At 37.9% G+C, this 144,179-nt stretch overlaps 2 protein-coding genes and 1 long non-coding RNA gene across 11 annotated transcripts; all 3 read left to right on the top strand.

Annotated features, from left to right (window-relative positions):
- Positions 1–10,375: 10,375 nt before the first annotated feature.
- LOC129765700 (uncharacterized) lies at positions 10,376–12,905 on the top strand. Its single transcript, XM_055766117.1, has 2 exons — positions 10,376–10,846; positions 11,006–12,905. The coding sequence occupies exon 2, from the start codon at positions 11,067–11,069 to the stop codon at positions 12,903–12,905; it is 1,839 nt and encodes a 612-aa protein (XP_055622092.1). The 5' UTR covers positions 10,376–10,846; positions 11,006–11,066.
- A 43,913-nt stretch (positions 12,906–56,818) lies between these two features.
- Positions 56,819–134,642, top strand: LOC129764776 (long-chain-fatty-acid--CoA ligase 6). Of its 9 annotated transcripts, none has more exons than XM_055764248.1 (9): positions 56,819–56,958; positions 71,833–72,303; positions 94,154–94,308; positions 124,017–124,190; positions 124,257–124,543; positions 124,604–125,500; positions 132,353–132,581; positions 132,649–132,822; positions 132,892–134,642. In XM_055764248.1, exons 2-9 carry the CDS (start codon positions 72,228–72,230, stop codon positions 133,027–133,029), a joined length of 2,130 nt encoding a protein of 709 aa, XP_055620223.1. In that variant the 5' UTR covers positions 56,819–56,958; positions 71,833–72,227; the 3' UTR covers positions 133,030–134,642. The 9 variants fall into 9 exon arrangements, with proteins under 9 accessions (XP_055620223.1, XP_055620227.1, XP_055620226.1 ...); XM_055764252.1 differs by having other exon boundaries at positions 56,909–56,927; XM_055764251.1 differs by having other exon boundaries at positions 56,925–56,944.
- A 4,857-nt stretch (positions 134,643–139,499) lies between these two features.
- Positions 139,500–140,429, top strand: LOC129771346 (uncharacterized). The gene is made up of 3 exons (XR_008742348.1): positions 139,500–139,789; positions 139,853–139,965; positions 140,033–140,429. It is a non-coding gene; the product is annotated as an uncharacterized LOC129771346 (long non-coding RNA).
- The last annotated feature ends 3,750 nt before the right edge of the window (positions 140,430–144,179 follow it).

Below are 144,179 nucleotides of genomic sequence, written 5' to 3'. Positions count from 1 at the left end.
TTTTATTCTCTGACCAACTTTTTGAAGATCACATTAGTTTGTAAATTAAAATTTTTCGAAAAAACTCAAAATTTAAAAAAAAAACCTAAAAAAATATATCAGACCTAGAAAATTTTAGTCGTATTATTTTGGTTTTGATTAAAAAAATGGGTGGGTTATATCTATAATATAACCGCAAGGTTGACGTGGGACTACCTAAGCCTAGCAATCATTTTAGTGAGCAGAGGATATGAAGGCATATCCTCCAATGCAATCTTGAATAACCGAGCCAAAGTGTTATGTTCGTACCCGTTCTTGTAATCCGTGTTAGGAAAACACTTTTCGGAGTGCAAAAAAAAAAACATGCGGGTGCAGAAGTACCTCCGGCTTGCATGAATCAACAACTTCTACTTTTTATACTATAGAGGATTTAAACCTGAAAGTTCATTCGCCTCTAGTGTCTGTACGTTTTTCCCAGGTCCATAAGTTCAGGAGACCGTGTTAAGGAAACATATTCTAGTTTGCACAAAGGCAAGCGAGTACAAAAGTACTCGCAGTTTGCAATTATTTGCAAAGCCGATTTCCCCAGACATCTTGGTTTTGAAGTCTGTGTTAGGCAAACACATTTTAGTCGGAACGAAAATGTCCCCGACTTGTATGAATTTGCAATGTCAATTTCCTCAGATACCTTGGTTCTGATGTCTGTGTTGTGGAAACACATTTCAGTCGAAACAAATACACCCCCGACCTGCATGAATTTGCAATGCCAATTTCCCTACGCTCCATGAATTAGAAGTCTGTGTTAGGGAAACACATATCAGACGGAACAAAAATACCCCCGACTCTCATGTATTTGCAATGCCGATTTCTCCAAGGCTGCTTGGTTTTGATGGCTGTGTTAAGGAAACCGTAAATCGGGCGAATCAAAACGAGGCAGTTAGGGCGTTTAGATAACGCTTAACATTTAACAGTTTTTCAATTGTTTATCTAATAAAAAATAACATTTTATTAATTGCGATAGAAGCGTAGAAATATTTCCTATCAATTGATGCAAACATATTTCCGATCCAGTAAGAAATGTTCGAGTTATAAGCATTCGGAATCTTTCATTTTTTCCTGCATGTTCTGTGTTTAGGTTTTCATTTTACCCCCCATATACTCCGGTTAGACGTAGTCCCACGTCAATATCAAAGAATTTCTTGGAAAAAAATTTAATTGAAAAAAAAATATTTTGAAAATTAAAATTCATTTTTCTCGAAAACATATGTTTCTAAAATTCTAAAAAAATAGATATAAATAGTCCTTAAAATTTCCAACAAGTTTTCCATACATCGGACGATGGGCACATTTACATGGAAAAAGTTTCTCGAACAAGAACTTTTCCATATTTTTGTTTGAAAAAATGCTATTAATGTTCAATTCGTTACATTTTTATGTTTAAATTAGCGCATTTCTAATGCTCTGCTAACTTTTCTCTATTTAGAAACATGTCTAGAACATGTCAAACGTGAGAATTTACACACAAAAATATTACGAGCAAAACGTTATTTTTTCAGGAATCTTCATACAAAAATGACTTATGTTCCAAAAACTATAACAGATAGAAAACTGACGTCTTCGACAAAAGTTCATATTTTAATAAGATCGAAAAATTTGTCGAATGCACCAATACACTTGACTTTACAAAATTAGGATTAATGTATTTTGAAAATATATTCCAAAAACTATAAAAGATAGAAAGTTGATGTCTTCGACAAAAGTTTATATTTCAACAAGATTTAAAACATTGTCGAATACACTATATCGCTATCTTGACTTTAAACAAAATTAGGATTAGTTGTATTTTTTTCAAAGAAAACATGAAAAAGTTGTTGTTCAATAAACTTTTTCCCTGTAAAAGTGCCCATCTTCCAATTATGGACGATTTGATGAAAATTTTAAGGGCTATTCATATATATATTTTTGGGAATTAAAAAAAAGGATTTTGAGAAAAATGAATTTTAATTTTTAATTTTTAAGTTTTTTGTCCGTGACATATTTTTCCAAAAAAATTTTTTCATTTCATCCTTTGGCAAGAATTTTGTAAGTATTATAGTATTTAAGTTATAAATTTTTGTAAAAAATTTAGAAAATAAATTTGACTTTTTCCAAAAAGTAGTCTGATTCTTTTTCGAATATTTCAAGTATACAAAGTTGCTTAATGACCCATATCTTTACACCCACAACGTTTCACTACTATCAACTCTACTGCTACTGCTGCCAACTCCTAAGACGAGAAGGCATAAAATTCGTCAAACGTAAAATTCGTAAAACACATGACACACGCACTAATCGTTAGAAGTTAGCTTTAAACAGGTATTGTTCTTTACTACCCCGCAAAATTATCACTTGTAAGGTTCGATTCACATTCTTCTTCAAGTGTTGTTCAATGAACCATGAATGTATGGACAGAGGCGACGCGTGACCAACAAAGCTACCTGTTCAATTTCATTTGCAAAATTAAAATAACAACAACAACAACAAAAACAACAGTTACGATGACAGATTTTAATATCTTTATTTCTCAACATTTATCTATACAGTAAAGGTTTTGTGCGATTTTTTTTGTGCGGTATTTGGAAAAAATGAAGTCAACGGTAAATTTCTTTCTATCTTTGATATGTATTCTATCGCTTTACATAGGGACTGTGTCAGCTAATTCCCATTCTCATGTTTGGTTTTGTTTGTTTTAAAGTGTCAGTAGGAGCTTATTGAAAGGAGTAAAAAGTTGATTTTATGATCTGCGCAAGTGAGTAGGCCGCTTATGAAAGTGAAAAAAGGAAATCGAATGTTGATCACGAATGGAATCATTAGGATTTGGGTTATTTTCTTGAGGGATTTTTTTATGCGGTCCCTATCCACCACATAACAAAAAGTTTTTCTTTTCAAATTGTTTAGCGAACACGATTTTTTTGTGCGGTCCCTATCACCCGCACAAAAACAGATGCCTGTATAACATTGATAGGTGCATAATTTAAATCAACTATTTTTACAAACATTTGGTATTTTGGTCTCCATAAATTGCTTCAATCCCCTTTATTCTGCGCGGCGAGTGACGTGAGATTGCAAAGTTTACTACTTTATTCTGGAAGCCACTTCACTTTTTAGCTCCTATTTCACGCTCGAGCCGATAACAAATGAGGACACGACTTCAAATCTCACCTAGTGACAAACTATAGTCACGCCATTCGCCTACGGGAATGCAGTCACTTGAGCCATCTCACGTCATTAACCGCGTAGAATAAGGGGGAATTTTTTGCTGCGTTTCGACGACTGCCAGATGCCACAAGAGCGAGATATCAACTCGAGAGTGAAGCAAAACCAAGTTCAATACGTGTGCGCGACAGTGAATATATCCAGTGAATAACCGTTGTTTCACTAATGTTTGCACATTAGATTTATCTCCGGACACTATAGCAGCGCCATCATAGCTCTGGGCCACAATTTTGTCAGCATTAAGACCAAAGTACGCAGCTATTTCATCCACATGTCCGGCCAATGCAGCGAAGGTTTAGAAACGTAAGCAGACAAACTTGTACTATATGTACCGGGTTCAAGTTGTCAAATGAACGCTCGAATAGAAACCACATATCAACGAAAGAATACCACCACATCCACAGAAATCATGAATGAATTTGTTCGTTTATTTATTTACATCACGCTCGCTCGGGGTTTTTGGTGCTGTGTACTCTCGCGGTCTCGTGCCCTCTCTCAAATTTTAATGACGTCGGGAATAGAAAAAGAAACAGAAAGGGAAACGATGACAACTACGAACAAACACTGAAGAATGGTGGTGTGTATTTTCCATCGTTTGCATCGGTTATGTTCAGCAGAAATATTGAACCGAAAACGTCTTTTTTACGCAAGGCGGCGCGTTAGTAGTAGTGATCATTTCATACGTAGTTGACTGTGTTTGCCCTGTGTTTGGATGACGGCGAGTTCAGATGAATGGATTGAACCCGGTAGCCATTACTGCGTATTTCGTAGCGTTGAGACTGTGTTGCGTGCAGATTGGGGGTGTAATCAAGTGTAACTATCATATTATATTCTTCACGGTGGGTTTGAGTTCCACCAAAATAGAAAATGAAATAAGGACATTCGGGATATTATGGAAATCACAAAAAAATTACCTTCGATAATTCCACATCCATGTTTCAAATGTTCCGAATTAGATTGATATACAAAATATGGTGTCGTCATTACTTGCGTTCAACATGATCTTCATACGGAAGAAACAAAACAATGTTGGAAATACTCACGTTTTGATGATATTATGACCCAAATTGCTCATAAAATCTTACAACTGTTTGTTTCGAATGGATGACAATTCAATATTTCCATCATTCAACACGTTGTGTCCCGTGTCGGTCCCTAGGTAGCGTTGAGTTAATCACTGAATGTGAAAGTCGCCTTTTGCTCGCTACTTTGCCCAGCTAGCTCACCTGTTCTTTTCTCAGGGTCGACTTCCGATCTCGGGAGGATTAAACACCACCCCAGTAGAAAGGACTGATGAGATGAATAATAAATGGAATTTAATGAAGATATATTTTTTTATTAATTTATCTGGTTAGTAAGCCCAATGTGCTCCTTCGTCGTCGGTCGTTGGGAGGGGGAGGAAGGAGTGGCGTACCTTTTAACGTTCTCGTTGGTGGCAGGCGAAATGTTGGTCTCGATTCGTCCAGTACCTGTCCAGGCCGTTCTTCTCTAGGTCCAGGTATCTCGTGTTGGAAAATTCCGTGATTCAGCCAAACTCCACAATGGCGGTATTTGGGTCGGATATCCTGACGATGTGGTTTCCACACTTTCTAGGCCATTAGCAGTAGATCCAGAACAAGTGTGGCCAGAGATTGAATTCCGGGGTCACACCTGAGAGCAGCGGAGTGTGTACCGGAACGTTCCTAGAGTACAAGGCTATCAGGGGGTGTCTTCCTGTTGTACTCCTTTTTTACCACACCACTATTCACTTGCTTCTAATTTTTCTCAAACTTTTCCGTCTATTTCGCTCTCTATCTCTGGTATTAATGGTCGAGCCCATCCTTTTTGCTCTCCTTCAAACCTCCTTTCTCTCCCCTTCCCGTTTTCTCCCTCCCCCCTTTCTATTCCTTTCTTCCTTCCTGTTCCGGTCACTGTCACTAGTGACAGTGACAGCTTGGCGGGAATTATAATCCAGGCGTTACGCCGTCCTTGTGACACAGTGGGCTTACCATAGTGGGGTTAGTAATACAATTTCAATTTCAATTTAATTCTAACTACAACAATATTAAACACCAATCCAAAAACAGATTTTATACAAAGAAAAACAAAATCCACCACGGTGACGCCTAATTGTTCCGTATTTCAACGGTAACAAATGGAAAGCGCAGCAACAACAATACGGGAATCATTCTATGGCTACCAGTCTTCCATGTTTCACAAAAAACACTGCGTCCGGAATAAACATGTCCACGCTGCTGTTCACAGTTTTGTGTTTGAGTACAAACATGATTTTTTCGTACCTATGTTAGAAAATGTGACATGTTTGTATTCGTGGTATGTTTGGACATACGATGTTTAATCCCAATGTTTCACATGATATTCGAACATGGTGTACAGTTTCTCTTGCATTTTCACCCCAAGCACCGGCAGTGCGTAGAGTAGAAGAAGCGAATCGGACACCACACCACCACCACTCAACGCGTGGTGTGTTGGTATGTTGACATGGAAAAAATGCTTTCCTTTCATGACAATGGGTGCTTCATCAAAAATATTGGGCAAATAAAATAAACCTCTTTTTCTGTTCTGAACAAAATAAACATCGATTGATATGAGAGTTTTTCTCATTTGATATCATTATTTAGTGCACGCATCAATTTATATATTGAATTCATGTAACATTAGCTATTATTAGCTATTTGAACAAGTACTAAAATTGAATTATTCAGCAGTGACATGTTAGGCGTGACGCTAACCACTCGACCACGGGAACAACAATTTTGGCTGGATCTTTGAATACAAATGGCCAATACTGCTTGTTCGCGACGATCGCGACCCGAGCTATAAAACGAGCGGAGAAGAGGAGAAGAAAGGATGATGCAATCGCATGCACACATAGCATATGTAGTGCAGTGTAAGTGTAGCTTTTAGTTTTTTCCTTCATTCAGTTTGTGATAACATCGAGAAATTAATGGTGTGTTTTAGCCGCTGAAATTTCTCTGCTGGTTCTGCTGTGTGCCGCTGAAGGTTGCATCTAAAACTAATTTTTGGGTATTTATTTTTTTGGTCAGCATTTCCCGGATCCCGGACCGAACTTCTCGGATCACGTCTAAACTGCTTAACTACGCGCTTGTGATCTTTTTCACTGACGGAGCATCCATTTTTGCCGTTCTTCACCTTCCGGTCGATGGTTAGGTTCTCGAAGTATCGTTTTAGTACTCTGCTGACCGTGGATTGGACGATTCCCAGCATCTTACCAATGTCCCGATGTGACAACTCCGGATTCTCGAAATGAGTGCACAGGATTAATTCACGACGCTCTTTTTCGTTCGACGACATTTTTCAAAATTTACGAAAAATTGACAGTGAAGCATGGCCAACGTGATCTATACACTCTTATCTGATTATAAGCGAAAGCTGAAGATATAATTCCTAAAAATTAAATTTCTACAGCGTTTTTTCCGTGATGCAATTTGATGTGACACACCCTTTATTCTTTGTTTCATTCTTTTGGAACTCGAAAAAACGTCAGAAACTCGTGCCTCTACACTAGAATATAATTGATAAATATGCATCAACAACCGAATTACATACCTTTTTAAATTTTTATATGTCCTGGCGCATAAACACAGTGAAGTTCCACTGAACAAGTTTATTTCAAATAGTATATGAAAACATCCTCATACATTTCTCTATTGCATCATGATGTTGATGTCCAACACATGACCGCATTAATAATGTAGGACTAGGAACTTATTGCATTCAAATGACCTGTTTATCACTTTCGATATTAAGCGTTTGAGCTCCTGTTATATGCCAAAACTGCGGGGAGCATAGGATTTCGTCTCTCGGGAACATATTGGGGATACAAATTGAAAAAAATTAGGACCTATCGCTTACTGCTCATCCATTTTTTTTTTTGACGTAGAACTACGTCTTTCAGGAAGGGTGCCAAATTAGAAAACTGGCCACGTTTTTACGAAATAAAGTTAACGTTAATAACTATTTTCACTGTGAACGAATCCTCATGATTTGCATACCAATCGAATCGGAAATTCTCTAAGATTTGTTTGATATGCTATACATTACAATTCGCTAATCTCTAACTGGTTTAAATTCATGAAAACTGGAAGAACTTCCTTTTTTCCATACATTTGTTCTGCGAATTCGTGTGATAACTCTGCCCGTATTTCGAATGCTTATAACTCGAACATTCCTTAATAGATCGGGAAGATGTTTGCATCAATTGACAGGAAAAATTTCTCCGCGTCTATCACAATTAATAAAATGTTATTTTTCATGAGATAAACAATTGAATAACTGTACAATGTTAAGCGTTATGTAAACGCCCTAACTGCCAAATTTTGATTGGCCCGATTTACGGTTTCCCCAACACAGACTTCAAAATCGATGTACCTGGGGGAATCCGCTTTCCAAATATACATGTAAGTAGGGGATATTTTTGTTCCCATCGAGCTGTGTTTCCCTAACACGGACTTCAAAATCAATGTGCCTGAGGGAATCCGCTTTGTCAAAACATGCAAGTCGGGGTATTTTTTTCCCACTAAGCTGTGTTTCCCTAACACGTACTTCAAAATTATTGTGCCTGGAGGAATCCGATTTGCGAATACATGGAAGTCGGGGGTATTTTTGGTTTTGCTTATTTTTGTACTCGCTTGTCGTTGTGCAGACCGGAATGTTTCCTTAAAACGTACATTTAAACTGAGAAGCCTGGGAAAATCATCATTTTAGATACTAGAGGTGAATGAACTATCGCGGTTCGAGAACTACGTAAACATGAGATGTGCAATAATTTCGGAGGGAAATGTAAAATACAATGATCGTTTGACAATTCTTCCGTTAACATATTTTGGTAGTCCTAGGTATCATATCAAACGTAAAAGGACGTTCATCAAATTTATTTGTAACGAAGAACATAATATATTCCAAAAATTTACATACAAATGAAACTCAAATTTCTGCATTACACGAAAATTAATCAAGCAAATGAAACCGAATTAGGCACATTGAGATTTTAGGGTGCAATAAATGTTACTTTGATGGTTAGACTCTCCACCCCCCTCTCTAAAGAGGGGGGCCGCCATACAAATAGAACGCAAATTTCTGCATAACTCGAGAATTAATCAAGCAAATGAAACCAAATTTGGCATGTGAATGTTTTAGGGCACAATAAATGTTTCTATGGTGGTTAGATACTCCACCCCCTCTCTAAGGGGGTGCTGCCATACAAATTAAACACAAATTTCTACATTACTCGGCGATTAATGAAGCAAATGAAACGAAATTTGGCACATGGAGGTTCTGGGGTGCAATAAATTTTTCTATGGTGGTTAGACTCTCCACCCTCCTCTTCAAGGGGGGGCTGCCATACAAATGAAACTCAAATTTCTGCATTACTCGAGAATTATTCAAGCAAATGGAACCAATTTGCAAGTGGAGGTTTTAAGGTGCAATAAATGATTCTATGGTGGTTAGATACTCCTCCCCCCTCTCTAAGGGGGAGCTGCTATACAAATGAAACACAAACTACAGGGGGCACACAAACACAAACTTCTGCATAACTCGAGAACTAATCAAGCGAATGGAGCCAAATTTGGGATGGAATGGAATGGAGAGGTGGTTCCAAATACAAAATACACATATTTCAACCAAAAATATTCCAATCAAACATGACAATTGAAAATTTTCAGAAAACTCTGAAGGAAAAAGGGAAAATTCGGAAAATTAAATTCTCATATGTTCTACAATTACATAGTGACAAGTGCTGTTGGTCCATTTGATGTTTGCGCTAGTGAAATTGATCTTTGTTAACTGGAAATGGATTTTAATGTGATGAAACGCACTCCTATATCTTCTTCTATCTATACCAATAAAAATGTATCGCCGAATGTGTTGATAAGAGCAGAACTCGAGGAAGGAATTGTTCGATTTAGGGCTGTGTTTTTTGCAAGTGGTTGAAAAGTCTTGAACGAGAATTGTGTCTGAAAATAATCTGATATTATGATATTATGATGAGTTTTGGTAGAAATACTAGGAATTTTATAGTAAAAGGTAAATTCAACGGGGTCGATTAGAGGATCAATCAATGAACAGTTCTGCGATTGGACTCATGAACATACGCTTAGTAAGAAAACGTGAATGTTTGAAGGTATTGATAAAAAAAAATTGTTTTGTAATAACTTGTCTTCCATAACAGATTTTCTTATTCCTGTTCGCTGTCTAGAGTGACATTGAAAGGAGATATCGCGGGTCACGTCATTTTATGTTATACCTTTATCGCTACATTTTCATCAAGTGCCATTTAAGAAAAAGAAGGATTTTCATTAAGATAATGCTCGCCATTTTCCAGTTGTTCAATTGGTCGCCCCAAAGAGTGTATAATTTTCTGAATTGTAAAAAATGCTTAGAAATATTTCCTATCAATCGATGTAAATATTTCTGTGATCTATCGAGAAATGTCGGAGCTTAAATCGCAATATTTCCTCCCACCTCCCTCATCTCTCGAACGCTGCATTTGATTCGCAGTTGTATATAAGTTTTCCTACCGATGCATGAGTAGAATGTTATTAACAGAATGAGCAAATAAGCAAAACAACTGGATGAGAAAATGGAAGTTCTTTCAATTTTCGTTAATTTAAACCGTTTCGAAATCATAATATATAGCAAATCACACAAATCATAGAGAATTCGAGATTCGATTCGGTTGGTATGCAAATCATCAAAATTCTTTCTTAAAGAAAATAGTTATTAACGTTAACATTATTTCGTCAAATCGGATTTTCTAATTCTGCACCCTTGCAGAAAGACGTCACGTCAGAAAATGGAATCGTTGTAGAAAACGTGCTCAAAAATATTTTATTTTTTCAAATGGCCACAATTTTTTCTAAAAAAATGTTTGGCTTGTCCGATGATACTGCTATCCAGTATCTCTACTATTTCTGAATCTATTGTATTTTTATTGTTTAGCATAGGCTGAAAGGCAAGGGCTGAAATCCTGTACGCAAGAGACCTTTTTTTTTGAGGCAAAATATTTCAACGATTTTTCTTAAACCCAATCATAGCAGTCAGACGATCTTCTTAATCGAGAGTGTAACGCGTGGAATGTGCAAAGGAACTTCATTCACCACGTATGTTGCACAAATTTCCACAACAGAGGCACCGTTCGGCTCTCCAGCAACACAAATTCCCAGTTTATACTTGCTGGAGGCTATTGCCCCCACTGCACTTGGGGCTGGCGTAAATCTCGACCCTCAGCTGCGTATATCCTGCGTAGACGAGACAGCGTGGCCTGGCGAGAGCGAGAGTGAAACTCACTTTTCGGTATTCAACCAGTGAAAACTCCAATCAGGGGGAAGCCAGTTCCACTGAGGTATGCGCTGGTCGGAAGGGAGAGAGCGAGAGAAACTTGCTGCAAAGTGAAAAGTGTGGAAAACTTCTGCCGGCATGTTTTCCCCAGATCGAAGTCGTTATTCTGCCGCAATCAGTTGACGATAACGGCAAAGTTGCCCCGTAGGCGAGAAGCAATAATCCGACAGCGGCGAAACGTGCCAATTTTCAATCATCATCGCTAGTGGCCACAGGCCGGAAGCAAACGGATGGCACAGAACGGAAATCGGTAACCGCAATATGGATTAATAGTGAAAAGTTTATAGTAGTATATTTCTTCTTTGGGTAGACATTGTTGTTGGAACAAAATAATTCAGCCAGCATGAACTTTTTTACTTCAATATTAGCTGGTGATTATCATGGAATTTTGTGAATCATTTAATTGCAGGATATCGTCGCGAACGGACATTGCGTTTTAGATGTTGTGTACGTGAGAAAACCGCAAAAATATGTCGACTGGAAAGACTGTTGGAAGTTGTGACTACGACCCGGAGGATAGACAATCTCTACCAGTCAATGAATGGTTGATAAGAATTGAAACATTTGCTCAATCAAGTGGACTCAGTGAAGACCAAAAGTATTGTTTCGCTCGTGGGAAACTTAAAGGAATTGCAAAAGCTTGGATTAACGGGGAGTCAAAAGTTACTTGTTGGAGTGATTTTAAGCGTGAGATCCAGAAAAGATTTCCACAAAGTTTTACTGAGATTCGTTTTGCAAGAGTTGTGCCAAAGAGAAAAATTCAAAAAGGTGAAAGTGTTGAGAAGGTATTAACGGATATCGTGCTCCAAGCAAGGAAACATCAAATAAGTGAAAAGACTTTGGTGGAACATATCATATCAACAATTGATGGTTCGTTATCCACTGAAACAAGACAACAACCTATACAAGATTTAGAACAACTTATGACATTGTTTGAGATGAAAAAATTCATCCATTCTCAGAATGAACTGGACAACATAGCTGATGAAATGGAGATATCTGTAGTTGATGATGTGATCTCAACGACATCAATTCCCAAGAAGCTGATTCGTATAATGATTAAAAATTCGGACGCTATTCTACAAAGACTGTACAAAATATTCAACCGATTCCGTTCATCAGTTTCAGTTAGCAGCTATGATATTGGAACATCAAAGACGCACGAGCTCGTGATCAATGTAGATTCACCAGAAGCAAATGAATTTCACAAAAACGAGAACCCAGTGGATCATTCGTGTCTTCAGAATCTCCTTAAAAAGGGGATCATCCGCAGATCACATTCCACTTTCTATAACAAGTACCTGCATAATAAACATCTATTGCTGGATCTTCGCATTCTTAACTCGAAAGCTGAGCAGGAACCAGTAGATCTTATTTCGGTGGAAACCCTGTTGGACGCATTGCCGTATTTTCGTTTCTTCACCACCCTCACCTTCAATGGAGGTCATTTGCAGATCCCCATTCAGGAAGCATCTAGGAAATATTTTGCGTTTTCCACCAGCTGTGGTCACTACGAGTACTGCAAAGCTCCGAAGGAATTCATCAACACAGGAAGCGTATTCAACAAAATTCTCATTGAGGTCGCCAAGAAACTTGATCCCGGTGAAGCGGTAGTGCTTTTCGATGAGCTGATTATCCCTAGTGCAAGCATTGAAGAGGGATATCACAAGCTTGAAAAAGTGATGGCCACGTTGGGCGCTTTTGGCTTGACCATCGATCTCAACGAAAGCATATTTTTCGCTGAAGAGCTCATATTATTCAACTGGAGATTATTTAAGGGTCGACAGATCTACGTGGGATTTCAGGCAGAGATTGGTTCGAAGAACGACCGATTGCTAGAACATCTTTCGATGCCAGATAACCAAGTTTTAAATCGAGATTGCGATCTACAAATACAAACATGGAAGCGTTCATCTAAAATTGACCTAAGATATGAGTTCGAAATTAAAATGGTTCATTCGCAATGTCAAATATTGTGCATTTTGATGCAAAGGAGAAATAAGAACGAAACGAATCTACTGGGAATTTATAATAGATACCTCTCATCAGAAGAACAAAGTTTCAAAGCTGCGAAAATTGGCATTTTAGCTGTAGTTGAATCAGCATTACATTTCAAACAGTTTCTTCGCTTCAAACCTTTTAAGATAGTAACATCAAATCGGAAATTTTATTCAACGATGAAAAAGTGCAATCTGACAAACGATTACCTAAGACATTTATTGACGATTCAAAACATGAGAATCACAGTTGTTCTGGAACCAGTTACAGGGAAATCAGTCAACACCTATTCGCTCTTCGAGACGAAATAATCATAAATTCTAGTGCTTTTCTTTAATCTTTTTCGAATTCAAATATACCAAATTAATAGAATCGAAGAAAATACTCCACAGTTACAGCCATGAGAGGATGATGAAATCATATACGATAAAAAATATAACAGATCAAAGTAGATTACATTTGTTTTATTCCAAAACCATCACATCATATGTTCACTCTAATGTTCACTTGTTCCGATGGTTCCAGTTTTCCACATATGTCTTCTCCGGCGTTGTTTTTGATGAATTGCGTAAAAAAACCTCGTAGAAAAACACGCAAAAAAACGTGGGTGTACTTCGATAATATCCACTACACCACATCTTATCGTGTTCTACACTATCAAATCCATAGTCGATGGCACCCATCGGTATCGAATTATCATCGATACCTCGGATTTCGCTAAATACTCCGTTAGGTCCGAATGCAGAGGAGAAATGGAATTCAAAAACGACAAACGGGAGAAAGAGATATTGGAGGTTGAAAAGGGATTGGCAGAAAACATCTGCATTTTAATGTCGAATAATGTGATTATCATACCACTTTGTTTTGCCAGAAACAGATTATTAATGCTCAAAAGAGGAATCGGGTCCTCCGAGGAAATACCCAACGGAAATTAGAATCAACTATCGATTGCGGCATTCGTACACAAATAATTTTATAATGCAGCTTTCATCAAAGTGATTTCTTCGATATGGTGAAATATTCACTATCATATATTAGGCTGTCAAAAAAGTCCTGCGGTATTTCCGCGAGGTGTCGTTGTAAGCGCGTAGTTCTAGTTGTATTCATTGTATCGAGTCATACTATAGCTTGTTGGAAAGGTATTTTTGCGCGCTATAATATAGTCCTTGACAGTGTTTTGTTTGGTTAAGTCGTTCGTGAGTTATAGTGTCGCAAATATGGAGCAAAATAAAGAGAAAATCCGACATATTTTACAGTACTACTATGACAAAGGCAAAAATGCATCTCAAGCTGCCAATAAAATTTGTGCAGTTTATGGACCCGATACAGTTTCCATTTCCACCGCACAACGATGGTTTCAACGTTTTCGTTCTGGTGTAGAGGTCGTCGAAGGTGCGCCACGCTCCGGAAGGCCTGTCGTCGGAAATTGCGACAAAATCGCTGAATTAGCCGAGAAAGACCGGCATATTAGCAGCCGTAGCATCGGCCAAGAGCTAGGGATAAGTCATCAAACCGTTATTAACCATTTGAAGAAGCTTGGATTCACAAAGAAGCTCGATGTATGGGTGCCACACACGTTGACGCAAAAAACATCTTTGACCGTATCGACGCATGTGAATCGCATCAAAATCGACCCGTTTCTGAAGCGGATGGTAACTGGCGATGAAAAGTGGGTCACTTACGACAACGTGAAGCGCAAACGCTCGTGGTCGAAGCCCGCTGAAGCGGCTCAGACGGTGGCCAAAGCCTCATTAACGCCCAGGAAGGTTCTGCTGTGTGTTTGGTGGGATTGTCAAGGAATAATCTATTATGAGCTGCTTCCCTATGGCCAAACGCTCAATTCGGACCTGTACTGCCAACAACTGGACCGCTTGAAGGTAGCACTCATGAATAAGAGGCCATCTTTGATAAACAGAGGCCGCATTGTCTTCCATCAGGACAACGCCAGGCCACACACTTCTTTGGTGACGCGCCAGAAGCTCCGGGAGCTCGGATGGGAGGTTCTTTTGCATCCGCCGTATAATCCGGACCTTGCACCAAGTGACTACCACCTGTTTTTGTCCATGGCGAACGAGCTAGGTAGTCAGAAGTTAACCACAAAAGAGGCCTGTGAAAATTGGCTTTCCGAGTTTGTTGCCAATAAGGAAGCGAGCTTCTATAACAGGGGTATTATGAAGTTGGCATCTCGTTGGGAACAAGTCATCGAACAAAACGGCGCATATTTGACTTAAAACAGATGATCGTAACTCATTTTATGAACAAATGAAAATTCAAAAAAAATACCGCTGGACTTTATTGACAGCCTAATATTTCGTATTCGTCATCATCAAATCCATAGTCAATGGCACCCATCGGTATCGAATTATCATCGACACCACCATTTTCGCTAAATGCTTCTTTCAATTCGGCCTGCAAAAACTTTTCTGAACTCTAATCCATAAATTTGGTGTCCCTGAAAAGGATCGCGGATTATATGCTAAAGTACAAAGATAATAATGACGAAAGCGGAAGTGCAGTTGTTTAAGCACGTTCTCCTCGGATACAATGGGCCAGCTGGATGTCCTTGGGAATGATGTGACGCGCTTTGCGTGGATAGCACACAAATTGGTATCTTCGAATAGGCCTCCTGCAGTGCCATAACCGCGGAACTTTGGAAGTGCAAGTCGGTTTTGAAGTCCTGGACAATTCCACGAACCAAACGCTGCAAAAAGGTAGCTTGCGGATCAGCAATTAGGTCGACTTCTGATAGCGACGAATTTCACGCAAAGCGACGGTTCCCGGTCGGTAGCGATGTGGCTTTTTCACACTTCCTGGGGCTGATGTGCTTTTCCGAACAGCTTTCGTGGTGCCTTACCACCTATAGATTTACGAGCTGTCTGTTTGGTCCCAATCAAACGAGTTCTCACGGTGTGAGAGTAGAGATAGAAATTATCGAAAGCAAAGGAAGCGTCGTGTTTTATAGCCATCCGTTCGGTTCAACTGCAGTAAAGAAATGAAGTTGGAAAAGAAAACCATAATGCATAGTCTTCTGAGTGCGACCGTCCTCGTCTCACATCGCTGCATCAACTGAAGGGATTTCCAGAGCGTATGGGAGTTAATATACGGTGTAAATAACCTGTTTTCTAAGCAATTTTAAAGCTATTAAAACAAGTTTTCGGGTGAATAATTAACAATCATATAACTCGTGGACATTTTGTCTTCCGAATGAAATGATTATCATGCCACTCCGTTCAGTCGGAAAAGAGGTATTAACGTTCAAAACCTTGCAGTCCAGCGTCACTCTTTCGTTTTCGAAACTTTGAACTTACACCCCGGTACAGAAATGAAAGACGTAGTTCTACGTCAAAAAAATTATAGGAGGTTGTGTTCAAGACACGACCGCATTGTTGACGTAGAACTACGCTGTGGTTTAATTCAAGTCTCTTGTTTATAACTGCGGATATTATTTTATAATGCAACGAAAATTTTTAAATAACCATTCTACCAGTTTGGTCGCTCTGAAATGTTTTTTTTATTGTAGAATCATTTGATGATAATTGTTTGATGATTCGTTCTTGTGCTCGCAAAACAATACTTTGCTTGAGATAAGCGCAGCTGTCATCCTTAGTGGAGAAAGTTTTGCTACTGGCAAGCGTAACCAAATCACATACAAAATTCCAGAACGACATTTACTTTTTTGGTGCCTAAATAAACGAAATAAACTCTATCTGTTAATTCCAACAACCTTGAAAAGAGTAGCACTGCTTCATTATGATCAAGATTAGCGCAAATGCAATCCTAGTTGAAAGCAGTTTTGCGACTGTCACGCGAGCCCAAATAAATTAATAACTAAATATAAATTATTGAATAACTTAATAACTGGTATTCCCCAAATAATTTTTTAGTGTACACCCTTAACACCTGCTTCACCATAGCGTCAGTTCAATGCATTGATGACAGAAAACAAACAATGTTAACTGCTTGGAAAAAGGCAGAATATTTTCCTCAGCAGAGATTCATTACTAATACCCTGACGTAATTATGTCCCTCTAGCTATCTTCCCTCCTTGTTTATATTTATGATTACGACTGCATAATTTGCAACACCAAACAATCGTCAACCATAGCATAAAAAATAGGCGATTGTTGCATCGTTACAGGACCAATGCACACGAGAACAGATACAAATGGGGTTTCAGCGTAGCGAAGATGCTCTATTTTTATGTACGGGTTATGAACCACGCACGTACGCACACAAATATCCATATATCGATGGGTTGAAGCAACTGAATATACACACACTTATCTCCGTTTTGCGCTCAGAAGTCGTTTCTGTTAATATTGCCTGTCTATATTAGCATAGCTGTCATCCTTTGTGGAGAGAGTTTCTCTACCGTCATGCGAAAACAACTCAAAAAATTCCAAAACATTTATTTTCTTGGTGAGCTGACAATAGCGCTAGCACAATTGAGTAGCTAAGAACCTTAATGCAATGGCGTCAGTTTGATGCAATGATTGCAATGCCAGAGACATCAATTCGGTTGCGTCCACAGCTCAATCCGAAACGAAGACATGTGATGACGCAAAACAAGGATGAACAAGCGATATTCATTGCTTTGAATACAGAACGATACTGAATGTTTGTCTTCCTTCCCTGCTTGACACTTTCAACTTCTTCAGTTCATTCGCCTCTGACCTTCAGGCCCTTGGAAAACTTTACTTCATCCATAATATTACTCCTCCACCCCATTGCCTTGAGAAAGACATTCGATCCCTCGCCGCTCAGCTCGCTCAGCAACGTTGTTGTTATGTCGATTTCCTCCCGAAGAATGAAAGTTTGCCTCAGCGAGATCCACTGTTTATACTCTAGGCAAATATTCCCCTTCGTTCTTCTTCTTTTCCTTTGTTCACGGAGACTTTACATCTAACCATTTCCGCTTCGTTGCTCGTCGATAAGTTGCTCGTTGTTGACAGCTCTGTTCGGGAAAGCACACAAATGGACAGAACAAATGTATGAGGAAATGGGAATGCTTCCATATCAAACAAATCTTAGGGAATTTCCGATTCGTTTGGTATGTAAATCGCCAAAATCCGTTCGCGACAAAAATAATTATTAACGTTAACTTTATTTCATAAAAACGTGACCTGTTTTCTGATTTGGCACCCTTAATGAAAGACGTAGTTCTACGTCAAAAGTCGCATGGGACTAGATCTGGCGAGTACGGGGCATGTTCGCGCACTGGAATGTCCACATCGGCTAAAAATTGCTTCACCGACAGCGCGTTATGGGCAGGTGCGTTGTTGTTCGTGTTTTTCGTCACACATGATTTCCGACGCGCACTACAAACCACGTTCCATCCAAACCACTGCTGCTCGCAATCTACTATAGCAGGGGTTTTCAAATGGTGCTCCGCGGGAAATTTGTGCTCCACGAAGTTATAGCAAATGCTCCCACTTGAAAACCCACCTTGAAAAAAAAATCTTCAATTCAATTTCTCTGAGAACATAGTGATCTATTTTGTTTTCTCTGGGTTAGATATCGTGTAACGGATACGCGTAACCAAAATAGAGTTGTTCTCAGTTGCGTAATGTTAATACAGATAGATTTTTTTTATTGATGCAAAAATGCCGGTACTCCGTCATATATTTTTGCTAAAAAAGTGCTCTGACATAAACAAATTCTGAAAACCCCTGTACTATAGTGACAAAAACATGTTTCCGTACGTTTATAGCAAACACTTCAAACTACTGAACGCACTATTCGTTTTTCCGCCCACCCATCTAGGGCGCCCACCAGGCACGCAGTTTCGTTATTTAATAGCCATACCTCGTAAACGAAACCTTTTCAGTGATAAAATCGAGAGTGATATAAACGAGACGTGATAAAAACGCCCAGTGATATAATCGAGACGTCACTGTAATAAATTTTACTGGTGAATGCCGGTAATATTTGTACTGCTTTTGCTCGCAATGGGTTAATAGGCTATCATTACTGGTTTTCAACAATTATTTTCTCCGTTATTTCTCATCTTTAAAAACTTTAATAAGTTCAAGAGCTTCGTTCCACTGGAATGGTGTATAGAGTAAAAGAAGTTACTAAGAAATTTAAAAAAAAAAAAAAAGAAGTTAGGAATTGATTATAGGTTCTCCCACATTCTTAGTGTTTTGTTTATCGGGTAAGTTTGGGCCTGCTTTCGCAAGATTTTATTCAATCATACAAAAATAATAAAAGCTATGACGAAATTAGTCGTGTTCAAAAAACGTAGGGAGGAGTTACAACAAATAAAAACCCGGACGACATACACAATTGAATCGATATAAACTTAAGCATACCATCCCAAAACTGATACTGATAGTTTTTTATCTTCATATGAAATTTGCTACGACAAAAAAGGGTTCATCAAGTAACAATTTGTGGTGACTGTTAGGAGTCTCTATTAATATGCAAATATCGAATCTTGCGGGAACAGGATGTGATTTTTAGAGTCGCTCACGGTTGCAGTTCCGTTTCCTTTTGCATTGCTGTGCGCCACAGAGCTGAGGCAAAAAAGTGCTTCCATCGAATGGATTGCCCCTCGCTTTTAGCATAAATGGATCCGGGAAGCGAAATTTGCATGTTGCGCTCAACCTTCCCTCTTCCGGTGGTACATTCCACCGAGGTTGATGCAGTGGATGTTGGAGATTTATTCTCCCCAGACGGTTGCTTACAAAAGTAGGGAAAACTCAATCAATCGTCGATTGTTGTTCGATTGTAATGGACATTTTTTTGCAATTTTTCACTGAATTGATTTTGGTACAAGAGGTGATCATACAAAGTGCTGTAATTGAATACGTTTTGCGCTTATTGCATTTCGAGTCCACAGACATGGGTTTCATCACACGATGCTCTTCAAAATTTGGCTGATCACTTCCTCATCAGAGCTGATAATCGGGGAAAGTGAGTTAAAGATGGAATATATACTACACCTGTTCAATTGAAGAGCGAAAACCTGGAAATGCCTATAACAATTTGTTTCATTTATTTTCTTCATGTCAACAGTGTAACGGTTCGTACGCTGCATCGACAGTATCCTCAGAACTGAACGGAATAATTGAATAAATTACTCCCCATTTGCATAATTTGAAAATCTGATTACACATTTTAACGTTGAAGTAACCTTTTTGCACCTAGGCAAATATGGACGATGCAGTGTAGCACAAAAGCCTGATTCGTGCCACAGTTCGTGTCATTCCACCGGGGATCAAACATATTCGAGATTGATTGGAGCCATCTCGTGCCTAGAAACTAAACACTCATCAAACCCATGGGTGAGCCAAATGGCACCGCAAATGCATTCTGCTGCACTCTCGGGCTTTTCGTTTGATGATGCGTGCACTAGATAAACATCGGAAATGGCCAACCTTCTGACTAACAATCGGGTTTGCCCATCAAATGTTGACACTAGAAGGTCAATAGACGCGCTTAGATATTGTCAACAGCTGTAATGCACATGCACATCCGAACTCATCGGGATACGAACCGTAAACACTCCTTTGGAATGTTTGGTTGATGTTAGAAATGGAACGGGAAAAACTATAAAATCTTGATGGAAGACTACTCGGCAAAAGCATTCATACATCCCAATGAAAGTATCGGATGTGTGTTATCCAGAAACATAAACTGGACAGAATAATTTACACAGATTCAAATCAATCAAGATGTTTCGGCGGTTCATAATAATTAAATTAGAAAACAACGTCTAACCTTTATATTTGCACAAAGGTTTCATTGCTTCCCTACATTCCGAAAAGTTACAACCACATTACATGAATCTGAGTTCAGGAGCGGGAATAGCTGCTTTTGACAGCTTATGCTGAATGGAACAACCGCATATTGGGTGCGCTATGACAAGGATCCTACAGTCAAAGTTTGCACTTCGAATTAGCGTGCTGATGAGAAGGGTTAATTGTGAAACATTTGCTCGTAAAATTATAAATATTCATATTTGTGGTTGTTAGGTTTGTTAGTTAATTCTCGCGATGTTTCATTTTTATCGCTGCAACTGTGTGCATCTGTTAGACGCGTGTTTGATGCTTGTTGAATGGCGATGCACGGAAGATGTCTCTCGTTAAATACTCAGTTGATTGATACTTTGTTTTTAAGAGGCTTTAAAAAAAAATACTCAGTGCAATGATATAAAAAAACAAATGGTGACATATGACCAATTAATAATTAGTATATTGTTCTCGCAAAGGCAAGAAAGAATCGTTGCTTCTCGAAATGATTCTACAAAACCACGCAAGCCATTAAAACTTTTCAGGGTCCCCGGAACTTTTTACTAAAGAGTTAATTATGAAATTTCGACGTATGCGCAAATAATATCCGAAATGATAAACCAACAAATTTAAAACAAAAGATTGCGTATTCCTACGTCCTAAGCGGTCGTGTCTCGGATACAACCTGTCGAAGTTTTTTCCTAATTTTATTAATATGGGTATCAAATGAAAGGGCTTGACTATTAGAACACAGAAAAAATGTGGAAAATGTAATCCAAAATAATCCAAAATGGGCTACGTCAGATTTCCATTATCTACAGTTAGTTGTTTCATTACACGCCCCACGATTTTATTTTAGTCTTATCAATGCTCTAGACTAATGAAGGAGAGCTGTGATAACTACTAACTGCTACTTGCCTAATTATTTTCTAGCTATTAGTTCATCATCTGTATTATTATTATATTTAATCATAATGAAACCGTTGAACTTAAAAAGTGTTTTTTACTTATTCTATTTGTTAGTTTTTAGTACATTATCTGCATCATTAGTATATTACTCTACAATAAAACCCTTCAACAATTTCTTTAAAATTTTGGATATGCATTATCCATAAATAGCTACTAGTCAAGCTCTTCCGTTTGATACCCATATTGATGGAGTTTTGAGAAAATATGTAATCGGCCATTTTGTAGTGACCGCCACCTTGGATTTATATTTTTCATCGATAACTGTATTCAACTAGTCAAGCCCTTTCATTTGATACTCATATTGATGGAGTTTTGAAAGAAAATATGGCGCCATCTTGTTGTGGCGGCCATTTTGGATTTCAGTTTTTCATGAATAACTGTCTACTAATCATTGATACCCATATTGATAGGATATAGGATTTTGGAAATATATATATATATATATACAGCCATTCCATGCCAAACCGATATAGTGGTTATCAGATTTTCGTCAAAAGTGGTTTTGTTCTTTATCGCAAAACATTAGACTCATAATTTTTTTTATTTTTTCAGTAGGGTGACCATTTCCATTTCAGGGTTGTCTGAAAAATCAACTTTTTCCTCTTTTTTCCAAAAATGGCTTTCAAAAATTCATAACTTTCGAACTACTAGACCGATTCAGATGATCGACACCACGACAAATTAAACCCAATTATCTGGTCTTTCTCGAAAAAATGCTATACCTGCAATTCTGCGAATTCTGTTCCCGTTATTATTGATTGTATTCGTCTACGACTACGTCTTTCATTTCTGTACCGGAGTGTAAGTTCAAAGTTTCGAAAACGAAAGAGTGACGCTGGACTGCAAGGTTTTGAACGTTAATACCTCTTTTCCGGCTAAACAGAGTGGTATGATAATCATTTCATTCGAAAGACAAAATGTCCATGAGTTATTTGATTGTTAATTATTGACCCGAAAACTTGCTCAAATAGCGTTAAAATTGCTTAAAAACAGGTCATTAAAACAGTATATGAACTCGAATACGCTATGGAAATCCATTCAGTTGATGCGGCGATGTGAGATGAGGACGCCTATGCATTATGGTCTTCTTTTCCAATTTCATTTCTCTACTGCAGTTGAACCGAACGGATGGCTATAAAACATGAAGCTCCCTTTGCTTTCGTTCATTTCTACCTTTACTCTCGCACCGTGAGCTCGTAAATCCATCGGTGGTAAAGCACCACGAAAGCAGATCGGAAAAGCACACCAGCCGCAGGAAGTGTGAAGAAGCCACATCGCTACCGACCGGGAACCGTCGGTTTGCGTGAAATTCGTCGCTATCAGAAGTCGACCGAATCGCTGATCCGCAAGCTACCTTTGCAGCGTTTGGTTCGTGGAATTGTCCAGGACTTCAAAACCGACTTGCACTTCCAAAGTTCCGCGGTTATGGCACTGCAGGAGGCCTATTCGAAGATACCAATTTGTGTGCTATCCACGCAAAACGCGTCATATCCTGTCCAAGGACACCCAGCTGGCCCGTCGTATCCGAGGAGCGTGCTATTACCTTAGCATATAATCAACGAGCCTTTTCGGGGCACCAAATTTGATGGATTAGAGTTCAGAAAAGTTTCCGCAGAACAAACTGAAAGGAGCATTTATCGAAAATCGTGGTGTCGATGATAATTCGATACCGATGGGTGCCATTGACTATGGATTTGATAATAAAGAATACGATGTATATGACATGATGTAGTGGATATTTCACAATATAGAAGGAATCACTTGATGAAAGCTACTATATAAAATTATTTGTGTGCGAATGCCGCAACCGTTTGTCGTTTCTTGTTTGGCATCAAAAATTATCTAAAAATTATCGTCTTAAAATTGCATGAACCGTCGAAATCTAATGTCATCTCGAAAAAAATTTTTTATCAAAAATCGCCATTCTAGGCCATTTTTTCGGAGTACAGAACGAAAAGTATGGTTTTGGGTGCCATTAAAAATAGTTTTCTTCGATTTTTCATTCGGAACTTGCCACGAACTGTTGATTTGCACGATAATATGCCCTATGCAAAATATCAGCTCATTCGGACTTCATTTACTGGTGTCACAAAGGTTAAAGTTTGCCGCAACCGTTTGTCGTTTCCAATTGTTGGGAAAGGGCATTATTTTTGCTGAGTAATTCCAAGAAGGAATCTATTCATTCTCTAAACGTTAATCATTCTGCTTCGGATCAACGGAACGGTGTGATAATCATTCCATACAAAAGATAAAATGTCCAAGAGTTATATGATTGCTATTTATTGACTCGAAAAATTGTTTCAATAGCTTAAAAACATCTTTGAAAACAGGTTATTGAAATCATCCGTATCCGTATGTAGCGCGCCCAATTGAAAACCCATTAATTTTATTGGAATGTTAGATGGGGAAGCTCACACTCACGTCTATGCATTATGCTGTTCTCTCCTAATTCATTTCGTTTCGGCTGGCCGAACTGAAAAATTTTCAGTCGAGTCAACTCTCTTTTACAGTAATGTATTTGAATCCGGACGCTTTTTATTACGGACACTTCTCATGACATTCAATATCATACCACAGCCATAACATTTTTTGCATGCTGAATTAATGCGAATGATAGTTACTAATATACTTACTTGATAGTTACTAATCAGTGGATATTCACCATATCGAAGAAATCACTTTAATGAAAGCTGCGTTATAAAATTATTTGTGTACGAATACCGCAATCGATTCTAATCTGCGATGGGTATTTCCTCGGAGGACTCGATTGCTCCTTTGAGCATTAATAATCTTTTTCTGACAAAACGAAGTGGTATGATAATCACATTATAATCACGATCAAATGCGGAAGTTTTCTGCCAATCCCCTTTCAACCTCCATTAATTTTTCAATTCAATTTCTTCTCTGCAGTCGGACCTAACGGAGCATTTAGCGAAAACCGAGGTATCGATAATAATTCGATACCGATGGGTGCCATTGACTATGGATTTGAAAGTGAAGAACACGATATGATATGGTGTAGTGGATATTATTATTACATATCCATATTTGTTTACGAATGCTGCAATCGATCGTCGTTATTGGGAAGTTGGAATTGTTGGAAAGGGGCTCTTATTTTACTGTGTAATCCCGAGGAGGAATCCTTCTCAAGTGTTAATAATCCTGCCCCGTATCAACGATTATTCCAATTGTCGGGGCTTGGGGAGTGGGTACTATTTACGCTGGGTATTTCCGAGGAGGAATCGATTCCCCCTTTTGAGCGTTAATAATTCTTTTCCGGCTAAACGAAGTGGTATGATAATCACTTTATTCGAAAAATGAAATGTCTAAGATTTATATGCTTGTTACTTATTTATTGCTAAGTCAAAGTTAGTCCTACGTCCACCTTGCGGTTATATCAAATACATAACCCACATCTAGTTTTTATTGTTTTCCTAGTCTCGGGACCGAGGGCGTTATGTGAAAAATCCTCAGCTTTCCAGAAAAAATATAGTGCCTTTGGTCCCGAGACCATGAAAACTATAAAAAAACAAATACAATCCATAATAACGAAAACATTATTCAAATTTTTCTGCAACTGTAGTATTTTTACAAAAAATACCAGCTAATTGGCTTTAATTTATAATGTCGAACATCTGAATTGGTCCAGTGGTTCGAAAGTTATGAATTTTTGAAAAGTCATTTTTGGCAAAAATGCGAATAAATTGATTTTTCGGACCACCCTAGAATGGAAATGCGATAAAGAACAAAACTAGCCCTTTTGACGAAAATCTGAGAACCACTATATCGGTATGGCATGGAATGGCTGTATATTAGAGTGCCAATGAATGTATGAGAAAAAAACGACTCTTAAATTTCAAAAAGTTACCCTATACAAAACGTTCACCACCTCGAAAAAACATCCTATACCGGGGTTTCCGAAAAAAAAATTTTTTGATGCCAAATGTCTTAAATTGAAACGTCGAGATATAGTGTCATCTCGAAAAAAATCGACACTCTGGGACTTAGTTTAGTTAGACGAAACGTATGGTTTTAAGAGCCAATAAAAAAAAGTTTCCTCGATTTTTCATTCGGAACTTGCTATGAAATGTTGATTTGCACGATAATATCCCCTTTGCAAAATATTAGCTCATTCGGACTTCATTTACTGGTGTCACAAAAGATGAAATTTGAGTTTCTTTTGAAGAACGAAAAATCACCGAAAATCGAGGTTTTCAAAAAAAAAATTTGATGCCAACTGTCTTAAAATTGTATTAATCGTCGAGATTTACAGTTATCTCGAATTTTTTTTTGTCAAAAAAATCTTGACGTGTCATACAATTTTAAGAAATTTGGCGTCAACTTTAAAAAAAAACCCCGATTTCCGGTGATGTTTCGGTTTTCAAAAAACTCAAATTTTAACGTCTGCGATACCAATAAATAAAGTCCGAATGAGCTAATATTTTGCATATGGTATATTATCGTGCAAATCAACATTTCGTAGCAAGTTCCGAATGAAAAATCGAGATAACTGTTTTTTTTATTTTTCGTTTCGTACTCCGAAAAAACTAAAATTTTTGATTAAAATTTTTTTTTTCGAGATGACCCTAGATCTCGACGTTTTATGAAATTTCAAGACATTTAGCATAAATAAAATTGTTTCACATTATTAATTATGTAGGGGATTCCGTCAGGCCGATACGAGAAGGATGTACAGCATTTGAAGCGCAACACTTGCCACCCATTATTTACTTAGTACAAAAATGTAAATTAAAACACTCATACCAAGCCGTTCTCCATATGGTATGAATGAAACAATATAAAATAATGATTTTCTAACCTTTTCAGCGTAGCAAGAATATTTGATACCGGCAAATTTGAAGAAAAATTCTGATATTTCTTTTAAATTTTACGAATTTCAAACCAAAGAAACAAAACATCATCATTTTACTCGCTGCGCCGTCTGGTTGCATATCTATCATAGATTCGTCAATTGCATGTCTTCACAATCAAGGCGCTTATATAAAAGTATAACAGGTGAAGCAACATCATCAGTTCATCGAGAAGGGGTTTACGGTTTGTGGAGCGGGGGTTGTTTGTTTTGTTATTGCTAGGATACGCCATTTTTACATTTTCACATGCGAGTAGTGGATGAACTGGATGAGAATGAAATTCTACAAAATCATCCATTCTTTTTCACCTAGATTCGCGATAGCCGATTTGTAGAGAGCCGCCAGCAGCTGTTTGTTAACAATACTGACAGCAATTCCAATATGGCCGAATGTGCATTTCATATGATTGTTTCACCTGGTATATTTATAGGCGCCTTGTTCACAATAAATCAAATATCTTCAAAATGAAGAGTGTCTTCTCATCTAGCTAGAGATGAGCAAACCGTCCACGAACGGTACGAATGAACTAGTTCATCGAAAAGAGTGAACGAACGGCCGTTCTCCCCACGAACTGATTGCGAGCGAACGGTTTGTGAACGGTTTGCGAGTGAACTGTTTGAGAGTGAAGTGATGGAGAGTGAACTGTTTGTGAACGAACTGTTTGAGAACGAAGTGTTTGCGGGCGAACGAACTAGTGCAGCTGAACTGATTTGCGCTAGACGACATGGATAAATACAACGAGAACGCTTGTAAGGAAAATGAAACGATATTGTCATTTATGAGCAAAATGCATGTAGCGCAGGGTTTATTTTGTTAATGTATACTCAATTTTGGGTTAAAAATTAAATTAGATTTTCGTAGTTTTAAAAGCTATATATTTTATATATTTTAAAAGCTATATATTTTCAATTTCATGTAATCTTTCAATTCCGCGTAACATTTATATATTTCCTGATTATCAGAAAAAAATCTGGGGGAAGCTGGGGCGATTCATGGATTAGGTAAACATAAAATCTTATAGTGAGGCCATGTTGAGTTCTACCCAGCAAACATTAAATCGCATAACAAGCGTATATATAACATCATATGCCTTAAATTTTGGTTGGCATATAATGCGCCTAACTGGCATATGCATGCAAAAGTGGAGGCCATATACATACATGGCAAAAGCTTACCGAATTAGTTTGGATGAATATGCAACTTTGACCGACTATAATAGCGATTTTGTTGAAATTGAATTGCGATCTAATATGAATATATTCATGAATTTTCAACGCACCTAATACGACTTTTGCCATACTCATATACGATATTACACACATAGAAAAAAAAACAAATGGCGCAAATTATTTTCGTAAAATGTTAATTATAGCCTCATGAATCGCCATTTTTTTATATTAATAGTTATATTTGTAGAAATAATAATTATTTAATTTACTTGTGTTGGGAGAGGAATATAAATGTTTAAAATGGTACAGATTGATGTTTGGTTAAAACTGCTCCGATGTGAGTTTGAACTTCGGTCGTCTGGATTATCATCTACCAGCTATCTCGCGCGGCTATCTGAAATTTAATTCAACAGCGGTTAAAACTCGTACATATGATATATATGATATGAATTTTAAATTATTTTTATTACCATTTTCACTGTGCAATATGTTTTCTCAATCATATAAAACTAAATTTTGATCACTGTTATAATGAATATAATAAACCAATCTGGCAATCTTGCAAAGCGATGCGATGCAATGTGCCAAATTCGATGTGGTATATATCTAAGTTTGGCGTTCAATGGCGTAGTTCACTTCGTTTTACTGCATGTTTCTCTAAAAGGGATGTTTGCCGTTGTTACTTTCATCGAACATCAGCAATTTCGAGTGCTGATATTCAGAAGTCCATTTTTGCTGTTATGAAATGAAACTTGTCAATGTTAAAGCATTTCATTGACATTTCAATATGATGTAATATGTTCTTTATTAGGATCTAATATGATTTACTGTTTCATGATTTTCTTCAGCATGCAACACGATTTACTGCAGTACTGAATCGATTTCAATTATACGCTTACACGACACACAAACTGCATCAGCGTAATATACGCATATGATGCGGATTAAATATATTTTATGACAATGTACATCATAAAACTGATTTTTATTATACCGAATGGCGACTTAATTTGATAATGATATATAAAATCGAGTTTTTACATTTAATGCGATTTCAAATATATACGATATATACTTTGATTGGTATTATATGCGATTATGACTTATTCTGATTTCTTGTAAGACTTAGTACGTGCAAAATTATACGATTTAATGTTTGCTGGGTAGTTTTTTCGTTTCTTTTGTGTGGCACCAGAAGCTATGATAATAACCTTATTGATATCGCCTGTTATGTCTCACAGTAATATCCCACCTTGTAGACATATACTTGATGCACATACACATGCACGTTACCCACATCCAATCGTACAGCAACAAGCATCGCCCTATCCGATATATCAACAGTAATACTTATGACAGACATACAACTGTACTTGCGCTGTACTTCGAAAATTGTATGTCTGTCACCATGTACAGCGCTAGAACCATGCAAGCAACTCGGTACAATCACTGTACCTGTACCGACCTGTTTCACCGCTGTACATGGCTACAGTTGTACTGTGCGCAGCGCCATAGACGGTTAGTGGTGGATAGCATGAACAAACCGAATCAAAACACTTGGTAAAATTCTTTTCATTGACTTCCTCTTGAGTTAATAACTCAGATTGGAGACTTGTTTGTTGTGTTTGATAATTTAGACGCTAAGTAAAAACCCTTTTCATTGAAATATATTATAATGTCTGTCATGCTACGATGGAACTCGTACAACGCTGTACACGTACAGCGCTAGTACAGCTGTATGTCTGTCCCTGGTATAACGAACAAGTGATTCGGTGATTGATGTCACACAGCTTTCAATTCATTGTTTGGCCTATTGCGTGTACGTGTTATCGTGATTGTTTGTATGATTGATTGTTAGTGAAAATCGCTGCTGATTTTTTCCCCTCAATGAACATTATGAAATATGATCCTATATGGAACCTGTGTGTTGTCCAAAAAGAAAAAATGAAAAATTGCACATATTTGCGCAATCAAATTATTACATGAACTTTTGTCGACCGATAAACATATTTTTACATACAGTTTGCGACTTTTAAAGAAGAAGCAGCTTATTTTTCCCCACAAAATTTCAAAAATATAAATCCCATACGTACACTATCCAATCCAACGATATCAATTAATAGCTGTCTATTGATGTTGGGTTCCAGTTAACATTCTATGTTGTTCATAACACCGCTGAACGAAAGAACGGTTCAAAAGAACTGATTCACTTAGATGAACGGTTAGTGAGTGAACCGTTCATCGAAGTGAACTGTTTTGCGCATCTCTACATTTAGCATCTCTGATATAAAACCTTGACTGTAATGCGGCTAGAGGGTAACACCAAGGCGCGTAGAAGTATATTCTAAGGTGGGCCAACTTGCTAAAACCACTCTTCAGCCATCTTGGAAGTCTACTGTGTTTTGTTTGTAAACAAAACACAATACGCTTGTGCCCAAGCTCGCTCGCACTTCAAGGAAAAAAATCCCCTTCTGCTTTCTTCCGTACTGTTTTCATATACCGCTCCCCTAACCAACTTAGTGACGAAACGGCCTCACCTAGTACCATAGACCCGTCTTGGGCAACACAACATTATTACCCACTCTAGTGGCGAGTAGCTAACACAAAGCTCACATGTCCAGTGTAGCCAAATAAAGATTATTGCTTGTGAACCAGAAACGAAACATGCACTGAGTGGAATAATTAGTAAATAAACATACATGTCGAGCAGAACTATGATTCGTTAGCCCAATATCGGCTACATTTTCCCGACGAAAATGCTCGTATTATATTTATATCAAAACTCTTTCCTCCTTATGACAACAATAAAAACGGTTAATGCGCGCTTCTCTCACCAGTCTTCAGATATGACAACATTCAAGTTTACTTATGTTATCGAGTAAAATATACTAACTTCTGGTAGGCATGTGGGACAGTTGGTGATATGTACAAAAAAATTTGTACATTCTACTAATGTTTGCATTACCAAAGGTATTTGGTAGTTTTCTACCAAGAATTTTTCTAAGTGTGTACAATGCTAGTACAGTTGTATGTCTGTCCATCTTCTTCTTCTTCTTCAATGGCACTAACGTTCCTAGAGGAACTTCGCCGTCTCAACGTAGTATTACTTGCGTCATTTTTATTTGTACTTAGTTGAGATTTCTATGCCAAATAACACGCCTTGAATGCATTCTGAGTGGCAAGCTCTAGAATACGCGTGATCACAGTGCAAGTCGAAGGAAATTTCTTTGACGAAAAATTCCCCCGACCAGAACGGGAATCGAACCCGAACACCCGGTATGTTAGTTATGACGCTAACCACTCGGCCAAGGGAGCACCAATGGAGCATGTCTGTCCATGGCAGTGTTGTAAACGGTCGACATTTCTCTCAACCATCACATACTGCTCTTGCACGAGAGTCACAGCTCAATATGTATTGCGAATGTGACCAAGAAAGCATTGCTCGGTTCCAACAGTCACCTCTGAAATAAACGCACAGCCGCAAACACGACAATCAACAGAAACGTTTATATATTCTCTCTTTCTGTCGAACGTACCCAGAAGAGCGGTGAAAATATGCTATTTCCATTCTACCATTCGTGCTCATGACCATCCTTTAATTCCGGCTACTTTAACTGTAGTTTTAATGTCATTTGACATTAAAAATGCAGTGGTATGCATTCTTTTTCTCTCTTTATTCTGCATTCAAGCGTAGCTGCACATATACATCCACCTTCTCACTCACACATCCATACACGATGGATGATATTTAGATGGATTGTTCAGATCAAAGCAACCGACAAACTATTCCCTATCAAGTGCGAATGTGTTGAATGAACGTTTCAAGCGGTGAGCGTTCCCCGTGAACACTGTTGTTTAATTACGGGACGATGAACAGCTAATGAATAAAACGGAAAAAAAGACGGGTGGGTAATGTCGGGGACATAACCGGAGTGACGTAGGACAATACAAAGGGGACAGCTTTTGTTAAATATATATTTTAAATATATTGTTTTATTTTGAATACGTGAATACCCACCTATCTACCTGAAAAATGGAATAGTTTACTGTTTACTCTTTATGAATATGTTGATGGTTCTGAAAAGAACCTTTGGTGTTGTGTTTTTGTTATCACTCGATTTCCCATCTTGTTTGGTAATACCTTCCTGTTTAGCTATTGCGTTTGCCACTCGCCACAGCTTTCACAGTTGGAAAATTTCTTCCCATCCAGCTTGTGACATGTTGTTCAGTAAATTACATTTAATGCGACGTGCCGGAGAAACACTTCTCCACTCACTGAAACTAATTGTTGCCTTGATGAGCGCCGAACCGAAGTTGCTCTGTTCTTGATGCGGGTTTTCTGATTGTCGTGAGCAGCTTTGCAAGCCAACTCGAGCACTCCGACGGCCGAAACTCTATAATCGCTGTTAGGTATACTGGTGCTCCGGCACCAATCCGTTCGGCCTAGTTACCCTTGCGGAGCAATCAGTGAATGCGACCAACAGGGAACTGGAGACCTGCACGGTTCGAGTGAAACTTTGCCTTTCCCTTAACTTGTCCTCCTTTGTTACGTCCACGATGCCGATGCCGTACAACCACACGGGTTTACGGTTTGAAAGAAAATAAGATATTTTTTTGGGGTCCGCGTGTTTTATACTCTAGCGGTACACACTCACAGGATAGAGACAAATCGGCAGACTCAGCCAGAGGGGCGAGTCCAACGAGACGAACGAATGAGCGTTAAAAGGGAGCGATGGCAAAAAAATACATTCATTATGATTTGTTCGCTCGTTGGATTCACATGCAGGCTAAAGAGGGTCCTTTTCAGGATCACATAATTATCTTCAATCCAAAGAGTTTATTGTTTTGTTATCACTCGATATCCCCATCTTGTTCGGCTAAACCTTTCTGTTTAGCGATTGCATTTGCCACTCGCCACAGCTTTCACAGTTGGAAAATTTCTTCCCATCCAGCTTGTGACATATTTTACAGTAAATTACATTCAATGCGACGTGCCGAAGCGCCACTCAGTGTCGCATTGGAGGCGATTTCAACCTGTAATTGAATATTTACGATGACAGTGGTACAGTGTCGACTTTCAATTTGGGGTCATAATTTGGATCTCTATGTTTACAAAAATGTCCAACTAAATAAGTCGCATTACATGTCCGTCCAATTAGCTAAATGTCGAACTAATAGTAAATTACTGTACTTTCAATCTAGAAACAATTTAAGAATTGGTGAAAATTGAATAATCAGGAAAGTCCCCAACTATCAATAAGCTCAGAACAACTGCCAAATTCACATACTCATCATATCCTGGCAAACAAATTATGAAAAAATCAATTTGTGTTTCATTATTATTTTGGATAGTGTTTTAGAAAGCATTGAACTGTATCTTCTAAACTATTTTTTGGTAGGTTTAATGGCCCTGAAAAGCGCCTTGTTTTATGGAATGGTTCCAATTTAGAAAACGTAGTACTCGTGGTTTTGAAAAAAAAACATTTCGAACGCCCTCGATGCCGCCTTGTTCTGGATTTGCCACCAAAGCAGTTTGTATAAAGAACAAACTTTTTTCTTCTGCTACCTGATGCCGTTTTGCGATTGCGTTTGCCACTCGCCACTCGCTGCAACTGTCTGTTGTTGTCTTGATGTGTTCTGTTCTGAATGCGGTTTTTCTCGATCACTTCGGCGGCCGATACTATATAATGCCGGCTAGGTGGACTGGTGCACTGGTACTAACGCGCTCGGCCTAGCTACCCTTGCGGGGAACTCCAGATCAACACGGTTCGAGCGGGATTTTGCCTTTCCCTTCACTTTTCCTCCTTTACCATGTCCAGACATGGCTGCTTGGGTTGGTTTGTTGATGTGTTGTGATGCGAACCGATGTGGTGTACGGTTTGAATGAGAATGATCGTTACGGCAGCGGAGCGGGGATTTTTAAGCTGACTGGCTGGCTCGAGAATTACGCATGTGTGAGACTGCGACCAATGTTTCGTTCATTTTTTTCTTTTTCCTTTCCAATCGTGCTTCATTCTATTTCGCTGCTGTTCTGGTTGCCCGTTTTGGTCGGTACGATTTGAGGAGCAAAAAATGGACCAATCAAAAATGGGCACATAGTGCATTTTGATAATGCTTGATATTTCACAATTATTCAATTATTTATCTCAAGAAAAATGAAATGTTATTCGTTATAATAGATGCGTAGATATATTTCCTATCAATTGATGCAAAAACCTTTGCGATCTATTGAGAAATGCTCGAGTTATAAGCGTTCCAAATCTTGCATTTTTTCCTACTTGTTCAGTGCCTGGATTTCCATTTCACCCCCTATATCTTCCGGTTAGACGTAGTCCTACGTCAAAAAACCGAAATATCATATGACATTTTTAGGTCGACGGTACTTCGACTGTTCATGTTATGATGTTCATTAATGACACAGCACATACGTCTCCATAATTAGTGATACGATGGTAACCATTAACAAGACTGGTCCATGGTATTAGGCATCTATGATATTAAACCTTTTTTGCAATGCGGCTAGAGGGCAAAATAATATTTTACCCACTCTAGTGGCGAATAGCTGATACAATTCCCAAAATACTGTCAGGAAGCCATATTTTTATCTAAAAGGTAGTTATTTGCCAGTCACAGCTAGATGTCGACACTGTACATTCGTAATCACGGATTTCTCCAAATACAAGTAATCCAGAACAAGGTAAAACGATATGTGAAAATGCTAAATCAGCCATTTTTCGTTAAACTTTCCAATAGGACCTATCTAACAAATCGTAAATTCCCAGCTGTATTTGACAATGTGGAAAGTAGGTCAGAACCTCATCTATCAGATTCTATAGCAAACTCAAATTGGAACGTTTTTGCAATTGAGTTATTAATCAAAGAAAAAGTTGACGAAGAGAAATCGATCAAGTCACTTACACCCCTTGCATTCTGAGTCCCTCAATTGATATCGTTGGATTGGATAGTGTACGTATGGGATTTATATTTTTGAAGTTTAGTGGGGAAAGATAAGCTGCTTCTTCTTTAAAAGTCGCAAACTGTATGTGAAAATATGTTTATCGGTCGACAAAAGTTTATGTAATAATTTGATGTGCACAAAATATGTGCAATTTTTCATATTCTCTTTTTGGACAACACACAGGTTCCATATAAGATCATATTTCATAATGTTCATTTGGGGGAAAAAATCAGCAGCGATTTTCACTAATAATCAATCATACGAACAATCACGATAACACGTACACGCAATAGGCCAAACAATGAATTGAAAGCAACGAAAAAACTTTGTCCTCACTATGAGATTTTATGTTTACCTAATCCATGAATCGCCCCAGCTTCCCTCAGATTTTGACGTAGGACTACGTCTAACCGGAAGATATAGGGGGTGAAATGGAAATCTAGGCACTGAACAAGTAGGAAAAAATGCAAGATTTGGAACGCTTATAACTCGAGCATTTCTCAATAGATCGCAAATGTGTTTGCATCAATTGATAGGAAATATATCTACGCATCTATCATAACGAATAACATTTCATTTTTCTTGAGATAAATAATTGAATAATTGTGAAATATCAAGCATTGTCCAAATGCACTATGTGCCCATTTTTGATTGATCCATTTTGTGCTCCTCAAATCGTACCGACCAAAACGGGCAACCAGAGCAGCAGCGAAATACAATGAAGCACGATTGGAAAGAAAAAGAAAAAATATGAACGAAACATTGGTCGCAGTCTCACACATGCGTAATTCTCGAGCCAGTCAGTCAGCTTAAAAATCCCCGCTCCGCTGCCGTAACGATCATTCTCATCCAAACCGTACACCACATCGTTTCGCATCACATCACATCAACAAACCAACACAAGCAGCCATGTCATGGTAAAGGAGGAAAAGTGAAGGGAAAGGCAAAATCCCGCTCGAACCGTGTTGATCTGGAGTTCCCCGCAATGGTAGCTAGGCCGAGCGCGTTAGTACCAGTGCACCAGTCCACCTAGTCGGCGCTATATAGTTTCGGCCGCCGAAGTGATCGAGTTAGCTGGCAAAGCTGCTCGCGACGATAAGAAAACCCGCATTCGGAACAGAACACATTCGGTTCGGTGGACATCAAGACAACAACAGGCAGTTGCAGCGAGTGGCTAGTGGCAAACGCAATCGCAAAACGGCATCAGGTAGCAGAAGAAAAAAGTTTGTTCTTTATACAAACTGCTTTGGTGGCAAATCCAGAACAAGGCGGCATCGAGGGCGTTCGAAATGGTTTTTTTCAAAACCACGAGTACTAAGTTTTCTAAATTGGAACCATTCCATAAAACAAGGCGCTTTTCAGAGCCATTAAACCTTCCAAAAAAGAGTTTAGGAAATACAGTTCAATGCTTTCTAAAACAATATCCAAAATAATAATAAAACACAAATTGATTTTTTCATAATTTGTTTGCCAGGAGATCATTTGTTTGAGTATGTGAATTTGGCAGTTGTTCTGAGCTTATTGATTTTCACCAATTCTTAAATTGCTTCTAGATTGAAAGTACAGTAATTTACACTTATCTCGACATTTAGCTAATTGGACGGACCTGTAATGCGACATATTTAGTTGGACATTTTTGTAAACATAGTGTTCGGGGTCCAAATTATGACCCCACATTGAAAGTCGACACTGTACCACTGTCATCGCAAATGTTCAATTACAGGTTAAAATTACCTCCAATCCGATACTGAGTGGTGGTAATGCGACGTGCCATTGAATGTAATTTACTGTAAAATATGTCACAAGCTGGATGGGAAGAAATTTTCCAACTGTGAAAGCTGTGGCGAGTGGCAAATGCAATCACTAAACAGAAAGGTTTAGCCGAACAAGATGGGGATATCGAGTGACAACAAAACAATAAACTCTTTAGATTGAAGATAATTTTGTGATCCTGAAAAGGACCTTTTTTAGCCTGCATGTGAATCCAGCGAGCGAACAAATCGTAATGAATGTATTTTTTGCCATCGCTCCCTTTTAACGCTCATTCGTTCGTCTCGTTGGACTCGCCCCTCTGGCTGAGTCTGCCGATTTGTCTCTATCCTGTGAGTGTGTACCGCTAGAGTATAAAACACGCGGACCCCTAAAAAATATCTTATTTTCTTTCAAACTGTAAACCCGGTTGTACGGCATCGGCATCGTGGACGTAACAAAGGAGGACAAGTTAAGGGAAAGGCAAAGTCTCACTCGAACCGTGCAGGTCTCCAGTTCCCTGTTGGTCTCATTCACTGATTGCTCCGCAAGGGTAACTAGGCCGAACGGATTGGTGCCGGAGCACCAGTATACCTAACAGCGATTATAGAGTTTCGGCCGTCGGAGTGCTCGAGTTGGCTTGCAAAGCTGCTCACGACAATCAGAAAACCCGCATCAAGAACAGAGCAGCTTCGGTTCGGCGCTCATCAAGGCAACAATTAGTTTCAGTTAGTGGCAAAGTGTTTCTCCGGCACGTCGCATTAAATGTAATTTACTGAACAATATGTCACAAGCTGGATGGGAAGAAATTTTCCAACTGTGAAAACTGTGGCGAGTGGCAAACGCAATAGCTAAACAGGAAGGTTTAAACGAACAAGATGGGAATATCGAGTGATAACAAAAACACAACACCAAAGGTTCTTTTCAGAACCATCAACATATTCATAAAGAGTAAACAGTAAACTAATAAATAATCAGGTAGATAGGTAGGTATTCACGTAGGAGAAGAAAATAAAACAATATATTTAAAATATATATTTAACAAAAGCTGTCCCCATTGTATAGTCCTACGTCACTCCGGTTATGTCCCCGACATTACCCACCCGTCTTTTTTTTCTGATAATCAGGAAATATATGAATGTTACGCTGAATTGAAAGAATACATGAAATTGAAAATATATAGTTTTGCTCTTAAAACTACGAAAATCTAATTTAATTTTTAACACAAAATTGAGTATACATTAACAAAATAAACCCTGCGTTAGATGCATTTTGCTCATCATGACAATATCGTTTCATTTTCCTTATAAGCGTTCTCGTTATATTTATCCATTCCGTCCAGCGCAAATCTGTTCAGCAGCACTAGTTCGTTCGCCCGCAAACACTTCGTTCTCAAACAGTTCGTTCCCACACAGTTCACTCTCAATCAGTTCTTTCCCATACAGTTCACTCGCAAACAGTTCGTTCTGAACCAGTTCGTTCACAAGCAGTTCCCTCGCAATCAGTTCGTGGGGAGAACTACCGTTCTTTGAAAAAGAACGACCGTTCGTTCACTCTTTTCGGCGAACTAGTTCGTTCGTACCGTTCGTGAACGGTTTGCCCATCTCTAATTTCTTTTGTTCGCTTGCATTAGTGTTTGGAAAACCATAGCGGACACACGCAAGGCGTGAGTACTTTCACTCGCATCAGTTTCTGTTCTGCTTTCGTATGGAACAGTCATGAAAAATTTACACATCACGATAAAAACGAAATGAATTTTATGCAAGGTTATAAGACTTTATTTCGTTTTCACCGTAAAATGGCGCCCTCAGTTTCTATTCTGCGCATGGAGTGATCATGAAAAATCTCGTGTTATTCTCACGAAAACAAAAATGAATCATGTATCAAACATCTTCAGTTGCTTTTACAAGGCCAAGGTCGTTCCGGGACCACCAACAAATTCGAAAGAGTTGAATTTTATGTTAATAACAATTCCATATTTCTACTCATCCATCCACACACTAACAAGAAAAAAATCTCAGCAATCTTTCCAAATATTCATTCATTCATGCATTAAAAATTGATTCAGATGCAATTTCAAATAAATGATTACAGAGCCAACGATAGTCCTACGTCTACCTTGCGGTTATATCACAGATATAAGCCACTTCTTGTTTTTTGAAAGTGTTTAAAACTGAATCAATTTTCTCCATCGCTGTTACTGTTGCAGGCAAGCAATGGTGATATATTAAGTGAAGTAATGAATACCCAATCAATTTTTGTTGAATTCATGGGAAAACGTAAAAAAATCAAAACAAACGTTTTTATCAACTAAGCTGTACATTGGACATATCACATAGGTCGTTTTGTGCATTTAATTTGTACGTAGGCCATTTTGATTTCTCTATTGTAAAATGTTTTTAAACATTTCTAGAGCGTACGGTGGTTCGTTTACTAAGCAATCGATCATGAGTTCAAAACTCGGGGCCCCCAATTGACCATCTTTATGTTGTTATAGAATAACTTCTTCCGTGCAACAATCATCAGCGATGGAGATCGATCCACGGTCAAATGGAAATCGATTCATCCATACAACTACTGTACTCTTCAAGAAACATCGGGCTCTTGTGCTACAAATCTAAGTGGTGCGGACTCAATCCACTTCATTCTCAAGCAAATTCATGCATGTTTTCAAGCGATTTCTTGCAATAAATTCTCAGACCACCAGAGATGCCAGATTTACAAATATGTTTGTAAATTTACAGACATATCTGTAAAACATTCATCACATCTATTCATCACATCAAAAATATTTGACTCACCATATGACATTTTTCCATAGTTTTAATACAGAAAAGTTATTATATTTAGTATATATCAATACACATGACGTTAGACCAGCGATACTCAACCTGCGGCCCGGCAGTCCTTCTTGTTGGCCCATCTGGTTTGTATGATGTTTGGAACTCATACACATAAGTACTTTTGCCTTGACATCATTGCAGACGAAAAAGAGGATACGGTTATTCACAATTAATGAACAATTGCATTCTCTGCAGGTAAGGAAAAATCTTGAACGAAAATTGTCTCTGATAATTATTTTCTGTTCTAGATAAGATTGTTTTGCTGAAATGCAAGGAGATTTATTGAAAAATAGTAGGGTCAGGACTATGTCTTCTAAGTATTTAAACAACATCGAATAAAAATTTTCATTCTATTTTCAACAACTTACATTTGCTTTCGGGTCTGCTTATGACGAAATATGGGTTACTGTTCGATATTGTTACGACAGACATGGTTCATGGCCGTGTGGTGATCTAAAACTTGTATAGCCTTGCATGGCGGATGGAAAATATACACTGCATTTTTTTATAAATTTCATCAACGACAAGACCGCAAGCCTAAAACGGCGCCAGTGGTTGTGTGGTTAACGTAACAGCTTCACAATCCGATCAGCCTGGGTTCAATCCCAGCTGGCGTCGTTGGGATTTTCTGAGGTGAAAAATCTCTGGTTACGTCTTCCTTCGGAAGGGAAGTAAAAGAAGTTGACCCGGCTCATGAGTTGTTGAGTCTGATAGGTAGGAACAGGTGGAGTCGCCTCCCTGATGTCGGTGATTGGCACTAAAGTGGCGGAAATAGGCCGACGAAAAATAAGCGAAGATAAAAAAAAAGACCGCAAGCCTTGGTGGATGTCCAATATATCAACGGAGAAATACTGTTTTTCATAAAAATTAACAACGCGTATGTTTGTGTATGTATGTGTAGATCGTTGAAACATTTAAACACACTTACAGCACATAAGTTATTAAGTGGTCCGAAAAATAATTTGTTTCCACTTTTTCCCAAAAATGACAAATGAAAATTAATAACTTTTGAATCACTGAATCGATTTAGATGATCGACATATAAAATTGACCTAGCCTTTTATAAAAAAATATTTAACTTGCGAAAAACATAATTATATTTTTGTAATTATTGATTGTAGTCGTTTTTTATTTTTTATGACTTTAGACTAGAGGGCGCTATATTTTTTTATATTTTTTCTTGAAAGCTGAGGATTTTTTACACAACATATCTCGATATCAGGGTTGCTATTTTTTCGTTTTTTAGATATGATTTTTAAAAACAAATCATTTTTCCCCATTTGTCCAAAAATAACTTTCTGCAAAAAATCATAACATTTGAACTACTGAACCGATTTAGATGATCGATATATTAAATTGAAGCCAATAAGCAAAATTCACACTTGCGGGAAGATAGGATTCTAGTAGCATAGGTCTAGTTTAGTCACATATGAATATTGATCGAAGACTTAAAACATGTTAAATTTACAAAATTCTAACTTAAAAACGATAATTTTAGCATCTCTGATATCGAGATATGTTAGGTAAATAATCCTCAGCTTTCCATAAAAAATATAAAAAAATATAGCGCTCCTATCTTTAACCGACAAAACTATGAAAAACTAACTGAATCCATAATTACAAAAACAAAATTCTATTTTTTCGCAAAAGTAATATTTTTTCAAAGAAAAATAACTCGTAAGCTTCAAATTGATATGTCGATGATATGAATCGGTCCAATAGTTCGAAAGTTATGACTTTTTGTAGTGGGAAAAATGGGGAAAAATGTTTTTCGAACCATCGATTAGTTTTGCAAAATCATATTTCAAAAACGAAAAAAATAGCATCTCTGATATCGAGATTTTTTTTATAGATATGCAAGTTAAATATTTCTCAATTAAAGCTCATTGGCTTAAATTTGATATGTCGATCATCTAAATCGGTTGAGTGGTTCGAAAGTTATAAATTTTTGAAAAAAGTCATTTTGGGAAAAAGTGGAAAAAAATTATTTTTGGTATCACCCTAAAATGGAAATGGGCACCCTAATGACAAATTAAAAAAATACGAGTTTAATGTTTTGCGATAAAGAACAAAATTACCACTTTTGACGAAGATCTGAGAACCACTATATTAGTTTGGCATGGAATGGCTGTATATATATACAGAATACAATCTTACGTGCATCGTGATGTACAAAGTATTAATGAATAAGTGAAAATTAACGTTAAAAGACATTTCTATAGATCTGCACACTTTTACAGACTTTTCCACATTTTCAACAGACATTCACATGTTTTTACAGACTTTTTTTAAAAATCATCTGGCAGCTCTTCCTTCCACTTTTTATCGAATATTTCCAAATCGCAGGAGTAAACATTTACGTGACTCTGACTTTGTTTGTTTTTGTTACGTTCGCAAAAACGTTATGACAAAGAGAGGGGACATTAAAAATGCGTTGCTCAGTGAAAGGCTGAGATGCTCTTTTAGAGATGCAATGGTTAATTAAACAATTGACGGAAAAATGTAGTTCGTTCATTTTTTAATTTTACTTATTTTTGCCCTTGACAACAATACCTCTTTTATAGTGTTGATTATCATAAGAAAAATAACACTCCTGATCGTTGGATCTCTTTTGACATTTCAATTGGATCTTTTTTGACAGCCGTTTTGATTCAGTCCGCACTACCTAGCTACAAATAACACAACAATTATCATATCAACTGTCTCCGCTGTTCGGTGGTCTGACTGAACAATGGAAGAACATACGCAATACTCTTACGCCTAAATGTCTACTGTGTAATGTACAATTTATAGATACGATAAAACATGTAACATGTACACGACTAAAGTCCGGCTCTGTTACAGCTAAAATGCTAATGAACCAAAATAAATAAACAAATAGCATAAAAAATAGAGCATACCTGGGTCATGCGGATAGAATCAAATTGGTTGTCAAAAAGAATCCAACAGAAATGTCAAAAAAAATGATAGGAGGCTGTGTTCAAGACACGACCGCATGATTGACGTAGAACTACGCTGTGGTTTAATTCAAGTCGCTTGTTTATAACTGCAGATATTATTTTTTAATGCTACGAAAATTTAGAAATAACCATTCTACCAGTTTGGTTGCCTTGATTTTTTTTATTGTAGAATCATTTGACGATAATTGTTTGATGATTTATTCTAGTGCTCGCAGAACAATACATGCTCGAGGTAAGCGCAGCTGTCATCCTGAGTGGATAAAATTTTGTTATTGGCAAGCGAAACCAAATCACATCCAAAATCCCAGAACGACATTTACTTTCTTGGCGACTAAAAAAAGACGGGTGGGTAATGTCGGGGACATAACCGGAGTGACGTAGGACTATACAAAGGGGACAGCTTTCATACTCTAGCGGTACACACTCACAGGATAGAGACAAATCGGCAGACTCAGCCAAAGGGGCGGGTCCAACGAGACGAACGAATGAGCGTTAAAAGGGAGCGATGGCAAAAAAATACATTCATTACGATTTGTTCGCTCGTTGGATTCACATACAGACTAAAAAGGGTCCTTTTCAGGATCACAAAAAGTCTAAAGAGTTTATTGTTTTGTTATCACTCGATATCCCCATCTTGTTCGGCTAAAACTTCCTGTTTAGCGATTTGTTGTCACTCGCCACAGCTTTCACAGTTGGAAAATTTCTTCCCATCCAGCTTGTGACATATTTTACAGTAAATTACATTCAATGGCACGTCGCATTACCACCACTCAGTGCCGGATTGGAGGTAATTTTAACCTGTAATTGAACATTTGCGATGACAGTGGTACAGTGTCGACTTTCAATGTGGGGTCATAATTTGGATCTCTATGTTTACAAAAATGTCCAACTAAATAAGTCGCATTACATGTCCGTCCAATTAGCTAAATGTCGAACTAATTATAGATTACTGTACTTTAAATCTGGAAACAATTTAGGAATTGGTGAAAATTGAATAATCAGGAAAGTCCCTAACTATCAATAAGCTCAGAACAACTGCCAAATTCACGTACTCATCAAATCCTGGCAAACAAATTATGAAAACATCAATTTGTGTTTTATTATTATTTTGGATAATGTTTTAGAAAGCATTGAACTTTATTTCCTAAACTCTTTTTTGGAAGGTTTAATGGCCCTGAAAAGCGCCTTGTTTTATGGAATGGTTCCAATTTAGAAAACTTAGTACTCGTGGTTTTGAAAAAAACCATTTCGAACGCCCTCGATGCCGCCTTGTTCTGGATTTGCCGCCAAAGCAGTTTGTATAAAGAACAAACTTTTTTCTTCTGCTACCTGATGCCGTTTTGCGATTGCGTTTGCCACTCGCCATTCGCTGCAACTGCCTGTTGTCTTGATGTCCGCCGAACCGAATGTGTTCTGTTCCGAATGCAGGTTTTCTTATCGTCGCGAGCACCTAAGCCAGCTAACTCGATCACTCCGGCGGCCGAAACTATATAACGCCGGCTAGGTGGACTGGTACACAGGTACTAACGCGCTCGACCTAGCAACCTTTTCCGGTGCAATTGGCGGATACACCTACGGGAAATTGCAGACCACCACGGTTCGAGCGGGATTTTGCCTTTCCCTTCTCTTTTCCTCCTTTGATGAGTACACGATGCCGATGCCGTACAACCACACGGGTTTACGGTTTGAAAGAAAATAAGATATTTTTTTGGGTTCCGCGTGTTTTATACTCTAGCGGTACACACTCACAGGATAGAGACAAATCGGCAGACTCAGCCAAAGGGGCGGGTCCAACGAGACGAACGAATGAGCGTTAAAAGGGAGCGATGGCAAAAAAATACATTCATTACAATTTGTTCGCTCGTTGGATTAACATACAGACTAAAAAGGGTCCTTTTCAGGATCACAAAAAGTCTAAAGAGTTTATTGTTTTGTTATCACTCGATATCCCAATCTTGTTCGGCTAAACCTTCCTGTTTAGCGATTTGTTGTCACTCGCCACAGCTTTCACAGTTGGAAAATTTTTTCCCATCCAGCTTGTGACATATTTTACAGTAAATTACATTCAATGGCACGTCGCATTACCACCACTCAGTGCCGGATTGGAGGTAATTTTAACCTGTAATTGAACATTTGCGATGACAGTGGTACAGTGTCGACTTTCAATGTGGGGTCATAATTTGGATCTCTATGTTTACAAAAATGTCCAACTAAATAAGTCGCATTACATGTCCGTCCAATTAGCTAAATGTCGAACTAATTATAGATTACTGTACTTTAAATCTGGAAACAATTTAAGAATTGGTGAAAATTGAATAATCAGGAAAGTCCCTAACTATCAATAAGCTCAGAACAACTGCCAAATTCACATACTCATCAAATCCTGGCAAACAAATTATGAAAACATCAATTTGTGTTTTATTATTATTTTGGATAATGTTTTAGAAAGCATTGAACTTTATTTCCTAAACTCTTTTTTGGAAGGTTTAATGGCCCTGAAAAGCGCCTTGTTTTATGGAATGGTTCCAATTTAGAAAACTTAGTACTCGTGGTTTTGAAAAAAACCATTTCGAACGCCCTCGATGCCGCCTTGTTCTGGATTTGCCGCCAAAGCAGTTTGTATAAAGAACAAACTTTTTTCTTCTGCTACCTGATGCCGTTTTGCGATTGCGTTTGCCACTCGCCATTCGCTGCAACTGCCTGTTGTCTTGATGTCCGCCGAACCGAATGTGTTCTGTTCCGAATGCAGGTTTTCTTATCGTCGCGAGCACCTAAGCCAGCTAACTCGATCACTCCGGCGGCCGAAACTATATAACGCCGGCTAGGTGGACTGGTACACAGGTACTAACGCGCTCGACCTAGCAACCTTTTCCGGTGCAATTGGCGGATACACCTACGGGAAATTGCAGACCACCACGGTTCGAGCGGGATTTTGCCTTTCCCTTCTCTTTTCCTCCTTTGATGAGTACACGATGCCGATGCCGTACAACCACACGGGTTTACGGTTTGAAAGAAAATAAGATATTTTTTTTGGGTTCCGCGTGTTTTATATTCTAGCGGTACACACTCACAGGATAGAGACAAATCGGCAGACTCAGCCAAAGGGGCGGGTCCAACGAGACGAACGAATGAGCGTTAAAAGGGAGCGATGGCAAAAAAATACATTCATTACAATTTGTTCGCTCGTTGGATTAACATACAGACTAAAAAGGGTCCTTTTCAGGATCACAAAAAGTCTAAAGAGTTTATTGTTTTGTTATCACTCGATATCCCAATCTTGTTCGGCTAAACCTTCCTGTTTAGCGATTTGTTGTCACTCGCCACAGCTTTCACAGTTGGAAAATTTTTTCCCATCCAGCTTGTGACATATTTTACAGTAAATTACATTCAATGGCACGTCGCATTACCACCACTCAGTGCCGGATTGGAGGTAATTTTAACCTGTAATTGAACATTTGCGATGACAGTGGTACAGTGTCGACTTTCAATGTGGGGTCATAATTTGGATCTCTATGTTTACAAAAATGTCCAACTAAATAAGTCGCATTACATGTCCGTCCAATTAGCTAAATGTCGAACTAATTATAGATTACTGTACTTTAAATCTGGAAACAATTTAAGAATTGGTGAAAATTGAATAATCAGGAAAGTCCCTAACTATCAATAAGCTCAGAACAACTGCCAAATTCACATACTCATCAAATCCTGGCAAACAAATTATGAAAACATCAATTTGTGTTTTATTATTATTTTGGATAATGTTTTAGAAAGCATTGAACTTTATTTCCTAAACTCTTTTTTGGAAGGTTTAATGGCCCTGAAAAGCGCCTTGTTTTATGGAATGGTTCCAATTTAGAAAACTTAGTACTCGTGGTTTTGAAAAAAACCATTTCGAACGCCCTCGATGCCGCCTTGTTCTGGATTTGCCGCCAAAGCAGTTTGTATAAAGAACAAACTTTTTTCTTCTGCTACCTGATGCCGTTTTGCGATTGCGTTTGCCACTCGCCATTCGCTGCAACTGCCTGTTGTCTTGATGTCCGCCGAACCGAATGTGTTCTGTTCCGAATGCAGGTTTTCTTATCGTCGCGAGCAGCTTTGCCAGCTAACTCGATCACTTCGGCGGCCGAAGCTATATAACGCCGGCTAGGTGGACTGGTACACCTAGCTACCTAGCTACCCTTGCGGGGAACTCCAGATCAACACGAGCGGGAACTCCAGATCAAGGTTCGAGCGGGATTTTGCCTTTCCCTTCACTTTTCCTCCTTTGCCATATCCAACCATGGCTGCTTGTGTTGGTTTGTTGATGTGAGGTGATGCGAAACGATGTGGTGTACGGTTCGGATGAGAATGATCGTTACGGCAGCGGAGAGGGGATTTTTAAGCTGACTGGCTGGCTCGAGAATTACGCATGTGTGAGACTGCGACCAATGTTTCCCTCATTTTTTTCTTTTTCCTTTCCAATCGTGCTTCATTCTATTTCGCTGCTGCTCTGGTTGCCCGTTTTGGTCGGTACGATTTGAGGAGCACAAAATGGACCAATCAAAAATGGGCACATAGTGTATTTGGACAATGCTTGATATTTCACAATTATTCAATTATTTATCTCAAGAAAAATGAAATGTTATTCGTTATGATAGATGCGTAGATATATTTCCTATCAATTGATGCAAAAACCTTTGCGATCTATTGAGAAATGCTCGAGTTATAAGCGTTCCAAATCTTGCATTTTTTCCTACTTGTTCAGTGCCTAGATTTCCATTTCACCCCCTATATCTTCCGGTTAGACGTAGTCCTACGTCAATAAATGAAATAAACTCTATCTGTTAATCTCAACAACCTCGAAAATAGTAGCACTGCTTCATTATGATCAAGATTAGCGCAAATGCAATCCCAGTTGAAGCAGTTTTACGACTGGCACGCGAGCCAAAATAAATTATTAACTTAATATAACTTAGTTATTCAATATATTCCCCAAATATTTTTTGGTGCACAAACTTAACACCTGCTTCACCATAGTGTCAGTTCAATGCATTGTTGACAGAAAAGAAACAATGTTAACTGCTTGAAAAAAGGCAGAATATTTACCTCAGCAGAGATTCATTACTAATACCCTAGCATAAATATTTCCCTCTCGCTATCTTCCCTCCATGTTTATATTTATCATTACGACTGCATAATTTGCAACACCAAACAATCGTCAAACATAGCATAAAAAAAATTAGGCGATTGTTGCATCGTTACAGGGCCAATGCACACGGAAGCAGATACAAATGGGGTTTCAGCGTAGCGAAGATGCACTATTTTTACGTACGGGTTATGAAACACGCACGTACGCACACCAATATCCATATAACGATGGCTCAAAGCAACTAAATATACACACACTTATCTCCGTTTTGCGCTCTTCTCAGCAGAAGCCCTTTCTGTTATTATTGCCAGTCTAGATTAGCTTAGCGAAACAAATCACTGACAAAATTCCACAACATTTATTTTCTGACGATAGCCTAGCTTGATGATTCCCCAAACAATTGTGTAGCTCAGAACCTTAATGCAATGGCATCAGTTTAATGCAATGATTGCAATACCAGAGACATCAGCGAGTGAGTAATTTGGTCGCGTCTACAGCTCAATCCGAAACGAAAACAAGTGATGACGCAAAACAAGAAAAAAACAAGCGATATTCATTGCTTTGAAAACAGAACGATACTGAAAGTTTGCCTTCCTTCTTTGTTTGAGACTTTAAACTTCTTCAGTTCATTCGTCTCTAACCTTCAAAAAGGCCCTTGGAAAACTTTACTTTATCCATCATATTACTCCTCCTCCCCCAATGCCTTGAGAAAGGCATTCGATCCCTCGTCGTCCAGCTCGTCCAGCAACGATGTTGTTCAGTCGATTTCCTCACGAAAAATGAAAGTTTGCCTCAGCGAGATCCACTGTTTATACTCTAGGCAAATATTCCCCTTCGTTCTTCTTCTTTTCCTCTGCTCACGGAGACTTTACACCTTACGATTTCCCCTTCGTTGCTCGTTATAGACAGTTCTGTTCGGGAAAGCACACAAATGGACAGAACAAATGTATGAGGAAATGAGAATTTTCATAAATTTAAACCATATACAGACTATGGGATTGTAACGTATATCATATCAAACAAATCTTAGGGAATTTCCGATTCGTTTGGTATATAAATCGCCAAAATCCGTTCACGGCAAAAATAGTTATTAGCGTTAACTTTATTTCATAAAAACGTGACCTTTTTTTCTGATTTGGCCCCCCTTATGACAGACGTAGTTCTACGTCAAAAGATCCAATAATCACGAGGGGAAAAATGTGTTTGTTTGTTTGTTTGTTTATTATTGGATTATAGGCTGTAAGCCCGTTACTCTTCTTAAAATTAACATGAAGACATCAAATACACATTTACATTTAGTTGATTCCTTAAAAATAATCATGATTTCTTTCGAATCTCTTCTGTTGTCATACTCACAGAAACCACATCTTGTAGCACGTTAAACTCACGCATGAATCTAGTTGTCGGTTCGTGCTGTGTGTAGTTCCTGTGTCTTAGAGGTGGATTAAACACCCTCCGTCGACGAAGTGAATTGGGGCTGGTATTAAAGCAGATCCGGTCGTAGAGACATGGACTTCTGATCCTTCCGCTCAGTACATTGCAAAAAAATGTTATATCCGCGATCTTGTGTCTGCTGCTGATAGTATCCAGGTCTACCAAACAGCAGAGATCTTCATATGCTGGCAGGTGTTCTCCTCTTTATCCTAGATTTCTCAGCGCAAACTTCAGGAACCTTTTCTGGACATTTTCAAGTCTTTGGATGTGCAAATCATATTGCGGTCGCCACACCACACTCGCAAAGTCGAGTTTGGACCGTACAAGAGTGGTGTAAATTTTTGAAATAACATGCGGATCGGAGAAATCGGAGTGTTACTTTTTTGTGTTGTACAAGTACCATCGGAGCATGACTCACATTCTTTGGTTGTACATTGTACCGCATGTCAAACTGACAATCAGAAATTTTTATCTATTGCATTCTTGCATTTTATCTATTGCATTCTTGCAGGTTTTCATTTAGCGTCTAAACAATTAAATACAACAAACAAGTTTCCACATATGAGTTATTAACTCAAAAGAAAGTCAATGAGAATAATCCATTGATGTAAAAAAAAAATGTAATCTGTATCTACAGATTCTTTGCTTCAAAAAGTCTGAAAAATCTGTAGAAATATAGATTATTCTGAAAATATGTTAACCCTGGTACCGAGTTACTTGAATGACTCTAGCGCTGTACATGGTGACAAACAAACAATTTCCGAAGTACAACGCTAGTAAGATGAAGGATAGAAGGTGGGAAGATTCACGGGTTTTGGTGGTGTCAAACTTTGATTGTATTAGTAGCCAGGAAGACAGGAAGTTCGCATATCAGGCATACCAGTCAGTTTCTCAAATGGTACAAAATTTAATGTGTCAACAAATAACGTTGAAAGAGGATATACAGATACTAATTACATATTTTGCAGGAAATATTTTTCGCATTAGATTCATCATTTGAAAAAAAAACAGAACTTAAATGTTTTATTTTTTTCTTTGATTTGATTTCTAATGCCTATTGCATTTTACATGAGAAATTTACATGGATTTGCAAATCTTTAGTTGATATTTAGTTGATATGATTCTAGCGTTGAAAAGCTTGAGCTTGGGTACACTGTACAATCACTATGGAATGTATATGAAAGAATCGAAACAATATTTGAATAACTCACAATTTGATGATGTCATGAGTCAAAATGCTCAGATAATCTTGTAATTGATTGATTCTTAATAGGTGATAACTGTATTGTGACTTACTTCCATCATTTAAGAAGCAAAAACGTCCAGAGAACGGTCGTATTCTTAGTCCTCGGCAATAGCAGAATTGTAAATGAAATATTGCTTAATTGTAAGCTATTTTTCTCAAATCACATACACCGGTAGTGGGAGCCTTCAAAATATCTTCATATCATCGCGAAAATAACGAATATTTGTTTGTTTTTATGGAGGTGAGAGAGTGAAAATGATACACAAAAATATCACTTTTATTCATTTTTTCCGACATTAATTCAAAACTACCCAATGCACACTGTCACATTATACGCATATTCAATGGACACTCCACGGAAAGATCTGTTTTTAATCGGTATAAAACTTGCCGAAAAAGTGTTTCATATGGATGTGGAAGGCAATTGAATGTAAACACAAATATGGACGTCACAATGTGAAAACTAGCTATGGCAGCGCATGCTGTCACGCACACCACGCTCACAAATTCTGCCATCTGCTCCACCTAATAATCCTGCTCATGGTGTTTTGGTTGTGTTAAACTTTGATTGTATTAGTAGCCAGGAAGATTGGAAGTTCACATACCAGTTAGTTACTCAAATGGTACAAAATTGAATGTGTTAACGAATAACGTTAAAAAAGGATATACAGAAACTAATTACATATTTCCAAAAAACATTTTTGCGTTATAAAATAACAGAACATGTCACTAACTAAAATGTTTAATTTTTTCTTTGATTTCTTCTTATATCAGAAATAGTATTCTAATGTCTACTATGTTTGGATTTTAGAGAAACTTCATGGAAGTTTATCTCTTGTCAGCAATTGTAATTACTTTTTTCACAATTAGGATGCTGAACACTTCATTCGTCTGAAATTAAGACGCAACCGGACAACTTTTCGTCTCAATCAATCTCTTACAAGGTCAATTGAATTTATTTTTCAAGTACATTTTACATGAAAAAAAAATTGAAACCTTTTTCCCCATCCAGTGTCAAATGTGCCTTCGTCAGAGGATCAAAAGATTCTGTGACTCTGACTTTATTAATCTACGTTTTTGGTCGACGTAACGAGAAGTAAGATTGAATTGAATTTTAGTTTAAAACACCTTGAAAATACTGAAATTTAATTTTCTGCAAAAAGGTCAGTCTGGCCCTTATAATTTTGAACGCTAGCATTGATTTAAGAAAGAAACTAGTTCGTTCATTTCATCTGCTTATTTTTACTTTTTATATAAACACTTTTCCTATGTAGTGGACTATTATAAGAAAAGTAACATACATCAACAAAATATGTGACGTCACAAAAAAAAATCTTTCCACCTTTCATTTTCCATCTTGCAGTTGTATGTCTGCCATAAAAGAATTAATGATGTTACGAATTTCAGGCGGTATGAGCACAATTTTAAAATGAATATTATGAATGAAAGTTAACTTCTTCGAATCAAATTGATATTCTATGTAAATGAAAACGTTTTTTTTCGCAGGTGGTGAACAAATCTTATACGAAAGTTGCGTCTGAAGATAATTTTATATTATAATGGTAAGTTACAGAGAAAATATCAAAAAAAAAGACGGGTGGGTAATGTCGGGGACATAACCGTAGTGACGTAGGACTTTACAAAGGGGACAGCTTTTGTTAAATATACATTTTAAATATATTGTTTTATTTTCTTCTCCTACGTGAATACCTACCTATCTACCTGAAAAATGGATTAGTTTACTGTTTACTTTTTATGCATATGTTGATGGTTCTGAAAAGAACCTTTGGTGTTGTGTTTTTGTTATCACTCGATATTCCCATCTTGTTCGGTTAAACCTTCCTGTTTAGCTATTTCGTTTGCCACTCGTCACAGCTTTCACAGTTGGAAAATTTCTTCCCATCCAGCTTGTGACATATTGTTCAGTAAATTACATTTAATGCGACGTGCCGGAGAAACACTTTGCCACTAACTGAAACTAATTGTTGCCTTGATGAGCGCCGAACCGAAGCTGCTCTGTTCTTGATGCGGGTTTTCTGATTGTCGTGAGCAGCTTTGCAAGCCAACTCGAGCACTCCGACGGCCGAAACTCTATAATCCCTGTTAGGTATACTGGTGCTCCGGCACCAATCCGTTCGGCCTAGTTACCCTTGCGGAGCTATCAGTGAATGCGACCAACAGGGAACTGGAGACCTGCACGGTTCGAGTGGGACTTTGCCTTTCCCTTAACTTGTCCTCCTTTGTTACGTCCACGATGCCGATGCCGTACAACCACACGGGTTTACGGTTTGAAAGAAAATAAGAATTTTTTTTTGGGGTCCGCGTGTTTTATACTCTAGCGGTACACACTCACAGGATAGAGACAAATCGGCAGACTCAGCCAGAGGGGCGAGTCCAACGAGACGAACGAATGAGCGTTAAAAGGGAGCGATGGCAGAAAAATACATTCATTACGATTTGTTCGCTCATTGGATTCACATGCAGGCTAAAAAGGGTCCTTTTCAGGATCACAAAATTATCTTCAATCTAAAGAGTTTATTGTTTTGTTATCACTCGATATCCCCATCTTGTTCGGCTAAACCTTCCTGTTTAGCGATTTTTTGTCACTCGCCACAGCTTTCACAATTGGAAAATTTCTTTCTATCCAGCTTTGTGACATGTTGTACAGTAAATTACATTCAATGCGACGTGCCGAAGCGCCACTCAGTGTCGTATTGGAGGCGATTTTAACCTGTAATTGAACATTTGCGATGACAGTGGTACAGTGTCGACTTTCAATGTGGGGTCATAATTTGGATCTCTATGTTTACAAAAATGTCCAACTAAATAAGTCGCATTACATGTCCGTCCAATTAGCTAAATGTCGAACTAATTGTAAATTACTGTACTTTCAATCTGGAAACAATTTAAGAAATAATTAATGAAAATTGAATAATCAGGAAAGTCCCCAACTATCAATAAGCTCAGAACAAATGCCAAATTCACATACTCATCATATCCTGGCAAACAAATTATGAAAAAATCAATTTGTGTTTTATTATTATTTTGGATAATGTTTTAGAAAGCATTGAACTGTATTTCCTAAACTCTTTTTTGGAAGGTTTAATGGCCCTGAAAAGCGCCTTGTTTTATGGAATGGTTCCAATTTAGAAAACTTTGTACTCGTGATTTTGAAAAAAACCATTTCGAACGCCCTCGATGCCGCCTTGTTCTGGATTTGCCACCAAAGCAGAACAAACACAAACACAAAGAACAAACTTTGTTCTTCTGCTACCTGCTGCCGTTTTGCGATTGCGTTTGCCATTCGCCACTCGCTGCAACTGTCTGTTGTTGTCTTGATGTCCACCGAACTGAATGTGTTCTGTTCTGAATGCGGTTTTTCTAGGTGGACTGGTGCACTGGTACTAACGCGCTCGGCCTAGCTACCCTTGCGGGGAACTCCAGATCAACACGAGCGGGAACTCCAGATCAAGGTTCGAGCGGAATTTTGCCTTTCCCTTCACTTTTCCTCCTTTACCATGTCCAGACATGGCTGCTTGGGTTGGTTTGTTGATGTGTTGTGATGCGAACCGATGTGGTGTACGGTTTGAATGAGAATGATCGTTACGGCAGCGGAGCGGGGATTTTTAAGCTGACTGGCTGGCTCGAGAATTACGCATGTGTGAGACTGCGATCAATGTTTCGTTCATTTTTTTCTTTTTCCTTTCCAATCGTGCTTCATTCTATTTCGCTGCTGCTCTGGTTGCCCGTTTTGGTCGGTACGATTTGAGGAGCACAAAATGGACCAATCAAAAATGGGCACATAGTGCATTTTGACAATGCTTGATATTTCACAATTATTCAATTATTTATCTCAAGAAAAATGAAATGTTATTCATTATGATAGATGCGTAGATATATTTCCTATCAATTGATGCAAAAACCTTTGCGATCTATTGAGAAATGCTCGAGTTATAAGCGTTCCAAATCTTGCATTTTTTCCTACTTGTTCAGTGCCTAGATTTCCATTTCACCCCCTATATCTTCCGGTTAGACGTAGTCCTACGTCAAAAAATTGCGGAAAATATGTTAAGTTAGGGCCAGAACAACGATTTAAATAATGCCAAGTAAATATTTGCATTCAAATTTCAGCAATTCAAAATGTTAGAATAGATGTATAGCAATGTAATACCATGGACAGACATACAACTGTACTAGCGTTGTACGTGTACAGCGTTGTACAGGTACCACGATAGCATGACACACATACTTTGGTTGTACATTGTACCGCATGTCAAGCTGACAATCATAAATTTGAATATATTGCATTGTATTTTCACCAATATTTGAATGAAAAAGGTTTTTATTTAGCGTCTAAACTATCAAACACAACAAATATGTTTCCAATCTGAGTTAGTAACTCAAGAGAAAGTCAATGAAAAGAATGTATACCAAGTGTTTTGATTCGGTTTGTTCATGCTACTCACCACTAACCGTCTATGTCGCTGCGCACAGCACAACTGTAGCCACGTACAGCGGTATAATAGGTCGGTACAGGTACAGCGATTGTACCGAGTTGCTTGCATGGTTCTAGCGCTGTACATGGTGACAGACATACAATTTTCGAAGTACAACGCAAGTACAGCTGTATGTCTGTCATAAGTATAATGTCGCTAGACAGCGTGGTAATTCATTTCTGTGTCCCTGAAACGTCGGTTCCATCTTCTATTGAATCAAAGAACGACGTCATATATCATCCGACAGTATCCTGCAGGGAGGATAAAGTGCGATTCACATACAACATACACGTCACGTTCACGTTCCGTCACGTCACGATACGTCAATGATTCTACCATGCAATTCTCATGAAAACATTCACATACACCAGCAACGTAACGACCCGTCATCATACGTTCAACGAAAACGACCGGCAGGGTTTTCTACAAAGACGGAATAATTGACGGAGACGAACGGCTCGTTTGGTTTTTGTCTGGGCTTTGTGTCTCGGCTTTTGTTTTGATTTGGTTATTTTACTGTACATTTACATCTACATCGACATTAAGCTAATAGAACAGATCTGCGATGCAACACGTTTAATTAGACATTTGTACCTCTAGTTGGACATTTTTGTAATCATTGAGTTCGGGGCCCAAATTATGGCCCCACATTGAAAGTCGCCACTAGTCGCAAATGGTCAAAACCGACTCCATGCGACACTGAGTGGTGCCTCAGCATATCGCTTTATATGTAGCTTACTGTACTTTTTATGCCAACATATCTCTTAGCTCCAAATTTCGGAGTGAAAATCATTCGCGACTAGTTGAAAGAATTATTCTATTTATTATTATTGTTGCATAAGGGTCGGACTACGGGGTTTAAGCATTTAAATAATTGAATTCAATGATTCTCATTGAATTTTTCAAAATTTAGAACTGATTCTAGGCATGCTGATTTGAAAGAGGGCATTGCAATTTAAAATTGTTGTAGATGGCGACACCATGAATAAAATTAAATAAATCATTCGTTTGGCATTTGACGTGACGGTGCTGGTGGAAGCATTGACTGCATGTGTGAATTGGTGGAGACGTTGACGGAACGTAGACGTTCTTCTCCGTAACGTGCTATGTGAATCGCACATAATTCATTCTCGTTAAAATTAAGGTAATATTATATTATCAGGCACGTAGCGTAACCGGCACGGCTCGTTTCATGCAAGACAAATATTATAGCGTGTGTTTCAAATGTGTCTGCGTATATATAGCGGAACGGCTCCGGACATACACAGCACGTTTCAGACAAATGCATGAGCTACACGGGCGAGTAGCACCATACATACAAATCATACGTCGAAGTTCGTGATATGGGTGCGATCGTCGCTCTTCGGTACGACATCGGTTCAATCATCAGAAGCATTTCTCCGCTCCGTCTGCGCTGCCGGTCCCTACAGAGAACCCAGCAAACATTAAATCGTATAATTTTGCAGGTGCCAAGTCTTACAAGAAATCCGAATAAATCATAATCGCATATAATATCAATCAAAGTATGTATCGTCCCAGCAAACATTAAATCGTATAATTTTGCACGTGCCAAGTCTTACAAGAAATCCGAATAAATCATAATCGCATATAATATCAATCCAAGTATGTATCGTGTATATTTGAAATCGCATAAAATGTAAAAACTCGATTTTGTATACCATTATCAAATTAAGTAGCAATTCGGTATAATAAACATCAATTTTATGATGTACATTGTCGTAAAATATATTAAATCAGCATCATATGCGTATATTACGCTGATGCAGTTTGTGTGTCGTATAAGCGTATAATTTGAATCGATTCAATACTGTAGTAAATCATGTTGCATGCTGAAGAAAATCATGAAACAGTAAATCATGTTAGATCCTAATAAAGAACATATTACATCATATTGAAATGTCAATGAAATGCTGATGCACTCGAAAGTTTTAACCGCTGTTGGATTAAATTTCAGATAGCCGCGCGAGATAGCTGGTGGATGATAATCCAGACGACCGGAGTTCGAACCCACATCGGAGCAGTTTTCACTAAACATCAATCTGTGCCATTTTAAACATTCATATTCCACTCCCAACACAAGTCAATCAAACAATTATTATTTCTACAAACATAAATATTCATATATAAAAATGGCGATTCGTGAGGCTATAATAAACATTTCACGAAAATATTTTGCGCCATTTGTTTTTTTCCATGTTTGTAATAAATCGTATATGAGTTTGGCAAAAGTCGTATTTGGTGCCTTGACAATTCATGAATGTATTCATATTAGATCGCAATTCAATTTCAACATAATCGCTATTATAGCCGGTCAAAGTTGCATATTCATCCAAACAAATTCGGTAAGCATTTGCCATGTATGTATATTACCTCCACTTTTGCATGCATATGCCAGTTAGGCGCATTATATGCCAACCAAATTTTAGGGCATATGATGTTATATATACGCTTGTTATGCGATTTAATGTTTGCTGGGAAGTTGCTATGCCTGATGATATGAATACATCATGTATTTGTCTGCCGGTGTCGGTACGTGCCGTTAACGCTACGTGCTGGATAATATAAAACGGCCTTTAGTGTGGTGTGTTTCCTTAAGGACACAAACATTATCTTATTCGGTTGGCGTATAACAGTTGTGCAGTCACTTCATTCATTTCCGTATGTATCCTCAATGGATATGGTGCACTATTGGAATCAATTTTCAGTGAATATTTCAAATTTAGATGGTGACAGCAAATGGATTTAGGAAAATTGTGGTGAATACGGTCAAATGGTTTGTTAGATGAGGTGCTGTGGAAGTGTAAAGGAAAATGAGTTTTTCTCCGATACTCTAGCGTTTGTTTTTGACGTCATCGCTGTACGAAAACGTTGTTTCTCCAACAAGGGGCTGCTTAGGGCCTCCGGTGCAATACACTTCGAGTTGTTTACATCTGCTCAACCGTCTGTACGCTGATCTGATGATACCGTACGATATTTTCTAACAGCCTTGCGCAATGTGAACCTCTCATGTACGGATTCTCTTGCTTGTGGTGGACGTCATTTGTCGTGGGAAACAGTTCTCCCCTTATCGAACGTGGCTTCTTCTACTGGAAAATCAATGGTCAAAATTGTTTGCACTCAACTTTGGAGAAGTTCAACTTACTGTGATTTATGGTACGACCTAGTGTTACTGAATATTTGTGTCGGTTAAAGAAGCACAAATACTTTTTCCCAACGAAAATTGCAGTTTTAATAGTGTTGCCAATTGTGAGATGATGTGCTCCCCAAAGAGTGATAAAGGTATTATCAAATAAAGAGTTTTAGAAGAGTAGAAGCTGTTACAATTGTTACAAACAATTAATGCATAACAACCACCGAACCATTTTCTTGCGCTATCAGTGTGTCTGGCAACTGTTCTCCACGATTCATATGCTAATAGTTCCCAGCTCACCTTCATGCAATTTACCTTCTGTTTATGCTCTATCCGAGACGCTCTCACTCTCTCACTCTCGGGCGCTTTGTAAGCAAATTCCGTCTGCTGGCATGAATTGTATGATCGGAACAGCGGAAAGAAGTTTTACTTTACGCGCTCTCGTGTCTAACAATTGCCAGTGTAATTATCATTTGTTTCTTTGTTTCCTCTTATAATATTGCTGCTACCGTTACTCTAATGAACGCAAGTTTGTTCCATCCACATCATTCAGTGAGAGTGCAGCAAGTGGTAGTGGAGGTCTTCTTTTTAACAGATCCAAGGTGCGTGGATTGATTTTCCAATCGGATTCAGCGAAAGCTGTTATCATGCGGCATTTTTGACAGTTGTGCCCAAAATATCGACCGGCTGTTTTCATGGTGTGCGTATGAATCATGTTTTTTATGTAACCCGCGAGAGGAAAGGGAGAGTTGGTGCAATTTTAGCGATTCTCATCGTACCTATTCGAAGCACGAAACTGTTATACCGATTCGTAGCAGCCGTGCGTTAAGTTGTGAGCCTCGTGACGGAAATCGATTGCTACGCCGGAAATGTGCTAAAAGTGACGGATTTGGTGTTTCGACGCTCGCTGCAACCGGAATCACTGCTTCCGTGCCCGATTTCAGCCAAATCAAGGCTGTGCAGTCGTAATTGCCTCGGGAAAGTGAATTTTATGTAAGGTGAAAGATTATCGATTTTCAGGCGGTGTTGCGACAGAAGTATGAATTCAGGCTGATTCTACTTTCTGAACGTGTGTATTAAGTTTGAGTGTATGAGTGTTTATGACAGTGCAGACCACGAAATGTGTTTCTGTTCCATTCAAATCAGACTTGTAAATTCAATGTGAGAAATGTTCATCGACAAATAATGCTTGCTACTTATCGGAACCACATCGCTACTATGAAAACTTTCCAAACACATGAGTTATTGAAATAACTTATCTCCAAGCACGAACAATCCAAAACAATTACATTGGTTTGGTATTGATTTTTCCTTCTATCCCGACTTCATATCAAGACACGACTCTAAACTAACATCGAAATAAGCAAGGAAAATCAATACATAAAGTGCTCTATTTTCTCCACTGTCTCACTTATGTTTCCTGACTTCGGCAGACACAAACAATTTTACACGAATTCGATTCTCTTTCGAGGAGTCCGGAGACACAAAACCTTCAATGAAACCATAAGGAACAATCTTCCAGGAAGGCCACACCAAAGAAAATGTGTGGCATGGATAATACATAGTGTTTAAAAATTGATTACAGAAAATGTGAGCTCGGGTCAAGCTATCTGATATGTGAGAAACAAATAAGAATAACACGTGCCACCATTCGAAACATTAAATAATAAATGTTGGATGGGAAAAGTGGCACTCTGTGGTCCATTATCTCGTTGATTGGTACTCTACCACTCTGACAGAGGATTATAGAATGACAGCTAGATAAATTTGGATGAAACTGTTACAGAAGGATTGTGTCTGAGATACGGTTCCTTAGTTGACGTAGGATTACTTTAGCGTAAATTCTATTGTTGAACTCTTTTATTATAATTTGATAATCTAGAAAAAGTCCATTTGGCTTGGTTTTTTTTATTAAATCGTTTATTTTTACAGGCTCAGTTACATAAGTTTAAAGGAGCCAAACTCTTAACTATGTTTCTACTAGCATATATTAACATGTTTCCTTAATTCTATGGTTAATAAACTAGGAAACCGATTACTCGCGGTCGACTCGAGTTTAGAAGGGTGACACGTTTTCATTAGGAAAAGGATGGGATGTAAGGAGATGTGTGTTCACACTCGCACTCACATCCACAATCACATTCACACTTCACACTCAATTCTTAAAAATTATCATTACATCTAATATGTATTACAATTCAACTTATTCTAATGGAAGGGAACCTATAGCTCGCAAAGGACTAAAAGGAGGGGAAAAGGATGTAAGAACAATCACACTCGAAGATCGATAGTTTTGATGAAAACATATATTTGGACCATGTAAACCACCGGCCCAATTCATCTTCGTTCCACTTGCGTTGCCAGTTAGCGATTGTATTTTTACGGACTAAAGAATAAAATTCATTGAAGGCGATTTGACGCTGATAAATGTTGTCTTCATTCGCACTCACCTTTGCTAATGAGTCAGCCCTCTCATTACCCGGAATTGAGCAATGTGAAGGGACCCAAACAAAGGTGATGACATAACAGCGTCTGGATAAAGCGCTCAAAATTTGTCGTATTCTCTCAAGGAAGTACGGCGTGTGCTTTTCCGGCCTCACTGAACGGATAGCTTCGACAGAGCTAAGACTATCCGTTACAATGTAATAGTGTTCAACAGGCCGTGAGGCGACGCTGTCCAGCGCCCAGTATATCGCTGCCAATTCAGCAATATATACTGAGCAAGGATACTGAAGACTGTGTGAGGTGCTAAAAATACGTTGAACACTCCAAATCCTGTGGACTCATTCATAGAGGACCCATCAGTAAAGTACATATTATCACAATTGATACGCCCATACTTTGCATTGAAGATCGTAGGAACGATCCCCGATAGAAGATAATCTGGAATATCATGGATTTTCTCCTTCATGAACAGATCAAAATGCACAGAGGAATTGATGTAGTCAGGGAAACAAACACGGTTGGGAATATACGAAGAAGCATCAACCTGCATGGAGATGAATTCATGATATGAAGTCATGAATCCAGAATGAAAATTTAGCCCGATCAGCTGCTCAAAATTTCCGATCACCAATGGGTTCATAACCTTACACCGGATGAGGAACCGAAGAGATAATAAATTGAAGCGATCTTTTAGTGGGAGTACGCCTGCCAAAACCTCGAGACTCATGGTATGCGTTGAGGGCATACATCCCAAAGCAATACGGAGACAAAGATACTGAATTCGCTCGAGTTTAATGAGGTGTGTTTTGGCAGCTGATTGAAAACAGAAACTGCCATACTCCATCACTGAGAGAATAGTTGTTCGATACAACATTATAAGATACTCTGGATGGGCTCCCCACCAGGTGCCGGTATTTGTGCGGAAAAGTTTATTCTTTGTTGACTTTTGACGTAGGATTACGTCTTTCGGGAACATATTGGGGTACAAATTGAAAAATGAAAATCGATCGCATCGTGAAAAATGTCCAATTTCAAACGCTTGTTACTCATTTCATGGTGGATTGATGAGATTTTTGCATCAAACGATTACGGCACTCCATAACAATTTTTCACATTGAATAAAATAGTATATATCATATAACTAACCATCGAACAATTGAAAAAAAATCAACCCCTATCCAAACAGAGATACCCAGTCCTGATTGGTCGAAATTGACGTCATTTCTTTTTCGCGCCCGATTTGTTCTCTCACCGGCTAGCTGCATGACAAATCGAGTAGGAGGCGCCTACTTCACACATACCAAATGATATAAAAGGATGGAGCGTTCGTGGATTTTATTCATTTTCACAACGGACGTGGAACGGACAACAACAAGTGGAGAGCAGCAGCAGTGAAAGCGGCTAATATATAGGCGAGCATAGAAGTTGAGCAGTCAAAATGCGAGCTGTGTCTCACATCGAGCTTCTATGGCAGCATAAGCAGCGGCAAACAGTAGCAACGGTTGTTGAAACCGGTCTACTACTAGTGGCAGCAGCAAGCATCACGAGCGGATCGTTTCAGGCACGCTCTCTCCGTCAGAAGTGCGAGAACGTTTCTTGGCATCGTGAAAGTGCAATATCGAATCTGAGCGGCCAACAATTAAGCTGTGTCTCACATAAGTGGCAGTAGCAGCAACAGCGGCGGTAAACATCGAGGCTGAACCTCAACAATCGAGCTGTGTCTCGCATCGGTCCACTACTGTTGGCAACAACAAACATCATGAGTAGAGAGTTTCAGGCATGCTCTCTTTCTCTACTGCTGCTGCTGCTACTGCTACTGCTACTCAGTCAGATTTCTCATTCTTGTTGGACGCTCAGATCGATAAACATATGTGTTTCTAGTGTGCATTGCTGGTACTCTTGTTCACATCAACCAATACAGTTGGATGCGGAAAAAGAGTTTAATTTATTGTTTTCCACTTATCATAAAAATGATATAAAACTACGATCAAAAATACTGTTTACTTTTACATTTTCTTTGATCATGTGCAACTAACAGGAAACTTATCACGTCAGAAACATACTTTCCATCAACCAGCCTGACTGGATGCGGTAAGGGAGGCGAATGACATATGTATGCACATATATATATATATATATATATATATATATATATATATATATATATATATATATATATATATATATATATATATATATATATATATATATATATATATATATATATATATATATATATATATATATATATATATATATATATATATATATATATATATATATAGCGAAACGGCTCCGGTCATGCCTCAAGGAATTTTCTAAAATAATATTTTGCCGATGCCTTTGCGCGAACTACACGGGCGAGTAGCACCATAATAGCAAATCAAATGTCGATGTTCGTGATATGGGTGCTCCGCCGAAGTGCTATCCCTGTACGGAGCACTGCGCCGAAAAGTATGCACATCGCGCTGGTGTGATCGAAGAGCAGTATGAATTTCATGTCGTCTAAAGACGACGCTCGTACACACAGCTCGTCGCGCGGATGTCGTCTATAGACGACGCTCGTAACGGAAGGGTTAACCATCAATAACTACGCTTGGCAACATTGACATCTGGCAATTTTCATATAAGATTTTTCCCCCGCATGTTAAAAGTGGTTTTTCATGTACATAAAAGCGCAGCGTAGTATGTCAACTGCTTCCCGGTTAGAAAATAAATGATCGTTAGAAAATAAATGAGCGACCCGTCCAATTTCAAACGTTTATTGCTCATTCATTTCATGATGGATTGATGAGATGTTTGCATCATACGTTGTCGGCACTCCATAATAATTTTTCACATTGAATAAAATAATATATATCATGTATATCATTCTTTTTCGCGCCCGATTCGTTCGTTCACCGGCTAGCTGCATGACAATCGAGTAGGAGGCGCCTACTTCACACATACCAAATGATATAAAAGGATGGAGCGTTCGTGGATTTTATTCATTTTTACAACGGACGTGGAACGGACAACAGTGGAGAGCAGCAGCAGTGGACGCGGCTAATATATAGACGAGCATCGAAACTGTGTGGTCAATAGGCTAGCTGTGCCTCACATCAAGCTTCTATGGCAGTATAAGCAGCGGCAAACTACTACTACTCTCCTAGTGGCAGCAGCAAGCATCGCGAGCGGAGCATTTCGGGCACGCTCTCTCCATCAAAAGTGCGAGCACACGCTTCTTGGAATCGTGAAAGTGCAGCAGTGAACAAGACGAGCATCGAATCTGGGCGGCCCACAATTGAGCTGTGTCTCATATCGAACTTAAGTGGCAGTAGCAGCAGCAGCGGCGGTAAACATCGAAGCCTAACATCAACAATCGAGCTGTGTCCCGCATCGGTCCAGTACTGATGGCAACAGCAAACATCATGAGCAGAAAGTTTCAGGCATGTTCTCTCTTTCTGTTGATGCTGCTGCTCAGTCAGATTTCTCATTTTGTTCGACGCTCAGATCGGTAAACATATATGTTTTCAGTGTTTTAAGTGTGGTCACATCAGATCAACATCAACCAACATGACTTCATGCGGCAAGGAAGGCAAAGGAGGATCGAAGCGTATCGCAAGGTTCTACATGACAATATCCAGTGTATCAAACACGCTATTCGCCGTTTAGCTCGACGTGATGGTGTCAACGAAAACCAAATCTCGTAAACGTGCCTCGGAGCTGAAACAACTTTCTATCACTGATACCGAAACTCGATTGTAACACTGGTGAAATGAACAAAAAATACCCAACAACCAAACCAAACGGCCCTTTTCAGGGCCATCAGATCATTATCAAAGAGTTTAACAGTATATTTTTTCAAACATCCAAAATCAGCCTAACAGATAGCCTAACGTAATCCTACGTCAACTATGCGGTCGTGTCTCGGACACAACCTTCTGTGACTTTTTTTACTCAGATACCTAATATGGGCCCCCCAAGTACATTTGGAGTCGAACCATACCCCAAGATACTTGAATGACATAGCATGAGTGATCGGTTTACCCAAAAGTTGAAGGTTTGGTTTTGCTGGTCTATGCTTCCTAGAAAAAACCACCATCTCTGTTTTCTCCGTGGAGAATTCGATCCCTAGCCCAATGGCCCGGGTTGAAAAATTGTTCAAAGTATCTTGTAAGGGTTCTTGCAGGTCGGATTCGTTTGATCCTACGACAGACACCACTCCATCATCTGCAAGTTGTCTTAGGTTGCAATTTTGTGTAAGGCAATTGTCAATGTCGCTTACATAGAAGTTGTACAAAAGGGAGCTTAAATTTGGCTTGGTTGTAGAGTATTGTTTGTTAGCTCCACATTGGAAAATTTGAGCAACGATGGCAGAAGGATGATGATTAATCATTGGGTGATGCATAACACGACGAAAGATGCTGAAGAGGAGTAAAATATGCTGAAAACTGTCTTCTGAGCACCTGGACAAAATGGCTCCTGCGTTCTGTATGAATATAGTAATGAAAAGTATGTTAATGGGTGAATGAATAGTTTCTCTATTGCCATCAGTGCCGAAAATATTCACGTTCACGTTGAATGTCGTGAATTTCGCGAATTTCGCGAATTTCAGTCTGCTTTGTATTGAAAACCTACTGCTTAAGCGAGAGTCGATAAATATCAAACAACACTATCAATGAACACCAGTGGAATGAACATCAACATCAGCTTGTCATGAAGTTCATTTTTCATTTGCATCTTCATTTTGGTCATGATATTCGTAACATCGAAATTGAGGATCATTGCGTGTTAGTGAAAATCAAAGCATAACATTCAACGTCAATTGAGAGTAAAACCGATTAATGGTAAAAGATAGCCATTCATCACACAAAATTCTTGTTTTTGGCGACTTCGGCAATGGAATGTATAGTATAACTCTTGCTATGTTTTATGAATCTACTCCCGATTGGCCGGAAATGGCATACACCCCCTATTATATGGGTAATGGGTGATAATAACAGACGAGCGGAAAACGAACATAGTTTTCTTTCGATTTCCGGTTGAATAATACTGGCTCTAAAGGACCGGCGATTATATATCAACAGAAGAAGTCGAATATCGTATTCCGATGCCATTTTGGAAAAGAAGATGGTGGCTTCCGGCTAATTCAAAACGGCCCTGAATGACCGAAAATGGAGTTAGTGAAGTGGAGTTAGACAAAGAAAGTGTTAGAAACTAAGATCGCGTTAGAGCGAAACGGCGGTTGTAAAAGAGCATGGAAAGCGGAAACGGAAACGGAACGTTCAACGCTAAACGAAAACTAATGTTGCCTTTTCCGGATTTCAGATTATTTTTTCTAAATGTGGAAATCGAACAAGTTTTCAATAAAAATTCACTGCAAGCGATGAAGATCAACTTAGCGTTCGTGATAATCTCATGAAATTATTGACAATAATGAAAGTGCCTGAATGCAGGCTTTTCGAAATTAGTTCATGCTGTTTTCGTTCAATATACCAGACAAAGTTCACGCGTCTCGACTCTTTGGTTATACTCATTATGACAGATATGGTGTTGAGTTTCAACATAAGAGAATTCATCCGACACTGGGAAAAAGCTAATTCCTTCATTCATGAATAAATTTTGATAATTTGTGACACTGATTGCCATTCTCGCTTCAAACAAACGGAGCACAAAGCTAAGTATGTCAACATGAATTTCAATTGGAATAATATCCACATCAAAATCGACAGCTCAAATCGGACGATCTGTTCTCGAATGATGCGCGAACCAATATTTGTGGCGATCGATTTGAATATTTGAAACATCAATTAATTTGTTGCAGCTTTGAAACTATTTCCAACAAGTCTTCTAACAGATAGTGTTAGACTTATGCTTATACTAAATGTTTTGAAATGTAAAATCGATTGTTATAATGTAATTTTGCGAAGCAATCAGTTTACTGAATCACTCGTTTTAGCTTGGATGCGCTTATATGGCGTAGTCAAATATTGTGACATTCTCCTTTATTCTGCGCCGTCACTGAAAAGCCACCCCACTTGCGTGATTTTCTGGAAGCAGCTGAGGATGATGATTCATTTTTGCCTCGAGTGAGCAATACACAAGCTGACCATATGTCATTTTGACGTAGGACCTCTTCTCTCATTTCCGTACTGGTGTGTAAGTTCAATTACTCGAAAATGAGAGCGTTACGTTGGAGGTGCATGGTTTTGAATATTAATATCTCTGCCGTCTAAACAAAAGTAATGTACAATGCCTAAGAGTGCAAAATCTGTATACAAACGGGCCTGCTCCAAAAACTTAGTTATGAAGCTAGAGAATATTCTCGCTCGTTCGCCAAAGCACTATGCTCTCCCAATCTCGTTTTTATTCTGCAGCCGCTCTGAACGGAGCGGTTGCAGAATAAAAACAACAAAAACGAAGTATCGATGATAATTAGATACGCATTGTATACATTGGTTATGGATTCGATAGCTGAGAATACGAAATATTTGATATTGGATAGAGAATATGTGCTGAGGCGACGTAGAGGCGACGCGTGACCAAATGAGCTGTTTAATCTACAATGGTGTGTGTATGTGTTTTCTATCGTTTCCATCGGTTTCGTTCAGCAGAAACTATGAACCTCAAATATTATTTTTACGCAAGACAGCGCATTAGTAGTACTGATCGCTTCAGACATAGCAGACTGCGTTTGCCATGTCGCACTTGAAGATGCAGAAAAGCGCATGAATGACGGCGGATTCAGATGAAAGGTTTGACCCTCATTACTTCTTATTCCGCAGTCTTGTGTTGTGTGCGGGTTGTGTGGTGTAATCAAGTGTGGTCATCAGATTAAATTCTTCACGATGGAGAAGTTTCACTTAAACAGAAAAGAAAATAAGGATATTCGGGATACTATGGAAATTACAAATGAATTACCTTCGATAATTTTTCATCCTCATCTACAAATGTGAAAGAATAAATAAAAATTGTTTTGAATTTTTTTTCTGATATTGTATACCTGTCCTATGAACAGTTTGAACAGGCGGGCGAGACGCCACTGTCAAAATGTGGGATATAGAGCAGCAGAAAATCAAGCCTAACGCACAGTCCTGTGTTCGTATTGAATGAGCAGCTGGGAGAGCACAGAATGCTTGTAACAATCAAAACACGAGATTTTCGTGTAGATAATAGTTGACATTTTTCAATTATTCGATAGTTAGTTTCAACAAATATATGACTTTCTCTATTGTAATAAATTGTTGGAAAGTGCTCAAATCGATTGATGCCAATATCTCGTAAATACAACGGGAAATGACTGAGCAATGAGCGTTTGAAGATGGACATTTTTTGCGAGACAACCGATTATTCGTTTTCAAATTGCGTCCCGAAAGACTTCGTCCAAAATTTTACGTAGTTCGATTTTTAGAACAAAAAATCGAATTGTTATGTTGGTAAATCTTGTGATGATTCACAGTATCAGTGTAATTTTGTTTTTCAAAAGCAATTCACATATAAAATATTATATGTTTCCATTGTGGACGGGAACGCTCATATTGAATAGGAATAAAACCTTGAGGCGATTTTACATTGTTCTGACACGACACGCAGCGGAAGTGTCATGTTCCATACAAGACAAATATTATTACAAATGTTCTGAATGTGTATGTGTATACAGCGATTAAACAAAGATATCACGAAATTCTCGAAAAAAAATTTAAAAATTAAACCATATTCGTGCAAAATGTGCGCCATTTTTCATACTTTTTGTTCTGTTCACAGCAGGTTGTGCTAACAAATCAATCAGAGGAGAAAACACAGAGGTTATTTCTTTTTAATTCGTTTATTCGTCGAGTTTAATTTCGTAAAAAAAATGAAGGGGAACGTTCAAGACACGACTGCATTGCTGACGTAGGACTACGAGATTATTTTATTCAAATCGCTTTCGGATATTATTTTTAATGCATGTTTAGAGGCGAAAGAACTGCAAAGTTTAAAGCCCCTTAAAAACAAAGAAGAACAAGAAGAAGAGGAATGCACCGAAATTTTATAAATAATTCTTTAGTAGAAAGTTTTGGTTGCCTTCAAATAGATCGATGGTTAGCATGCTTTTGAAGGAGCAGATGAAAATAAGATATCGAGAACAATACATGGGCTGGAGATATGTCGCAATTTGATTCTTTTTTGCCATTGTGCATTCATTGCGGACGCACTTTTTCGCAGTTGGTTCACAGGTTCACATATATGTTACTTCAGCACCATTTTTCCACATTTCCTAACCACTTTAACTTACCTTTAGCAAATCTCACAATGTGTGCGTGTGATGCGAAAATATAAAACATGCTGTTTGGTAGAAGCATGGAAATCGATGTGGCGCTTCCACCGAATGAAACCGCACCGCTGTGTGCGATATCTTCCATTCTTAAATTGCAATATTCCTCATTTCCATATCATCCGAACGCTGCATTTGAATTTTGAGTGAGCGGTAAACCATAACCTAATTCGTTATAACTTAAAAATTGGAATATAAAGATATGAAACCCATTGTTTGCCACTGTAAAGTGTTGATATAGTGAACATTAAACTATGCTTGCCAACAATGCCGTTAAAATAATCAATAATTTGTTGCAAAACTTAATAATGTGACATGACAATCTTCGGATTCGTTTAACCGTTTGTGGCCGGACGAGCGTGTTAATTTGAGTTTTGTTTATACCAACCAAATTTATTAATTCAATTACTTCAATTTATTAAATTGTACGGAAAGATCTGGCGGATATTTATGAAAAATCAAAGTACATTTTCATAAGCAACCAAACATTGATCACACAGCTTGAAAAATTCCATCCTCTCAGAGATAGTTTGGTTTCTCATCGAAAATCTTACTGAGGTGCTCTTTTGTGCTGTCCGAACAGTACTTTAAGTACTCGTTCATCAGAGATTTTGTAGGAAACTGAAAAAGTGATAATTTAAAGGTGCAATATTTGTTCAGTATATCGGTTGAAGTAGCACATCCTAGCCGAGATCCGAAATGTTATGTCGTGTTGTTATAGAAAAATGAGGTCTGGCATTGTTCTGGTGGTACGCGACGACATTACTTTTTGCCAGTTCTGGATGTGTGTCCTAAATCGCTACCTCCTTGTGATGAACGGAGCAGTACTTATTGGATTTGAACTGCTGGTTGCTTGGAGCTCATGAAACCTTTCTTCGGGTGAACACTGGTTCTGGGGGTAGCTAATGGTGGCTCTTTTGCTTACTCCACATTTCGTTGGGTCATAATTCTTGTATATGATCCATTTTTCTTCTTGTCACGATTTTTTTCAAAAGGCATGTTTTCGTTGCGGTTATAAAGCGAGTCGGAGAGGCGAACCTTCAGATATTATCGATTGACTCATGTTCAACGCATACATTGATGTGATTTATGTAATCAAGCTTCATCAGATGCGCAAAAACGGTAGTCTTGGATATCTGAAGTGAACCTACTCTAATTCATGTGTCATGATCAGCGACTCGATTCGGACATCATCATTGGCGGCACGAGTCCTTCGGACAACCCAATATTCCATGTAAAAAATGTCTATGTTCCGATATATTTCGTAATGTGTTTATTGATCTCATGACATCTGCAACGCAACACTACGAATTTACCTAGGAAGCAGATAGATTATTCCGGAGTGATTCGTTTATGCTCCTTGAATTGTTCAAGTAATTTCTTGAGCGTCTTTATGTTTTCGAGTCATTATTAAGTTATTAATAGGTGCAATGTCATCGAAAATAAATCTTCATGTCCATCTTGTTTATCCAGGGAATGTGCGTCATATTCTCCTCCCTTGTTCAAGGAATGTACAAAATCAGTCCCATAATAGCCGTCGCTTTCCTTGCTGAGAAGTAGAGAGAGAGAGAGAGAGAGAGAGAGTATGTGACCTTCTGAATGTTCATCCTCGCATAATTCTTAGCATAATATTCCGTAATTTGAACTGCGTTCTTATAATTTGAACGTAATAAATAATTATAAAAATTAAAAAAAAATAATTTGAACGTAATTTGAACAGTGCACCCGTGGCCGAGTGGTTAGCGTCTCACATTATCATGCCGGGTGTTCGGGTTCGATTCCCGTTCTGGCCGGGGGATTTTTCGTCAAAGAAATTTCCTTCGACTTGCACTGTGGTCATGCGTATTCAAGAGCTTGCCCCTCGGAATACATTCAAGGCGTGTTATTTGGCTTAAGAAATCTCGACCAAGTATTAATAAATGACGCTAGTTAATGCATACGTTGAGACGGCAAAAGTTCCACAAGGGAACGTTAACGCCATTCAAGAAGAAGAACTGCGTTCTTCTGTGAGATGAAAAACATTGGCCAGGGGACGCGAATGAATATTCGATAGTTTCGCATGTTTGCTGTTACTTTCCATTTAACCGAAACTTTATTTTGATAGACTTCATCTTTGTTTTGAAAGAATAATCATGGGGAAATGAAAAGTCAATGTTCGACTTTGACGCGGGTTGGTTCGATACATTCCCAGGTCTCTGTCGAAATCGAACGAGTACTGTAGATAAAGTGATCCTTCAAAATCGTTTAAAGCTTACCAAAATGTTTATGGATTAAGTATTCCCAATCTATTATTTATGACTTGGTTGCCATGGCTACCACAAGCAGGGTTAGTGATAAATTCTTCTAAATTGATCATTCACGTAATGTTACATCGCCATGTATGTGGAAACTATTTTCAGCCAACAGGCAAATTCCTAGGATTCCCTGCATTTTGTTGCCTTTTTTGTGGTCAACAAAAACAGCAATTAAAGAATTTAACGACTCTCGGCGAAGTCCTAGTGCTTGTTTTTGTACTTCCTACGCGAACATTTTCGCTTGAAATTCCAAAGTTCTGCGTTCGACTAGCTAGTCTCCCATCGAGACTCATTTGTCTTCGCAAAGTGCGCACACCGCACGCAATTACTCCACATTGCATCAATCAATTCTAGCAATTGAAAGCCAAGCCGATAATAGGAAAGCGTTTGTTAACGCCATTTTCTACATTGCTCGATTTCAGTGTGCGCAATGATTTCTAATTGATTGTGAATGTGGGCGAATGCGCCTAATTGTTTGCCGCGCTTTTGTGTTATAACAGTAACAGAAAATCGATACACATATTACATGGCGATTGTAGAAGAAGGAAGCGCACTTACTGTTCGCTCGAAACTCGGCCATGGGAAACTGAACGCCACTTGCCAGGTACTGGACTCATGAAGTATTAATACTGCTTCCGGGAAGGAGTTGCTATGTGCTACTCGTAAAGTTGTACGTTTCGTCATATAGGACCGATACGGTGCGTCGTGGATGATTAATTTGTTTAGTTCACACCACTGTTGGCCGTGAATTAGGACCGTATCATTTATTTGTCATTCTAGTGTTAGGCTATACTGATACTCAAGTAATAGTGGAGTGCCGAAGGAATGCTAATCCAAATGTCACTATTTTTGGTTGAGATCATTTTCGATTCTCGATTCTACTATGCTAGTACTAATCGGTCGACGTCAGTTAATTTGACGATTCAAACGTGAGATGTATGATAATTTTATTTTGCAACATAGTAATAGCATTCTTTTCAACTGTTGCTGCTTCAAGTGACGTCTAGAAAAGGCAGCAACAACGTGCGAATGCGTATATCATATGGCGCCTGAGAGGAAGATAGTGGTCATCCAGAAGATACGTAACGTTCAAAACATGATTTGAAATTTAACTTTCCCATCGAATACATCGCCGAACGAAACTCTCCATCTCTTTCGTTCATCGCTTTCCTCATACACCGCCATCACCACCACCGCCATTTCCGATTCACAGCTGATTTCCGCGATCCCCATCTTTGGGCCGAGCGATTTAACTCACTTGCAAACAAAGCATCGTTGCGAAAAGGCAAGCCGCCAAGTGATCGTCAGCTCCAGCTGCTGCTGCTGCAATCCACATCCATTTCTTTGTAGATCTGCGCTACAGAAAGGTCACATCAGGAAGTGAAACACAACCGACTTGGGCCTTCGGCGAACATAGTCCCCAGTGTCTTTGATAGCGAGTGCGCATGAGGTGAACCAGTTCTAATACTTGTTTTCGTTGTTTCCTTTATCAATAGGGTGTAAAGTTTTGCGGATGAGTAGCTCCCACTAATGACAGATGCAGCAGGCGCGCAAAATGGCGCAAAAGTGATTGTGAGAAATGTTAAATGTGATTAAATGGTATTCTTAGTCTCTGAAGATAGTGAATAGAAAAGAAAGAAAGTGTTTTGCATGTAAAAATTCCATCAAACACATCTGGAAAATCGAAGTAATAAAATATATATAAGAAGCGTGATAAGTGTCTGATAAGGATTGCTGGGGTAAATTGCGGGCGCTGCTTTAAATCGGCGCAATTCTGGCAAAAGTGTGACAGTGTATGTTGGGTGCAGTTCAGCGAAGGAATTGAATAGTGAACTAAGGCGTGTGTTCGGAACGTGTCACCAACGGGAGGGCGGTGTGCTGCATGCGGTGAATGAACCTCCTATCGGATATTCTAAGGTGGATTAAATCAGCACAACAGACCATTATGGCCAACGCAACCGGTTTGAGTGAGTAGTCATTATTCGTTTTCATTGCCTTCTCCCCAAAACATTTTTTTTACATTGAAGTCCAAGGATAAGGTTAACCGAATCTATGGTTGCGACCAAACACTAATTACTTTAGTTCAGTGGATCCCAACTGTTTTAATCTTCGCGATTGCAATTAATGGTCCTGTGACCCTGTGAAAGATTTCATGGATAAATTACGTTGGAATAAATAAAAACCATCCGTTTTAAATACCGTGATGTGGGGCTAATTCGAACACTTTTTTTCGTACTTTGAGATCTTATAATTGCTTGATTTAAAATATTTCGACATATGTTTAGTGTGGATATGTATGTAATAACTATGCAGGATATTAGATGAATTTATAAGGCTACAATAATTGTGTTCATATAGCGATAACGATTTGTAGTGTACTAGCTGCTATTCATTTGCATTCTGTCTGATTTTAATATAAATCCTTTTCATCAATACATATAAGGGGCTGTCCTCACACCACGTGGACAGAAAAAGTACGATTTCAGACACCCCCCTTCCCCTCTGTGGACAATCGTGGACATTTCCTATACCCCTCTCCCAGTTGTTCACGTGGACTTTCCTCCATTTTATTTAAATCAAGAAAATAATTGAATTGGTCTTAAATTTCATTTTCAACATATTTCTACTTTCTATTTCATGTTTTTATTAATACTAAACAAAGAATTTAACTATATGTTCAAAAATGATTTAGACAACAGTCTACTTAATGTAAAACTACTCTCGCTATCATAAGAAGAGTTTTCGGAGGACATATCCATTTTATACATCAGATAACACTGCTTACTACATAAAATCCTAATTGGCCGTTTTGTAGTTGTGAATCTTATTTCGGGGATTTATTACTATAAAACGACGTGAGACCGTGCTATGTTAAATAATTATATATCAAATTCCAAATAAATCAGACAATGAAATCATTCGTTAAACATAATTATTGGATTTTGTGTAATAAAAGCTGATATCATAAATCTATAAAAAGGTTGTGTTGTTTTGTGTAGTTTTGGCTCGTTGAATTGTCGAATTGCCCGAATTGTCGCTCAAACTCATAAACGTTAGTCAGTGGTCTGTTTCTGATGCCCTTCACTTAGCCAATTCTTTATTCCATTATGATTAGTTTACTATTGCAAAATATTTTACGAATTGTTCGCTCAGACACAGATCGTCTGAGCATCAATGACATAATTCCACTTTAACTGGGTAGTGTCTAGAGACTACCATTTTGTTTCACAATTTTACATCATTCTTCACACAACATGAACATTCCATCCTCCAAAAACTTTTTTGTTATCTTGCCTAAAAACTGGACAAGGTTTTACGTAACCAAGCTTTTCTCGTTCAAATTAGAAATAGGAATTTCAAAAGGAATTTGATAGAATGGAACCTAAGTGTTACAATAGGGAAAAGTGTCATGTAGAAAATTAATAAAATTATAACTATATTATTATAATGTTTATACCATACTTTTAATTAATTCATAGTACAGATGGTTTGTACTGGAGTTGATTTGCGAAACCCTTTATGGATATAACTTTTGTTTTTCTTATTGTTGTCAATTCGTCTTTAAATTAAAGATTTTATTGCTAGTTCATGTGAATGTTGTCTACAAACTGATTTTGATCTCCATTTAATAATTTATCCGCAAGTTGGAACCCACAAGAAACTCAAAAACGTCGTGTGGGCGACGAACGTGTTAACAGATGCTAATGATTTCATGATAACAGATATGTTCATTCACATTTAGTGTACCTGGGATTATTCTTGAACGACATTTCAATCTGATTGTCATCAATGACGACACAAACCTTTTAAACAAACCAACAGAAGCGTATTCAAAAATTCCACATTTCAATGAAAAAGAGCATCGCTGCTACAGACTCCACCACCCGCAACTGAGAAAACAATGTTTTACATTTCCAATGCTTGAATACTAGCTAACTAACATTATTTAACATTTTCTGTATAAACCAGCTTCCGATACATCTCATGTCCAGTAACTCGCTCCTTTTCTTTATTTCCCATCCAGTATCTTCTATCATCTTTGTCAATCAAGATCACTTTCAGTTCATTTTCGTTACATCCAGAATACATAATTCAGCGAAGAAGTTTAACGATATGAGAAAAATATGGATTTTTGACCGTGCATCCCAACCTTTTCATTGATAAACATAGGTATTACTCAGGGTTGTAAACTTTGAATTTTTTTTGGAAATACAGAATTTGAAAGAATTTGTTTTTGATTATAGATGTGAATGTATTTTTGAAAAAAAATAACTTGTCCACGTGGACATTACCTATACCCCCTCTCCCCTCACCGTGTACAAGCGTGGATATTTTCGAAACCCCTACCCCCCCTAAAGTTGTCCACGTGGTATGTGGGCAGCCCCTAATTTCGTAGCGAAATCAAGCTTTGAATTCCCTTACTCGTTTGAATGGAAATTTAGATAGTTTCGAATTACATTTATAAATTAAATCAGAGGTGGAATTTTTTGGGATTTTGTTTTGTTTGAGGCCTAACAGGACAGCCAATGATAACGTTATGATTTTGTTTTAGGAATTGCTCCATTTTATGATTCCAAATGGTACCTAACTAACGACCTCGTGGAGTTTTCACGGTTGTTCGACCGAGAAATTCCCTTGACCTAATCGAGGCATTTTTGATTCAAATTCGAAATCATATGCTCATACGAGGGCGATTCATAAAGTATCAGACGTTTTTGATTATCGTGGCAGTGGGAGGGGCTATAGTCGCTATCTTGATGTCAAAAGATTCCTACGCTCAGACCGCTTCAAGCTGGGGTTTGTATTTATCTTACTTTTCTTTCTGTGAATAGCTAAAATGTACGTTGCGAAAGAAAATTCCGCTAAACTTGTGAAGTCCGTTCAATGATTGGGTCGTCGTTGTAAACATTGGTGCGACAATTTTTTCAATCAAAACAACCCTGGTTTACTCTATTTCCGCTCATTTTTCGGTTTTCGTATACTTCACAAAGATGAATCGCGATGAATTGAAATTGATTTGGAATTTTTACTAAATCTTAAATCTAATCACGACCTCCATAGGTTTTTCGTCAGGAAGACTAGCCACATCCAATGATGAAGAAAAAGAGATACTGCTACCGGAAATTCACTGGTTTATCTAGTGATACTGCAGAGCCTCTTCAGAACTAACTTTCTGGCGTCAGTTTAAAATATTCACTTTTACTTGAAGACTGCTTCGAAACCAAATCAAATGTTTGAAGACATTCTAGGAACAAAAGCAGATTAGTTCATTTGCGCATTAGAATCAAATTCAGTGAATTCATATGCTCAAAAATATATGTGACTTATTTTTTTTTTTTTTTATTTATCCCACCTCTTTCCCCTACAAAGGCTTGAGCGGGACGAGTTATCTTATTGATAATAATTGAGTTACTGAGTTTATTACATCATACTAACCAGTGAGCACATTAAATTGAAAAGAAAACGGACTGGTTATCCCGCAGACATAGATTACTAATCGATAGAACAATTTAAGCCTTTGTCTAAAGTATTCATTCCATGGCATGTCGAGAGAATTTCCAACCCGGGAAGACCCTAGACCGATCGGGAATTGAACCCAATGCCTATGTCAGTATTAGCCATGAATTTTCAAGGGAAATCCCGCTTTATCAGATCCCCGGCCACGGCCTGCAATTGCGATCGTTTCCGAGTTCTAGTAGCTGAGCAAACCCAAGCCTTATTCTAGCCGACACTTCAGGCCCATCACTTCACATATCCCAAGGCATGTCAAGAAAATTTCCAACCCGAAAAAATTCTTGACCGATCAGGAATTGAACCCAATACCTATGTCAGCATTAGCCTAGAATTTACAAAGGAATTCCCGCTTCACTGGATACCCGACAACGGTCTGTTAATCGTTTTCGAGACCAGACAGCTGAGCAAACCTAAGCCTAATTCCAGCCGATACTTCAGGCCCTACATTCAACCTGGGGTATAAACGTGTCAACCTGAATCTGCAATGAGATCCGCCACAACACAGAAAAATCTTGATATAATTATCTGTTGAGAAGATGAATTTACAAGTATTCCGATTGAGCTATCCCTAGCTTACCTCAGGTTTCCACATTAAACCCCTTGGAATGACTTTGTTTTATTCGATCAAAAATTCTTTTGCTTTTGTTCAATCTCACGTTTCTCTATGCTTGCCAACGCGCGCGGGCTCAAACTATTGCAGACTTCACAATTATTTTTTAAATTTGATTGAATAACTAAGATATATATAAAAGCAAAAAAAAAAATACCATCATCACCATAGTCTTGACAAGAAAAATACACGGACACACATACACTCAAAAGACAATAATTTCCTCGTTTTATGAAATAATGAAATAATGATGATGATCACCTCAAAAAGTTTGAGCTGAACGAGTTCTCTTGTTGATCTTTATGTAACAATTATTAAGATAACCAGTAAGCACATTGAAGTAAAAAACAAAACAAACGGACTGGTTATATTACAAACATAGATTCCTAATTGAAGAACAATTTATGTTATCAACTTAACGTAAGTTCAATCCCAGCTGGCGTCGTTGGGATTTTCTGAGGCGAAAAATCTCTGGTTACGTCTTCCTTCGGAGCGGAAGTAAAAGAAGTTGGCCCGGCTCATGAGTTGTTGAGTCTGATAGGTAGGAACAGGTGGAGTCGCCTCCCTGATGTCGGTGATTGGCACTAAAGTGGCGGAAATAGGCCGACGAAAAATAAGCGAAGATAAAAAAAAAAAAAAAACTTAACGTATTTAACCCATGGCATGTCGAGAGAATTTCCAACCCGGGAAGACCCTGGACCGATCGGGAATTGAAGGCCCATTACTTTACATATCCCAAGGCATGTCAAGAAAATTTCCAACCCGAAAAAATCCTTGACCGATCAGGAATTGAACCCAATACCTATGTCAGCATTAGCCTAAAATTTACAAAGGAATTCCCGCTTCACTGGATACCCGACAACGGTCTGTTAATCGTTTTCGAAACCAGACAGCTGAGCAAACCTAAGCCTAATTCCAGCCGATACTTCAGGCCCTACATTCAATCTGGGGTATAAACGTGTCAACCTGAATCTGCAATAAGATCTGCCACAACACAGAGAAATCTTGTTATAATTATCTATTGAGAAGATGAATCTACAAGTCGATTGAGCTATCCCTAGCTTACCTCTGGTTTCCACATTAAACCCATTTGAATGCTTTCATTAAAAAGAGTTGTTTTTGCATATGTTCTATCTCAAGTTGTCTATGTGTGCTAACGCGCGCGGGCTCAAGCTATTGAAGATTTCACAAATATTGTTTAAGTTAACCATCATCATTATAGTCTAAAGATAAGAAAATACAAATATCCGTTAAACTTCGTCATCTTACACACTAACATTAATTATATGCAGGGTCAAAAATCTAAATCATGCTTCAAAAACTCTTTACAAATACTACGGAATATTCGAAGGCTTGTTGCTGTCTTTGCTTCATTTGGTAATGTGTTATACAGGCGATATCCTTTATAAAAAGTGAGTTTTGGGTACATGACATTCGAAAGTTCATGGTTCTGAGGTCACTTGCTTGCCTTGTGTTATATCGGTGCATATCTCTTCCATACGTTATCGTGTTTTGTAAATAGTTCGGTGTCATGCCGCTAACCATCTTGTATATGAACGTAAGAGTGCAATATTTGATACACTGTCCCACTGACATCCATTGTAGGCATTCTAGCATAAATCTTCGTGGAGTAAGTCGATCGCATCTCAATATCAAGCGCATGCCCTTGATTTGAACAATTTGCATTCTATTCATTTGCCTCTTATTTGCGAGAAATAGCACAGATGCACAATAATCGAAATGTGGAGCGATCAATGCTTTGTAGATGGTAATTTTACTTTCAAAGGTCAAGAATCGATTAATTCTACAAAGCACTCCATATTTTTGAGCTGCCTTCTTTATAGTGTAGTTTATATGTTCGTCGAAGCGCAGCGTTTCGTCAAGAATAACGCCAAGATATTTGATTGAAGTCGTTCTTTCCACAGTTTGCCCATCGATAGTTATACTAAGACTATCACTGTCAAGATTGCGTGTCGATACTACCATATACTTTGTTTTGCTAATGTTTAACTTAAGTTTTTTCCATCTCAACCATTCGTCTAAGTTTTGCAGTTCACGGTTCATCTTGACGAAGCAATCTTGCAATGTCTCAGCAACAATGAATATCACTGTGTCGTCAGCAAACAAGTTTACGTCACTGTCATTTAACACCTGTTTAATGCCATTAATATAAAGCAAGAAAAGCAGCGGCCCCAGAACACTTCCTTGAGGTACACCCAGATTCACTGGTCCCGCCGATGATTCACTGTCCCTGTAAATAGTGATTTGTGTTCGCCCGTTCAGGTAACTTTCAAACCAGTTCAATACAGGTCCAGTTACATTATAATTGGAAAGCAAATCAAGTAATTTCATTCGATCTACTGTTTCAAAAGCCCTCTTCAAGTCAATAAATACAGCCAATACTATTTTTTTCGTTTCGATAGCCTGTTTCCATTTCAGGAGTAATAAATTGAGAGCCGTTTCACAAGAGTGGTTTTTCCTGAACCCTGACTGTTCCTCAACCAGAATTCCATTTTTCGTTATATGTTCTAACAGTTGGTCTTTGATAACGATTTCGAGGATCTTTTCGTATAATGGCAACATATTCACTGGTCTCCGGTCTTCTGGCTTGGACGATTTCGGATTTTTTGGAATCGGTATAACAACATATTTCTTCCAAGTATGAGGGCATTCGCCCCGAAGCATAGATTCATTTATTATATATAGTAGATTTTCTTTGATTAGATCAAATGCATCTACTAATACGGTTTTATTGATATTCTCAACACCTGCACAGTTTTTCAAATCCATTACTACCTTCCTAAGGGTTTCCATGTTGATAGTTTTAAAGCATCTCAATTGTGAAGACAGGCCAGGGAAAACAAAATTCAGTCGATTTGATGGAGCTACAATACCATTGTGGATTTCTTCCACACTTGAAGTGAAAAAATTGTTGAGTTTCTCTGCTGTTATATTGTTATTTTCCTTTTTACCGTCAAACTCAATGTCGATATCCTTGCTGCCGCCTGGATTACATAATTATTTTATTTTTTTCCATAGCTTCTTCGGATCATGCTGTATTGTATTTATCTCATTTTGGATGAATTTATTCTTGGAATGCTTAAGTTCACGTACATAAAGATTTCTCCATATTCTGTACGTGCTCCAATTTCCAGTAGTTTTTGTGCGTTTAGCTATTATTAAGTAATAATCTCTTCGTCTGTTTATGTTAGCCAACGTAAAGTTATACCAGGCTTTGTTACTAATATTTCTGAGTACTGGAACGGCAGTCTGACTACCGGCAATTATCTGTTTCATTGAAGAACAAAGCGCTTCTTCTAGATTTTTTGCAACATCATGAAGAGAGATTCGTTCTCCAATCGGAGTTATTTTGTCTGTAAAACAGATTGCAATATTCGTTTTGAATAATTGTTCCAACACTTATATGATTTTTCCTTTTTTATTTCAGAAAAGTCAACATCAGAAAAATGGTAGACCATTCCAATTGTTTCATGATCCGAGATTTTGCTATTGTAAAAAATTTCAATCACACCATCGTCGAAATTCGTAAATACTAAGTCAATGGTCGTCGAAGATGTTCTGGTTATTCTAGTGTGATCATTTATTCTTTGTCTGAATCCAGCGGCTTGGGTGATTGCTTTTAATTCAAAAGATTTCCTATGCTCGTCCCAATCAATGTTAAAATCACCAGTTATGACAATCCTTTACTTGTATGTGCTGTAGCCATGCATCTTCCAAAAATTCTAAGAAGTCCTTGTCACTAGCACTAGGCGAATGGTATATTCCAGCGTATATTCCTGAAATTTTGCATCCTCTGACTTCAACGGCTAGAAACCAATTGTCCCCATATGTTCCATTGAAAATTTCTTTAATATATAAAAGGTTCGAAATATACATAGATACGCCTCCAGTATGGGCAGATCTCGACAAACAATAGATCATTGTGTATCCAACTACATTGAATCCATTCAGATCAGTCAATTCCGTTAAATGTGTTTCAACCATAATTAATAATTTCGGTTTTTCATTGGACAACAATATTTCTATTTCGTCGAAGTGTGTCCGTAATCCAGCCACATTTAGATAAAGCGCATCATATTTTTTTCAATTCTCCTTTCTTGGGTGGCTAAATAGAGAAGTCCACCTGTTCCTTTTTCCTCTCGTAGTTTCGGAGGAATATAGGGCAGTTTGTACTCCACGCGAAATGTTTCGTATCTATGTCTATTCTTCGTTCGTTTTTAATTTTGTTACAATTTGAACATTGAATTTCTTCGGATGTACAGTTCTTGAATTCATGATTTTTGCCACATTTCGGACACACGCTGTGTTTTGCTTGGCAGTCGACAATTTTGTGACCATATTCACAGCATTTGAAGCATCTTAGAATCCTCAATCCATCAATAACTCGACATTTTTCAAACCCGCAAAATACTGATTTAGTCTCTATCATTTTATTATAAGTATCCCCATCGACTTCTATTATAGCACTGTATTTATTATATTTCATTTTATTATTACAATAGATTTTTCTTACTTCGAAATGTTTGGTTTTGTCCAACGAAGGGTTCTGTTTCAACAACGCAACTTTCAAATCATTTTCATTCATTTCTTCGCTAAATCCTATAATTTTGATCGTCGGTCTCAATGCTTCTGGTATCTTAACCTCGTAGTCTTGACCCAGTTTTTTCTCAACATTAACCTTGATTAACTCAATTGAGGTTTTATCTGAAGCAGAGACAACAACTGTACCATTCTTCCCGTTTCGCAATCCATTTATATTCAATCCTTTGGGATTGACATTATCTTTTAACATTTTTCTAGTAATATCAGATTCCTGCGTAGTTTTTGGCTTTATGATTAAAATTTTTTCCCTGGTCAAAGTTTTCTGTTTATTGTTACTCTCAACTTTAGCTACATTTCCAGTTGTTTTCTTTGCGTCTTTCAATACCGCAGCGAAACTTAGTGGAGTTGCGTTTTCATTCTGAATAGCTTGCTCATCACGTCTACGTTTTTTTGAATTTGAACGTAAATTGTACCGCTGAGGTGTTTCCTCTGAATTCGTATTTATATCATTATTGGTTTTGAACAAATTTCTAATTTCCGCCCGTACCGCTTCTTTAACTTTGAGCTCAAAATTGTTGGCCAATTCAACCAAACATTTCAGCTCTTTAATATCATTTAAAATTTTACCAACGGAATCGTCGAAATGGTTGTTCCCGAACCCATTTTCATGTAACACCAAACATGTGTCGCATACAAAAACGGCATTTTTAATTTTCTTCAAAATATCGATATTAGCACGCACCGCGTTCGGTAAACAATCGATATGAATAGTCTCATGACACCTACCGTAACACGCTATCGCTTCTGTGTTTGGATTGTTTATCCTCTCACAGCAGCGACTGCACATGTCTACGAGACCCATATTCACACATTCGCTATTGTTCGCATGTGTACCGGCCATCGGCCGGCCCGTGCGGAAGAACGAAAACAAACAACAACACAAGCGCCTGCTGATAGAAAGTGCTAAGAGAACACTCTATAGATTAGCAGCGGATTTAACTGAAGCTTTAGGCACTCAAGCTCAACACTACCACCACTACAGTGATTAATGATTTAAGCTACTTGAATGCCCGTTTCTATCAGCTATTTGATTATAATTTATAAACACAAAATATACATGAAAACTTATCTTTTGCTCGCCAAATACATCAGTGTATTTCACCAGCGAAATTCCTATGGTAAAATTGAATCACGACACTTTGTTTTCACCAATTTTACCACTGATTCTGCACTAGTAAAACACAACAACAACCGCTCGAGCCAATATTTCCTTGTGCACTTAAACGTCTTTATCACAAAAACGTGCAATACAAATTAGTTCTTGTCCTTCAAAAAAGAGAAAAGGCACAACCTTCGAAGAGTCCTGGGCAGGCTTCGAGGACCCATGACGGCAGAACAATTACTGAAATTTTACATTTTGTGTGAGAGATCTACGCGTGAATAACTCGCAATGGTATATAAAAATTATGCCTCGCCGTTACATTAGTTGCTCGTTATTGACGTCTAAAACTGGTTTATAGAATAAAGGAAATATTTCCTCAGGAAATTTTCTAATGATATTTGCAACCTTTTTGACCCATTTGTAAAAATTGATGAAATTCTGTATATCGAAAAAAAAACTTTTTTGTGTTTATCAAGACAAAGCCCCTAGAACAGCTTGAAAACTCATCATGAAAAGCAGTGATCTGAGGTTCGTGTTGTAATGATATTCTCCATATTCGCAGGGTTAAGCTTCCTTTAATTTCTGGTTGTTGTCATCAGGGCCTTACATATTCGCTTCAATTGACACATTTTACATGATGTGTTGGTAAGCGGAAAACCCGAGGAAGTGATGATCCGATTTGAGTCGTCTTTATTTTCTCTTAGATCAATGTTATGAAGAGAAAAATTGACGAGTTTTGATAGAAGTACTAGGAAATTTATAGTAGAAGGAAATTGTAAAGGGTTAATTAGAACATCAATCAATGAAGATTTATGCGATTGAAACCACGAACTTGTGATGTCGTATTAAATTTTGTGTCAAAGCCGTGCTAGATTGGATACCACATCACCAAGTTGGCTATAACTGAATAATGTAAATAATAGTATTTTCAAAATGTTCTTTCTAGGGTATATTTTTGAATGTCAAGAAGAAAATACCAAGAAAAAAAAATTCGATTTTTTAAAAATTTTTAGACTAAGATACCCCCTTAGAGGTGCGCATTGGCCTTTTTGAAGCAAACGAGCATAAAAATTCGACAACAGTATATTCGTTTGATACATTATTACACCAGCAGCTCACACATATAAACAAGATACATTTCATGAAAGTGGCAAAAAATTATGAGGTAAAAAGAGTTTTGCGATGTTTTGATCTATCTTTTTTTCAATTTTGGGGATGACGATTTTCTTACCTAAAATAACTGGAAAGTTCGAAACTACACTGTCAAGGAAAACCTTCATTCTATAGTAGATTCTAGGGTGTATTCGTTTTTGTGGAAAAGTTCAAGAGCTTTTTTAAAAAATTCGATTAGTTCAAAAATTGCTTGTGGTGTAAAGGTGCGCAGTTACTGTGGGAAAAAAGCTCGCACCAGCGTTTTGCTCTCATAAAATTTATAAAATGTTTTCAACCAAATTTTTAACGGGACCCACAAGAAGAAAACTGATTTGAAGGAATGCATTGCCAGCGTGCACCTAGGACGGTTCAGACAAGTATTTACGAGTGAGCAGTCTGAGGATCTGGCAGACCACTGCAGAGCACTGGACAAAGCTTTCTATGGTATGACTCTCAAATATTTACGGGCCTTGGCGTTTGATTTAGCGGAAGCCAACAACCTCCAGCACGAATTCAACCAAGTTGCTAAACTGCCAGGAAGAGATTGGACCATCGTCTGTCTCTTAGAACCCCACACCAAGCGCTCCAAGGCAAAGCGTCGGAATCCTCAGAACCGAAATCCAAGATGAAGAAGAAAAATAAACTATTGCTTAAAAATAATTCAAAATGAATTTCAAATGAAAAATGTTTTTATTTTCACCATGCATTCAATTCAATAACGGTAATGTTTCATTTATGTTTATGTTTTCACAATGAACTTAAATAATATAAATATTGTTTTTTTCTACAATGAGTTTCAAATAAATCAAATGAAGGTATTTATAAACTTGATATATATATAATATAAATAAAATGATTTGGTGTCCGTTCCTCACTCAAGAACGGAGCAACGGATTTAAACAGTCAGTATCAGGATTGATGCGTCTTAGTCTGCATCAGGTTTATATTTCAAAAAAGAAATTATATACCGCCAGTATAGATTACGTACATAAAAATAATTTCTGTGGGAACTAGAGTGTTCGAAATGATTTATATCAATATATCAATTGTGGGTAGGACGAAGTTCGCCGCGTCAGCTAGTTTGTTAATAAAAATAATTCTGTTTCAAATGTTGTGCATTTTCAGATATCTTATATAGACAGTCTCCTCCCTCCCAAAAATTTCCACGTGGTATGTTCGACCATAACACTCCACCCATAAAACATTACACAACACCCCCCTCCTTCCCACTGGATGGTACCTACACACTCTGGTAATGATCCTTCTCCTGCTTCTGATGATAAAGCATTTATTTTTGGTATAAGTTATTTCAGAAGTTCAATTCAATAAGTGCGCACTTTTGCCCCGTATGGTGCGCACCTATACCCCACTATGGGCCAAAGGTGCGCATTTGTTTTTTTGTATTAAAATAGGAATTTGTCCAATTACAAACACAACTCGAGAGATGCTTGTACTATGTTTCGAAGGTAATATATATAGTTACAATTTGGTAAGCAAACGGAATTTTATTTGCTTTTATTTCAAGAGTTATTGGACGACAACAGTTATGTGCGCAACTTTGCCCCGCATTACTCTGTGCCAAAAAAAATTAAAACGGACTTGGGTATCACAAATCTTAGATGACTTCCGATTCGATTTGTATGCAAATCACTAAAATTTGAGCGCAACAGAAATTGTTATTAACGTTAAAATTATTTCATCATAACGTGAATGATTTGATTTGGTGGCACACTAACTGAAAAGAGTAATTCTACAAAAAAAAAACAATCTAGGCTGGTTGCCAAATCGATCGAGTAGTGTGAGAATGATTTTTATACTTTCATGCATATTAAACCTGTCACTATTGCAAATCGCGTTTGATACTTTATCACGACGCGCTGGAGTTATCGAACTGCGAGGTGATACGCTGCTGAATCCTGCTAGCGACAATGACCCTGATTTCTGATAACATAAATTAAAGATAATTATCTGCATGGTAGCACACTTTTCCAATTTTATTTCATATTTATCGCCAGCTGATATAAAAACAATGATTACAATTATTTTTTTGCTTTTCCGTGGAACAATATTTTTTTGCTTTTACTTTGGAACAATATTGAATTCTTTATCTGCCATTATCATCATATCATTTGTTCATCACGTTTATACCGCGAGTGAAGTTGAGAGTCGGAGAATTATTTTTGAGAAGACTCCATTGAGTGGCCCTTTCACGCTCAATATTACTGTGTAAATGTATGCACAATATTATTGAAGGTTGACCACAAACATATAATATTGTTGCGCAACTGTCGGATCTGTGCAATGAAATTGAATCGTGCGAAGAAGATATTGTAAGTAATGTCCCCAGGCTATGCAATGTTTTTCAACGTGGCACAATAAATGTCTAAACCTTTTAATTTCGTACAATATATTGTACAATTTTTCAATATCAGAAATACACGTCCAATTTGTATAATATTAAGCATGTATGGACAGCTTAATGTATGCATTGTGGAAGGCTGGTTATCCAATGTAGTGTTTTTTACTCCATTCATCATTCAATATTCTTATCTATTCATTTTTGTATTTCGTGTCCAATGTTTTGATACATAGAATCTTGCAGACATCGGTTGGTCAATATTTGAAACTTTTGTATATTGTACACTGGGAAACATTAGACATATCACTTGGTCTGAATTAATTCTCAGAATGCTTACAAGAAAATGTATGAAAAATCGTACGTATTGAGTCCAATTTCTTTAGAAACCAGTGATTTGTATTTATTTTCAAATGGGGTTCATTTCTATTTAAGGGTGGTCCGAAAAATCTTTTTTTTTTTTTTCCAAAAACGCCTTTTTTCAAAAATTCTTTTTGAACTTTTGAACTACTGCACCGATTGAGATGATCGACATATCAAATTAAAGCCAATTACTATACTTGCAAAAAGACTTGAATTTTGTCTTCGCAATTATTGATTGTATTTGTTTTTTTATAGTTTGCAAGGTATATAAAAATTGAGGATTTTTTACATAACATATCCATAAATCAGAGAAGTGTTCTTTTTCTTTTTTAAGTTATCATTTTTCAAAGTTAACCGATGGTCACTCATGGAACTCATTTTTCCCCCTTTCTTCCAAGTATTTTCTTCATGACGTTTGAACTATTGGACCCTAAAGTGGAAATGGACAACTTAATGAAAAAATAAAAAAATACGGTTCTGATATTTTGTGATAAGGAACACATGTACCTCCTTTCACAATAATCTGAGAACCACTATATCGGTTTGACATGGAATGGCTGAATATAATTATATTGAAAATTAAACAGTGCTTTTTATAGTATTTTTCCAAATAAGACCAATAGACGCAATAACAAAGCGTTCACTTTGGAAATAGCCATGTAATATTTTCCAATTTAGGCTATGGATTTGAAGAAAAAAAAACTTTTTTTACTGCCAAAATGAGATATTTAGTTCTTGTCAAGATTTTCGAATGTCAAAGAACCGACAATGTCGTAATAGGAAGTGAACAATGTCTTGTGTTCATCAAAAGTCACTATTTATAAAAATATTGAAGTCACAGTTTCTTTTTTCTTCAACGTCGGAGAAAGAACATCAGTATCTGTTTGTGGCAACAGAGATTGCAATGTACAATTAACACAGTCGGAAAAGAGTGATTATAAACCGTAAAGCTCCAATTGAGCGGAAACTTAGCCATGCATCACAGTTCCGCCGGAGTGGACAATGTTTTACGTAATAACAGCTGATTCGAATTTTTCTTTATCCAGCATATACTTCTTGTCAACTTTAGTCTTGAATTACTGCCACAACTAGTTATTATTGTCGTTCCTATTGATATGAGCTCCTCAGCTCTTAAGCTTGTTCGTGATCTATTTCCTTTATGTGAGTATCGAGTTCCCCGTTGTAACATGCCTCATTCCGTATGCTCCTAAACAAATCAGCGAGCCACTGGGTTTGCTGGGCATTCTAGAACACTGTGATCGACAATATGTGCACATAACAAGCGTGCCAATTCATCCCACTTGAACGATTATTATTATTATTATTGGACCGGTGCCGTTCTGTGCGCAGGGCAATTATAAAAATGTTGATTTAAAAATAATTGTAACACTTGCAACGGTAGCGAAGATGGTTGTTGCGGGTCGCGCCAGGTTCATAAACAACCGGGCGTAGATTGTTGATTTATGTTGCTCTGATAAATAGATTTCCGCAATATTATTTCGAATAATTCACAAAGCGACTATTTATATGATAACAGATGTGTACGCAATTGAAGGTGACCAACAATGATTGAACGCTACACATTTTGACCATAAACGGACAATTGGATTCCCACTGTTCGCAGCTGATACAGCAAAAAGAACCACGTCACACACGCACCTCGTCGCGGATCTGCAAAATTTGCGACAAAACAACATTGCGGCAGTACTGTTTACTATCTAGCCGGGTCGAGAAGCGCGTTTACTAATCCATTCTCTGTTGGTTCCAACTTATAGTAGTGGTGTATTTTAATTTCTTCTCTTTCAGTGTGATTCGTCGTGAGAAGCTGGTTGAGTGTGTGTTATCGTGGTTTCAGAAGCGTGGAAGTGTTTAAGACGATCTGATAATGCCTTCGAGGAGAGGTTTGGGTAATTGGTTGTTGAATATAAATGTAGCATAAGCATTGTTTACTGGAGTGAAGATAAGAGAGGTTTTATGAGTTGCTTCTAAAGTGTTTTTGTGGTTTATCCTTTTTCAATTCATTAAAATAATACTCAGACCCTCGCTGAGAGAGGATCGTTTGGAGCGAATTGAAGGATAAACGAGTGACAAACTTTGATACAAAACCAAGTGGTGGACTGTGTATTGAAACGTATTTTTAGCTTGATATTTTCTGTGTTCGTTCTGTACTCGAAGAATAGCGGCTACGAATCGAGGTGCGTGAATCTTGTTTGATATCGTCATGAATATTGTGCGCATCTTTGAGATCTGTGCATCAATGTTTATCGCATGGTTCTGGCAATGTGCTTCCATAGCTGATATGCTTCATAGGAAAAGCAGTGTATGTGCAAGCGCAGAAATAGCTCAGCCAATAGCATGGTGAATTTATTTTCGGTTCTCGATAAAGTGTCTGTGTATACTTACCTTGATACGTTTTGCAGGTTGCGTTTATTGCCCTCTAAGTAACATGCTATTGATTCGTACAGTGTTGTAAAAATAATATATCGCACATGTAATAAACTTATTTGGCAATAACACTTGCGTAGTACCAACAGTTGGAGTAACTGGATAGTTAAAATATACTTCATTGTACGATTACAGTGCCGGAGGGCACGAAGCGAATCTTGTTTTACGAATTCACATAAATATTTATATCTAGTTCGCGCCACTTTGTTGTATGTCAATAAAACTCGAAATATATTCCTTCCAAATACGAGGCACCAACGTTGTTTTTAAGAGAGCCCCGATTTTAGAATTTCAAAATCGGTTTTATTCAAATTTGTTATCTAATTGCGATGTTTGATGAAAACAGAAACGAGAATTTTCAAATCAATTAAGGTTTGTTTGTTGGTGTTTTTGTTACAACAAATTTTTGACAGTCAGTCCCATCCAAAATATATTAAGTTCGTTGTTGACAATTAATCAAATGAAACATCCTTTGTATCGTTCGGAAATTTATTTACATGTGTTTACTTGTGTTGTTTCTCAAAACCAGAATACGGTTCGGTATATATTATTCGGACGTGTTAAGATGTGTGTTGAAGTAGTAAGTTTTGTCCAAATTGTCAATTTCGTGATAGTTTGAGACCCCTCCCCCATACTGCCATACAAATGAAACACATATTTCTACATTACTCGGGAATTAATCAAGCAAATGAAACCAAATTTGGTATATGGAGGTTTTAGGGTGCAATAAATGATTATATGATGGTTAGACTCTCCACCCCTCTCTCTAAGGGGGTTCTGCCATACAAATGAAACACAAATTTCAAATTTCAACAATTTTTACTCGAGAATTATTCAAGCAAATGAAACCAAATTGGGCATATTGAGGTATAAGGTTGCAATAAATATTTCTATGGTGGCAAGACTCTCCATCCCCCTCTCCAAAGGGGGGGGGGGGTCTGCCATACAAGTGAAACACAAATTTCTACATTACTCGTGAATTAATCAAGCAAATGAAACGAAATTTGGCATATGGAGGTTTTAGGGTGTAACAAATGTTCTTATGGTGGTTAGATACTCTTCCCCCCTCTCTTAGGGGGGGCTGCCATACAAATGAAATACAAGTTTCTGCATTACTCGAGAATTAATCAAGCAAATGAAACCAAATGTGGCATATAGAGGTTTTGAGGTGCAATAAATATTTCTATGGTGGTTATTCTCTCCACCCCCTCTCTAAGGGGGTGCTGCCATACAAATGAAACACAGATTTCTGAATTACTCGAGAATTAATCAAGCAAACGAAACCAAATTAGGCATCTGGAGGTTTTAGAATGCAATAAATGTTTCTATAGTGGCTCGACACTTCTCTCTTCTCTCTAATGGAAGGCTACCATACAAAGGAAACACAATTTTTTGCATAACTCGAAAACTAATCAATCAAGTGGAGCCAAATTTGGCTTGTGAAGGTTTTTGAATATGAGAAATGTTCCTAAGATGGTATGACACCAATTCCTCCTCTGAAATGGAGAGGGGGTCCCGTAAAAATAATACACATATTTCAACCAAACATGACAATTGATTTTTTTATGTGATAAAACGCACTCCTATATCTTATTCTATGTATATAAATAAAAATGGATCACCGAATGTGTTGATAAGAGCGGAACTCGAGGAAGGAATTGTCCGATTTAGAGCTGTCTATATTCTATCATATTTTCTGTATAAAACATTCATTCCATGTAACGGAGAAACATGTTATTTGCAAGTGTTTGAAAAATCTTGAACGAGAATTGTGTCTGAAAATAATGTGATATTATAATGATGAGTTTTGTTAGAAATACAAGGAATTATATAGTAAAAGGTAAATTCAACGGGGTCGATTAGAGGATCAATCAATGAACAGTTCTGCGATTGTACCTATTAACTTGCTCGTAGTAAGAAAACGTGTATGTTTGAAGGTATTGATAACAAAAAACAAATTTTTGGCGGGACGAAGTTTGCCGGATCAGCTAGTGGTTAGTAATGATAATGATTAACAATGATGAATCTGTGTTGGTTTGGCTGAATTATCGATATTGGAGTGATTAAAGTCCTAGATTGAATCATAAAAAGCATTAAAAGCGTTTTTTAGTGATCGTGAATTTAGGAGAAACAGTTTTGTATGTTTGGTCATTACAAAACAAGTGGTCACAAGCAGAGATGCCAACCTTCCTAATTTTTTAGAATTTCCCAGACTTTTTAGCACGCTCCCTGATATCCTGACGAACACTCAATTTATCCTGATTATTCTGAAATGATTCTGATTTTTCCTGATTTTTGAACTCTTTACATTATTCATAATAAATATACTGGTTTCCATGCCAAAGCTTTCTATTAGATAGTTCTGCGGTTTTTTTATCTCTACCCTAAATTGTTTCGTGGCTTTTCAAAACAGTGCGAGAGAATTTCATGAAACCTTGTTGTCGAATTTATGAAATTACAACGAGTTTGAGTTTGAGGAACAAAATTGCTGTATTGAGGATAATGTGTAGATATATCCCCAATGTACTGCCCATGTTTGTATAGGAGACGTAAACGACAAAATGAACAAAATCGACTTTTTCGCTGTTTCGCATTCTACACAATGTAATACGTTTGCTCAACATGCAAACAAACATTTTTTGTTCGAAAACATTTGAGCAATTTTGAAAAAACGTTTTCGAAAAATCACTGTTTGTCCGCATAACAGACGTAGTTCCATAACAGCTTTCATTCTTCGTTCGAAAATCAACAATTTTCAGTATTATGTGCTATGAGCTAAATCTACATTTGAATCACATTCTTTGTAGAGTCCAAACATGTCTGTCACGATAGTGTCTTATTATTTGATGTTTCCTAATAGATGAATTGTGTTCCCTTGGCCGAGTGGTTAGCGTCATAACTTACATGCCGGGTGTTCGGGTTCGATTCCCGTTCTGGTCGGGGGAATTTTTCGTCAAAGAAATTTCCTCCGACTTGCACTGTGATCACGCGTATTCTAGAGCTTGCCACTCAGAATGCATTCAAGGCGTGTTATTTGGCATAGAAATCTCAACTAAGTACTAATAAAAATGACGCAAGTAATACTACGTTGAGACGGCGAAGTTCCTCTAGGAACGTTAGTGCCATTGAAGAAGAAGAAGAAGAGAATAGATGAATATAAGAAACCATTGAAACTCTGCTAAGTTCCTGCATTTGAAACTTCAAGTAGATAATGAAACAATCAGATCAGTAGTAAAATTAAAATAATATTTGTTTTTAGCATTATAACTCCGCGGATTCAACATTGAATTATTCCACATACTCAGCATTTACTCATACCGTTGGAGTAAGTCACTCCACCATCTTTATTCGATTGATCGTGAAATCGGTGTTGCTGAAATTACCAACATTGCAGATTGTCTTTACAAATTTAATCAATTGAAAAAACACGAACCTGCTGTTCTTATCATATCCCAGAGTATTCTTCAGGAAAAAAGTACTATCACAGTCTCACAACAAATCAAGAGCACATTTTCCAGACATCTCATTAAATTTCTTCCAAACCTTTTTAATTTTATCCGATAACAACTGAAACTACCTACGGACACGTTTTGACTATTATCGGAAATGTAAATACTAACGCTACAAACAGATCAACCTGGTGATTACATCTAGCTATGCGGACAAATGTGCATTGAAACGATTGATTGTCCGCATAAATAGACGCAAGCGTTTTCCAAATGGAAATAATATGTTATAGTCCGCCAAATCAGCTAGGCCCTCTTTTTGCCGATAATATTCTTCAACTGGACAGATCATTAAATCGGAAATTTTTATGGTTATGCTTGTAGGCCAAAAGACAACAAAAATGCATTTTCCCAACACTGATGGTGTTGTCGATTACGTCTCCTATGCAATCATGGGCAGTAGTAGTAAGTAGAATCAAGTTTAATGATGGGACTCCCATGAAAATTAAGAAAAATTCAACAAATCTTCGACTGCTGATATGCTTTCCTCATTTGTTGAGCAAAGATTCATTCCAAAGCATGGACGATGAATTCAGTGAAAATTTGAATAATGATTTCACTGCAATTGACTGTAGTGAGCCATACCATAGCTCGCAGCAGTTTTCGACGAGGAAGCATACATGTTTTGGGAGGATAGACTATTTAAACTGTGTGAAAGATGGCGAAAGATTGTATAACAGAACTATGGATATGAAATTAAATTATAATGCTCTGATTGAAAATGATGATTTTGTTTTCCCAAAAATTGACATTAACTTTTCGGACAACCCAATTTGAGCTGTCCTGATTTATCCTGATTTTTATTTTTATTCTCCCTGATTTTTTCAAATTATAGTTGGCAACCCTGGTCACAATTTATATTTATGGTCCAGCGGAAGCATTCTTTTCAAGAACTGGCTACTTCCAAAATTTCGACTGAATCCCAGACTAATGACACGGTTGGATTTTATGAGATTATTGTCAGCGGAGTTCTGGATGAATATCAGTTATGGAATTAATTTCAATTCATTTTTTTAGTTAAATAATTGCATGATGGTCAAGATAAATACCATGGAAAATACTATTTTTGTGGGCTTTAAATTTTTTTTTGACCTTCATAATGAGAATCAAAATAAAATACCTTTAATGTTTGAATAGAAATGTGAAACACTTGTATATAACAAATAATAAATTGGAAAAAATCATTCCATTTTTCAAAGATCGATTTTTATTAGTGTTTTAAAATATAGAAAAAAAATTCAGTTTATTTTACAATTATTTTACAATTTGTTTTTAATATTTGACGTCAGAGAAGAGTCCTCGAAAAGAAGATGAGCTGGTTCGGGAAAACACACAGCCTTCCGAAGTCATCTGAAATAAAAAATTCAAAATGATTATTATTATGCAGACTTGATTTTAATGAACTAACCTACAATATACATTAAATAAAACTAAAACGAAATGGCGGACTCTTGAAAAAAGTTCTCAAAATCTATTTTTTTTCTTGATAAATTGTTTAAATAAAATAGTTTATTATCGAGAAAATAAATGTTTTCAAGGTTGCGTAATAGAATAACGGGTAAAATTTTTAGCCAAATCAGTTGAATAGTTTTGAGTCAGTGCTTCCCCGATATTTCTAAAACATGGTTTTGAGAAAAACGCGTTTAAAGTTTTGTCACACGCGTTCATACAAACTACGGCGCGCTCTCTTATATTAGCTATAACTTTGAAAATATTTAAAATTTCGGTCTGAAATTTTTTGAGTATATTTTTGAGATGTTTTTCTTCCGAAAAATGTGCAAAAAAACGATTTTTTGAACCCGTCACACCGGGCTACTACCTTAATCAGTGAATCGATCCCTACACCATTCAGAAAATCTTTTTCTTTTTTTCTTTTTCTAAAGATCGCCCAATCCTAAATCATTGCCAACAAAAATGTTTTCCGAACAACCCGACATATTACTCAGCTTTAAAAACATCATCCCTTGTGAATCACTCTATCCTGCAATTTTCGCTATAACACTAAGCTGAGCTTGTGATCACTCCTTGCCTAACCTCAGGCGTAATCGTGAAAATTATAGCGGAAAAATGCGCAACAATATTTTTCCACTGATAATACAATTCTACGCGATACTAACGACAATTTTATTTTCTCACCCCTCACCAGTTGATGAACTCGACGGATGCCTGCAGTACGTTGGAGGGCCCGGAGGTGCCCTCGCTCTTACTGGAGTAGCCGCAGCGACGGCCTACTACTACGCTACACGACCGGTACCGGAAAAACCACTAGTGCCTCTAGATAACCAGTGTCCAATTGAAGACGTAAGTACAAGTCTTTAAAAATCCACACCTGTTTTGGGAAAAATTAAGCAAAATGTTCACACAGCTAAAGGTGTTGATGTTATTCGTAGACATCACATGACACGGGTGGATTTTTCTCCGTTCCCCACGTTTTACACACGCATGAACCGATGAAGCCGGCTTTTGTACGTGATGAAGTGTCCTCTTTAGCGACATATTTTTCTCGGCTAGTGTAATGAGCCGTTTCACACCGAAGCATCAAGTGGGAAGACGATGTTTTATAATTTCATTAATTGGTTGCCGATATGGACGAACTCCGGCTCCGTTCGGTTAACGAATTGTGCATTAATTTCTTTTATAGGTAGATGTGTTTGTGATATGAATAGTATCAATTTACTTGAGCCCAACCCCAGGGTGTTAAGCTCAACAGATGTTTTAACTGTGCTCATAGGATTAATCGTTTGGTGATACGTCTTGTACGATTTGTTGTGATGCAGAATATCAACAATAGAAAAAAACGCTAATAGCTGGAATTTACGCATGGTGTTTTCTCCAAGCGAAATGTTTCATTAATAAATCACGTTGTTTGACTACGAAAGACAACTAAAAACAAACATCGTTGTTTTCAATCTTCTCCATTCTTCAACAAACAAACAACATAATCTTTTTTTTTTTCATTAAGAATATGTGCATTTTTTCGGTTCGACATATTTATCCAGTCACAGCTGCAACCGATCAAACAGTTTTCAGTTGAAAATAGATACGAATTGTCGCATCTCTTCAATGGACGATTAATTCTTGTTCATTCCAAGTGATGGTTTCCCCATGACCAACATTAAGATATACGCACACCTGCTTCTTCCTCCCACATTATTTGATCGGCTGCTTGGTTTGACCAACGTTAATTAATTTCGCACCTCATTAATCCGACAAATGAGCATCGAACTGATGAATGTTTGTTTTTGATTCAGTGTGGCACTTGGAAAAATAAGCTACTTCTCAACTCACGTTGCCCACTTTGCCAAATTGTTTGCTCAAAATAAGCCATTTAAGATAAACACATACACGTCTCGAATGGTGTTGAAAACAAATGGGCGATTTGGTTTATATTTTCATTTATTGCCCAATCAGGTGCATCGATCGAATGTAAACAATAAGAAAATGCCAATCCTATTCCGTGCGAATTTGGCTTGAATGATATAAAAAAGTTAGTGATAGAAAAGAAAATATCATCGGAAGGTGTTTCCCCCTCGTCGCTAAATCACCTGCTGTGGATACAATGATTTGCATTTATATGCCAGTAAAATAACTTCTGGTAACTTAAGGAGGTATTCTAGGGTAGAGGCACGATTTTCGGATGTTTTTTCAATCTCCGAACAGATTCTGAATCAGTAAAGATGCCGCTATCGCCTAAACTCGAACAAGTGAAAAACATGTTTGACATGTTTTGTTTAAAAGTTTTTTTACGTTTCCCGATTAAAAAATAATAATAGTTAAATTCATGGTTCATGCGATAGAGAAATGCATACATATTGCATTCACATAAATCCGACATAAATCGGTTCAATAGAACTTGAGATATCGTGTACGCCAGTTTGGAGAAAAGCTATTTTCGAGAAAAACGCGTTTGAGGTTAATTGTTATGGCCGTACTAGATTAGAAACTGCATCACTCAAAAAAAATCCTGTCTAGTGTATATTCTTTAATGTCTAAGCTTCAGAAACATGAAGAAAAAACGGTTCGATTTTTTTCAAATTTCTAGACGAGGATACTCCCTTAAGATCATTGTTTGCGAACAGATGATTTGAGCGTTGAATACAAAGTAAAGGGTCTCAGAAAATTTCCATAGTCTATGGTTAAAAAAATCCAATCCGTAGCAATTTCTATCGCTATAAAAACACTCAAAATAATAATTAAATGCCCTTTTCCTTAAGTGTCCAATCTTGGTGTCCAAGAGACGTAATGTTGTTGTATATTTTTCACTATATAAAAAGAGTTCAACAAGATCGCCGGTCGCCTCCTCTCAGTTAGTAAGATATTCGCGGCCAGAGGATCGCGTGGTTTCCCTGTTATTATTATCAATATAATAATTGTTAGTACAAAATACAGTAGAACCCCGATTATCCGCGATTGAATGATACGCGGTGCGGATTTTTCGCGAAACCGAGTTCCATGGTTAATCTATAGGCTGCCACAGGCACTACATTCATTATGAACATCATTACTCATTTTGAAATAATATTTATGAATAGCTATATCAGACAAATAAAATAAAGTAGTGCGCTCGATGAATTTTATGTGTATCGTATGATGTCATTATATGATGTCGTGAGCTATATCAACAATTCTTGGTCGACATGTCCTTATCAACATAAGTGGCTTAAGGAAGAATACACTCACTTGGGAAACACTATCATGAGCAACGCCGTAACAGCGTCAGAGTCAGAATTATTCGAACGGATTGCAATTTTACAGTCTGAAATCCGTGTGACTCAAGTCCAATCAAATTGTGCAAATGTGCTTGCGACGCAATTCAATATAGACAAAATTGAGCTCCGTGTTCCATTTCCGTAATATGCAATGGATATTCGGGTGGAATAAACACGCTTTTAAAACAAAGTTTTTTTTAATGAAAGTTAATTCCACATACCAAAAATGTATTCGATGTGCAAACGCAACACAATCTTTGCAATTGGGGGATAAATCTTGAACGAAAATTGTGTCTGACGATGATTTTATGTTATGTATAAAGTTTTGATTGAAATACAAGGAAACTTATAGACAAAAAAGTTAAGTTAGGGTTAGGACTATGTATTTAAACGAAATCAAGAACTGAAGCCGCTTGACCACTAGAAGCGTCATATGTTCGTGAATTGGGCTGAGCAACAGCTTGGAAATGATCCGGATTTCCAGTATCAACCGATTTATGCTTGAAAACCGTCAAAAATTGAATTCAGCGTCTGGACTTCTGCAAGCGTGCCCGTGGTGGCCATGCAGAAATCGAGTTCCATACATAATGGCATCAAATGTACTTTCACATGAATAAAGAATTTCATTGATATCCAAAACCGTTTTTGTTTTATTCAAAAATTTTTTTTTGTAGCGCTCTTATTGAAAAACCCGGTAGAAACTAATAAAATGAATAACTGCTCGCTGTCTAGAGTGAAACTGAAAAAAAAAAAATTGCGGAAGACTCCGAAATATGTCAATAAAAATAAATCTACAGATTATCTGCGGAATTGAGTGGCAAGGTTTCCGCGAATAACGCCAATAAGGGCGGGAAAATAAGGTGTAAATACGATATTCCAGCGTGAAAACAATGCAGAAATGATTAAACTATACATCTGGAAGTATGTGTACACGTAGTCAGTGGTCAGATAATTTGCTGTCCAAGACCAAAATAAAGGAGCAAGAGCTTACTACTCACTAACATTGTTGTATTTAAAGTAGTGTTTTTCAAATGATTCACAAACAAGAGCATGCCAACTTGCCGAATTATGTGTATAGAAAAAGTGCAATAAAACTAACAAATTACTTTTCAATTATTTTGGACGATGACCTCGTTATTGATATTTTTTTTAGTTTTTTTTTCAATTGCTAGAAAAATGCTGAAGAATGAGGAAAGTAGATTATTATAAATGAAATAATTCTATAACTCATTTCTTCGCCAATCGTGAATTTTAGCAATCGTTTGTATTAATTTTGTACATTTGTATTATATTATACTTTGGATATTTATTATCGTGATAGATAATCCCGCGCCCTAGATTACACCTTCAACCCTTTCCGCTTTCCTTAGGGTTCCTTTTCAAATTAAAATCATAATCTTTGTTTGAATTTTTACCAAACGGATTCACACATTTCGCTCTCCTTCGTGTTTTCAACCCGATCTTACGACGACGAGGGAAACATTGGCATGTGATACCTGTCCCTCTCGTCGTGGCACGCTTGTAACTGACCCGCTGTTCAACACCAAACGCCACCAGCAGCAGACACAATCGTCCGTGAAGACGTGGCGATCATTCTGGTGATCCCATCATCACATACACCGAGCGTCTATCACTCCGCTCGTGATTGTCACTGTCACGTATCACGAGGAAGGAACGCCGCCATTCGGCTCTCCCTGGTGGGATCAGTGAATCGGGTAACGTCTTTCGATGCGGACGCATGGTCTTCGTTTTGCTTCTTTTCGATGGTGGATCCTATCGGCTGCGTTCAGTAATTTCGGTATTATCACGGAATTGGGTTATGAGAACGGCATATATTCGAGGCAAAAATTCTGATCACACGATCCTCTCGCCGAGTTGAGTCGTGCGCGTGCAATAAAAGTATCGAGAAAGGGCAAAAAAAAAACAGTGGCGAATCGAGCCAATAGACACCCCATGGTCTGTTGTTGTGTGTTTTGGCGGCTAAGAGAACCAAGATTTGCTCATGGCTTTTGGCTGGTTGACTGCGATGAAAATAAAATAATAAATTTTCTAAAAAGCACCTATAATTAGAATACGACTAACTTTGCGAAAAACGAATCAATTACTGTGCCAGTCACTTTTGAAGAGTCACTCGAGAAGCTTCGACGAATTCAGTGCGCGCGCGGGAGTTTTCTTGCGTTGTTAGGATTTTTTTTGTTTCCCGTTGCGAAATATATTCTCCGCAGATATATTTACGATCCTGGATGTTGCCAATTGCAGTTTCGAAGGAAAGTGAAGTGTAGAAGATGAATACACGAAAGCATATATGTGAAAAATGTGTCTGAAATCAGTTTTTTGTTATCGTTGTCCTCTTGCGAAACAAAGTGAACACTCGATATGTTATTAATTTCGGCCCCTCAAATGTGGTCAAACAAAGCGTGAATGTATTATGTGAGATAGTAAACTGTGCGCAGATAGCAATTGAGTGAATTAACGTGAGCGTATAACTTGTGACGTCTCTGATTTACTCATCACATTGCGTAATTGTGAAATTAATTTGAGCGGATAAAGTAATCAGCCAGCAGAATGTCTTGCTGTGGTTCGGCGGAACCCGTACGACCACCCATCAATCCGAGTTTCCAGAGTGATATTCTAAAGGTAATTGTTGAGGAATCCTTGACAAAATCTTGACTGATATACGAGTGTAATTCAGACGAACAGATCGTAATCGAGACACTACCGACATTCCCCATCGTGGGCTGCCAGATTTGTTGGGGTACAAATTTCATGTGCTTGAAATATTTTCGATGCGAAATCGCCTTGTGTCGAGTGGAGCAATTTGTACCAGGTTCTGTTGAGATGGTTCGGGGCAATTAAAACTGTACGCGTCAAGTGGGGCTTATTTGGCGTCGGAAGAATGTGAGGGATTTCGCATCCGACAAGGTCAAATTGAAAAAAACACGGAAACGGTTACTAATCCCTTGCCTAAGCTTGGTTCAATAACACATTTTGATTTGAGATTATTCACAGACATTTTGTATTGAAACAAACAAATGATTCCATCTGAATTGAGCAATCTGACTAGTTTAGACAGCGCAACATCTACTATTTTTTAAATTCTAATTTCTTTAATTTCTAAAACCAGACAAACCATGATCATAATTTCTCTTTGAAGAAAATACTTGAAAAACGTAAAAAAAATTACAAATTGAACGCCTTATGGCATTGTTAGCAACTACAGACTTGGGGCTTGTCAACAAACCCAAACTCGTCTTGATTACATGTGATTTTCATGAAGAAAAATCGATTTGCATTTACTAGTTGCGTGAGAACGCCCAAAATCCGACAAACCAACACCATTTTCCATCTTCTGAACTTTGTTGCTAAAGGATCAATTCTTTAGACAATTCATTCATAATTTTTCTTATTTTTTTGAAAATTCAGCAGGACCCATTTTTTGAGCTATATCGATTTAATAAAATACATAAAAAGATTCGTACTTATCAGACTAATCCAGACTAAATTCAACATGCACGGATGCTTAATGAACTTGTGATAATACAACATCCACAATGTTTGAATCAGTTTTGAGAGACTGCTAGGCTGATCTAAGAAGATATTCGAGAGTTGCGTTAGACTTAGATCAGTGGCCATAATTAGTTCTGTTTGTTTCGCGCCAGTCGTACCAAATAAGTTAGCGTCGTATTTTTCATGTTTTTGTTTCACTCTTCTACCTATCGCGAGCAGTACCGGGTCATAGAGTTTATTTTATTGTTTAGTTTTTTTTAGTTCTACTATCCACTATCCACTATGAGCTGCTCAACTATGGCCAGACCCTCAACTCAGTTCTCTACTGTGAGCAGCTCTTGAGCACATCTTGGGATGTCTTATTGCACCCACCGTATAGTCCGGACCTGGCTCCAAGTGATTATCATCTCTTCCGGTCCATGCAAAAAGCTCTTGGTGATACTAATTTGGCCTTAAAAGAGGCTTGCGAAAACTGGCTGTCTGAGTTTCATGCAAATAAGGAGGGGGGTATTATAAGCGGGGGATAATGAAGTTGCCTTCTAAATGGCAACAAGTTTGCGAACGAAACGGCGCATATTTGATTCAAATTGGATGTTTAAGTATGTTAAATAAAGCGTCAAATTTCGATCAGAAATACGACATTTCTTTTTCCCCAACCCTATACAATAATCGTCAAATTATTCTACAATAAAAAAAAACATTACAGGGCGACAAAACTGGTAGGATGGTTATTTCAAAATGTTCGTAGGATTATAAAATAATATCCGCAGTTATGAACAAGCGACTTGAATTAAACTACAGCGTAGTTCTGCGTCAACAATGCGGTCGTGTCTTGAACACAACCTCCTATAATTCTTTTTACTGAGGAATATATGTAATCTGCCTTAACTATCACAACGAGTCATTTAACCCGTGCAATATACAAAACCGTTGCATTACACATTTTTGCTATTGCTTCACATATTTTGCTGTATTGTGTTGTATTTGTGAATGAATAGTATTAATTGTTTTGCCGACGATTAATAGACTAGCGAGCTTTACTGTAACCCAAGCCATAGTGCTATTTCACGTGCCAAACGAAATATTATGATGGGTTAAGTAAGAACTGCATTTACTTTGCTTATTTAGAATAGTATAATGGAGAACATAGAAAATGTACAGAAGAAGAAGCCTATTGGGAATAACGTGCGATCTTAATCCTGCAAAAATCAATTGTTTTATTGCTTTCCTATATGCACGTGGCCCATATAAGGCAAACAATTTGAACATCTCATATTTATGGAACGAGAAATAGGGTCCGCTTTTTTAGAAAAGTTGAGCGGACATGACTTTTGTGAAATTATGCGATTTACCAGATTGTTCAGAGGATGCAAAATCACTAAAAATAAGAACCACTATTGTTGAAACTATCCGCTGAAATGAAGAAGAACTACCAAAATTCCCCAAACAGTAGAAGGATTGTAGGCCATGGTTCTCAACAAAAACTATATAAATCGAGTCATTGTTCACTTACCTTTTACGAAAGTAGGCCAAACAAAATAGAGTTCAAACCATAAATCTATATGCATTAAAAAACGGTAAGCATATACCTGAAACGATCAGGTTTTACAATCATACTAAATACGGTGTGGACATGACGAATCAAATGGCAAGAAAATACTCGATGAAATCGAAATTTCAAAGATGGCGTGCGCAGATTTTCTTCATTATCAAGGTCAAGAGGCTGGAATCAACTCATGGACTTTATGCAGGAAATCCACAGGCAAATACCTGCAGCAGTTTTTACTGCAGTTTTTATTTCAATTAGCCAAGGATTGCCAACATGAACATTAAGAAGAAAACAGAAATTATACAGAAAACTTCAACAAATTCAAGTTTCAATTCACGCGTGGCAAAACTTCATATGTTTGTTTCAAATGAAACAAATATGTGTGTGGAAAAAGTCCCTCCGTGAACCCAATAATTTGTAAAACATGCGGTGATTGAAGTTAGCATATGCTTCTTTATTTTCTAAATTAGGGATTCAATTTGAAAACATTGTTATTGTTTCTGGTATTTTTTTAATTTAAGTAATAAACAATTTCGAATTGTTATTTGAAAAAAAAAAAGAAATGTTTTTTCTATGTACAAACTATGCTAAATAATATATTTGTCGCTGTACATAGCCGCATACCCGCTATGGTAGGAATAGGCATACATGATGCATCGATAGGTTTAGTGTTAAAGCCTCTTCTATAGAAAGAGGTTTTATTGCCTGGCCTGGCTTTTTAATTTTTTATTTCAGTTATGTACGATAATTAGCTACGATTGTTTTCGAAATGGTATTAGTAGAGAATAATTGTGCTTTCACTTCAACTCGTCTCGATGTTGACAACACCCTTTCAGAATACATTCAAAGTTTGTAGATGTGAAGATAATAGAAAACTAAGTATATTTGCATATTTAATTTCTCCAAGATTAGTTTAGACTGTTCTCTGGAAAGAGTGGACATTTTTTTAACGATATAGCTCAAAAACGGCAACCACAGAAGTGTGTTCTATAATTGAATTATAGGAAATTGTCTGAATATTTACAAAAATATAAAAATGAAAATTATACATTCTGTCGAATATATACCGATAGTTTGCGTTTTCAAAGAAAATGCTTTATTTATCATTTAAATTTATATTATCGCCTTCAAAATAGGTCCCTTTCTGAAGCAATACACTTTTTCCAAAACAATCCAGTTATCGAAACTCTTTTTATAGCTGTATTCAGGAATTGTCTTAAGTTCACGCTGCAAATTCGTTTTTATGTCTTCAATGCTGTCAGAACGGGTCCCACGAAGCAGTAACTTGAGTTTCGGAAATAGGAAAAAGTCACATTAGGCCATATCTGGAGAGCATGGTGCTTGTTCGATCACATTCGTGCCATTTTTGATCAAAAACTCGTTCACAATTATCGATCGATGAGCTGGTGCAATATCGTGTTGCAAAAACGTTATCCTTCCATAAATCTGGCCGTTTGCGACGAATTCTCTCTCAAATACCTCAAAACGAATAGATAACATCGTATCAAAAATCGCCGAGCTGAAAAAAATATTAATTTGTTCTTAATGACGCTGTAAACAAACTAAATGACAGATCCCGCTCAAAATTGATGCTAAGATCACTGACAAAAATACTTTTAAAAAAATTTGAAAATGTTCAGCGGGAAGATTTAAAATTACAAATTCTCTGTATATATTTGACAGAATGTATTTCAAGCATCGCACCGAAATAATGCATTTTTAAAACTCAAATTTGATAAAAAAGATGATGGAAAAAATGTGAATGGATCTAATGGTCGTGAAATTTAAGTCAATATACTTGACTACAAATCATCCATGCATCATAAAAAAAAATTTTAACAACTTCTTACCTTTTCCACATTTTTTAATTAACGATATAACTCAAAAATGGTATCTCCTATAGAAATATGTTCTATAAGTGACTTCTGGACAAGTTTAATATATGAAGAAAACATAATTGAAGTTTTGTACGTAAAAAAATAAACGCATTTAAAAAATTAAAATAAGGTTTTTCGAAAACGGACATTTCGTAAATGAAAGGCAATACACTTGGTAAAACAAACATAAACTGGGAATTTGTGATTTTAAATCTGAACATTTTCATTTTTCCTAGTTTGGTACCAAGTGGTCTTAGGCCGAGGACATAGTAAACGCGGTGCGGTGCGATGTGGAGCGATTAATCGGAGCTCATCGTGTGCTATGACATATTGATCGCTTAAGATCGCACGTTTTTTGATGTTTCATTCAACTCCATTCTACATGTAAACATCCCAGCACAAGGATGCCAGATATGATAACATATCTTAATTTCGTAAACAGTTCAATTGTGAGATATTTAATTTAGTAATAAATTTTATGTATGCGATATTTTTCTCAAAAAAGCTTCAACCGAACATCTAAATTGAAAGTACAGTAAATGAAACATTTTTCTCAGTGGCATTCGGTTACTTTTTTTCAAGTGTCTTATGTTATTTTTTTATTCACTCAATCAACGGCAATTTTCGTTTTCATTTGCATGTATTTTCCTGAATGCTTTGCGATAAGTCACGGTCAACGATATTGAGAATTGTTTTTTTCTGTGAACATGGTAAATGGAAATCCCCTAACGTAATATTGTGTTTTTTTAGAACTCATTGCAATAAATATAAACAACATCAAAAGTGCTTTTCATTATATGCATTATGTAAATTAGACTAAGGGTTATGATTTATCGAATAAAACGAAGATATTAATTTAACAACTCAATTTTTATTTCCGTTCGATGAGTTCGATTGTGAAGATATTTATGAAAATCGTCTGGCAACCATCACTTGCGTTCACTCGCGGCTAAACACTCCACAAACAGCTTCGCCGCATTGAAATCCGCATCGCATCGCGTTCACTATGTCAGGTCCGGGCGATTTGCATTTGATCTCCACATTCGTGAACAAAATATGCTGTAATTCCTTTTTTAATTTTTGAGTGTGTAGGTGTGGAGGACAACAATACCAAAAGGTGCCAAAGACCAGATTTTTTCTAGTGTTATAAAACACTTGTTCTGTAATGTTCTGTAATTTTGCGAATATTGCAGTAAGTTCTAATGTTAACAGACATTGTTTTAGCCTAGTATAGTGTTTTAACCTAGTATCCCCAAAATCCCCTGTTTATTATTGACATATTTAGCCGTTGTTTTAGCAGATCGATCAAAGTTTGAAGTAAAATAGAAGAGCATTTCATCGCAAATTGTACTAGAAAAACAAAATGATATGCGTGCTCTCAGAATGAACGATTAATAACTTTCATTTCCATTTCACAGAAAAACACAATGTTTAAAGCAAACTTGAAAATAATATCGCTGTTTACCACATTATCGGCTCAAAATAAAACAAAAGAACATCCTACGTAAATAATTTTAGAATTTTATTTTTCTATTTGTTTTTTCCTTGGAAGACCTTGCGAACGTAAAGCAAGAACTAAACTTTTTTAATGCATTTTCGAGTGTAATATTTCAAATACAATTACAAAAAAAATCAATCGTTAAAATTCAGACATCTAAAGAGTGTGTCACATCAAATTGCATCACGGAAAAAACGCTGTAGAAATTTAATTTTTAGGAATTATATCTTCAGCTTTCGCTTATAATCAGATAAGAGTGTATAGATGACGTTGGCCATGCTTCACTGTCAATTTTTCGTAAATTTGGAAAAATGTCGTCGAACGAAAAAGAGCGTCGTGAATTAATCCTGTGCACTCATTTCGAGAATCCGGAGTTGTCACATCGGGACATCGGTAAGATGCTGGGAATCGTCCAATCCACGGTCAGCAGAGTACTAAAACGATACTTCGAGAACCTAACCATCGACCGGAAGGTGAAGAACGGCAAAAATGGATGCTCCGTCAGTAAAAAAGATCACAAGCGCGTAGTTAAGCAGTTGAGACGTGATCCGAGAAGTTCAGTCCGGGATGTCGCCAATAAGTTGAATTTGTCAAGTTCATTCGTCCAGCGGACCAAGCAGCGGGAGGGCCTGCGTACATACAAGGTTCAGAAGGCTCCTAACCGCGACGAAAGTCAAAACATGGTGGGGAAGACGCGAGCCCGGAAGCTGTACACCGAAATGCTGACGAAGCCGCATTGCCTGGTAATGGACGACGAAACCTACGTCAAAGCGGACTTTCGTCAGCTGCCGGGCCTGTTGTTCTTCTCCGCAGAGGACAAATTCAGCGTTCCGGAGGAGATTCGCAAGCAGAAACTATCCAAGTTTGCCAAAAAGTACATGATGTGGCAAGCGATCTGCTCTTGCGGAAAGCGGAGCGCCCCCTTCGTGATGACCGGCACGGTAAACGGGCAGGTTTACCTTAAGGTCTACAGAAGCGCTTTCTACCACTATTGAAGCAGCACGAGGGCCCGACCATCTTCTGGCCGGATCTCGCTTCGTGCCACTATTCAAAGGACGTGTTGGAGTGGTACGAAGCCAACGGGGTCACCTTCGTGCCAAAGGAAATGAACCCGCCCAACGCGCCGGAGCTTCGCCCAATAGAGAAATATTGGGCGATTATGAAGCAGGCCCTCCGGAAGAACCCAAAAGTTGTCAAATCGGAGGCGGACTTCAAGAGAAAATGAATTTCTGTTCAAAAAAAACTACAACCTGACGTTGTACAGAACCTTATGGACGGGGTAAAGAGGAAGGTGCGAGCATACGGGCTTGGGCTCGAAGTATGAATAAAAAGAAAATGCCAAAAGTTGTTTAATAGTTTTTATTTTACTGTCTAAAATTTTCAAAAGGATCGGTCTACTGGGTGAATTTCTACAGCGTTTTTTCCGTGATGCAATTTGATGTGACACACCCTTTATTACAAATGCAAAATGAAATACTTCCATCTGATTGACGCAAACATCTTTGCTCCCTATCAAGAAATGCTCAAGCCAATAGCCTTCAAATTTTCAAAAATACGTCGCAAACGGCCAGATTAGTGGGAGGATAACACTTGGATTTTGTACCGGATAATGCATGCATTAGAGTACCAATGAATGTATAAGAAAAAATCGACCTTTAAATTTCGAAAAGTTACAAAATGCTCACCACCTCAATCAGGCTTAAGGGAGAGTGGCGCAAAGTGATTGCGAGTTTGAGTTTTTTGAAAATCGAAAAAAGTGGATTACATGCAAATAAAGTTAACGATTTTTTTTAAATGTCTCAAAAATTGTCCAAATGTCTCAAAATTGAATGAAACGTCGAGATCTACTGTCATCTCGAAAAAAAAAGTTTTTGTCAAAAATAGACACTGAGGTTGAAACCCACACTGGCTGATTTGTGAGGCTGTTCCACACAACCATACAACCACTGGTGCCGTCATATCAATGCACGAGAATATTGTAGCACATTATATAATGAAATTGGATCTTATAGGTATACACGAAAGAGACCTTTTTTTTGCTGAGATTAAAACGAAGAGCATAAACGACTGTATTTTGACGTGACACCTTTGATGTGAGCGAAAAGTGTCTGATATTTTTCAACTCTACGATATACGTATTGTACACAAACTCGCCTCTCACTAGAGTAAATGCTGTCCCAGTGTGATTTTCCCAGATAGATCTTTTAATCATTCTTTTAAGTTAATTTAAAGTAATGTATGAGGATGCCAAAAAAACAGTAAATGCCAAATGTCAAAAAAGTATTTATTTTGTGTGTAGCAACCAATTCAGTTCTGATATTGGTTGGCGTGATATTTTTTAAAAGAATATATACGAGGGCGGTCCGATGAGTACTTAGCCTCATCGCCCGATGGTGTCAGCATCGCAAGAGAGATTACTTATCGTGTAGTACATTCTCGTAAACGGCTACTGTCAAAATTTCAGCCGAATCGGACTCGTAGTTTTGTTTTGACCGTTTGTGGAAATTGGTCGAATTGCACTACGAACTGCTGCCCCATCCACCGTATTCTCCGTATTTTTTAGATGGATTAAATAAAGTTGGAGCATCGCTGGGTCAAGTGTATCGAGCTGATAGTAGATTATGTTGAAAAATAAATCGTCACTTTTCCATTTTTTTTTTGTTTTTTTTGTAGACTAAGTACTTATCGAACTGCCCTCGTATATTACTCTCTATTTTCCGCTGCGAGTGGTTTGAGATAACAGTAGTTGTGTCAAAAGTACTCGCTCTATTCTGTAAGTCACCTTATTTTTTACTTCCAATTTTATTGCCGAGTCGATAATAACTAGTAGCGGGCAATTTTTTTTTTCCAATTCCATTTATTTGTAAGGCTCAATCGCATGAGCTTTGCGGAGCCACTAATTCATGATTTGTTTATACAGAATTTCAACTTAAATCTATGTTTAGTAGGTTTCGACCGATTACTCGCGGTTTACTCGAGGTTAGAGGGGCAACAATTTTTGTGGGACGGGTCAGGTTAGGGATGTGGATATGAGGTATCGTTGTCTCAACCGAGAGCTGCCGCACGCACTGTAGCATTGTCCATAATGACCAGGGATAGCATCTGGTGTTCGACTATCTGTCGAGGGTGGGCGACGATGGGATGGGGGGACAAGACAAACAAACTAATAACGAAAAAGAAAAACACAAAAGCATTAAATACTTATACTAGACCGTTTCATAAACATATAGATCAACTGCATATAGCAGATGTCGCGAGTTCCCAACACGTCTCTAACAGGAACATAGGGTTGTCTTCCTTGGACCTCAAGGGCATTCAAAAGGTACTCTCTGGCTGCGTAATTATCCGTACATTGCCAAACTGCGTGATCGATGTCATCGTAACCGTTTCCACACCGACAGACTGTGGAGATGCACATCTAGCGAGTAGTGGTTGGACATAAGTCTACTCATTACACGAATGAAGTCACGACTTACGTCCAAACCTTTGAACCACGCTCTCGAAGAAACATTTGGAATAATTTAATATAACCACCGCCCAAGACTTCCAGTGTCCCAATCGGTTTGCCAACTCAAGAGGGAACTCTGACGCAGTAATTGCAAAAATTCATCGTATGATATCTGTCTATCAAACAATTCGCCTTCCTGGGCACCCACCTTTGCGAGAGTGCCCGCTTTCTCATTGCCAGGAATTGAGCAATGAGAGGGACCCATACATAGGTTAACTTATAAGATCTTTCGATCAGCGCACTCATCTGCTGCCTCACTTTTGTGAGGAAATAAGATGGGTGCCTACTAGTTTTCATCGACTGGAGAGCCTCAAGCGAACTGAGACTATCCGAGAAAATGAAGTAATGGTCTGCAGGCTTGTTGGAGATCATCCCCAATGCGAAGTCGATTGATGCCAGCTCAGCAACATAAACGTAACAAGGTTCCTGCAGTTTACGGAAGGCGCTCGAATTTTCATTGAAAACACCGAAGCCAGTGGATCCATTGAGGCGAGACCCATCAGTGAAGTATCTTTTCATGCAATTGACTTTTTGGTACTTTCGGTTAAAAATACGGGGAATGAAAGTTGGTCGAAGCTGATCTGAAATCCCAAGTATAGCTTGTTTCATCGACAGATCGTATTCAATTGAGGAACTGCTGATGTTGAAGTGAGCACGGTCTGGAGTAAACCATGGAAGACAAATATCTGACGAGATATAGTGGTAACAAAATTCTCATAAACCGAGATTATATATTTAGATGAAGATTTTTTTCAAAGTTTTCAATTACGAGTGTGTTCGTGACTCCGCATTTCACCAGTATTCTGAGAGAGAGTTCCCAGAATCGATTCTGTAGAGGAGTTACTCCTGCCAGAACCTCGAGACTCATGTTATGCGTTGAGTGCATACAGCCAAGGGCTATACGCAGACAATGATATTGAATTCGTTCCAATTTTAAAAGGTGACTTTTAGCTGCTTACAGAAAGCAGAAAGAGCCATACTCCAGAAAAGATAGAATAGTTGTTTTATAAAGCGTTATGAGGTCTCCCGGATGAGCTCCCCACCACGTACCGCAAATCGAACGGAGAAAGTTGACCCTTTTTTGACATTTTTGCTTCAAATACGTAATGTGGGTATTCCAAGTGCATTTTGAATCAAACCAGACACCAAGGTACTTGAAGGTCAATGATTGGGTAATGCTTCTTCCCAAAAGCTTGAGTTGCAATTGGACTGGGAACCGCTTTCGAGTAAACGCTACCAGTTCTGTTTTCTGCGGCGAGAATTCGATCCCTAAGTTCCTTGCCCAAGAAGGAAAGTTATCTAGGGAATTTTGCAATGGTCTTTGCAAGTTTTCGGCATGGGGACCTCTGACGGAAACCACACCATCATCTGCAAGTTGTCTTAGCGTGCATTGTTCTGCCAAACAACTGTCAATATCTTTCACATAAAAATTATAAAGAAGGGGGCTGAGACATGAGCCTTGGGATAGACCCATATAACTATTTCTGGAAGTTGTCAGTTGTCCAAGGGTAAAGTTCATTCGCTTTCTTGACAACAAATTGTACAAGAAGTTATTAAAAATTCCAGGAAGTCCACATCTGTCCAGATTGTCTGACAGAATTTCTATGGAAACCGAATCAAAAGCTCCCTTAATATCCAAGAATACTGAAGCCAGTTGCTCCTTGTGCGCAAAGGCCAGTTGAATATCTGTAGAAAGCAACGCTAGACAATCGTTTGTTCCTTTGCTCTTACGAAACCCAAATTGTGTACTTGATAGCAAATTATTTGTCTCGATCCATTGATCGAGTCTTCGAAGGATCATTTTTTCCAACAATTTTCTAATGCACCAGAGCATAGCAATCGGACGGTATGACGGTATGGTCAGACGCTGGTTTGCCAGGCTTTTGAATTGCTATTACTTTGATATGTCTCCATTCGGGTGGCACAATATTGTTTTCTAGTAGCGTATTGAATAAGTCTAGCATGCGTCTTTTCGCGATATCGGGATGATTTTTTAGAAGAACGAATTTAATCATATCGCTTCCAAGTGAAGAGATGTTCGATGAAAGAAGAGCCATAGAAAATTCCAGCATTGAGAATGGTCTGTCCAGAGGTCCACCGCTTGGAGACGTTTCTCGAAGAATATGTTGGGCTGGAACTGAGTCTGGACAGACCTTTTTAGCGAAATCGAATATACATCGGTTGGAGTATACTTCACTCTCGTTGGTAGATGAGCGGTTACGCATGTTGCGAGCTACCCTCTACAAGGTACGTATTGAGGTTTCACGAGAAAGACCTTTTTTTTTGCTTTAATTAATTGTTTCAGCTGTATTTCAAGCTTCGAATATTCCTCGAAGTGTGTGGATGTTCCATGTCTACGAAAAGCTTTGAAAGCATCAGATTTTTTCAAATATAATTTTGTGCATTCGTCGTCCCAGTCAGGAGTGGCTGGTTTTCTTTTAAACGGAGCACTTGGAACATTTTTGTTGTGCTTCCAATGAGCTTTTATACATCAAATCTACGAAGAATCGATATTCTTCCAATGGTGGAAGTATATCTATTGATTCGACACCAATTGTTACCGCCGTTGCAAATTTTTGCCAGTCGATGTTCCTTGTTAGACCAAATGGAACTCGAGAAGGTTCAGTGGATTGCGGGCTACACTTGATTGATATATTGATTGGCAAGTGATTGCTACCATGGGGGTCATTGATGACCTTCCACTGACAATCTAATGATAGCGAGCTTGAGCAAAAAGATAGGTCGAGTCGACTTTCTCGAGCTGGAGGTTTTGGAATTCGTGTCGCTTCACCAGTGTTCAAGATAGTCAAATTGAAATCGTCACATAAATCGTAAAAAATAGCTTAGCGGGCAAATCTCATCTAATCACAATTTCCAGCCACGCCATTCATCTTCGGAAATACCGCGAGAGTTAATCGGTGTTTACTTGAGATAATTTTTTCCTCATATTCGTCTTCCAGAATAGAGTAACACAAGTGATTCGAGCCATCTCACGTCATTCACCGCGCAGAATAAAGGAGATTGTATCATGTGACGATTACTGAATTTTATCTCGGTTACGTTCATCACTCTTCCGTTTTATTGTAATAAGTTAAATTATGAACTAAACATATCCTTATTCTGTATCCTTCAAGACTCGCAAAAAAATTATAAACTATAATAACCAAAAAAAAAGTGAATATGACAAACTCTTTTCATTATATAGTTTCATACATTGATAAATGAAAATCAAATTTGTTGCAAAATAATTGCAACACGATGGTTGTTTGATCAGGTTGGATACGGGTAACAACTATTGGGTTTCAGTTTTGCGACAGCAGTCTATCATTTGTAGTAGGATCGCTGTCTCCACTTAGTTGACGGCGTCAGCAAAACGGCGTGGTTATATATAGAAAACTCTGAGCTATAATTGACTTCTCGCCATTGTTTAGAAACAATCTTATGCTGAAATAGAGAACCGGTAGAGCGTGATACCAACGATTTGTTACAACGCTAGATATGAGTGTGATATTTTTCTTCAATCAAATTCGGTAAAGATACGTAGTATTACAGTTCTTTTTAATTAATAATGCTAATAAAGTGTTGTTTATGTATTTTATTTATCGTTTTCAAGATATTTAGTTAATTCCTGCAACGATTCTGTTGTATAATTGCAGCTAGCGTGCTTTATAGCGAAGTGTCGCCAATATGATTATCCTGCTGTCTGACTGTATGTCTCGAGAGCGACAATCTTCAAAAGCTATTTCTTTGATCTTCATGTTTGAGATCAAGTTTTACGACTTCGCCAAATTAAGTCGACCTCCAGTGTGAATTTAAGAAACTGCATAGGAAATCATCATTTCGACGGGATTACTCAGATTAATGTCCGTCGGAAAATTTTTTTTTCATCCCTCATTTGAGAACACGAATGGGAGAGAAAAAAAGATGACGTCAGTTCAAGTTTTCCGCCTTATCCCACGCCCAACATTTCCATCCATCATCTAACTGCCAATGCCGGCCAGGTCGAGGATGGGAGCTGTTTGTTTTCTGGTTTGCTCAGTTGTATTTTTTTTTCGGACGAAACCGTTTCTTGTGTGAAATGCAGTTCACGTTCAATGCCAAAGCGGCGCTTGGAGGCGACATTCCGGTGTGTATGTTTTGGGTTGGTGAAAGATTAATACCGCTGTCAACACCTCTGGCGATTGATTTCTGCTGCCATGGGTGGCGGATTGATGACTATGGGTGGGTAATGATTATTCAATTGATGGGATTAGAGAAGTGTAGACAATGAATCTTCCGTTAGTGTGATTGATAGTCCCGATTGTAGACGATACAAACCAACGAAGACCCTGGGGTCAATACTGCGCAAGATTGATGTACAACTTGGCACCGAATCCTGTGATACACATCATTAACGTCGAAAATATCTGAAAAGAGTGTGGCGTGTGCACACAATTAGGAAATGCGATTCTGCCAACAATAAATTCCTTGCAGCAGTCAAGCCAAATGCTTGTAGACTATGATACAATACACGAATGACGAAATGTTGGACGAGGTTTGTGACCAAACAAAACAACAAGGTAAATAAAACAACAAGTACTGGTAAAATTTTGAAACCGCAGATGCTGACTCTGTTTGGGTATTATTATGAGTCAGAATGGGGTCAAAAAGATGTTTCAAATATTTTTCACCCGTGCGACATACGCGATGCCATACTAAATTTAAGGATAGAATTGTTGACGTCTAGAAAAAGGCATTTTCACGTGCGTACTTTGAGTTATTCATACCGGTGGAAAAATAAACATATTGACAACAACAACTGAACGAGCGTCCACATTAATACATTAATACTTTGTTGATTGGCATCAAACGAGAATATGCATTTCAATAATTGGCGAGTGATTTTTCAGTAACCTCTAAAAACTGAGTGATGTTATCCTTAGATTCACCAGAATTGTCATCGTGAAAAATCATATCACTATGTATTTTATTCAACATCGGATTTTATTTTTTAACAATATTCGATTCTCGACACAAACTTTCTACTCTTTCAGCAACTTAAACGATTCCCAAGTTTCCAATCAGAGAATCTGATGCTTCACTGGTCGCTTTCCCAAGGTCACAAACAGCTGGTGGCAGCCACACTTGGACGACCCCTCGAAGCCAGTTGCCAAATCCACCGCTGCTCTCATTCTGAGAGCAGAACCACGGAAGTGTGTAAGGAATGGAGTTTTGAGGAGCTCCCATGGCTAGATTTAAAATGGCAACAAAAATGAAGCCTGCTATCGGAGATAACTTCATCACTGCACCAGAACTTATGACGCTTTGCACTTTAAGAATGAAACTGTTAACGAACTGGGTGAAATACTTCCTTTGGGCTGAGATGGGGTTGTGCAACTGAATCAACGATTGCGTACGCTCGGTTGAGGGTGGACGGGAAGCCAAATTGGCACGTCGCGATGGGAATTTCCCCCCTCCAGTAGTAGACAATTAACTTAATGTTTACGTGATCTTGCACTGTTAGTAGTTCATTGATTGTAGTTAATGATTCATTCAAAGCGGCTTCTAACGATGCAAAAGCTCCAGTGAGAGAACGAACGTTTAATTCTCGTCGGTGTGATTAGGGTTGCCAATAATAATTTTCAAAAAACTGAAAAATCGCTATTCAAAAAACTGGAAGAAAACTGGATCCTGTAAAACCGTTTTATTTTAAAAAGATTGCATTTTAACGATTTTTAACCCATTCCAATGATTGAGAAATATCATCTTCTTTGAAGCTTCGTGTCGTATTCATATGCAGTTCATAAAACGACGAAATAAAAAATTAATTAATCATATAAGTCGAGGATATCAAAATGATGTTTTCCACTACTCGAACATTACTGTAAAACAATATTTGAGGATCTTTCTTTCTAGAAAATACGGTTTCATTTGGGTAAAACTTGAAAAATCTCGTATTTTTCGCTTCATGTCCATCATGTTCTTCATGACATTTCATGTCCAGATTAATTGAGGTGCATAGGGACACGGAATTTAACACAAATCCTGTTCTTTTTCTGCACTAATGTATGCAGTGAACTATGTATAAAAATTCTAGAATATTTTTTCTTTGGGTTCCATAATATTATTTCAATTCTAAAAAGAGCACATTCAATACCAAAGCAACACTGCTCCAGTGTTACTGTGGTATTTAAATTATAAAATTCCAATTTTGATATTATTCATTAATATTTTACTTTTATATCAGACTTGTCCAAACTAAATTTGGGTATCAAGATCAAAATGAGATATCCTTAAGTATTTCCTCCTGCTCGAGAATATACTTTTGGAAAAATATCCGTAGTATACATACTTGCTAAATAAACACTATAGTGCTTATGTATTTTTTTTCGAAAAATACAACAAATAGGAGAGTTTAGATCATGCGTAATATTAATGCTATTTAGAATTAAAAATCCTTTGAGAGACCATTAAAAACTAATATCCCATTGATGTAAACGGGGACAAGATTAGTTGGGTTTTATGTTCATATCAATCAAAGTCAATGGAACTCATTGACACTAAGGTCTTCTGAAATTTAGAATGATTTGGAGGGCCTATAACATTTGATGATTATATAAACTCAAAGCCAGCATAGCACACGGGCTCTATGGACCTATTTGGGTAAGACTATGAACATTGCTAGTTGAAATGGTAGTTCAATTAGTCTCAACTAGGAGGACCTAGAAATTCGGAAGAGTAAACAAGAAAAAAATAATACTGAGTTGAGTGTAAAATAAAAGAAAGATCAATCCAAGGTAAAGGCAAATTGAATCGAACGAATGATAAATGTAAAAAAAAACTAAGTAGGGCCAGGGATAGGAAGGGTGAGTTAGGGATATTGTTTATACATTTTGAATTGATTTTACATAAAATGGGTAAGACTGAAGCACACATATAAAAAACTGGATAAAACTGGATAATATTTGAAAAAACTGGAAGATTTTAGGGTTTAACTGTTTGACTGGATCGAGTAAAAAAAACTGGAAGAATCCAGTTTAAACTGGAACATTGGCAACGCTGGGTGTGATTATAAGATCGTTCAATTACACTTTGCTTTGATAAAAATGTGTAATATCAATAAGTAGAATTGTTTCATCAATTCTAAAGTTTGAATTCCTCTACTATCTTTTCTCCAATTGCTTTTTTTTTCGGGTGAACCTTCTCTTTATCTCTACTCAGTTGTGAGTAGATACGAATCCAGCAGAAATCTAGAAAATATTTTTCGCAAAAAGATTCCGCAACAGAATTTGTTTGGAGGCGAGTTTTTTATCTTTTCAATCAATGAAAAATTCTAAATTTTGACGAAAAGAACAAAAAAGTTCTTCATTTGCTAGTTTAGAGTGCAAAGATAATGGTAGTAGGAAACTTGCAGTGATACTATTGTGTTGTTACCCTATTGTGCATTCAACATCAATATATCACTCCAATGATTTTGCTTTGAGTTGATTCATTGCGTGATTTATATCGTCTCATGATGACAATGCTACACACTACTGTTTCCTAGTTGATAGAGCCAGTATTTAATAGTACACTCGAGCTCGAGCTTGTGAATTTTAACTAGCCATCGAAATGAAATTGATTGAGACCAGTTATCAAAATGACAACTCTGGGCGGTTGCCGGTTAACGACTGACTTCGGTATATTCTTGACTTCGGAAAGCCATAGGGGAAGTGCGGATAAGACGTTGTCCTGGGGTAAAATGGACATGTTACTGATTTGAATAGTTACGTTTAGAATTTTATATTAATGTTAACTAGTACACCCTTAAATGGTATTCTGCTTAATATTTACTGTGTAACTTTCAAAATTCTCTTCGCTGATAGTTATATTTCGGCATGTGAGTTAACATAGAAGCGATTTTAGCGATTCACCAAACAGGTAAATTCATTTTAGAGTGAAAAGTTTAAATGGTTGAAATAATTGTACTGATGGAATGAAACAGAAAGTAGAAAGTTTTTAACACATTTGTTTATTCTATTCCTAAGTGATGTCTACAAGCGGAAATGAAATCGCAAATTGAAAAAAATTACTTGACAGGTCTCGGAGATATGGCATCAACATGTTCTGTGGTATGAGAAGTAAGCGATATTATTTTAAGATTGATTAAGGGGGAATTATAGTCTGGAAATTGGGAAAAAAATCTTCATATTTCTAAAGTTTAGACATTTAGGCAGCCCAAGGAAGTACTTTTCGAAAATCGCATTATTTGTTGAGTTATAACCATTTCTGTGATGCGGCATCCAATCAGGCGTACACGATATCTCAAGTTCGACTAAACCGATTTATTCCTAATTTGACTTGAATAAATCTTTCTACATCACACTATCACATGAAATAATAAAAAGTTATATATTTTTTTAATTTTACATGTTTTAAAAATTGAAATCGTATAATGTGCTAAAAAGTAAACGGCCGCCATTTTGTCAAAACATACTATAGCGGCATCTTTACTGATTCTGAGTCTGGTCGATTTTTATGTATTAGATAACCATAAGGTATGGAATCGTGATACCACTTTCTTTTGAATCCTCTCACTTCACCACCCAATAACTTGTATATTTGACGAACATTCGAAATGCTTTCCTACCCTAGCTGAATAACATTATTCTCCTCGCGAGTGATGAACTTTTACGATTTATATATTACATTACTTGTTCGTCTTACCCTCGCTATATGTCCGTTTTCCAGTCTATTTTTATTTCAGTAAAAAACATTGGAAAACACTTTATGCAACATTTACCGGATTAACCCCTTGAACGACAATTTATTTTCAGTCAACACTGCTCTGGCAGACGTAAATCGTCTTTCCTAGTTTTTAGTGGAGGGATTGGGCAGTCCAGTTAAACCAGGTTCAGTTATCGAATAATTGCTGTATATTTATTATATTCCCCTCAGAAAAAAAATAATAACTTTTATAGACGGATATCACTAGTAACTAGTGTTATTCATTTACTTTACGCGATAATGTCTGGATAGATTTATACAAATCACATTCTAACGGCGACTAGAAGCATGCACACAAGTATATCAAAGCAATAGACTCGATATGACTTACAGATACTGCTCTCATTGAAAACCATCTAACCTCAATAATTTCTGGCGAGTTCAGATCGTTATTTTCAGTTCGTTTAGGAAAGTTTATGACGAGCTGGACTTGTCATTTCCGTTCAAGGAATTAATTCGGAAAACATTATATTGAAGTTCTTAACCTGTGTTTTCCTCCAGTTCCCCTACATTGATTCTTACATACTACGAACATTATGAAACTACGATTATCATGAAGCATATAATTGTTATATGGAGGGTCTTCGTAGCCACTTGGTTACGTGGACCCCCCAATGGAAGAACAGATAGAATACCCTTACGCCTAAATGGCTACTACAGTGTAATTTACCATAATGTTATGGAAGAGTAAAACCTAACGCCTAAATGGCTACTACTTCTACTGTGTAATTTACAATTTATAGAAACGTAAACATATGTACATGTACACGATAAAAACCCGGCTCTGTTACAGATAAAATGCTATTGAGCCTGATAAATAAATAAATGGGATAAAAAAAAATAATTGTTATATGGAAAGAAGCAGGAATTATCATTGGCTGTGGTTAGTAATGTTAATCTTTGAACGCGGACTGTTAATCACTCGATGAAACTAAATTCCGAAAATCGAATATATTTCAATACGCGGCGGCGGAGAAAATTACCAAAGGGTAATATAAAATATATGATAAGGAAACCGATACATTTCTTACACGACAATATATTTCTTCGCGCATAGAATTTTCTCCAATCTATACCATATTCCAACACGCATCGGCGAAAAGTGTTTCTTGGTTACCTGGCCGATCATCCAAAGGAAATCTTATACGACCAACCAATACCGTGATGTTGCATGTACTGGAATATAAAATTTAAATTGTAAAAGCTGCACCCAAACTAGCGCTGGCAGAAAAAAATACCATCTGTAGCTGAAAACATGCTTTTCATTGTGTTACGGCGTCAAATGCACAAATAAAAGCACATGTTTTAAGAGTGTTAAAATATTCGTATGTATGGATCGAACTTCTCTCGTTTTCTCAGTCTGAATGTCGGCTTGGAATTGTACCCAAAACACTAAATACCAACGATGTCAAGAAGGGATTGAACAAAGGCCGATTAATTTGTAAAACTGTTCCTTACAACCACGCTATCCACACAACCAATTGCCCTGTCGTACCGAAAATATTACACCACATTATAAAATTAAATCGGATTTTATTAAACTCTCAGAAAACTTAGAGTAAAAAAAAGTATTTTCAACTTTTTTTTTTTTATCTTTGCTTATTTTCCGTCGGCCTATTTCCGCCACTTAAGTGCCAATCACCGACACGAGGGAGACGACTCCACCTGTACCCTACCTACCAGACTCAACAACTCATGAGCCGGGGCAACAGGTTTACCTCCCTTCGAAGGAAGACGCAACCAGAATTTTTTCGGCTCACAAAATCCCTACGACACCGGCCGGATTGTGAGGCTGTTACGCTTTCCCCCTTTGATGCGTGCTTATTTGCAAAATGTCTTTTATTTTGATTTCTTATATTGCTGTGGACAATATTCCTAATTATAAGCATAACTTAGGTGTACCGGTAAGTTTCTTCGGTTTTACAACAGATGGCGTACCTTGATTATTAATCCAGTGAATTAAATTTCCAGACATTCGTTGGAAAGCTACTGTCATTGCGCGTCTTTTTGCCACTTCGAATATGTCGAATTTCGTACCAACGAGAGTGTTTTTGCGGAGAGTGTTACATTACCTCAATATGAAGAAAAAGCTGCGAAAAGTCATCGCATTTTGGTGGAAGGTTATGGTAACCATGCTCCAACTGAGCGAACGTGTTAGACGTGGTTTGCACGGTTTAAAAGTGGTAATTTTAACTTGGAAGACGAAGAACGTTTCGAACCGCCAAAAAAGTTTGAAGATGAAGAATTGAAGGCTTTACTCGATCAAGATCCGTCACAAAGCAACAAGAACTTGCAAATACACTTGGAGTAGCTCAGCAAACCATCTCCGACCGTTTAAAAGCAATGGAAATGATCCGAAAGATTGGGTGCCGTATGAATTGAAGCCACGAAACGTCGAACGCCGTTTTTCACGTACAGAAACTGCTCCAGCATAAAAGGAAGGTTATTTTTCATCGAATCGTTACTGGCGATTAAAAGTGGGTCCATTACGACAATCCTAAATGATGCGTTTGAGCCGTGCACTGACGAAAAAACGGCCACAATACGAGCAGACACGATAAAGTTGCAACACGACAAGGCTCGGCCGCATGTCGCGAAACAAGCCAAAACATACTTGGAAACGCTGAAATGGGAGGTCCTATCCCACCCGCCGTATTCTCCAGACATTGCTCCGTCCGATTACTACCTTTTTCGATCGATGTAACATGGCCTGGTTGACCAGCACTTCTCCAATTTTGATGAAGTCAAAAATTGGATCGAATCGTGGTTAACCGACAAACCGGTCGATTATTTCCGCAAAGGGATCCGTGAATTGCCAGAAAGATGGGAAAAAGTTGTGACTAGCGATGAGCAATACTTTGAATATATGTAACCATTTTTGCAGAATAAAGCATTAATTTTTGAAAAAAAACGAAGAAACTCCTATATTATTAAGTGTATTATTTTTTAACAAATCCTATAGTCACACTTGGGTTAGACTCTTGGTTTAGGTTAGGTTCTATTGAATTCCTTTTAAAAATCCTATCCAGTCTGAACGGGGAAAGTGTTACCCATATCTGGGTGACGGGCCGACGAACGTGTTAAATCGGTACCAGAGAATCTATCTTTCAAAAATTGAACGCCTTTTATCCAATTTATTTACATATTCTATATAATTGTTGTCTTTTCATTAAACATGGAATAAACATTCCACATTTCTATTCGCACATCAAAGGCATTCTTTGCATGAAGATCACAAAAATCTTGAAAGTCCAGAAAAATTGTATTTTCCAGGACATTCATCTAGTGCCACTATAGAATTATTTAATTGAATAAATTGATTGAAAATTATTACTAGAAATTCAACAACTAATCCGCCGTTCTACGCATAGTTGTCCCATGTTACTTTTTGACAATTTTTACTTTTCTTCATAAAACGATGTTTTCATGCTTAGCCTTCCAGAAAACCACAAAAAAACTTATAGTTTGTTCAGAGCTTTTCAAAAAACAACATCAAGCTCAATTGTCCAATGCTAATATTCTATGCATAACTGTCCCACCATGTATTTTTAAACCGTAATCAAGCTTGATTTATCTAAGTGAGGGGGAATTTACACATTTCATTGAACAATAGTTTACTGCTTATAAAAAACCCGCTGTATTGCCACATTGAAATGCTTGAAGCTTCTGTTAGACAAATATGCTAGAAAACTTTGAATGAGTTTTTCTCAGTTGCTTATTTTGGAACATGGGACAACTACGCGTAGAACGGCAGTAATGTTTATCCAGAACTCCGTTGACCATAATCCCATGAAATCCAACCATGCCATTCGTCTGGCATTTAGTCGAAATCTTGAATCTAGTAAAGAACGCTTCAGCTGGATCTGATGGCACCATCCAATTTTAGCACAAGTTTCACCTAATGAATGTGATGGTGTGAATATATCTTGTGATCATTTGTTTTGTAATGATCAAACTTACAAAACTGCTTCTCCTAAATTTACGACCATTAATTTGACAACCAATCCAATGTTTATGAAATTTGTCATGTGGTTTTTGATAAGATTAAAATCACTGTTCTTTAAAAAAAAATACAATAAATTTTATGATCAAAAGGATCGGAAAGACCGAAAAGATCGATCATCGCGATTTTCTTTGAGTACAAAGAATCGATCCAGAAAATCGCAAATCAGACAATTAACAAAAATGTAACATTCTAAATGAATTGTCGGTTCCATGAACACTTCGTGGAGGGTCTTAAGAAAATATATGCTGAAGCGTTTATAAAAAATGACTCCCTATCACGATACTCATAAAGCGTAACATTGCAGTCGATGTGCTATAAATCTTTGCGGAAGCATTTTCCACTCTTTCACACATCGAACGAGTAGACACCTGCTGCTCTAATTCTAGCATAATGGCTAGAAGACTCAATGTCCGCCTTATGACATTAGACAGATGCTCATAAATGCTCGACATGTTTCACTGATGAGGTTCATCGCGCTCGAATTGATGTTGGTGCTATTTTAAACCTACTGCACACTTCCCTCCCCGTTGAAACAGGCAAACGTAGTAGGGGAGGACGGGGTAAGACGGCCACCCTAAGCATATAGTACAATTAAACACAATGCATACAAAATTGATTTCAATCACGTTGACTTCCAAAAGCTTTTCTTTTAGGATATGATAAATTAAAAAGGTATGAAGAAGGTGCTACTAAAATCATGACGGGTCAAGTTGGCCACCACTAAGGGCGAGATGGCCACATGAAATGACTCGTGAATCTAGACGTTCAAAGGATGATTGTTTCCGGCAAAATTGCGCTACATATCAAGGTCGTTGTATTTTAGATCAAGCGTGACAAGAGTGGGAGTTGTTATTTATAGTTATTTATAGTAACGATAACGTGTTTAATGTGCAACCCTTGCGAAATTATCATAATTCAAATTTATTATATTTTATATCTGAAAAAACATCAAATTTATCATGAATGCGCCTTGAGTTACTCAACCAACATGATGTCCTCATTCAATTCGTCAATCAGGCGCGTTCAAAGGTGCGTTTATGGCAAATCTCATCTCTTACAATAGTTACCACCTTGCCCCCTCTATGAGTCAAGCAAAAGTGTCTCAATAGTTCTATGAAATACTTTAAAAACATACCGTTTTCTATACAAACACACTTAACAGGCCTATGTGTTTACTATTGTAACATTGGTTTCACAGGACATGTCCATATTCACCACTAAAACACTAAATTTCTTGCAAGCAAAATAACAAATCGGTGCTCGTCGCCATCTGAAAAGTTTATTTTTATTGTCTATCATGACGTTTCACCTATACACACGCAAAAATAAGTGTACATGATTGAGTGTAATGCAATACACCAAACTAATGTGTTATAATTGTTCAATAGTTGATTGTTTCAATAATCTAGAGAGTGACCATCTTACCCCGGGGTGCCGTATTTCCCCGTCCTACCCTAAGTTTTACTTATTTCCCACACGGAAATCGCAGCTAGGATGGAGAGCGCGCCACAGTTCATGCCGTGCTAGCTTTACAAGGGCTTCCTACAAGTTTTGAAATTATTTTCTCTCACGTAACGGAATGAACCGAAATAAATATCCTTCCAACTGTGAATTGCAGAACTATATTCAGGTTGGAAATGATGATGCTTGTTGCAGTGGGTGGACATAATATACGAGGGTAGGATTCATTTAAACTCAGTCACGACCAGATGGCAACAAAGACGTTCAATCCCGTTTGCGATCGCCACCGTCCGTGAATATTGCAAGGAAATAATCCATCCAGCTCTGTTAATTTCATCAATGAGTAACGGATGGAATCAAATTGTGGACATAATGTCATTCAATTTATTATTACAGGAATGCGAGAATGATTAACGATATTTTTCGGTAACTGGGAAAACGAATAAACATGCAAATATTGTTGTTCTCTGGTCCACACACGTCGGATATTCATGACCTCAGAACGACAGATGATGTACAGCTAAATCTTCTGACACCATAGTGGTGACGTGAGAGAATTATTTTTGTATTCATTATAACTGTTGCAAACATATTTTAGGAGAACATCTGGCTTCAGTCGCTAGTGTTAGTTTGGTAAATGCGCATTTTGGTTCTCAAATTCACCCGGTGCTCCATTCTGCGAACTAAACTCTATACAAATTACAATGCCAAACCACACCCTGTGGAAACGCTAGTGGAACAAATCAATGACCACATCCGACAGATTTCCTCTCCCTCTGTTTTTGACCTAGGAAAATACCGAACCGAACAAGTGGGACGATTTATCAAAATCGTATCACATCACACACGGTGGCCGGAACGCATCGGGGTCAACCGAAACCTGCGCCAACACAAATCACCCTTTAATTGCCCAAGGTGGTGGGAAAATATGGCCCACCTGTCACCGGTTTTTCACAACCGATGAGCCGGCACACTAAAACGGATGTTTATATGAATGGCGATGAAAAATCGTGCTCCGAAAATATCTTGCTTGTACGAATTGGAGTGGCTTAATTGGGTGGCGAAATCCGACTCCACCAACACGACATTACAAGAGAGCGGAAAAGAGTAAAAACGGTATCTAATTCTCGTTTTTTTCTTCACTTTCAGGGCCCCGAACAGATTCACGTGTCAAAATTCTACAAGGAAGCTAAGGACGGAAAATACGTCAGCTGTTTGTCGGACGATGCCCGAACTCTATACCAGACCTTCCGGAAAGGTGTCATTGAGTCGAACAATGGCCCCTGTCTTGGCTGGCGAGAGAATCTGAATTCGGCATATCAGGTGAGTGACATTGAAAAGACGCCAAACCTTACAATTAAAAATGGAATTTTCATTCATCCAAACTAGTGGATGAATTACAACGAGGCGCTGCTGCGAGCGAAGAATTTTGGCTCTGGTCTTATCGCACTTGGACTTCGTCCTGGAACGAGCACCTTCGTGGGTATCTACTCACAAAACCGACCAGAATGGATTCTCTTCGAGCAGGGCTGCTACTGCTATTCGCTGGTTGTTGTTCCTCTGTACGATACGCTTGGGCCGGATGCTTGTGCGTTCATCATCAATCAAACCGAAATCGCATTGGTGGTAGTCGAGGATGACAAAAAGGTTAATCTGCTGCTCGATAAGGCGCCAAAGTAAGTTCTTTCATTCGCATTCAGGAAATATTATTGTTATTGTTCGTCTCTTTGTTTTAGGGCCCTCCGCAAATTGGTAGTTATCCGGGAAGTCCGGCCGGCCACACTGCAGCGTGCCAAAAATCAAGGCATCGATATTCATATGTTCGACGAAGTGGAGAAGCTGGGCGCCCGCAGCGATTTTCCCGAAGTTGAACCAAAGCCCTCCGATCTCTGCACAGTCTGCTACACATCCGGTACAACCGGTAACCCGAAGGGTGTGATGCTGTCACACATGAATGTCGTATCCGGAGTAGCCGGAGTGCTGCTACAGCTCGGTCACCACAAGCCTCGCGTAGGAGATGTTATGATTTCTTTTTTACCACTTGCCCATATGTTGGAAAGGTGCTGCGAAAACGGTGTTTACTACAACGGTGGTGCAGTCGGATTTTATTCCGGTGATATCAAAGAACTCTCGAATGATATGAAAGCGTTGAGACCAACCCTCATGCCTGCTGTTCCCAGATTGCTCAACCGAGTGTACGATAAGATCTACACGGAAGTGTCACGATCGCCTGTCAAAAAGCTACTGCTCAGGATGGCACTCAACGCGAAGGAATCTGAAATTAAGCGAGGAATTGTACGGCGAACTAGCATTTGGGATAAGGTGGTATTCCGGAAAATCCAGGAAGGATTTGGCGGTCGATTGCGGCTGATGGTGGTCGGTTCCGCGCCACTTTCGCCAACTGTACTCACATTCTGTCGGGCGGCTCTTGGATGTCTCATTTGCGAGGGCTATGGGCAAACGGAATGCACGGCACCGATTACGCTGACAGTACAGGGTGATTTCGTTCCCGGCCATGTCGGACCACCGGTTGCGTGTAATGCGATTAAGCTGGTAGATGTTCCCGAGATGGAGTACTATGCGTCTCAGCAGCAAGGCGAGATTTGCGTCAAAGGATCGAACGTGTTTATTGGGTGAGTTTTCAATTTATGCTTTTTTTCCGAATTTTGGAATCTTGCATTGAATCAAAACCAGTGTCTCTACAAAGTTTAAACGAAATGAAGAAACGAATGAAGAATTGGATGTGTAACTTAATTCGTTTCGTTTCCATAAGATGGCTCAAGCCATAGCCGACGACGACAGCTGATTTTTGCTGAATCGTGAAGTGTCGACATCTGTCAACCAAATATTGTTTACAAGACTTTGAATTTTGCACAATAAGTTCAATTTAGACTGCGTTGAAAATTTTGAGTTTCGTAGCAGGTAAGCACCGCTAGCGGGAAGTTTAGATTTTCTGTCCCCATTGGAAGAAGCGTGCAGTTAAAGAGCATATGGAAGTTTACGCTGAATCGGGAATTTTGGTTTAGACGATTTTAAAGTGGTTAGTCAAAAAAAAAGTTTATAGACGAAGAATTAAAGGCATTACTCGATCAAGATTCGTGTAAAACACAAATAAAGTTAGTATAATCATTATGAGTAACCCGACAAGCTATTTCTAGTTGAATATCCACTTGTACAGGCAATAATTGATTCGTTCAGCGAGCTATTGCCGAATAACGGCTAGATTATGTGACCAGACACGAGTCGGTAATATTCCATTATGACAACGCGAGGTCTCATGTTGCTGTTCGAGTTGAAAACTATTTGGAAAATAGCGGATGGGAAATTCTGGTTCAACCGCCTTATAGCACAGACCCTGTCCCTTCCTATTACCATTCTTTTCGATCGATGCAGATCGCTTTGAGTCAAATACTCTTACTTAAGAATAAAGTAGGGCAGAAGTACCTAGTTTAGAAAACATATCTTATTTTTATTGGCTCTCATATGATTTTTAAACATCAGAAATCTCTTCATTGTCGATTTTGGTACTTGATTCCATGCGAAACATTTTTCTTTTGTTGTAAATTCTAGTTGAGGTATAGTGTATCCCGTTGATGCTTGCATTTTGCTAAGGATTATGTGATCAAAATAATGAGCTTTTCATACTGTAAAGCAGGTTTTTGATGCGAATACAGGTTAGACGCATACATTACAACCTGTTGTGATTCGATCAATTTACACGATTTTATCGAAATGAACCTTTTTGTTTTTGTATTACCATTTTTTTTGTATTGGGTAATACAAAAATATCCGACTGTCGGATATTCGGCCATCCGGCCTGGAAGTTTGCCGGATATCTAGTATCCGGTCGTGTTTTTTCCAATCTATTATTCAATCAATCCAGATCTCATCATCAACATTCTCTAAAAAAAGTAAAAGCAGTAAAATCATTTTCTGATGAGTACGAAATATCAGGAGTATAGAAGGGAACCACGTTTATCAAATTATGTGACGCAAAAAATGTCTGCAAGGCTGTGATTATCGAATGAAGAGAATCGATCAAAGTAGATAGGACCTTTTCAAGAGTTGAGCAATAATCGTCGAATAATCTATCTATCTATCTATCTATCTATATATAAAAATGGAGTGATGTCTGTCTGTCTGTCTGATTCTTATAGACTCGGAAACTACTGAACCGATCGACATGAAAATTGGTATGTAGGGGTTTTTGGGGCCGGGGAAGGTTTTCGTGATATTTGGAGACCCCTCCCCCCTCTCTAAGGGGGGGCTGCCATACAAATGAAACACAAAAAAACACTCGGAAATTAACCAAGCAAACGAAACCAAAGTTGGCATGTGAAAGTTTTAGGGTGCAATAAATGTTTCCATGATGGTTAGACAGTCCTTCCCCCACTCAAAGGGGGGGGGGGCTGCCATACAAATGAAACACAAATTTCTGCATTACTCGAGAGTTAATCAAGCAAATGAAACCAAATTTGGCATGTGGAGGTTTTAGGATGCAATAAATGTTTCTATGGTGTTAAGATACTCCTTCCCCCTCTCTTAGAGGGGGCTGCCGTACAAATGAAACACAAATTTTTGCATTACCCGAGAATTAATCAAGCAAATTAAACCAAATTAGGCATATGGAAACTTCAGGGTGCAATGAATGTTTCTATGGTGGTTAGAAACCCCTCCCCCCTCTCTTAGGGGTGGCTGCCATACAAATGAAACACAAATTTCTGCATTACTCGAGAATTAATCAAGTAAATGGGCGGGACGAAGTTTGCCGGGTTAGCTAGTGAATAATAATAATAATAATATGAATAATGAACCTAGTATAGAATTAGAGTTTTCAAACCTGCCTTTCGATTTGGGAATAATCGCATTATTGAAAAAAAGTCATTGAAAAAAGGGAAACTTTTCATTCTATCAAAACTTTTTCCTGTATTGATATGACCTAGAGGGGCATTCATGGAATCAAATGAATGCTGATTGATAAGGTTAATTGAATTTACTATTGACTTAGTTGATAAAATACTGTGTTAATACACAAAATCTTGAAAAAACAGAAAATATCAGCTACACCTACATACAACAAGATAGAAACATTCAAGTACTACATCCCAAACTTCAAATTTGAAGCTTTAAAATATCCCATCATCATGCGTTGGTTTTTTACGAAGTTGCAGCATTTCTAAAATTGCTAAAAAACTTAAACTTCGCGCTCTGTTCTTTTAATTTTTTGGTCGAGTGTAGAATTAACGACAGAGTATTGCATACTAGGAATACGATTTAGAGGCATAGTTTTATTTACTTCTTTTTCGTTTTTGGCTTTAAGAGGGTTTAAACTTTTCAGTTCATTCGCCTCTAGGTAGTTTTATTTAAAAATTATTATTGAAGTACTATTTGAATCCTATTAACACTATTTCTATGTGACACCGACTATTACTATAACAGGCACTTATTACGAACAGGAACACGATTACCATACATGGGAGTGGCATTTTGAAACATGTTTTTATACAATTTAGTCAACTAATCATACATATTGCCATACAAATGAAACACAAATTGCTGCATTACTCGAGAATTAATCAAGCAAACGAATCCAAATTTGGTATATCGAGGTTTTAGGACGCAATAAATGTTTTCACGGTGGTTAGACACTCCAAGGGGGGCTGTAATACAAATGAAACACAAATTTCTGCATTACTCGAAAATTAATCAAGAAAATACCAAATTTGGCATGTGAAGTTTTTAGGGGACACAAAACGTTTCTATGGCGAATAGACACTCCTCCCGTCTCTCTGAGGGGGGGGGGGAGGGGGCTGCCATACAAATGAAGCATACATTTCCGCATAATTCAAGAGCTAATCAAGCAAACGGAACTAACTGGCATGTGGACGTTTTATGGGGAACAAACATTTCTAGGATGGTTCGACACTCCTCCCCCTCTCTTAGGGTGGGCTGTCATACAAATGAAAAACAAATTTCTGTATAACTTGAAAACTAATCAAGCAAATGGAGCCAAAATTTGGCATGTGAAGATTTTAGGGGGCACGAAACGTTTCTAGGGTGAATAGACACTCCTCCCCCCTCTTTAAGGGGGGAAGAGCGGAGGGGTCTGTCTTTATTCTATCATATTTTCTGTATCAAACATTTATTCCATATAACGGAGAAACATGTTATTTGCAAGTGGTTGAAAAATCTTGAACGAGAATTGTGTCTGAAAATAATCTGATATTATAATGATGAGTTTTGGTAGAAGTACTAAGAATTTTTTAGTGGAAGGTAAATTCAACGGGGTTGATTAGAAGATCAATCAATGAACAGTTCTGCGATTGGACTCATGAACCTGCGCTTAGTAAGAAAACGTGAATGTTTGAAGGTATTGATAACAAAAAACAAATTATGGGCGGGACGAAGTTTGCCGGGACAGCTAGTCTTGAATAAATTTGGGATTTGCCATGGAGCCACCCCATTTTTTAAAGAATAATGTAGCAGTTGCCAAATGTAAGTATCGGCTTTTTCAATAAGAGCGCTACAAAAGTTTTTTTTAAATAAAACAAAAACTGTTTTGGATATCAATGAAATTCTTTTTTCATTTGAAAGTACATTTGATGCCGTCATGTATGGAACTCAATTTCTTTTGCACGGCCACCACGGGTGCGCTGAACCCAATTTTCAGCGGATTTCAAGCATAAATCGGCCGATATTGCTGCAATTTCACGTTCGATATTCGTACGAAGTTCATAAATCGTCACTGGCTTGTTGGCATAGACCATAGACTTGACGTAGCCCAATAGGAAATAGTTTAACGGCGTCAAATCGCACGACCAAGGCGGCCAACTGGGCTATTTCGTGAGATAACATGGTCACCAAACTTGGTTTTCAATAAATCGATTGTTAAATTCGCTGTGGCGCCGTCCTGTTGAAAGTCCATATCATCCAATTCAGGCCAAAAATATTCGTTCATCATTGAGCGGTAGCGATTCCAATTCACAGTAAAGTGCCGGTCTTGATCATCACTGAAGAAGTACGGCCCAATGACGCCGCCGAACCATGAACCGTTCCAAACCGTAATTTTTTCAGGATGCAATGGTGACTCATGGAGTACGTGTGGATTGCTGTCTGACCAATAATGCATATTTTGCTTATTGACGAAGCCATTCAGCCAGAAATGAGCCTAATCACTAAAGATGATTTTTCGATTCTTATATTCTTTTAAATTTCAATATTTATGTGTTACTAGCTGACCCGGCAAACTTCGTTCCGCCCAAAATTTATTTTTCGTTATCACATTCACGTTTTCTTACTAAGCGCACGTTCATGGGCCCAATCACAGAAATGTTCATTGATTGATTTTCTAATCAGCCCTTTATTTATTTATTTTTACTATAACATTCCTAGTACTTCTACCAAAACTCGTCATTATTATATCAGATTATTTTCAGACAAAATTCTCGTTCAAGATTTTTCAACCACTTGCATAAAACATGTTTCTCCGTTACATATAATAAATGTTTGATACAGAAAATATGATAGAATGAATACAGCCCTAAATCGGACAATTTCTTTCTTGAATTTTGCTCTTATCAACACATTCGGCGATCCATTTTTATTTATGTAGATAGAAGATGAAATAGGAGTGTACCATCATAGAAACATTTCTCGTACCCAAAAACCCTCACATCTCAAATTTGGCTCCATTTGCTTGAATAGATCTCGAATTACGTAGAAGTTTGTATTTCATTTGTAGTCTGAGAGCATCCTGCGAAACAATCGGAATTCTCTGGCAATCGAGTTGTGAATTTAATGTCCCTAACTGATGATAGTGTGAAGACAAGGATCAGGTTGAAGGGAGTGAATAATATGACAAGATCTCTCGTTTGTTTGTTTATTTGGACTATAGACTGTAAACGCGTTACCCTTCGTCAAATTGTACATGAAAACACAAAATACACATTCGAAACTTATACATTTAGTTGGTTTTTTAAATATAATTTTAATCTTCTTCGAATTTCTTCTCATGTTAATTTTATAGAAACAACATCCTGCAGCATGTAGGATTCAGGCATAAATCTGGTTGTCGGTTCATGCTGTACCTCAGGGGTGGATCAAACATCCTCCGTTGACGAAGAGAAACGGGACATATGTCAAGGCGAATCCTGTTGTAGAGTTGCTGGCTGCTGATCCTTCAGTACATTGTGAATAAATGTTATATCAGTGATCTCTTGCCTGTTGCTGACGGTATCCTGATCTATCAAACAGCAGAGATCTGCTTTATATGCTCCTCTCCATCCTAGATTTCTCAGCGCAAATTTTTTTTTTTAAAAAAAACTTTTTATTAAAATTTCGAATTTATAGAATTTGTCGCCACACCACGCTTGCAAAGTCCAGTTTGGATCGTACAAGGCAAGTGTATTTTTTTAGAATTGCATGCAGATCGGTAAAGTCCTGCCCGAAGCGATGAGTGAGTGTCAAATAGCTTCAGCGCTTCTCTGGCGATTCGCTCTATGTGATAATTAAATGGAAGGGATCGATCCTTCGTCACGCCTAAGTCGCGCACATTCTCTACTTGTTGTAGATTCGAAGTTCCCAGCCTATAGTTGAAAGTTATCGGTTGAATTCTCCTTGGAATGGTGATAACGAAGCTTTTGTTCTCAAAGAACCTTTCAAAATTGCCCAAATCCTGCTGGAGCAGATGGCAGCCATCGATGTGTTTCACTGGCAGAAAAATCTTCACATCATCCGCGTATATAAAAATTATTGCGTTGGTCAAGAACGATGGTAGTCTATTCACGACCATAACAAACAGAATAGGCCCCAAATGACTTCCTTGCGGTACTCCTCAATGGACACCAAAGGACCTAGATGAGTTGTTTTGCACTCTCATATATTGTGATCTGCTCTCCAGATACGTCCTAATCCATTCAACCATTTTAGCGTAACGCATAAACTATTTGTACCGAAGCTAAAGGTCTAAAATGCACTTTCTTCTCGTAGCGCTTGGATATAAGTAACTATGTGATTACTATTTTGGTCTATATTCAGCCACATGATACATGCAATTGTACAAACTCGCAGAGATGATTCTGTGCAACCAGCTACCTAGAACTACTTTGCTTTGTATGGGCTGCGTCTAGCTAGGAATTTGTTGTCATATCAGATAGTCCTCCCCAAAATATTTTGATATCTGGCCAATATTTTACCCATTATATTTCTAAACATCCTCCAGTCTTGGATGATCTTGAGGAGATTGTGACACAATTTGACGCCATTCCACTAGAGCTTACCCTAGAGACTAGAGTTCTCCACACAACAATGCAGGTTATACAGATTGAATGAGTGGACAAAACAGCATCGTGTTCGAGATGATCTAAATGTTTCTAATGTAGCATACATTTGGCTCTTCTAATGTACTTTATATTCTTCAGATGCTATTAGATTAGTCCTAATTTGACAACAAGCTATTCAAACTATACTATTATTTTCTTTTGCAGTTACTACAAGGATCCGGTCCGGACGGCCGAGACCATTGACGAGGACGGATGGCATCACACCGGTGACATCGGCCAGTGGCAATCGAACGGAACGTTGAAGGTGATCGATCGGAAGAAACACATCTTCAAGCTGAGTCAGGGCGAGTACATCGTACCGGAAAAAATTGAAAACGCCTACGTCCGAAGTCAGTATGTTGAGCAGGTCTTCGTGCACGGTGAAAGTTTAAAGGTTAGCAGTTGATAAATGAGGGTTGTCGAAACATTCAACACTTATCGTTCCATTATTATACTCGCAGAGTTGCATCGTTGCGATTGTGGTACCTGACGTCGAGGTCATCAAGCATTGGGCCACGGAGAACAACATTCCGGGAACGTTGAGCGTGCTCTGCAACAATCCCGATGTGAAGCAGCTGATCATGAACGATATGATCGCCTGGGGCAAGGAGTTTGGACTCAGATCATTCGAACAGGTACGAACAACCGATAAGCAATGGATCGACAATTGAAGTTGATGCTAATTCGTTCTTCTTATCTTCCAGGTTAAGGACATTTATCTGCACCCGGATCTGTTCTCGGTGCAGAATGGACTTTTGACGCCCACCTTCAAGAGCCGTAGGCCCCAGATAAAGAACTATTTCGCCCCACAGTTGGACGATATGTACAAAAATCTGGATTGAATGCGTCCCGTTTCAGTGTGTGTTTCGTATGAAATGTGGTTTTTAGTGCGTATGATGTGTGTCTGAGCACGATAATGTTTTTCACAGCGGTGCCGGATCGCTTTCAATTACTCGATAAATGACCTCAACATCGGCCAGAGTTATCTTCAACGATACAAAAACAAACCTAATGAGAATGAGGCATGCGACATGTGTGCGCGTGTGTTTTAGGCACCATTGAAAAATGGGGATACTTTTCGTAAATAAATAAGAAATCATCGTCATTGTTGATAATCATTTGATTATCAGTCAAATCGGTGTGGGATAATGAATAAGTAAAAAAAAGTGTCGCTAAGCGCCGTCTCTGTGCTTTACTGTTCACACCCCTCAGTTTCTCCATCTATTTTACAAAGTAGTGCTGCATCACCACAAGCAAATGTTAGAATGGGGAAATAGTCTATCGCAATTCAAACATCAAATGTTTCACTTTCTATAAGTGTGTGTTGATAACTGAACAGATTCAACAATTAACCATCAAGAGTAAATTGAAAGAACTGAAGGCGATACCAAAATTTACTTAGTTGTTACTTAATAAATTATTGCTAATCAAATAGACGCAACCATTTGCAAAACGTAGGTCAAAATCAGCCCTAAAAAATGGGAGAAATGTACAGAAGTAGGAAAGCAAACCATTATTGAAAAAAAATATCATCTACACTCATACACTAGAACAATTTTTGAGTCAATTTCAGGATCTTATGATGATTTCTCCTGGAGTTAGGTCTAGAAATTAGATACTTAAAATCTCCATGCAGAGAAAACTTAAACCTGTTTACTTAAAGCTAACTACGAATGAGTGCTGTCTTGGAAATGCTTCTAAAAGTTCCAGTACCAACGGAATTATTCCTCACAATCTTCTGTAAAGCTATCATGTATAGATAGATTGTACTTCTTTAGCTACGCAAGCTAGTCAGGTGTTCCTCCAAAACGTTTGTTTGTAGTATGTATTCTCCAGTGAGTGATTTTCTATTTAAAATAAGACAAACGACAATATCATTATAATTGAGCATTAAGTACCAATTTTTATTAGCGAACGTATCACATGCTAGTAATCAAAAGGAAGTTTTCTACAAGTCACCAATATCCAAAGCTTAGAAACAGTTTTAATCGGTAATATGAAGCTGAACGCATTATTCCAACTCTCTTCTTCTGCTACTAGTTTGAGAGGAAACCATGTTGCAATGCATACCGGCTTGAGTTTTCGTATGGAAAGGTGCTACTGTGAAGTGTCCTCACAGCCGGCAAATGAGAAAGCCTTTACGGGAAGGCGAATGTCGTAATTCAAACTCAATTAAACAGCTTTGCAAATATATATAGAAAATACGAATCGCTCTTCAAATGACAAGTAAATGCCAGATCGAGCAAAATAAATGAAAACACATACCGAACGCATCACACAGAACAAAGGATAGTGAGGATAAAATTTAAACACTACTAAATATCGATACTGTTAAACAAAATGAAGGACTTAGGAAATGAAACACTACAAAGCAAAACAATTTTTACTGGGCGCCTATTTAATCGTAGAATAATTGCAATATGTAGTTAGTTGAAAAAGTGATGGTGAAAACGTAAGGAAATGTTTTGTTCTGGATAGAAGTAATGAGAAAATCCAATGACCAATTTCACTTGTCGAGTAGCACGAGTCCAGTAATCGTTCGCTAACTGGTCCTGGTTTAACTGGTCTGCTGTTTTAATGGGCGAACGTTTGCAAAACAATTTCGCAATTTCGCAAACAATCGACGCCAATCCTCATGTTTATCCAATTACATGAACAACGCGAATCAAATAATTAATTGAGGTTCCCCTCGATTTTTTTGACGTTTAACATGCCGAACCAGTTAAAACGCGAATGTCGATAACTGGTCATTCCTTTTCGCCCAGTTAGTAAATATTTACTGTACCTAGAATGAAACAAAAACAACTTTAGTACGATTATGAAATTGGAATCCAAAATTTGGATCCAAACGAGGTTTGGTGAGGTGAGGAGCTGAGGTCACAACGAATGACGCTTGGGATTAGCAAACCATTCTCATTCTCACAAGTTGCGGTGATACGAACTTCAAATAGTCAATAACGACGCCGACCACGTCCTCACAGTGACCAGGGGAAGGGAAAGAATGTTAGTATAATATTCACAGCCAAAAGGGTCGCCTCTATTGCGTGGATCTCTTGCGATTATCATGGAAGGGATAGCTGTTAGTGGGGAGAGGTAAGAATCTGGATTCACTGAGGTAAGTGAGGTGATTATCTAAACGTGAGCTATCGACCATTTGACGAATCGGAAATTCGAAAATCTTGCGTATTACAATAGGCGGCACAGATTATATAAAGCTAACATAAGAGAGAAAAACTACAATTATTTGGATCGGCTCTATATTCTATTATTTATTGCACCTTCTTTATCGAAATTCGATCGCGGCGAAGTAGAGTTATCTACTTCGCGTACTCGCGTACTTCGTAGTTGTGTGTACTCCATATCGAAGTGGCTCTTCTGGCCGTGTGGTTAGCATCTTGCACACCATGTCAGGGGTTGCTGATTCGATTTCCATTCTGGCCATTCTGGAGAATTTTCTTCATAGAAATTTCTTCCGACTTGCACTGGTACACGTGTTTTCTCCAACTCCCAGTTAGAATACAGTTAAGGCGTGTTATTGGCATAAACATCTCAATTAAGTATGTACTAATATAAATAGGGGTAAGTTGGTCAGTGACGATATTTTGAAATCTGAGCGTCCAAAAAATTAGCTATCTATGGATGAAAAATAGCGAATTGCTGATGCAATAAAATAAGCAAACTGGGAAAACTTTTTATTAAGTAGGTTAAAAAATACGAACATGATGCCTATTTTTCCCAAAATCATTCACTGTTTGCGCATTATAAAATAGGCTCTGAAAATGGTAAATAATCATAAAAAAAAGTTTATTGTATGTATTAATTTTCAATGTTAATGGAAATCGCTTTTAAAAATATTTTTATTGAATTTTCATGAATATTCTTTTTCATTTATAGAGGGGCTAGTTGGTCACACAAATTGCTCGCTTGAGAGCAACGCATGTAAAATTTTCAGGTATGTCGCGTTTCATTACGCAAGCTATAAACAAATATGGGAAGCATATGTTTTGATGCTAAACCCAGTGCATTTGAAATGAGACAACCTGATACCAATCACCGCACAAACCACTTGCAATATAATTGTCTTATTTATATTTTTTACTCTGAAATTTTCATTTAATATAATAAACGCTAGCATTGAATACCAGAACTCACAATAATGCATCGAGTAATGGAACATATCTGAAGCAAGACGGGTCTATGGTACTAGGTGAGGCCATTTCGTCACTAAGTTGGTTAGGGGAGCGGTATATGAAAACAGTACGGAAGAAAGCAGAAGGGGAATTATTTCCTTGAAGCGTGAAAGAGACAGACTGATCAGGAGCGATCTTCGGCACTAGCGTATTGTATTTTGTTTACAAACAAAACACAGTAGACTTCCAAGATGGCTGAAGAGTGGTTTTAGCAAGTTGGCCCACCTTAGGATATACTTCTACGCGCCTTGATCTGAAGGTTATTTCAATATACTTTGGAGCGAACGGTACAAATGTCATCAAAAACAAGGCGCCTAGAAGTATATCGTAAGGTGCGCCAACTTGCTAAAACCACTCATCAGCCATCTTGGAAGTCTACTGTGTTTTGTTTGTAAACAAAACACAATACGCTTGTGCCCAAGCTCGCTCGTGATCAGTCTGTCTCTTTCACGCTTCAAGCAAATAATTCCTCTTCTGCTTTCTTCCGTATTGTTTTCATATACAGGTCGGACTCGATTTTATATTGTCGGCAATTTTTTTTCAAATCCTATACGTAATCGAATCTCAAGAAAACAATTTTTTCAATTATGTGTGAATGTCAAACATTAATAGAAAAATAGCTTTTTTGTGATTCGATTATGTATTGGATTCGAAAATTAACGTTGAAAGTGAAATTGCGATTATATATAATATAATCGAGTCCGACCTGTACCGCTACCCTAACCAACTTAGTGACGAAACTGCCTCACCTTAGGATATACTTCCAAGCGCCACGATCAAAACAAATGCATGCAAGAAACCGGCTGTGCGCCGCATGGATGCCAGCTGATTTTTGACGTAGGACTGCGTCTTTCATTCTTCTTGAATGGCGTTAACGTTCCCTGTGGAACTTTTGCCGTCTCAACGTATGCATTAACTAGCGTCATTTATTAATACTTAGTTGAGATTTTCTAAGCCAAATAACACGCCTTGAATGTATTCCGAGGGGCAAGCTCTAGAATACGCGTGATCACAGTGCAAGTCGAAGGAAATTTCTTTGACGAAAAAATCCCCCGGCCAGAACGGGAATCGAACCCGAACACCCGGCATGATAATGTGAGACGCTAACCACTCGGCCACGGGTGCACCACGTCTTTCATTAAGAGTGCCAAATCAGAAAACAGGTCACGTTTTTATGAAATAAAGTTAACGTTAAAAACTATTTTTGCTGCCAATGGATTTTAAAGATTTGCGTACCAATCGAATCGGAAATTTTATGAGATTTATTTTATATGCTATAATTGTACATGGTTTGAATTGATGAAAATTGGAAGCATTCCCATTTCCTCATACATTTGTTCTGTTCATTTGCATGCTTTTCCGAACAGAGCTGTCAATAACGGGCAACTTATGCAGCCGCTAGAATAAAAACAACGAAGGTGGATAGCGAAAAGAGTAAGTAATTATTTGCATTCAATATGGAATATATATGGAAGAAACAAAACAATGTTGAAAGTACGCACGGTTGCATGATAATTTGAGCCAAAGTTCTCATGAAATCATTCAACTGGTTGTTTTTTAACAGATGACAGTTATATCGTGGCTTATTTCGATTATTCATGTGGTAAAAAGGTCCAGAGATCAGTCGTATGTTTAGTTCTCGAAAGCGGTAACATTTTCGATGAAATTTTGATTAATTGGCGATTATTATCTCACTACATACACACCGACACTGAGAGCATTCGAAACATCAGCTTCATAACGGTAAAATAATGAAACTTCGTTTGTTTCTATGAACGTGGGGGAGTGAAAATGGCACATGGAAATATCACTTTTATCCGTCTTTTTCACAAATATTCACTCTACGCTATCACATTAGCCTCATATTCAGCGGGAGCTCTACAAAAATTTACGTTTTTAATTGATGAATAACCTCCTGAAAATATCATCAAAGATAAACACAACGGCTGACGTCACTATTTGCAAAATAGTTATGGCAGCGCATGCTGTGTCGCTCGAAACTCGACCATCTTCATTACCTTTTTTCCAGGACATTGCATAGTAGGTAAGTGTAATTATCCACGGTACGCGGGGCCAAACAATGCAACGCCAGCACACGACATTGCTGTAGAATCAATCGGCACGGACAAGCACCGAAAATATAACTTGCCTTCTCAAGAGATTGTACTGAAAGGCCGTGATGGTGCGAGCGCTGTTATACAAACCAAGACGGGTCTATGGTACTAGGTGAGGTCGTTTCGTCACTAAGTTGGTTAGGGGAGCGGTATATGAAAACAGTACGGAAGAAAGCAGAAGGGGAATTATTTGCTTGAAGCGTGAAAGAGACAGACTGATCAGGAACGAGCTTCGGCACTAGCGTATTGTGTTTTGTTTACAAACAAAACACAATAGACTACCAAGATGGCTGAAGAGTGGTTTTAGCAAGTTGGCCCACCTTAGGATATACTTCTACGCGTCTTGATACAAACGTTCGTAATGCCGTGTTGCCAGAACATGACGTCAATCATACCAACATTACATGGCAATGTTATCAGCATATCAATTGTGAGAGTAAGGCCGATTACACATTATCCGGTTTCTGCCGGACCGGTTTGAAACCCAAATGGCAAATTTCGACCGTACCAACCTCTTCACGGCGCCGTGATGCAGCCGTCTACTGCGACTACAATGTCCGGTGACCGGACAAGCATTATTCGCGATCTCAGTAGTATAGTATCGACGTCTGGTGGAGACATCAGTTTGGGGAAGCAAATCATCCTCTATAAGATTATTAGACCTCAAAACTGTTTTAAGTTACTCAATTTTTTAATGAAAATTTTTACTTCATGTCATTTTATTACTTCAAACACGAAGTACTGACTTTTACTTAACCATTTTTGTATAATTTTCTTGATATTTTCACTAAAACTCATCATTATAATATAAAATCAATGTTAAACACAATTCTTGTTCAGGGATTTTTCCCTACTTGCAAAAGAACGTGTTACTTTATTACAAAACGAACATATTTCATCAGAAAATAATAATTTTCATTCATAATTTTTATTTTGTATATGAGTTTATTGCACCTGAAAATCCATTATAACTATCATTTCCCAAAAGCGGCGCACGAAGCTCTATGCCATCAACATGAATTGACAGTTTTTTGTCATGCTGTTAGTATTAGTGCAATTCAGGCAATTTTTCGTCTCATGTAATAGTATGTGTGCACTATTGACGTTTGTTTGTTGATTTTGAAACCAGTTGATAATTTGCAAGTGATGTGGATGCTGAAATTTTTATTTCACTTCTTCAACAACTACCAGTGCTGTGGAACTAATTCTGTGATGCAAATTTCTGCTCAAAGAGAAGCAATGGTCACAGGTGCACGATGTCATCATTGAGCATATTGCCACGGACGGTGTTATTAACGGTGAGTGGTGTTTTTCGACAAGCAGATCGAGTTATTTAATTAACCTCTATTTTTTGTTCACAGGCAACATTCCTTATTTGAAATTATTACTGAACGAGATCGGGGAGGTCAAACAAATCTCCAACTGGTTCATCGAGGGGCGGATTTTGAGCGACTTAATCGAGCTGAATGAGAAGGTTAGTTTTTGTTAATTTGAACACACTAAAAATAATTCTCTCGACTAATATTCTTTGGGTATTCCAGTTTGACCTGACCCGGGACACGATCGATGACGAAACCGAGGCACTCAAGCCCAAACTGTCCTATATGTGCTCTGTGGTCAAAATGTTCCCATGCCCGACCCCAAAGCATCGGTTCTGTCAGAACGAAATTCCAGCTTATTTCTTATTTTCCAGCTTATTTTTCCAGATTCGGTCATTCTTTGCTCCGGATCCGCGTATTTATAGCTGTGATGCGAATTGGGCTCGAGAAGCTGCCATTGCCCCAGGATTACGTGCTCGAGGAATTGCGGCATATGTTGAGCGCGTTCTTGGACGAGGATCAGCGGAAGCAGCAATGGAATAGTGTTTGAACGAATTATGTTATTTTAATCGTTAAATTTTTTTCTGTAATAATGAAATAAAAAACACTCTAAAATGAATAGATGTGCATACATACTCTTGTAAGTAAATTCCAAAATTATCACAGGAAGTGAACACATTATACATATAAATAAATAGTGCCTCTAGCTTATTACGGAATGTTATTATTATTGGTTCATCAAATTACACTTTTATCTAACCGTGTTTCTGAGACTGTTGAAAAAATATGTGGCAACAGAGCGTGTGAAATAAATCATGCTATTCGTGTATGCTTGGAAACAAAATAATTATGCGTATGAATGAGTAAACCGCAACTGGACTAGAGTTAGTTTTTGTAAACGTATTCTGAAGTGGGGCGGAAGTATTCACGATAGGTACGTTAAGAACGCCGTTATGATGCAGGATGTGCGTAATGTCCGTGAGGCCTGGTCTCACTTTGATCATGCTCATGTGTGCTACACTCCAACAATCGGCCTTATGTACTTTCCAAGGAACAAACATATGAGAACGCTCGTGGTTGCCGCAGCAGCTATGGGTTTAAGATTTTCCGTCTGCAGTCAGCTTTAAGTAACCGGAATATTTGAAGCAATGTTTACCTGTCAAATCCACTTATAAATAAATGCATGTATGTATTTGTGAGAGATGTACGGTTTTGTGTAGCACGAGGTCTCTTTCACATTGTTGTCCGGTTTTCCGTCCAAACCCAGCGGCGCTTTTTGAAACCGGTCCGGCAGAAACCGGATAATGTGTAATCGCCCTAATGGATCTACAAACGTTAAGGTCTTGCGCCTTACAGTAAGATGTCGCTAGCGTTTAAGTATTGCATCTCCTCTGAGGAATATTTTCATTCTTTCTTCGTGAGGACACCGACTGGACAACACCGTTGCTGGGCGAGCTGGACGGCGAGCGAACGAGTGCCTTTCTCAAGGCAATGGGAGTGGAGGAGTAATATGAGGAAAGAGTAGAGATTTCCAAGAGCCTTTTTGAAGGCTACAGATGAATGAACTGAAAAGTTTGAAGTCTCTTTGATTCAATAAAGAAAGGAAAAAACGGAAAATTTACATTCGTATTTGCTCTCGTGCGCATCGGCTCTGTTCTGGTGCAACAAGCTCTCAGCTTTGTTGACGGTTTTTACCGAGAGTCGAGAAACGATGTTTCATAAACGGTCATTCTCGCGATGTTTCATTTTTATCGTTGCAACTGTGTGCATCTGTTAGACGCGTGTTAGATGATTGTTGAATGGCGATGCACGGAAAATACCTCTCGTTAAATACTCAGTGCAATGGGTGCATTGATATAAAGAAACAAATTGCAATATATGACCAAATAGTGTATTGTTCTCGCAAAGGCAAGGAAGAATCGTTGCTTCTCGAAATGATTCTATAAAACCACACAAGCCATTAAACCTTTTCAGGGTCCCCGGAACTTTTTACTAAAGAGTTATTTATGAAATTTCGACGTATTCGCAAATAATATCCAAAATAATAAACCAAAAAATTTCAAAGAAAACAAGAAGTGGGTTATATCTGTGATATAACCGCAAGGTAAACGTAGGACTACCGTTGGCTCGGTAATCATTTATTTGAAATTGCATCTGAATCAATTCCAAATGAATGAATGAATGAATATTTTGAAAGATGCTCAAAGTTTTCTTGTTAGTTTGTGGTTTTATGAGTAAAAGTATGGAATTGTTATTAACATAAAAGTTAACTCTTTCGAACTTGTTGGTGGTCCTGAAACGAACCGATGGAATTTGAGTGGCCTTGTAAAAGCAACTGAAGATGTTTGATACATGATTCACTTTTGTTTTCGTGAGAATAATACGAGATTTTTCATTATCACTCCATGCGCAGAATAGAAACTGAGGGCGCCACTTCACGGTGAAAACGAAATAAAGTCTATATAAAATTCTTGCAAAAAATTCGCCATTTTACAATGTGGTATGTATGGGGGGTCTTCGTAGCCACTTGGTTACGCGTTCGCTTACTAAGCGATCGATCGTGAGTTCAAATTCAGGACCTTCAATTGACCATCTTTGTGTTGTTATAGAATAACTACGTCCACGCAACCATCATCAGCGATGGAGATCGATCCACGGTCGAAATAAGATCGATTCATCCATACAGCTGCTCTGCTCTGCAAGAAACATCGGGCTGCTGTTCTATAAAATAACCCAACAATGATCAATATCCATTGTCTCCGCTGTCCGGTCTGCCTAACAATGGAAGAACAGATAGAATACCCTTACGCATAAATGGCTACTACAGTGTAACTTACCATAATGTAATGGAACAGAAAAACCTAAACGCCTAAATGGCTACTACTACCACTGTGTAATTTACAATTTATAGAAACATAAACATATGTACATGTACACGATAAAAACCCGGCTCTGTTACAGATAAAATGCTAATGAGCCTAAGAAATAAACAAATGGTATAAAAAAAACATATGTACTTGTACACGATTAAAACCCGGCTCTGTTTCAGCTAAAATGCTAATGAGCCTAATAAATAAATAAATGGGATAAAAAAATGTGGTATGTATATTTTGAAGGATGGCTTGGTATAAGTGTTGTAACTTAATTAACTAGATGAGTAAGTCCACCGCGAGTAATCGGTTTCCCACATTACTAACCATAGATTTAAGAAAATTGTTTGTATATATATAGTTTTAAAAACATATTTAAGAATTCGGCTCCTTTAAACTTATGTAACTGAGCCTGTAAAAATAAAAGAATTTAATAAAAAAAAAACGATGAGTAACATGTGTTGCGCTAAAAATACTGCAAATCCTTCATGTATCGGCCCTTACATTATCAATAATATAATCCTACATAATGTGATGTCGATTTCATCACCATTATCCACAGTATTCATAACCTGTATGCATTATCAAACTCAAAATTTTCGAAGATTATCAACGATTTTGGTCCAATCGCGTGTTGAAATCATCGTAAATATACAAAGCCCTAACTTTCTTACCATATACTGAAGACATTTAATGGTTGAAATGAATCTAAATAGAAATAAAATAAGTAATCACGACCGAATCTTGCTTTTCAGTGCGTAGAATAAACAAACACTTTTGTGGTTCTGAACTCTAATGTAGATGTCGCATGAGCTGATTCAGCTTTGCGTAAATTCGTCAATTGGATTGCATCACGAGAACACCAAGTCGAATGCGTAAATGCGAATATTCCTTCGCTTGGACGCATTCACACGCAAACAATTTTTCATGACTGTTCCATGCGAAAGCAGAACAGAATCTGATGCGAGTAAAAGTACTCACGCCTTGCATGTGTCCGCTATGGTTTCCCAAACACTAATGCAAGCGAGCAAAATAAGTCGCAGCTTGCATGTATTCGCTATGACGGTTTCTCCAGGTGCCTAGATTTTGCGTCCGTGTTCCGTAACACCTTGCGATCACCAATCATCATCAATGAACAATGATGATTTCAATAGCTTGCCTTCAAAGCAATTTTTAAGCTATTGAAACGTTTTTTTGGACCAATAAGTGACAATCATATAACTCGTTGACATTTTATCTTCCGGATGAAGTGATTATTATACCGCTCCGTTCAGCCGGTAAAGAGGTATTAACGTGCAAAACCTTGCACTCCAGCGTCACTCTCTCGTTTTCGAAACTTTGAACTTACACCCCGGTACAGAAATGAAAGACGTAGTCCTACGTCAAAAAGATTGCGTAGTCCTACGTCCTAAGCGGTCGTGTCTCGGATACAACCCCTCGAATTTTTTTTCAAATGTCTTCACCATAATATCGGAGGAAAGTTCTTCACACAAAAACGG

Source organism: Toxorhynchites rutilus, chromosome 2 (assembly GCF_029784135.1).
Source record: "Toxorhynchites rutilus septentrionalis strain SRP chromosome 2, ASM2978413v1, whole genome shotgun sequence".
Taxonomy (NCBI): domain Eukaryota; kingdom Metazoa; phylum Arthropoda; class Insecta; order Diptera; family Culicidae; genus Toxorhynchites; species Toxorhynchites rutilus.
The sequence above is the reverse complement of the archived record's forward strand: the minus strand, read 5'-3'. Positions and strand labels throughout refer to the sequence as shown.

Coding starts and splice junctions, on each gene's coding strand:
- LOC129764776 (XM_055764248.1), top strand. CDS start 72,228: ATGAACCTCCTATCGGATATTCTAAGGTGGATTAAATCAGCACAACAG. Junction 124,544..124,603: donor CTGCTCGATAAGGCGCCAAA/GTAAGTTCTTTC, acceptor TCTTTGTTTTAG/GGCCCTCCGCAAATTGGTAG. Junction 132,582..132,648: donor TGCACGGTGAAAGTTTAAAG/GTTAGCAGTTGA, acceptor TTATACTCGCAG/AGTTGCATCGTTGCGATTGT.
- LOC129765700 (XM_055766117.1), top strand. CDS start 11,067: ATGTCGACTGGAAAGACTGTTGGAAGTTGTGACTACGACCCGGAGGAT.